This window comes from Oscarella lobularis, chromosome 8 (genome assembly GCF_947507565.1).
Source record: "Oscarella lobularis chromosome 8, ooOscLobu1.1, whole genome shotgun sequence".
Classification (NCBI taxonomy): Eukaryota; Metazoa; Porifera; class Homoscleromorpha; order Homosclerophorida; family Oscarellidae; genus Oscarella; species Oscarella lobularis.
The window spans coordinates 1,564,674-1,693,251 of NC_089182.1; the positions used below are offsets into that span (position 1 = coordinate 1,564,674).

General features: G+C 44.2%; 24 protein-coding genes and 1 long non-coding RNA gene across 47 annotated transcripts; 16 read left to right on the top strand and 9 right to left on the bottom strand.

Moving 5' to 3' along the window:
* Positions 1-8,784: 8,784 nt before the first annotated feature.
* Positions 8,785-10,440, bottom strand: LOC136190098 (52 kDa repressor of the inhibitor of the protein kinase-like). The gene has a single exon (XM_065978172.1). The coding sequence runs from the start codon at positions 10,438-10,440 to the stop codon at positions 8,785-8,787; it is 1,656 nt and encodes a 551-aa protein (XP_065834244.1).
* A 28,044-nt stretch (positions 10,441-38,484) lies between these two features.
* On the top strand, positions 38,485-39,713 carry LOC136189771 (methionine aminopeptidase 1-like). The gene has a single exon (XM_065977776.1). It carries the CDS (start codon positions 38,494-38,496, stop codon positions 39,616-39,618), a length of 1,125 nt encoding a protein of 374 aa, XP_065833848.1. The 5' UTR covers positions 38,485-38,493; the 3' UTR covers positions 39,619-39,713.
* A 213-nt stretch (positions 39,714-39,926) lies between these two features.
* On the top strand, positions 39,927-40,983 carry LOC136189772 (ras-related protein Rab-3C-like). The gene is made up of 2 exons (XM_065977778.1): positions 39,927-40,257; positions 40,575-40,983. Exons 1-2 carry the CDS (start codon positions 39,938-39,940, stop codon positions 40,888-40,890), a joined length of 636 nt encoding a protein of 211 aa, XP_065833850.1. The 5' UTR covers positions 39,927-39,937; the 3' UTR covers positions 40,891-40,983.
* A 10-nt stretch (positions 40,984-40,993) lies between these two features.
* LOC136189770 (death-associated protein kinase 1-like) lies at positions 40,994-47,166 on the bottom strand. The gene is made up of 24 exons (XM_065977775.1): positions 46,750-47,166; positions 46,580-46,690; positions 46,418-46,516; positions 46,257-46,355; positions 46,098-46,208; positions 46,002-46,040; positions 45,840-45,950; positions 45,684-45,785; positions 45,496-45,621; positions 45,350-45,445; positions 45,195-45,290; positions 45,031-45,129; positions 44,881-44,976; positions 44,730-44,828; positions 44,591-44,674; positions 44,426-44,539; positions 44,307-44,369; positions 43,671-44,252; positions 43,459-43,617; positions 43,322-43,399; positions 43,135-43,263; positions 41,928-43,010; positions 41,829-41,879; positions 40,994-41,771 (listed from the first exon to the last, which is right to left on the bottom strand). Exons 1-24 carry the CDS (start codon positions 47,017-47,019, stop codon positions 41,436-41,438), a joined length of 4,233 nt encoding a protein of 1,410 aa, XP_065833847.1. The 5' UTR covers positions 47,020-47,166; the 3' UTR covers positions 40,994-41,435.
* Positions 47,167-49,643: 2,477 nt separating this feature from the next.
* On the top strand, positions 49,644-53,062 carry LOC136190703 (probable beta-galactosidase 2). Of its 4 annotated transcripts, none has more exons than XR_010670595.1 (15): positions 49,644-50,205; positions 50,278-50,403; positions 50,451-50,561; positions 50,613-50,759; positions 50,812-50,890; positions 51,003-51,100; positions 51,162-51,308; positions 51,475-51,604; positions 51,663-51,758; positions 51,810-51,923; positions 52,079-52,232; positions 52,282-52,377; positions 52,436-52,563; positions 52,610-52,698; positions 52,774-52,824. XR_010670595.1 is itself a non-coding variant. In XM_065978941.1 (15 exons), the coding sequence occupies exons 1-15, from the start codon at positions 49,699-49,701 to the stop codon at positions 52,881-52,883; spliced, it is 2,133 nt and encodes a 710-aa protein (XP_065835013.1). In that variant the 5' UTR covers positions 49,644-49,698; the 3' UTR covers positions 52,884-53,062. The 4 variants fall into 4 exon arrangements, 3 of the variants coding, with proteins under 3 accessions (XP_065835013.1, XP_065835015.1, XP_065835014.1); XM_065978941.1 differs by having other exon boundaries at positions 52,282-52,408; positions 52,466-52,563; positions 52,774-53,062; XM_065978943.1 differs by having other exon boundaries at positions 52,282-52,408; positions 52,466-52,555; positions 52,774-53,062.
* Positions 53,063-53,659: 597 nt separating this feature from the next.
* LOC136190769 (uncharacterized) lies at positions 53,660-56,044 on the top strand. The gene is made up of 2 exons (XM_065979027.1): positions 53,660-54,366; positions 54,542-56,044. The coding sequence occupies exons 1-2, from the start codon at positions 53,736-53,738 to the stop codon at positions 55,873-55,875; spliced, it is 1,965 nt and encodes a 654-aa protein (XP_065835099.1). The 5' UTR covers positions 53,660-53,735; the 3' UTR covers positions 55,876-56,044.
* Positions 56,045-56,247: 203 nt separating this feature from the next.
* On the bottom strand, positions 56,248-62,426 carry LOC136189897 (receptor-type tyrosine-protein phosphatase alpha-like). 16 transcript variants are annotated; one of them, XM_065977932.1, is made up of 27 exons: positions 62,314-62,426; positions 61,897-62,251; positions 61,725-61,842; positions 61,613-61,672; positions 61,472-61,561; positions 60,585-61,417; positions 60,475-60,529; positions 60,199-60,414; positions 59,598-60,149; positions 59,335-59,543; positions 59,181-59,280; positions 58,939-59,120; positions 58,803-58,888; positions 58,665-58,755; positions 58,532-58,614; positions 58,445-58,481; positions 58,175-58,392; positions 57,984-58,126; positions 57,796-57,931; positions 57,619-57,744; positions 57,494-57,572; positions 57,344-57,444; positions 57,157-57,291; positions 56,994-57,098; positions 56,792-56,943; positions 56,610-56,745; positions 56,249-56,550 (listed from the first exon to the last, which is right to left on the bottom strand). In XM_065977932.1, the coding sequence occupies exons 10-27, from the start codon at positions 59,465-59,467 to the stop codon at positions 56,464-56,466; spliced, it is 2,130 nt and encodes a 709-aa protein (XP_065834004.1). In that variant the 5' UTR covers positions 59,468-59,543; positions 59,598-60,149; positions 60,199-60,414; positions 60,475-60,529; positions 60,585-61,417; positions 61,472-61,561; positions 61,613-61,672; positions 61,725-61,842; positions 61,897-62,251; positions 62,314-62,426; the 3' UTR covers positions 56,249-56,463. The 16 variants fall into 16 exon arrangements, 15 of the variants coding, with proteins under 15 accessions (XP_065834009.1, XP_065834004.1, XP_065833996.1 ...); XR_010670477.1 differs by having other exon boundaries at positions 56,248-56,550; positions 56,792-56,847; positions 56,904-56,943; positions 60,585-61,672; XM_065977924.1 differs by having other exon boundaries at positions 60,585-61,672; positions 61,897-62,045; positions 62,100-62,251.
* A 446-nt stretch (positions 62,427-62,872) lies between these two features.
* On the bottom strand, positions 62,873-67,767 carry LOC136190642 (transient receptor potential cation channel subfamily A member 1-like). Its single transcript, XM_065978865.1, has 25 exons — positions 67,626-67,767; positions 67,506-67,575; positions 67,310-67,455; positions 66,862-67,252; positions 66,695-66,798; positions 66,548-66,595; positions 66,369-66,496; positions 66,269-66,317; positions 66,030-66,218; positions 65,886-65,978; positions 65,756-65,838; positions 65,545-65,709; positions 65,378-65,492; positions 64,939-65,277; positions 64,811-64,879; positions 64,687-64,757; positions 64,502-64,643; positions 64,356-64,451; positions 64,110-64,294; positions 63,998-64,058; positions 63,871-63,945; positions 63,632-63,814; positions 63,397-63,576; positions 63,210-63,340; positions 62,873-63,156 (listed from the first exon to the last, which is right to left on the bottom strand). The coding sequence occupies exons 1-25, from the start codon at positions 67,737-67,739 to the stop codon at positions 62,904-62,906; spliced, it is 3,480 nt and encodes a 1,159-aa protein (XP_065834937.1). The 5' UTR covers positions 67,740-67,767; the 3' UTR covers positions 62,873-62,903.
* A 768-nt stretch (positions 67,768-68,535) lies between these two features.
* On the top strand, positions 68,536-75,229 carry LOC136190641 (alpha-1-inhibitor 3-like). 2 transcript variants are annotated; one of them, XM_065978864.1, is made up of 31 exons: positions 68,536-68,968; positions 69,017-69,278; positions 69,326-69,485; positions 69,589-69,662; positions 69,716-69,767; positions 69,821-69,894; positions 69,945-69,996; positions 70,050-70,143; positions 70,189-70,294; positions 70,343-70,564; positions 70,616-70,813; positions 70,872-71,039; positions 71,095-71,340; positions 71,389-71,538; positions 71,588-71,713; positions 71,766-71,915; positions 71,980-72,073; positions 72,126-72,321; positions 72,378-72,609; positions 72,661-72,879; positions 72,934-72,985; positions 73,040-73,129; positions 73,182-73,358; positions 73,404-73,485; positions 73,539-73,770; positions 73,822-74,202; positions 74,256-74,596; positions 74,666-74,759; positions 74,812-74,886; positions 74,955-75,109; positions 75,167-75,229. In XM_065978864.1, exons 1-30 carry the CDS (start codon positions 68,883-68,885, stop codon positions 75,102-75,104), a joined length of 4,635 nt encoding a protein of 1,544 aa, XP_065834936.1. In that variant the 5' UTR covers positions 68,536-68,882; the 3' UTR covers positions 75,105-75,109; positions 75,167-75,229. The 2 variants fall into 2 exon arrangements, with proteins under 2 accessions (XP_065834936.1, XP_065834935.1); XM_065978863.1 differs by having other exon boundaries at positions 74,955-75,229.
* Positions 75,230-75,900: 671 nt separating this feature from the next.
* Positions 75,901-78,797, bottom strand: LOC136190643 (metabotropic glutamate receptor-like). The gene has a single exon (XM_065978866.1). It carries the CDS (start codon positions 78,747-78,749, stop codon positions 76,086-76,088), a length of 2,664 nt encoding a protein of 887 aa, XP_065834938.1. The 5' UTR covers positions 78,750-78,797; the 3' UTR covers positions 75,901-76,085.
* A 171-nt stretch (positions 78,798-78,968) lies between these two features.
* On the top strand, positions 78,969-81,152 carry LOC136190100 (alpha-1-inhibitor 3-like). Its single transcript, XM_065978173.1, has 7 exons — positions 78,969-79,005; positions 79,059-79,290; positions 79,342-79,722; positions 79,776-80,116; positions 80,160-80,280; positions 80,333-80,407; positions 80,476-81,152. The coding sequence occupies exons 1-7, from the start codon at positions 79,001-79,003 to the stop codon at positions 80,623-80,625; spliced, it is 1,305 nt and encodes a 434-aa protein (XP_065834245.1). The 5' UTR covers positions 78,969-79,000; the 3' UTR covers positions 80,626-81,152.
* Positions 81,153-81,421: 269 nt separating this feature from the next.
* Positions 81,422-84,341, bottom strand: LOC136190380 (metabotropic glutamate receptor 3-like). Its single transcript, XM_065978517.1, has one exon. The coding sequence runs from the start codon at positions 84,262-84,264 to the stop codon at positions 81,607-81,609; it is 2,658 nt and encodes an 885-aa protein (XP_065834589.1). The 5' UTR covers positions 84,265-84,341; the 3' UTR covers positions 81,422-81,606.
* Positions 84,342-85,138: 797 nt separating this feature from the next.
* On the bottom strand, positions 85,139-87,450 carry LOC136190388 (uncharacterized). The gene is made up of 3 exons (XR_010670544.1): positions 87,309-87,450; positions 86,937-87,254; positions 85,139-86,880 (listed from the first exon to the last, which is right to left on the bottom strand). It is a non-coding gene; the product is annotated as an uncharacterized lncRNA (long non-coding RNA).
* Positions 87,451-87,468: 18 nt separating this feature from the next.
* On the top strand, positions 87,469-91,329 carry LOC136190381 (inversin-like). The gene is made up of 20 exons (XM_065978518.1): positions 87,469-87,609; positions 87,676-87,753; positions 87,812-87,988; positions 88,042-88,143; positions 88,201-88,305; positions 88,360-88,497; positions 88,548-88,676; positions 88,724-88,801; positions 88,855-88,979; positions 89,037-89,138; positions 89,202-89,258; positions 89,310-89,450; positions 89,505-89,646; positions 89,705-89,806; positions 89,861-89,973; positions 90,024-90,125; positions 90,183-90,450; positions 90,501-90,596; positions 90,644-90,967; positions 91,026-91,329. Exons 1-20 carry the CDS (start codon positions 87,496-87,498, stop codon positions 91,143-91,145), a joined length of 2,613 nt encoding a protein of 870 aa, XP_065834590.1. The 5' UTR covers positions 87,469-87,495; the 3' UTR covers positions 91,146-91,329.
* On the bottom strand, positions 91,117-92,349 carry LOC136190385 (S-methyl-5'-thioadenosine phosphorylase-like). The gene is made up of 6 exons (XM_065978523.1): positions 92,312-92,349; positions 92,168-92,260; positions 92,055-92,113; positions 91,491-92,004; positions 91,316-91,438; positions 91,117-91,265 (listed from the first exon to the last, which is right to left on the bottom strand). Exons 1-6 carry the CDS (start codon positions 92,327-92,329, stop codon positions 91,236-91,238), a joined length of 837 nt encoding a protein of 278 aa, XP_065834595.1. The 5' UTR covers positions 92,330-92,349; the 3' UTR covers positions 91,117-91,235.
* A 77-nt stretch (positions 92,350-92,426) lies between these two features.
* On the top strand, positions 92,427-93,387 carry LOC136190387 (calcyphosin-like protein). Its single transcript, XM_065978524.1, has 6 exons — positions 92,427-92,577; positions 92,641-92,737; positions 92,794-92,874; positions 92,929-93,026; positions 93,079-93,190; positions 93,246-93,387. Exons 1-6 carry the CDS (start codon positions 92,441-92,443, stop codon positions 93,348-93,350), a joined length of 630 nt encoding a protein of 209 aa, XP_065834596.1. The 5' UTR covers positions 92,427-92,440; the 3' UTR covers positions 93,351-93,387.
* LOC136190382 (probable ATP-dependent RNA helicase DDX10) lies at positions 93,382-96,490 on the top strand. Of its 2 annotated transcripts, none has more exons than XM_065978519.1 (20): positions 93,382-93,495; positions 93,543-93,603; positions 93,656-93,786; positions 93,839-93,919; positions 93,967-94,044; positions 94,097-94,217; positions 94,293-94,407; positions 94,457-94,553; positions 94,606-94,710; positions 94,765-94,927; positions 94,979-95,063; positions 95,124-95,187; positions 95,245-95,282; positions 95,332-95,419; positions 95,469-95,557; positions 95,611-95,653; positions 95,701-95,982; positions 96,030-96,164; positions 96,225-96,289; positions 96,343-96,490. In XM_065978519.1, the coding sequence occupies exons 1-20, from the start codon at positions 93,412-93,414 to the stop codon at positions 96,416-96,418; spliced, it is 2,001 nt and encodes a 666-aa protein (XP_065834591.1). In that variant the 5' UTR covers positions 93,382-93,411; the 3' UTR covers positions 96,419-96,490. The 2 variants fall into 2 exon arrangements, with proteins under 2 accessions (XP_065834591.1, XP_065834592.1); XM_065978520.1 differs by having other exon boundaries at positions 96,346-96,490.
* On the top strand, positions 96,438-102,851 carry LOC136190378 (rapamycin-insensitive companion of mTOR-like). The gene is made up of 38 exons (XM_065978513.1): positions 96,438-96,562; positions 96,622-96,657; positions 96,745-96,845; positions 96,904-96,965; positions 97,028-97,159; positions 97,218-97,281; positions 97,331-97,454; positions 97,506-97,579; positions 97,636-97,731; positions 97,788-97,858; positions 97,917-97,984; positions 98,040-98,122; positions 98,187-98,274; positions 98,330-98,420; positions 98,471-98,537; positions 98,596-98,676; positions 98,731-98,831; positions 98,878-98,977; positions 99,032-99,103; positions 99,163-99,207; positions 99,275-99,334; positions 99,388-99,434; positions 99,486-99,675; positions 99,733-99,914; positions 99,966-100,092; positions 100,145-100,240; positions 100,286-100,354; positions 100,416-100,492; positions 100,548-100,626; positions 100,678-100,784; positions 100,837-100,927; positions 100,980-101,069; positions 101,117-101,223; positions 101,279-101,674; positions 101,720-101,924; positions 101,981-102,267; positions 102,327-102,462; positions 102,520-102,851. The coding sequence occupies exons 1-38, from the start codon at positions 96,517-96,519 to the stop codon at positions 102,676-102,678; spliced, it is 4,107 nt and encodes a 1,368-aa protein (XP_065834585.1). The 5' UTR covers positions 96,438-96,516; the 3' UTR covers positions 102,679-102,851.
* Positions 102,852-102,870: 19 nt separating this feature from the next.
* On the top strand, positions 102,871-104,734 carry LOC136190384 (DNA excision repair protein ERCC-8-like). The gene is made up of 10 exons (XM_065978522.1): positions 102,871-103,046; positions 103,097-103,201; positions 103,258-103,378; positions 103,436-103,517; positions 103,576-103,711; positions 103,770-103,873; positions 103,930-104,054; positions 104,105-104,305; positions 104,356-104,427; positions 104,483-104,734. The coding sequence occupies exons 1-10, from the start codon at positions 102,871-102,873 to the stop codon at positions 104,555-104,557; spliced, it is 1,197 nt and encodes a 398-aa protein (XP_065834594.1). The 3' UTR covers positions 104,558-104,734.
* Positions 104,664-108,296, top strand: LOC136190379 (uncharacterized). The gene is made up of 6 exons (XM_065978514.1): positions 104,664-106,205; positions 106,262-106,471; positions 106,523-107,303; positions 107,355-107,490; positions 107,549-107,830; positions 107,878-108,296. Exons 1-6 carry the CDS (start codon positions 104,664-104,666, stop codon positions 108,143-108,145), a joined length of 3,219 nt encoding a protein of 1,072 aa, XP_065834586.1. The 3' UTR covers positions 108,146-108,296.
* LOC136190383 (histone acetyltransferase KAT8-like) lies at positions 108,141-110,077 on the bottom strand. Its single transcript, XM_065978521.1, has 9 exons — positions 109,930-110,077; positions 109,802-109,876; positions 109,573-109,751; positions 109,448-109,501; positions 109,223-109,387; positions 108,937-109,167; positions 108,797-108,890; positions 108,582-108,732; positions 108,141-108,521 (listed from the first exon to the last, which is right to left on the bottom strand). Exons 1-9 carry the CDS (start codon positions 110,051-110,053, stop codon positions 108,296-108,298), a joined length of 1,299 nt encoding a protein of 432 aa, XP_065834593.1. The 5' UTR covers positions 110,054-110,077; the 3' UTR covers positions 108,141-108,295.
* A 22-nt stretch (positions 110,078-110,099) lies between these two features.
* LOC136190389 (uncharacterized) lies at positions 110,100-116,234 on the top strand. 2 transcript variants are annotated; one of them, XM_065978525.1, is made up of 31 exons: positions 110,100-110,183; positions 110,235-110,295; positions 110,343-110,403; positions 110,457-110,655; positions 110,703-111,494; positions 111,559-111,606; positions 111,674-111,744; positions 111,802-111,864; positions 111,929-112,063; positions 112,125-112,211; positions 112,281-112,419; positions 112,480-112,605; positions 112,662-112,742; positions 112,797-112,898; positions 112,950-113,027; positions 113,083-113,232; positions 113,297-113,402; positions 113,458-113,553; positions 113,617-113,705; positions 113,765-113,842; positions 113,891-114,050; positions 114,114-114,209; positions 114,268-114,448; positions 114,504-114,638; positions 114,695-114,813; positions 114,874-115,050; positions 115,122-115,310; positions 115,371-115,524; positions 115,572-115,708; positions 115,760-115,864; positions 115,914-116,234. In XM_065978525.1, the coding sequence occupies exons 5-31, from the start codon at positions 110,858-110,860 to the stop codon at positions 116,089-116,091; spliced, it is 3,717 nt and encodes a 1,238-aa protein (XP_065834597.1). In that variant the 5' UTR covers positions 110,100-110,183; positions 110,235-110,295; positions 110,343-110,403; positions 110,457-110,655; positions 110,703-110,857; the 3' UTR covers positions 116,092-116,234. The 2 variants fall into 2 exon arrangements, with proteins under 2 accessions (XP_065834597.1, XP_065834598.1); XM_065978526.1 differs by having other exon boundaries at positions 112,125-112,208.
* LOC136190101 (sec-independent protein translocase protein TatB-like) lies at positions 110,135-110,724 on the top strand. Its single transcript, XM_065978174.1, has 5 exons — positions 110,135-110,183; positions 110,235-110,295; positions 110,343-110,403; positions 110,457-110,659; positions 110,703-110,724. The coding sequence occupies exons 1-5, from the start codon at positions 110,135-110,137 to the stop codon at positions 110,722-110,724; spliced, it is 396 nt and encodes a 131-aa protein (XP_065834246.1).
* LOC136190390 (ferric-chelate reductase 1-like) lies at positions 116,216-118,428 on the top strand. Its single transcript, XM_065978528.1, has 11 exons — positions 116,216-116,343; positions 116,498-116,548; positions 116,674-116,826; positions 116,881-116,994; positions 117,052-117,196; positions 117,253-117,371; positions 117,422-117,600; positions 117,656-117,764; positions 117,816-117,966; positions 118,017-118,118; positions 118,173-118,428. The coding sequence occupies exons 1-11, from the start codon at positions 116,326-116,328 to the stop codon at positions 118,214-118,216; spliced, it is 1,185 nt and encodes a 394-aa protein (XP_065834600.1). The 5' UTR covers positions 116,216-116,325; the 3' UTR covers positions 118,217-118,428.
* A 6,524-nt stretch (positions 118,429-124,952) lies between these two features.
* On the top strand, positions 124,953-126,534 carry LOC136190770 (uncharacterized). Of its 2 annotated transcripts, none has more exons than XM_065979028.1 (3): positions 124,953-125,605; positions 125,667-125,955; positions 126,010-126,534. In XM_065979028.1, exons 1-3 carry the CDS (start codon positions 125,043-125,045, stop codon positions 126,151-126,153), a joined length of 996 nt encoding a protein of 331 aa, XP_065835100.1. In that variant the 5' UTR covers positions 124,953-125,042; the 3' UTR covers positions 126,154-126,534. The 2 variants fall into 2 exon arrangements, with proteins under 2 accessions (XP_065835100.1, XP_065835101.1); XM_065979029.1 differs by having other exon boundaries at positions 126,031-126,534.
* Positions 126,535-128,578: the final 2,044 nt, after the last annotated feature.

The window sequence follows — 128,578 nt, forward strand, 5'->3', positions numbered from 1 at the left end:
AGATGAAATCACAAAAGCAGCTCTCTGTACCGAGAAAGAAGACTGCTACTTGTCTTTTACTGATGGAGCGGTGCAAGATTATGACGGCTAATGACATCGTTGAAGTCGAGAATGACGCTGCTCTTAAAGTCAAAAACTACGTCAGTTAGCAGACCGACTCTTGTTCGGTTCACGGAAATGGATTTAGACAGCGGAATAGTGACGCTGGAATTTTCGGAAACGGTCAATGCAACGTCTATTTTAGCAAGCACTATTTCCTTACATGAAGACTATGATTCAGCAAATAACATTACGCTGACTGGTGGCAAACTTCTATTAGGCGATTCTACGTCTGTGCAAGTAGAACTTCTCAAAGCCGATTTGGAAAAGATAAAACTAAATACTAGAATTTGCACTGAAATGAGAGACTGCTTTATTCGATTTCCCGACTCTCTCTTGAAAGATATGACTGACGACAAAGTGCAAGAAGTGAACGTGGGTCTCACTTTTCGAGCGTCAACTGGTTCACTGAAGTGAAACGTGATTTTTCCTTCCTCGATGTTGACGTCAAAGAATACTAATTCCGGCTTGGTTCGATCTACTTTGAATATCTTCACGTTTTGAAGTATCGGTTGCAAAGAATTGCCATTCATATCTTCAACGCTGCTTGCTAACAGTTGCAAATAGGTTGTCTCCTGAGAAACCGTCAACAACTGCTTCGTTTTGATAGCGTCTAGATCGCTGTCACTGAGAGTTAGCGTGATAATAGTCGAATTAGCATTGCTGACTGTTCCAACTGGTAAGTTTGATGCGGTTTGGGAATTGTCTCGTTTTGTAGGGTAAGTCCAGCGACGTTGAATCCCGGCGCGCTCAGGGTTTCTGTAAAAGTTAGAGTTATCACGCCTGTGTTCATGTCGAGATCAAAAGAAACAAGCTTTGGACCAATCGTGTCACTTGGGAAATTTGTCACCTAAAAAAAATTTATATATATGTATTGAATGAAAGCTTACCTGCAGGCCCGACGATGGATCAAGATTGTTTTCCGCAATATCGTCTGCTGCATCTTTGGTTGTGGACATTTCGAAAGCACGTCTCGCGTGATATAAAAAGTCCGATCTTTTCTGTGATTGCATTGAAGTCCGCCTCTCCCAGTGCAATGGTTACGACGTTTCCGTCGGGTCCACTAGAGAAACTGTTTCCGTTGCCCCTGTTTTCTTATTTTGAAGACTGTATTCCGGAAATTTGATAGATGCAATAGCAACAGCTTCACTGAACGACAGCGTGATTTTTCTCAGTGTCATATCCACATCAAAAGAAAGCAGCTTCGGTTTCGTGTTGTCTGCGATGTAGCTCATCGGTTTCACAGCTACGGCAAAAGCACTGATTTCATTGCCAGCCATATCGGAAAATGACCCCAGCGTCAAGTTCAGGTAAGAATCATCGATCGAATTTGCCAAGGCAGTCGAGACTTTGATTCCATCTGCATCAACATCGCTAAGTTTGACTCTTATGATGCGACCGTTTGGAGATGAACTCGTACTGTCTGTCAAAGCATAAGCTGCAGCCGATAGTTGATAAGTAGTGGCACTTTGAACAATAATGCGACTTGTCACCATGATGTCGTCAAACGTAAGTAGTAAACTTGCGGTGTTCATGTCTAATGCAAAACTCTGTAGCTTAGGAACGCTTTGATCCTGAATAATCACGCCGGGCTTTTTGTTATTGACGTTGCAAACGGGATTGCCTTCAACGTCCGTGAAAGAGCTGCTACTCAGGTGTTCAAGTACGATGCATCTTTCGAATTTGTCAATTCGGGGCTGAGCTTCAGCTCGTCAAACTTGCATGAGCGTAAACGTAAACTGCAGCGCCACTACCGGAAACAGTGCCTTGAGGCTAAAATGTCGTCGATTTCTTAGGACCATCGTGCATGACAAGTCCGGCGAAACCTTGACGACTTCGTCAAAGGTAAGCACGATTTCGCCCGCGTTCAAATCAAGTGAGCGTCATATGACGTCAGTTCAGCGCAATCCAAGTCAGGCGTATCACTCTTTGCCGGCTGAGCAAAACTTGTCAAAATAGGGTCTGCGTCGTTGGTCCGCCATATCCTTGACAAGCGTAGAGAAATGAGAAAGGTAGGTCGAGCCAAGGGAGACGGCAACAGAAAGAAGTTTCTGAAGCGCCTGTTGGTCGACGGTCTCGCTGGTCCCGTTAACGTTTCCGCTCGTCAATCTTACGCTGTTGCTCGCCAGCGCTTCAGACCGAGTGCCTTGAATAGTTATCGACGAAACGTTAAACGTTGATACTTGAATAGTTTCTGAGAATGTTAGAACCATTTTTCCATTGTTCATATCGAGCGTGAAGGAGTCTAGACTGGGAGGCGACGAATCTTTAACAAAATCGTCTGCTGAGACTGCCGCATTTTCTGCAATGCCACCGAACTGATTTCCAGACAAATCCGATGCGGCTCCCGAACCAAGAGCGAGGTAGGTGTCTTCTATTTTCGTGGCCAGATTGGAATCAGCCTTGATCTTATTGAGATTGGTTTCCGTGAGAATTATTCGCAAAGTGATGCCGTCAACCGAACTGACTACTTCTCCTTCGGTTAGCACAAAAAGCGATGTTCTGCTCGTTTTGTTCGGTCCATTTTGAATAATAACATCTTTCAGAGACAATGTGCTGCTGTTCATCGTTTCGGAGAACGTCAGATTCACCCAGCGTTTGTCCAAATTCATCTCGAACGCCCTCAGAACAGGTGCAGTGCAGTCCGAAATGAACGTCGTGACCTTCTTTGCTTTTCCGTCTGTCACTGCTATGACGTCAAGATTATTCGTGTCGTCAACGGCGTCGGCGTCCATACGCAAATACGTATTATCACCTGACGTTGCGAGTCCACTCTTGGATTTCATGCAGAAGCAGTCTTCATTGCTGAGAGAAACTTGAACGCTCAGGCTCAATCCACTGTTCAATGCTTTCGTCTTGCTCTGTAGACGACAGAATAGATCATCTGCAGCCGTCGAAGCACTTTGAATAACAACGGCTGTTGGCTTGAATGAGTCGACGTTCACAATTCCGTTAAAGGTCAAATTAAGAGCGCAATTGTCAATATCCAGAGTAAAACTGCTCAGGCTCTTCCTCAACGTTTCTTCTTTCGTGTGATCCGATGCCTGCTCTCAGGATACAGCCGAAAAAAAATTGTCAGACGAATCGTAAAACGTTTTGCCACCAATGCTGAAGTAGGTGTTGTTAATGCCGTCGCCATGACTGTCCATATTCTTTACAGAGGCAAGATCAGCATTCGACAGAGTTAGAACTACAATAGTTGAAAAGTCTTTAGTTGTTGGAACGATTGAAGTGAGAGTAATCGTCGTTTCGTTTACGCACTTATTCTTGATACGTATGTCGCCATCCGGCAGAACTCTAACAGGTTCACGAATTCGAGTCTTCTGGTTAGCAGACTAAGTGACGAAGACACAAGCGTAGGGAGAGTCGCATCACCGGAGTAAACGCGAACGTTCTTTCCAGCGACGATTGTTACTTTATTGCCAGCCATGTCTTCAATAGCCGTGTATCAGCTAGGCTCAAGAACGAATCATTTCTTGATTTGACAAAGTTCGAAGCCTTCAAAAAGTCGAGATCTTTTTGCTAAATTTTAAAACGATCAAAGCACCGTTGCTGCTGTCGCAGGAACCGCCGGTTAACGTGTAGGAATCACTGCTGTTAACCCCATTTTGAATCGTAATTCCAGTCGTTGATAAAGTCGCCACTTTCACTGGCTCGTTTAACTCAAGTGTAAGAATACCTCCCGTCAAGTTCAGATCAAAGGCAACTAGTTAGGTTTGGCCGAACGTTATCTTTAGCGTATTTAGCAACGATTTTCTCTGGAAAACCGTCTACAACTTCATTCACTGCATTTCCATTCATATCTTCGATAAGAGCAGAAGTAGCTGTGATGTAGCACGTTCCTCGACGAGTGCACAGATTGACAACGGTTTTAATTGCTTTCACATCCATGGCTGAGAGAATTATTGTGACCAAGGTGTTATCACTTAGCCCGGCTGTTCCTTCCGTTAGACCGTATTTGCTTAGGGGAGTCTCAAACAAGCTTTGTAGCGTTATGCTTGCTGCAGAGAACGTCGTTATGCTGACCGTTTCGGTAAATGTGAGCTTCGTCGTTTTCTGAGCGAGATTAATTTCAGTAAATTCGAAAAGACTTGGAGAAGTCGTGTCAGGAGTGAAGGTCTCACAAAGCAAGGCATTTAAGCCAACGCGACCAAGCAAAGGCAGTAGAATTTCTAGGCACGGAATTGAGTATCAGTGGAGATGTCGTTGGAGTAGTATGCTGTTTCACCGGCTAAGCAAAGGGTGTCGATTAGACGTCTTTCTTAGGTGCGAAGATGGGGAAGAGAAGAAGGTCAATTACTACTAGTAGGAACCTTCCAAAAAGGCTCTGTCTCACTCTTACAAGTCACACTGCCTTGCTCCCGTTGTTATCGCTCACCTGAGTGACGTTGGAGTGAATGGAATGAAGTTATGCATCGAAACGACGACTTTTCCCTAATGGGACCCCCCGATTTTCTAAAGACCGGCTAGGCGCAATATTTCTTCCACGTTTAACGCCTTAGGCCAGTTGCTTCGACGAAAAAACGATTCTCGCGTTCGAAAAGAGCTATGAAAGTTCATCACGTGATAGATATCTAGCGACGAGGACGAGTCTCGTACAGTTGATTTCAAGTTGCTTGAGACTGAGCGAGGGCTAGAAGAACCGGAAGTGTGTTTACGAGCGCGCGTTATCTAAAATGGCGAACCAAACTACTCGTTTCGTTTTAGTGCCCAGCACCGCCACGTTTGGTGCGAAAGATTGTCCACAGGGTATCTTGCGCCCCGTTTCGCTCAGTGTTCGCTCAGGAGACGTTGATGGAGCTTCGGCGTCGATGGCAGGGATTGCAGGACAGGCTCAACTGCCAGCAACGTACGGCATTAGAGTCGAAATATTTTGCCAAGGCAGTCGCAGTAGCAAAACTTACGCTTTTCGGAAGTTCGATCCTAATGGAGTGAAGAGCGTCACCGACCTTGAAAGTATCTTGAAGAAAGAGTTTGAGTCGGAAATTGGGACAATCAATAGCTCCTGTGCTGAAATTGGCTACATGAGAGGAGGAACGAAGGTCAGTTTTCGAGGCCGGGAGGATTTGTTGCAGGTGCTAAACAACCTTCGAGAAGGCAGCGATCTAACGCTGTGGATTAGCGTTACTTCACGTCAGGCTGAGGACGATGAGAGTCACGACAGCGATGAAGATTCAATTGCAACAAAAGGAAAAGAAAAAAGAGACGCCGGCTGGACCCAAATGCATCAAAGGATAATCGAATCCATAAGCTAATGCAGCAGCTGCGCGACATTCATGGAAATAAGTATGCATCTGTTCAATATAGACTTTGGGCGGAAATGTCAGATATTGGTTCACATGATTCGTTGAGCGAGCCACCAAACGTACCAATGTTTAGTGGTGAAAGGAAAACACGTGCTTCGCATAAGAACGAATCTGTAACTGTCTCTGACATTGGCACGGCTATTGCTTCCGTTATTTCTGGTGCCAACTCGATCAACCATGCATCAGCCGTTGCGACCTCGGCCCTATGTCCTTCTCAAAAAGCTGAAGTTCGAGGAAGGTACATAAGCCAAATGAAAGATTTGCACAGCCTTTTGCAGCTTGGCGCTATTAGCCAAGATGAGTACGACTCGCAGAAAAAGAAAATACTTGGAACCTTGGATGATCTCTAAAGTTTGAACTCTAAGAGGTATGTTTTTTGTTTTGCAAAGTTCGCTAATTAGGTTTTTTTCTGAAGTTTAAACAGTTTCTCTGCGTTCTGAAACGGTTTCTTTGACTTTAAACATTCTTGACTTGTTTATTTAATTGATAAAGCTAAGGATATCCAGCATGACTAATGTAATTAGCACAGTCAGCAATCTTCACGGTATTGAATGCTGCAGCAACGGCTTCTCGCTCTGACATCTCGTCTGGAACGTTTTCATTGTCTCTTTTAATAGCGTACTTTACTTTGGAGAAGACTTCTTCAATTGGGTTCAGGTCGGGGCTGTACGGCGGTAGAAAACGAATTACGACGCCCACTCCTTCAAGCAAATCGATCACTTCGGGTACGTGGTGAATGGATGCGTTGTCCATTATAATCACGCTGTTGGGGTTAGAACCATTGAATGGCAGCAGATGTGGCAGCAGCGCCCGCCTGAGAAATAAAGCAAAGGTTTTTCCAGTTAGACTGTCATCGAAGAGTTCGAAATCAATAATTTCTTGGGCAGACACAGTTATCGCGTTGATTCTTTTTCCTCTTGTTAGATTTTGTGTTTCTATGGCAGGCAACCCTGCTATTGAATATCCGAATCGCCTCCTAGAATCTCTGCAGTCAAACCCCATTTCATCAATAAAAATGAAGATGTTGCGCTTGTACACGCCTCCATCAAGCATAGTCGTAGCTCGGAAATTCTCCCGTAATTCTTCGGACCTTTGCTTGGCCACTCGCTTGATTTTCTTCCGAGTCAAACCCAGCCGTCGAATTGTTCTACTAATTGTGGCCACACTTGTTTGCCTGCCCGTATGATCTCGAACGGCTTCCTGTAGTTCGCTCAGGTAGGTGCTCGGTTTTTCCAGACAAGTTTGCAGGAGGAAAAAACGTTCATGCTGATGAAGGCTTTGCTTTGGTCCTCGTCTTTGCTGCAGCCAATGTCGCACGTCGCCCTTTCTTGAAAGGAGGCGAATGTACCTCCAAATCGATGCCTTACTAATGTACAGTTGTTCCGATATGCTTTCGACGGTTTTTCTTTGATGCAGATACATCCAAACAGCACGCCAGCGAAGTTCTTGAGGAAATGGACGCGGCATCACGTTTGAAAAGCACGGTTACGCTGATTCGTGTTTTCCTACGCATGCGCAGTATAGCCCACATCCGGTTCTGCTGACTTCGCTTCACTCTCAAGCAACTTGAAATCAACTGTACAGTTGATTACCGGTGTGTTTAAAGTGGTTGCACCTCTATTTTAGTGCATATTATTTTGTCGAAGAGCGTCAGCAGGAATGAAAGCAAGAGATTTTGCAAAGGCAAGAGTAGCTTATGGGGGCAGTGGTGGCCGAGTGGTGAGCTCTCGGCCGGCACCACTATGGATGGGAGTTCGATTCCCGACCATGTCGGAATTTCGTAAAATTTGCTCCTTAATATGTGCTTTGGATGGGCTCTCCTACCATTGCCCGAGGGTTTTCTCCAGTATTGGAGCTTTCCCCCTCGTCTATTCTCCATTCTAAAAGACCGTCAATGTCACCTGACTGAGCCCCGCCTACCCAGTGTATGGGAAGTCTTGGACGATCAGTGGTCCGCCGTCGGAAGATCAGCCCAGTGTGCTGAGACGTGTTTGTGCATAGCTGTGCATTGTCACTATAAATAATAAAGATTTAGATTTTTTTAGATTTTAGCTTTATGAAAAAATGTAGCCTTTGCTAGTAATCATTTTTATGATTCATGATGTATTCAGCGTATAGGGTGAGCGTCTGAGGGTGAGAGAACCGATATAATAAGAAGGAATGCGAAGCTATAAGGGTCCCTTAGCTTCGCATTCCTTCTTATTATATCGCTTCTTTCACTCTCACCTGGGAGTACAATCATAGATACTGTACTATTAATATACTGTACTGTATATCTGTATCTTGGACACACACATAGAATTAGATACAGGAATAGCTACTAAGGGGAAAATAAATAACTATAGACGTGACGTAACTTGTTTGATGACGTATTTAGAAGCGCAACTTAGTTCCCTTCCTCAGTTTGTGTACTGTAAAATCATTTGCATTGAGAGCTACTCCTTGGGAGGAGCAATTAATGTCTCGATGCGACTTGGTCGGACGCTGCTCAACTACAGCCAAAAAAACGAAACAAATACATATCAAGGCGAAACGTTGATATATGGCGGCTATGAAGATCTCGCATCAAAAGACCCTTTCCGGAGCGACCTAATTTACCGTCCTACGCCGTCTGGCATTCCTTGTTGTAGCTAAAAGCTTCCACCCATGACCTGACCCCATGCGATGAGTATATATTTATAGCTAAAGTCGGAAGCCATTTGTGACCTCCCGAGCTATTAGTTCAACATCACTTGGTATATAGACGCTGTACACTCGCCCGTTACAAGCCAGTTGCAAGCAAACTTGTAACTACAAACCATGAACTTTTCCTCTCTAATATTGGTCACAGGTTAGCCCTAGTGCACGTCGACTTCACGACTCTGCGTGTAGTACGATTCTCTGCCTAGGCTATCTTCTCCTCGCAATCGGTTCCAGTCCGGTACAAACTGAAGGTGTGTAGTGACCAAAGCCTTCACTAATCAGATCAAACGAAGCCTTCTAACCAATCTCTGATAGACTTCTTCTGCCACCGCTATCTTATGGGAGAAAAACGCGTCGAAAAGACTATTCTCATTTCCATGATGCGAGAAGACGTCGTAAACGTTACTTGCATAAACGAAAAAGCGACTAATCGCGACTTTATGTGGAAAGCGACTGGGGAAAGTAAAGAACTCAATGTGACACATCGATCCGCGCATGTCTTGACAATCAAAGGCACTTCAATCAAAGCGACCCGAAGAAAATTCGTCTGCCGTCTCAAAGACGATACAAATCAGTGGCGTAGCCACGATTAAGCGGAGGTAGGTGCTAAGGTTCGCGCGCGAAGCGCGCGAAAAAATTTTTGGGCCACGCCCCTTTTTTTAGTTGACTATACCCTAACGAAAAACAGTGCGTAGGCTTAATTGTCTAAAATGCTGTTCAGTTCAAGTCGTCTTGGATGCTTCCTCGCAAAATCGTCAACTGCTTTTTCGACGTCAATTGGTATGTCGCGGTGAATCTGTAGTAGCGATAGTGCAGTAAGGCGGTTTGTTGCCATTGTTGTTCGTAGGGGGCTCTTCAATCTCTTTAAGGCACTGAAAGAGCGTTCGGCTGAACATGATGTCACGGGTAAAACGCAGACAATTCGAAGTAAGACAGCAATATTTTGAAATATTAGAGAAGTGTGCTCTAGAGCTGCTATTGGAGATGTGGGCAACTCCTCTTCCTTATTTGCAGTCTTCCATTTTGTACGCCAGCAGTCGAATTCCGATTCTATCGTTTCCGGCGAGGGAAGATCATTTTCATACATTGCTACAAGGCTTTGAACGCTTGAACGGGCTTCTTCTTCTGTAAGAGTAACTAGGACAGATGGAACCAACACAAAAGCTTGTAGAGCGGCTTTGTGGTGAGGAGTAAATCTAGATTTCAATTCTGATATCAGGTGATCCAGAAGAGGAATTGTTATGGAGCGCAGGTAGTATTTTTCCGCGGATGTCGCTGGAACATTGTCTCGATGTCTTTGTTTTTCACATCTTCTTGGCATTTGTACAGCTCCATTGCCTATGGCTTCCGAAAGGCTTACAACTTTCTCAAACCAGATTTGGTGATATTTTGAGCAGTTGGTTCTCACTTCCTGCAGCGTTGCAATAACTGTATCAATTTCTTTTACAGCACACAGTAAATCTTTTCCCTCTGCCTGTAGACCGCTTGTTAGACCTTGAAGATAATTTAGGCAATTGTTTGTCAATATCATTGAGCAAAGAAATTCGCTGTTACATAATGCCAATTCCAGACTTTTAGCATCGGTGACAGAATCAGAAGACCACAGAGAAGGTCCTTCGCTAAAAATGCTTTGAAAGCAAGCGACAACGGGTAAAAGAAGCGATCGAAAGACATTAAGTGCATCTATGCGTTGAACCCATCTTGTGCGACAAAGATCTTTCAATTTGAGAATTTTGGATGCCGGTGCAAACTCTGATATAGCTTTTTCAAGAGATTTCTGCCTTTTGGGATGAGAGTCAAAAAAAACATATGTTCTGTTAATGACTCCCATCATATTTCGAATGCTTGCGATTTGCAGAGATTTTACCACGGCCAGGTTAAGACAGTGTGAACTGCAGTGTAGATAAAGAGCAAGGCAATGACGTTTAGTAATAAGGGCAGCAGCTCCTTTAGCTGCACCCGCCATGTTACCCGCTCCATCGTAGGCTTGGCCTCTCAGATAGTTGAGGTTTAGCCCAAGCGTTGTGAGAGAGGAAATGATTTTGTCGGCCAGACATTTTCCTGTGACTCCGGTGTCACATTCTACGTAAGACACAAAATCTTCGCGAATTGTTGTGCTTTCCAATTCCACATACCGAATAACCAAAGTCAGAATTTCTTTGTTTGACAAGTCTGTCACTTCGTCTGCTATTACAGTAAAGAATTTACCGGCGTTAACTTTTGAAACAATACTTTTCGTTATTTGACTTCCAACCACATCAATGATTTCGTTTTGAACTTGAGGAGAAGTATACCGACCATTTTTCGCAGCTTTTGAAACATGCGTAGCTAAGACCTTGTCTCCTGCTTCCATTCGAAACTGCAACAAAGCTAAGAAGTTGCCTGGGTTGGCTTCCACTGATTCTTCTAAGCAGACACCACTGTCTCTGTGACCCCGAAGAGCGAAACACTGCCTCCCGCAGAGAACAACAGTTTTGATCAATGACGCAACTACTAGACGATTTTGCGCTATCCGTTCTGAAAGAGCTCTGCTAATCAGACTCCGGGCACTCGGCTGCTTTCTGTCCATAACGCGAAGAAAATCGTGGGCTCGAAGAGCAGCGCTTTTGTGATGCTCCTTTGTTGTGTGCTTTTTGAGTACTTCTAAAGCTTTGCCAAACGATGTCAGGGGACCACGTGCAAGACAGCCTTGCTTACAACCGTGATAACTGGAAAAGTCTCGCCCAAAAAGCACACAAAACAAGCAGTATCCGCCGTCCTCGCTTTCACTGTACGCTAGCCACTTATACAGCTCCAACCAGCGTTTCTGAAATGATCGACCTTTTTTGTTCTTAGGAAAGACATAACCGTCTGGGACAGTTTTCAGGTTGTCTTCCTTCAGTAAGGCATATAGTTCTTCGCTCGACAGACGTTTCCCAACGTAATCCGCTATGTCTGAATACGTCGTCGGTCTTGCAACTTTTGGCGGCCGTTCTTCCGATTCTCCTTCGCTCTCAGTCTCTGAATCTGACCCTGAGCCAGGCGATGACTCTCCGTTGGGGTCTGAGGGGGAATCTGACCCTGAGCCAGGTGATGACTCTGCGTTGGGGTCTGAGGGGGAGGTTGAGGGTGACGAAGATTCACCATGACCAGGCGACTGACTTGTTTGGCTTCGCTCAGCCTCTGACTGTTTGCGGAAGTAACACAGCAGAGAAGACATGACAGTGGATACGGGCATGCGATGAGATAGACAACCCGGACAAGATTTTCGAGTGTATTTAAAAATAGTTTAATTATTTCGGCAAACTTGAGGGGGGTGCTCGAGCACCCAAAGCACCCCCCCTGGCTACGCCACTGCAAATAAGGGCAATTCACGGGATTGCTGCACAGTGATTGCCAAAATCCTGCCTGAAAGGGTTGGGCACAAATCTACATTTATATATAACTCTTCAAATGGGACTTCATTTCAAAACGCATCGTCCAATGCTTATTACTCTTTTCAGACTGCGACTATTTCTGCTACGGTGTCCGCCACTGCCGTGCTCCTTCTTAGTGTCGGAGCCGCTGTTATTATAGCGCTGAAGCGAAAGCATCTTTCTGACACTGCGAGTGATAGCTTGGACAACTTAGCTTATCTTCTCGACCTAAAGGAACAGCGGGTTTGGAACGGATCCGAAATCATCCCAATTGACTGTCTTTTAATCGGAAAATTACTTGGTAAACACACTCGAAGAAACTTTTTAAAAAATTTGTGAAACTGCTGCTATATTTTAGGAGAAGGACAATTTGGCACGGTGACCGAAGGAAAGTTAAGAACCGTGTGTAAACAACGAAAAATTCATGATAGGCAAATTGCAATAAAAATGCTCAAAAGTAAACGCATCTACATTTACGAATATTCAGTGGGAAAAGCTCATATTCTCCTAAATGTCTATAGACCGAGAGGGGGTCAACGCAGAGGAACTTCAAAAAGAAGCCGAAATGCTTGTCAAGCTCGATCAACACGAGAACGTCATTCACGTCTCAATTAATTATTTTGTCAGGCTTCCCTGGGACTATCACGGCTATTACTCGAAGCCTTGGACTGCGACAATAGTCCTGCAGCGGCCCCCAACGTACACAATGCAAAAGAAAGTGTAAGTAGTAACCCGTGTCGTGCGTTAGCCTTGGCATGAGTGATTCTTTTAACAGAGTTGTGATGAGCTCACAATCCATTATACCGCTTCAGGACGATGTGATAAAGTAGACGACGTCGATGGCGATGATCTGGGAAGCATTGCCGAAGAGTCGCTTAGTATTTCTTCGAGCATGCCAAGAGTTGCTGTGAGTGGCACATACGTTTCAGTGACACTTTTGTCAATTTACTGTACTCTCAGAGCTCCATCGCATTCTGGACGGCGAGAAAGCCCACTGGAAGACGATGTTTATGACGCACTTTTGTAGCTCATTGATAACCCATCGCTGTTGACTGTTCCGTGCAAAGATCTCACGGAAGTTCAACTCAGAGCGCGCCGAATAAAGAAAAACGCAAGAAAGCAGATCAAATTGATTAATGGCTGGGATGAGATAAGAGCAGCGCCAGCAAAGCTCGTTATGACAAGTACCGGCAAGATCTGGATGAATAAAGCGGGCGTTGACCGAGTAGCTCACTACTATAATGTGAACAAGGGAGGCGGAGCAAAGTTTTAGCAAGGGTAGGTTTTATGCTGAGTTGACGTTTTATCGTCCTGAAATGTATTGTAGATTATAAGTGAGAATTACGCTGGAATTTCGAAAGAGGCAATCGGGAAGTGGTTGAAAAGTTCCGAGTGCCATTGCGTAAAAGCTTCATGAATGATGTAAATTAATTAATTGCTCAAAAAGGTTTAACGTTTAACGTTTAACGGTCTCCTCTTACCCGTGACGGAACACCGTATGTTTCACAGGCTTGGACAAAGTAAGACAAAACTGTTGCCGCCTTGTTATTTGAGGAACAGCGCAAAAAATTCTACTGGGACCGTCAATGCCTAGCCATAATGAATGTTATTGTGTTATTTTAACAACTAACTAGGGTTGAATAAAAAACTCACCTCCGTGAACTACAATTTTTCATCGAATAAGAGCGTGCAACCCGTCTATATGCCAAAGAGCATTTGGGCCATGTACGTGATATCTTCGCCTTTGAACCGTATGAGACCACCGCACTGTGACACTCCTTGAAATCGCACAAGGCTTGACCTCACTCGGTATCGTGGAACTTTAATTGCTCTCGATTGCAAATGGCCTTAAACAAGCCGATAGCCGTGCCTAGAGAATTCGTGATTTATATCCATAACAGCCGCGTCTAAATCACTGTCACAAATTGCAGTGAATGAGCCACGAATAGACAAGCCCGCAGCGCCCAGTTTTCGATGAATAATCCTGACGGAGCAGCCTACGATTGCAGCTATTTCTCCCACAGTGAAGTCCAAATCAATCAAATATTCCAGTTGATGCCTTTCAACTTGAATTATAGGACGCCTTCTTAGGCCAGAAGACGCTAAAATGAAGAAGACTACCTGAAAACATTTACAGAAATCATAAAGTTCAGTTTACCTTCGCGAGGGGCAGCGTATCCCGAAGCCACCATTTGTCGTTGCCTGCTCTCGAGCCTGCTGCGCAGAGCCGACAATAACTGTTGGAGAAGGGTCACCATGCCGTTTTCGTCGCGTCTCAGCCAGTGTTCGACCCTGAGAACGTGTATCAGGGCTGATTCGGAGCGCGCAACAATATCTTCCAGATCATCAAGTGAAGCAGCATCTATAGTACGAGGGATGTCATTGATGAGACGGCGAATGTACTCAAGAAAGTAAAGGACGTTTTCCTGGTTCATTTTTGTGACTCAAATAGCGTGCTAAGACTGGGAATGCACATCACGCCCAGATGAGAGTCCCGTATATCGGCATGGCCAACAGCGATGAGCGTCGCAGCCTACGAGTCCTCTCCGAAGGAATTCAGAGTGTGTCCGGGCAATTGTCTCAACTCATAAGCACCCTCAGACGTAAACTCCTTCGCTGCAAGTGAAGCGTACGTACGTAGACAACGCGGGGCCGTCACGTGAAATTTTGTTGCGCTACTACTGTATATCTATCCATGTACGGGGTTGTCGCAGCTCTCTTTTATAGGGCTCTGGGAGGTTCGAGGATGTGATGTCAGCACAGCAGCGAAGTTTTTGTTCAATAAGACATTTTCTGCATCGGCCGAAGTTGAATGTGGTTGATTGTACTGTAGTGCCGTCAATATTCCCATTGCAGGAACAGCATGCTTTGTATTTGTTGATACTTTGGATAGCGATGATTTCAGCATTCGCGATGTTGTCGCCGTATTTGTTGTCGTCGTCTGAATCGCGCGCGTAGGAGTAGTAGTGGATGTTTTTGAACGGCGGAATTTGAATGTTGCTTGCATTATGCACTGGATAGGATAGGTATTTTTGCCTTTGTCGAAGCGAAATTTGACGTTGAATAACTTGTAGAAGGTGTTCACTCTAGTGTGCCAATGAAATCTTCCCAAAGAGTTAGTGATCTTGTGTCGGTAGCGTCAGAGACGATGAAGCCTTGTTTCTGCTGTCCTGTTGCGACCTTCTGAGGAGGAGAGATTTTGCAAACTTTGGCGCGAACATTGACGAGCTGAGAGGCTACTGTGGAAGCCATGTCACGAATAGATATCTTCTTGGCGTCGCCCGGTTCTTCCATTTCGCGCAATAAAGTGTCTTATTTCCCTAGACGTCGAAGTATGATGACTTCTGTATTTTGACGGTAGCCAGTGAAATCGGGGATGAAAGCATTGTAGTATTGCTGCAACTGTTGATGATGTTTGCTGTGAAAGCCGATGAAACGTATGCTGCGATCCTCGTCGGCGAAGCGGCCGTCGAAGTATGAGTTGGCCGATTTTTCGATGTCTTCATTGGAGAGAGGCTTGTTGCAAATACGTGTGGCTCCGTAATAGCGGACAGACAGTCGAAGTCTGCGAACGGTTGTTCTTGCATGGCTCTCACTCTTTGAGAGTATCTCTTGCTCATGACGGTTGAGAGTGAAGTGTGATTGTTCGGTCGTTGAGTCGGTGTAACGGTATTTGTGAGGATGTGAGGCGGAGTCGAAATCGAGCTAGACAAAAGTGGATGTTCAGAATTGTGAGACGGCACGTTTCTATGCAGGTGTGAATGCCCGATAGCATATGTCTGGAGGCAGTGTTTAGGAATAGACAGTTGGGCGGTGCGTGGCGGTGCGATGAAGAAGATAACTGTGGAAATAGAGATGTGTGAGTCTGAGAAGTAGCGAGGTGTGGCAATAAGATGGTACGTATCCCAGTGTAGGGAGCGCAATTGTAGTCTGTGTGTGGGGGTGAGGTTGGAAGGGCAAGATGAGTGCAAACGATAAATGTTATGCTGGGATGTTGGATTGTGGATTGCGTGCGCCCCTTGTTACTATATAGCGTTTCGGGGGGGGGGGGGGGGGGGGGGGGGGGTGCACTACCGCGCGCTAAGAACCAAACTTCCTTTCAAAAATCGACTTCTCATTGTCGATTTTAGTTTTCGAACGCTTCAAACCGTTAGTTCTCTTGCTGTTATACAAAGGGATACACCTTTGACCCAGCGCGAGTTTGTTTCGCTAAATTCGTCGCGAAGGCCGAGTCTTCCGCGAGTGCTCGAGTAGCATATCACTTTTAACTGCTTTACGGACGCATTACACTGCTAGAGGTTGGGTCCAATTTTGAGGCGCTCATTATAGTACAGTTTTGAGCAATTCTGGGGTCAGCCGGTGACTCGCTCGTCCGCAATGAAAAAGACAATGCAGATTCTGAGCTCTGCGAGCTTGTATGCACCGTAGATGTTAATCTGTTGGCATGTGCAGCGCGTGCACGTCTTCAGAGAGATGCTAGGGACCTAGTAGGGTAGGTACGACTTCGTACTAGCTCGACACGGAATGCGGCTCTATTTGCAGCCGGATGCACACGATAGCAACATCGAGAGTGATGTAGTTGATTTTCTCATTAGTCTGCTAGGAAACAACGCGAATGCGCTCTTTTAGGACGACGTTTTCAGACATATCTACTATGGCAGCGTAACTATAAGTCGAGGAGGGCGTCTCAAAATTAGGCAGGTTTTCTACACCAATAGCGACTAAAATGAGCGGTTGTTTGGTCGCCTTAGTCGAGCGGCCGAAACGACAGAAGCGGAAATAAGAGGGAGCACAAAACTTGAAGACGATAAGAGCTATCGCCTTCAAATTCATACGATGCCTTTGTGGCTACAAATGCGTACTAGCGATACGCGAAAAATGTCTACGATTCTTATTATGCCCGAAAAACGACTTTTGAATAGGCGTGTCGGTAGCGCGCGGTAGTGCACAGCCCCCTGATACGGTGTAGTGCATTGGAATTGACTTTTGCTATGTCTCAGTGCGTGATTTGTTTCCTCGTTCTGGAAAGCGGCCGCGGAACTGTTTGAGTATGTTGGTGTTCTGGTGGAGATATCCATGGTTCATGCTGGATTGCGCTGCAATTGGCGCGAATAAAAATGTCTTTCTCCTGTCCCCATTGTCGGCAGAAAATCGATAGGCCGTCTAAGTGCATTTGCAGAGTACGGAATATTTTTTTGGCTACGCAGAAATGAGCGACGTTCAAATGGCGCCGTTCAAAATATCGGCGACGTACGTGATGCCGGGATGCGATGACGAAGTGCTCTTCACCGTGGATCGCGCCTACCAGCAGGGTGTGGTACGAGCGTGTGTTCACGCCGTTCGCGGATCAGGCCGCCGTCGTTCGTCATCGTGAGGAGGAAGTGATGCGAGTCGAAGATGAAATTATCCGGAGCAAAGAACGGTCTCAGTATCTGTAGTCGATGAGGAAGAAGATGGAACAAAGCAGTAACATGAATAGTAGGTAATAGTAAACTACTCGAAACTAATTATCCCGCCCCCATTATCTGCAGGCAAACGACCGACGGAAGAGAATTCGTTTACGAGTACCCATATTTTCGGGTTTCGGACCCCGAAGGATTCATGGGCGCCTTGTTGCGAGGGCATTTTTCTCCGGAGTCGGTGGGTAAAAGAAGTAAAAGAGAAGACGCGGCGCTGATGGAACTCGAACACTCGCTGCTAGACATCGTCGACGACGACGGCACTGACAGCGGCAGCAGCGGCGGCGGCGGCGGCGGCGGCGGCGGCAGCAGCGGCAGCGAGCCGATGAAGCGGTGAGACTTTACATTCTTCTTTGATTTTTTATTTGATTATTTATTTAAAGTATGTATATTTGTGTGTCTGTCTATCTGTCTGTCTGTCTGTCTGCATGTATGTGTAGGAAATGTTATGTGTGCCTATAAATGACAAATAAATGTACGATGCTCTTCTCGTATACTGTGAAAAATCAAAAAATCTGGAACGATTCTTGATTCTGCGTGTCATCCTTGCGCAGGCGAAGTACCGGACTATACCGGTATAAACTGACACTAAGTGAACTACCGGTAACTCAACAACATATATTTATTTTTCATTTATATCAGACACGTAAAATTTCTTACACATACAGACAGAGACACAGAGACAGATATACAAACAGACAGACAGACAGACAGACAGACAGACAGATATACGTATTTAAATAAATAATCAAATAAGAAAAATAGAGAAAGAAAAAAAGAAAGTAGTGTCTATACCTGCATCGGCACGCTGCCGCCGCCGAAGATACCGCCGCCGCCCGTGCAGAAATTCTCATGCTCACTCACGAGTTTCTTGAATTTCTCAAACGGTATTTGGGACGTGATGAAGGCGTATGACTTATTCCTAACGACGCACTCCTCGCGAGGGCACATCATATTGTTTCAGTTCTGCCGCCTTCGTCGACGACGTCGATGACGTCGTTGACGTCATCGTCTACGTCGAATCATCCAAATCCGAAAATCTCTTGGATTCTTCCACATCGTGTGCACCTCCCCTTTTACAACGCTCTCTCTCATGGCCAGTGATTATACGCTCAATCAGACTGCTCGCGATCGGCACTGATACTTGGGTCAGATCGGAAATCTTTCACACAACACGCGTATTCACCTTCGACACGCACCAGCTAAATTTACCGAAAAATCGAAAATACTCTCAAAGGAAGACCTATTTATTGAATATATAAAATAATCAGAGTAATTCGCACCGTGTGCACACGCACACACTCAATTGCATTTTGCATAGAAGAAAATATAGCCAGTACGTTCGCGGGACATAATAATACTTGATGCTGAAGTCTAGAAACTTCACTGGCTTAGTAATCTTTTCAGGAAGCGGGTCCTAACGGTCGTGCTCATACTGAAACTTGTTCGAAATCAGTACGGATCGGCCGACGATGCGGCGGAAAGGAGATGCTCCAGCTGGCACGCCAACACTTTTTTGCGCTCGAATTAACAATTTCATGTCGTCCTCGTCGTACCGATAAATGCACGTTGCCAAGTTCGACCAGAACGTGTAGTACTCTGATCGATTTTTGATGAACGCATTGGCCAGTCTACACATAAAATGCCAAATGTCCAGCAGCACCTTCATGTCTGGCCATGCGGAGAATAGATGAGAGTACATGGACGCGGCAGCCCGCATAGGAGCTATAGACGAGGCGGCATACCGTGCGACGAGGCCGTCTGCCATCGGCTGCAGCGCCTCTTTCGACTCGGACTTGGTTAATACTGCCGTGAGTATTTCTCCTTTGTCGTTGGTAATATTAGTGACGTGCGTACCGCGTCCCGAGTCTTTGCCCTGCAATTTGCGGGTGATTTTTATAGTCGAGTCGATTTTCAATATTGAACCGAATGTTGATGACATTTTATTTTCCATCGCTTCGAGCCTTCGCGAGGTTTCCTTGATGTATGCCGATCGAAGCCAGGCTGCCTCTGGCAAAGGGCTCAAGGGGTCAGGCGATTCGTATACCATGTCGGTGTTGAATTTGGCGGCGTGTCGCTTTCATGCAGTCGGATATGCAAAGCAACGATCAGTCCATTTCTCGGTATGATTTTCGTTTAGGATCTCCATCAAAGCAGTCGGCGTATTGCCTTTCCTGCGGGCGTGCAGTTGTCTTAGGACAGGTTTGTAAATGGCATATTTTCTCGTGAGCAGGACACAAAATTGCTCCCTGTATTTTGTCGGCAACTGCTCTAGAACTCTTTCGTCCCACGCGATTATCGACGTCTTGCAAAGCGGACATTCCAAATGCTCTGACGCGAGATAGAACATCTCCTGAAAGTCGACGACCTCGCGCAGATGACGATAGAAGCCTTTTGACGTAAGACTCTGATTGTCTGGATAATGAGGACAATGGAATGGAAATTCCCATTGTCGTCTAGGCATCCAGATAAAGAGACGTCGCCGAAAGAAGTCGCCCGGCATGGGTGCCTGCGTTTCCAAAGGATTCGGTTGATAATAAAATCCTGTGGCGCAGGGTGTCGGATAACGCTGTTCTTCGAACAGAACGTGCCCGATCCACTTTCTGTCGCCAGCTGCGACTGACCAGCCGACAGGTATTTCGCCCGCAGCTCTAGTCGAATGAGGCGCGCGAGATCTAGGGGCAAGGCGAAACGGGTGAAGCGAGGTGATACCCGCACGCCCAGTCAGCACGTGTTCGCGGAAGAAGCGGACGGGGGAGCGGGTGAGTACAAGTAGGTAATAATAGTAAATAACTCGAAATTAATTATCTTTTTAGCGCCGCTCCCGACACCATTATTTGCAAGCAAAGGGCGCCCGGCGGCGAAGAATTCTCTTACGAGTGTCCACATTTTAGAGTAGCGGATCCAACAGCATTCATGAGCGACACGTTGCGCGGATATCAACAGCATTTTTCGCCGAGGGCAAGCGAAGACTCGGAGACGGCGGCGAAAAGAAATAAAATAGAAGATGCGCTGCTAGACATCGACGACGGCGGCATCGACAGCGGCCTCACGGACTACAGCATCGACCGCGACGACCGGGCCGACCGCGCCGACCGCGCCGATCGGACCGCGCCGACCGCGCCGGTCGTCGCGGTCGTCGCGGCAGCAGTGGCCGTTCCGGCGGTCATGGCGGCGGCAGCATGCCGATGGGGCAGTGACACTTTCATTCTTCCTTGATTTTTTATTTCATTATTTATTTAATTATGTATATTTGTCTGTCTGTCTGTCTGTCTTTATTATGAGAAAGCAATCATTATTTACGAAAGTGATAAACATTTAAAGTCTACATAGGTGCGACATCAGAGAAGGGGACTAAAAATGAATTGACATATTACACAACGAAACAGTACACCTAACACATACACTACGACGGGACGAACCAGAGGACATGAGTCCGCTGGTTTCATGTCCGCTGGTTGGGGAATGGGATCACTGTCTGTCTGTCTGCCTGTCTGTCTTTATTATGAGAAAGCAATCCTTATATACGAAAGCGATGAACCTTTAAAGTCTACATACGTGTGACATCAGAGAAGGGGACTAAAAATGGATTGACATATTACACAACGAAACAGTATACCTAACACATACACTACGACGGGACGAACCAGCGGACGTATCTGTCTGTCTGTCTGTCTGTCTGTCTTTCATTTAACGAAAACCAAGCCTTAAACACTGAACTAAAGATAAAGTCGCAAGTGAACCTCAGGGGTTAACAACAAAGAAGGAAGGGGAGTCAACGTATAAGGACAAGCTGGAAGCTACTGATGTGCAAACCAGCGGACGTGGGAGTCCGCTGGTTGGGGAGCAGGATCGGCGGCGTCTGCTGGTTGGGGAGCAGGATCGGCGGCGTCTGCTTTCAGGATGGACGACAGCTTCTTCAAGATAATCTTCGCGTTTTCTCTCTGAACGCAGACTGAGATTCGACGACGCCAGTAATGCAGGAATTCCGCCCTATCCGCTGTCTGATCGATGCGAGACGCGACCGACGAGCAAAGATGAGAGACGACAGGGCTCCATCTCCCGAAGTCTTCGAAAGACAAGGGCTGGAAATCGTAGCCAAGGTCTGAAGCATCGGAGAGGTATTTGGTGTTCTTGAGCTTGTCTCGATCCGCTGCCGCAAAGCCTGTTGAGCTGGCCGTCGCCGGAAACACGGATGCCATCCAGGGATGAATAACCGACACATCCAACAGAAGAGGTCGGGACTGCGACAAATTGAAGACCACGATGTCAGGACGCCTCTTGTCGGAGAATTGGTCGATTACTTCCTTTCGTGCTTGAAGGTCGACGGCCTTGAGCAATTGAAAACATTCGTCCGTGATGGCATCGTGTCTACGAATGGGCCCACCACCCCACTGACAAGTCATGGCGTGATACCTGAGGATGTCGATGTTATGATTGCATTGTGGCTCGCAGCGCTCTAGCTGACGCATAGCCGGAATGGCCGACCCAAGCCGCAGCAAGCACGCAAGCTGAAACTCCGCATTGCTGACTGTGTCTGTCTGTCTGTCTGTCTGTCTGTGTAGGAAATTCTGTGTGCTATAAATGACAAATAAATGGCGAAGAGATGTCACGGCAACTCCAATAGATAGGCATTCTTGCTCTCATTTTGCAGTGCCTTCCACGAGCTGTGAAGTGTAGTATTAGCAAGAAAAAAGTTTGGCAGTTAGCGCACGCAAGATAAACTTTGTTTCCCCAACACGTGTGCAACATGGAAAAAACCACTGGAATGGCCGAAGATGTGTTCGTCAGCGATACGCGGCGTCGCGACGTGTATGAATCAAGATCGGGCGTCGATTTTCTGGTACGCGTACGACGACAAGTCACTATTACCCCCCCGTTTCCTATCTAACTCCTGCTATTGCAAATGAAGGGGTAAGCATTAGCATCAGCAAATTACATCCACTTACAGCACAACATTAGGGTTACAAAATGCCAAAATACAGTCCGACCTTCGTTTATCGGACGTTTTCGCTTTGTGACAAAAATTTAGAAGAACAGAACTTTTGTCACAGAATAGTAAGATTATTCGACACTCGGATTCCGACCCTGACATGAAATTTTATGCTCTTTTCCGACAGTGCATGCGCATTTCATGCAGCGAGCACGTGGAAACTATAGAAAAGGCTGCAGTTTCGGTTTCGCTGTGCGAAAACGAAAGCGCGTGGATCTGTGTGGTCAACAGAAACAAGAAATATGCCGTTTCAAGCAAGAGAATTCAAAAGTTACTCAGGAAAGCATTGTGGAACACTTCCAGAAGAAGTGGAAGTTTAATATAGGCTGCTCGTCTGTGAGTGAAATTCTTTCTTGCAAAGAAAAGTGGCTTAACCTTGAAGATGGGCAGAAATGAGTAAAACGGTTTCGTAGCGGACGTTTTTCAGACCTAGAAACGGCTCCTTGTATGTGGTTTGGTGCAATGGAGTCCAAACAGGCAATAATCTCGGATGAAATATTAAGAAGGAAAGCAGAGCATTTTGGCGAGTTACTAAACTTCGGTAAAGACGAATTCAAGTTTTTAAGAGGTTGGCTAACGCGCTTTAAGAAACGCTTTGGAATCTCGTTGCGTCGCATTTACGGAGAGTCAGCTAGTGCTGACCCCCGATGTCATAGTCTCTGGCAGAGAAGAGGTAAGGAAAAAACTTGCAAAGTATGGTCCTGGAAACATTTTCAATATGGATGAAGGCGGTCTTTTCTGCCGGATGGAGCCAAATGCTACCCTTGCCACAAGACCCGTATCTGAAAAAAGAAAAATAAAGACTGTCTTACTGTAGCCTTGTGCGTTAACGCTTCTGGAACTGAAAAGTTAAAACCTCTTGTTATTGGAAAGACTAAGCGGCCTAGGTGTTTTGGAAAGAAATTCGACCCCAATCAAATTGTTACGTACCGCAATAATAAAAAAGCACGGATGACATCCACTCTATTTGCGGAATGGCAGAACGATCTTGATCGAAAGATGAACAAAAGTCGCCGGCAAATCGTTTTAGTTCTAGATAATGCAAGTTCACATATTACAGGCGAACTAGAATTAACCAACGTCACTCTTGTGAAATTGCCTCCAAACGCTACTGCACATCTACAACCACTTGACCAAGGGATTATTAAGAACTAAACTTCAAGACACATTACAGAACCATCCAGACGCATCATGTTCTGGAATGTCTTGAAACTGACAATTCTATTAAAATCGACGTAAAACAGGCTCTCTATTTTATCGAAAAAGCGTGGGATCTTGCCCAACCGGAAACTATTTTTAACTGCTGGCGGCATGCAGGAATAATTCGATTTCCCGTCTTTACGCAGAGTGATAATGATGAAGTTGAAGAGAATAGTGACGTAAAAGAATTAGAAGATTTACTTGGGCTTTTGCCTCCAGATGATTTTGAAATGCTTTCAGCAGAAGCGTATGTTACTGTTGATATAGAAGAAAGCACAGGAGAAACATTGACTGATAGTGATATAGTTGAAATTTTGATTTCGGCTAACGACGACAACGACGACAACGACGACATAGACGACAAGGATGGAATGGAGTCACATAAAACAGTGTCTGTTCAAGAAGCGCTTTGTTCCCTACCTGTTCTTTCCGCTTTTCTTGATCAAGAAAATGCTGTTTAACAAAAAAAGACTCGTTAAAATGGTCCATCAAAAAATTCAAAGAATGCGCGTCACGTCTACACAGCAGAAACAAACTTCTTTTCATTCGTCCTTTAATAAGAGTAACTGAAATACTTTCAAATAAGTAATGGAAGTACAATTCTCTGTAATAAATGATTTATGACACGGCGTTTGTTTTCTAATACGACAGGTGCGAGTAATAAGCTGAATCGTCGGATTATTCGACAACACGACAACTTCGATACTTCGACAAAAATAGTTACTTAGAACAAATGTCGTCGGATAAACGGGGTTTGACTGTAGAATGTTTTACGTCTTACGGCATTGTGGCTGTATTCAGTGGTGTCCTGTTCACGGTTGAAGGTGACTGGCAAGGGTTCTCTTTCATTTCCTGTTGGCGTCGTTGTCTCTCTTTCTTCAGTCGGTGCTACAGGCCTACATGCAGACGTTTACTCAAAAGATTATAAACAAATAGAATATCTATTCTTACGTGTCTCTCACAAGACAAAGGATAAAGTGCTGCAATTCCTACATTCGGCCATCAGCTGCTATGGCGCCGTTTGACTGTCAGATTGCTTTACGTAATTATGAATATTACATATATAAAAAATGATGAAAACGTACTTGCGACTGTTGAGCAAGAGGAACAATAGATATGTTCTTCTTCAATAGTCGTAAAAAATTCTTGTGTTTGCCCTCGTGGAGTCGGATATGATTTCTGTTTTTATTGATCCACTGGTCGAACTAAGGAGTATCAGAAAACGACTGTTTTGCCCAGCGCGAAAAAATTCGTATCCCCCAGTCCTCTAGTTGCGGAAAAGCTAAAACAATCACACCATGCACGTGTAAGGCGTCACCATCGCATTTGAACTTTAGACACTTTAAACCGCGCCCCGCGTCCATAAGAGGAGTCATTTCATCGGATGTCGGCGCTGAGCGCATAGCCATTTCGGACAAACAGCATACGTTGCGCCCGAGCATTGCTTTCTGTGTGCAGAAATAGAATGAGTGCTGCGAACAAGCACTGAAGAGTTGAATTGGCCATTATGGTGTTGTCTTGCTCATTAAGGCTTTCTGTGTGTTCTCTCGGCAATAAGGCGTAACGCGCCGACTATGACTGCTTCTCCTCGATCTTGACGCAGATGCGGGCGTAGAAGTTGGGCAGAAAAGGCTTTTAAGTTCTTGACGAACGGATGTATCTTGAGGCGTTAGAGTAGAGCCCACTAAAGAAGCGTTTCGAAACGCAGACAGTCGTTCTGCCTGAACCGAAATGGGTCATCCACTGGGGCATCCTTCTCTTTTTGTACTCATGTGCGACTGGCCAACGTTGCGCAACGACATTTCACGTGACGGCGCAACGCTGAGTCATCCGCGCAAGAAAATTTTACGTGACGGTCCCGCGTTTTCTTCTGCGAACATTTTACGTAGCTAGGCTTCACTTTCAGCGAAGGAGTTTACGTCCCAGGGCGCTTATAAGATCAGACAATATCCTTGACACACTCTGAATTCCTTCATAGTGGACTCGTCAGCTGCGCTGCTCATTGCTGTTGGCCATGCCGTCTGGATTCACATTTGGTTCTAGGCGCAATGTGCACTTTCCAGTCCTAGCACGCTATTTCAGCCAAAAATGAACCAGGAAAAGTAGCCTGTGAAACTCAGACTTCTCCCGCGCGCGCGCTACGCGGCAGGGAGAGAGTCTGGGCAACTTTCTTACAGGCGTTGGCTCCTTTTTATCTTCATTAACCAATGAGCGTGCTACTTTTCTGCCAGAGTAGGATATCAGCGACGAGCATCACTAACAACATTACAGCTGTAGGCAAACAGTGGGTATCTATGAGCATTTCGATTGCAAGTCCTTCCGATCGAATCAGCGACGAAACAGCATCTCTCTGACTGTTTTGTCTCTGATTAGGGATTGCCTTGGAATGCAAGAGCTATATAAAAGAAGTAGGACGTAGAGTTCATTTATCGCGGCCGTGGCTGCTTCCCGCAGTTGATCGTGTACACTCCCGTTTTTGTGTAGATGACAACAAGATGCCACAAATTCGACGCGCGAAGCAAGCAGACGGTACCGTTTCCAACGCGAAAGAGTCTGCACGCCCACGGCGCTCGGATCTAATTACGATAAAAGTTGCCAACGTTTGTATAAAAGTTGCCCAGACTCTCTCTAAGCCGCTTTGCGAGTTTCACTTGATGATCTATGATTTTGTTGCGTGCTTTGAATCAGCCCTGATAACCGTTGTCAGGTTAGAACGCAATGGAAACGCCTTGCTGACTCTTCTCCAGCAGTTCCTGTAGATTGTACCGCTGACAATCTAAAAGACAGGATTTCAGTGCACTTTGAAACCCTATATAGGGTTGGGCTAAGGGCTTGGGCTTAGCGTTTGTAGGACGTATAGAAGTCTAGAGAAGAACAACGACGATAGATTGACTATTAAAGCAGCGTCTGCGCTGCTGAGTCGAAATTCCCAAAACGATGCTCGAACTGGTGATATTCTTCCGCACAGCTTTTTCTCAATAAAATCGATCAGAAACGTCTTTTGATAGCGTAGGCTACAGCTTTTTCCTACATTTGAAAGCTAATTACGACTTCCGCGCATACAATTTTGTTTACATAGGATAAAAAATGAGTTAGAAATTACTGAACGTATTAATCATGTGAAGTTCAGCAAATGTTGTGACGTTTGCTTGTAAGGAGACGAAAAATGTGGATTTCTTAGCAACGAAATAGATTTCTCAGCAAAGAAGGCCCAGATTTAAAGAAATTGCTAGAAAATGATTTTTGTCAAACAACTTGGAAGGTAAATATGTTGTAAAAATGTGTAGACGTGAAATTGACATATTGGTTTCAAAACAACTAGGTCCCTCTTCCACAAAAATGGCGACGACGAATTTAACATTGGCCTCTTCATAAAGTCGCAACGCCGAATGAAGCAAGCGAAGATTTTTGCTGCTATGTCTACGGGTAGGTAAATACTTTGTACTTTTACAGCAATGAAACTAGTTAACTTTACTATTTCGTTATTAGCAACGACTCCTGCGACTACGCCTGCAAAAATGCGTTTGTCAGAAATTGACAAATGTAAAATGTTTTTAATCTTAGCTTTAGGTTTCTAAAATCAATTTCTTTTATTAGTATGTTTAAATAACGAAGATATAAAGATCGTCGCGGAATTAAAAAGGGGCTCGTCAAGCATAATCTACAACGAACAGTATACGCTTGGCAGAGTCGCCTGCAAGTACGTAGAAAAAGAGGAGTGCTTTGCAAGCAAAGCGCCAGATAAAAATGCTCAGGTACTATTGTCTTTGTTGTAAATGTGTTTATCTTCAAACCGCTTATCGTAGAAAACTTCGTCACCCTAGCATTATAAATTTCTACGGTTACGTAGAACTTCACGATCACTTCAAAATCGTCCTTGAACGGCACAGGAACAACCTTTTTGACCTTTTTATTAACGAAAAGGTAAATGTAAATAATATAACAGATAGGTTTGAATTCAATTTACGTCGAAAAAAGGACGAAGATAATTGATAATGACGATAGGAACTCGATACTTAAGCAGATCGCCGGAAGCATGTCGTACCTCCATAGGAATGATATAATTCACTGCGGCATCAAATCTGTAAATATTCTTGTAAGTCGCTTCTATTTGGCCAGACTGTTTTTGAACGTCTTAGTTGGATTGGCCGTCAAATGTGGCCAAAATTGCCGACTTCTGCTCGGCAATTCTCAAAAACGACATAAAAATTTTGACATAGATAGCGTTACAAATATTGGGACGTCATGCTACTATTCCCCAGAAATGCGAGACGGCAAATTGGGAAAGCCGTAGGACGTTTATGCCTTCGGCAGCGTTTTGTATGAGATGGCCTCTAAAGAGGTAATGTGGAGGGGATTGCAAAAACCGGCCTTCAAGAGGAAAACTATGCAAGGGTAACGAAAGCTGAGTTTAGATATGTGATCCATTTTTATTAAAACGATTGTAATTTTGCAGTGGGTTTGAGAATACGTAGCACTCAGCATGATCTTCTTAGCTTCTTCCTTTGGGAGATTAGGCTGTTCTTTCACCCAGCACTCCCAATTAACCTAAGTCACTATTATAGTGCACAAACTTGTCAAACTGTCTTACCGTCAAACGTCATGTTTTCCCATTCGCAAACGAATGCGACCAACAGTTTCTTGTAGTCTTGACCAGATGTGGCACGTCGGAAATAAAATAGATGCACCTCGGAATCGTTCCAGAGTATGGATTTGGCGTTTTGTACAGAACCGTCGCGGCGTCTTTAGAATCGTAGTGCATTTTGAAAAACTTTCTGTTGCAGGCAGCGCCATCGCATGTCACGGCAACGACATGATTATTTAAAAGCTGCCTAACACACTCCCAGAATATATCGAAAAGCTGCTGAGCACTTACGCCCTTGGTGGCGAAGTGAGCATAGGAAAATCGTAACCGTGTTGTCATTCCTCTTATCAGTATAACTAAGAACATGAGTGGCAACATCCATTGTCCGACTTTCATTCTTTGCTAAAATTTCGATTGATCTGAATTTATTCTTCATATCTCCGACTTTCACAAATCCTACAACTCTCTGGTCGCTTCTTGTAAACAAGGTCTTCTCGTATGCTTATCTCATCAAAAACTACAACATTTCTGCTTAGCGAATGATCGTCTGACGATTTGTCCAGCCGTGCTTCCCGGAACAGCATGTCGTTTAGTTCTGCTTAATTAAATCCTTCTTTTTGCTGGAAAAAGTGAGTATAGTCTCGGAGAGTTCTTTCCGAAGGTAACTCAAGGCAGCCAGAGGTACGCATAGCATGATACGCTGAAGTCGACATCATCTTCAAAATAAGAGCCAACCTTATCATTAGCGGATGCCATATCATTCCCGTCTTATTACGAATACTGCTGGCTTTCATTTGTTGGTTAAATAGTCGTCGTAGGGATCCCTTAGGATATTGCTCTTCAATGCTCTTTTGGTGTTTGACCTTAGATCATTGTCCAATTGCGAGTCGACGAGAACACCTTTATCGTGCACTGATCGCTCAATAGCTCTTTTAAGCCGCAATGACTGACGTCGTGCTGCTCTATGTTTCAACGACAGCATGCTCATTTTCTTTTTACGCTGTGGGGTATTCAGTGTTTGTCGTTAGCATAGCATAGATGCTTACCGGCATGACACTTGACGCTTTTTACTTCCATCTGCTATAGCACACCCGAAGAAAGTGATGCAGCTTTTACATCGATGAAGAGATGATTTTCCAGTTTTATCCCGTGCAATCAGCATCTGGCACGTTTTTGAACTCAAGGTCTCTGAGCGTTGTGTCGCATTGGAAGAGAGATTGTCGATAATGCCAGCTGCAGCACTGTTCTTTTCTTTTCTTTCGCCATGAGCAAAAAATGGTTATCGGCGTTTCCGGTACATATTGATAATTTGTCAACGTAACGAATAAAGGGAACAAACTTTGTTTCGTTCACCTCGGAAAGAGAAATGACGGGACACTTCAAGGCGTTGCATTCATCGATAGTAACTCGTCTTCCCCTAATGAAAACGTCTTTCAAGCCGGTGGAGTCGATGTTGAAACTGTGACTGATGCTGGCAGGCGAAGGAACAGCACCACTTTCTGCCGAACTTGTGATTATCTTAAACACTACTATGCTATTGTCCATCTGCTTCATCTGCCAATCTTGAGGAAGACTACAATCACCATTTTCCCTGCAAAAAAACTCTCTTATTCAACAACAGATTCGTCGAATAGTCTGGGTTTTTTTTTGGTTCGGCTCCTCTTGGTTTATGCTTTTGGTACTTTGTACGATATAAACGGCTTTTCTTTCATAACGGCATATGAAAAGGGTTTAACAGCTACTCAAAAGTTACCGCAGAATGGAATTTAGATGTACTGTTTTAACGCGCGTTATTAATTTCTCTCATTGAAAAATCTCAGCGCGTGAGTTTTGCAAAACGTGGGATAACGCAGGCATCACCGCACGTCGCAATAAAGGATAAACGAGTTGCAATATATAGGGAGCGGGTCTTAAGTCGCGGAAGCACGCCAACCTTGCCGCAGTTAGCGCACTCGAATTCTTGCTTAATTGGCTCAAAGTCTCTGCTCGATCGTCAAATAAGATCGAAAATCGCCTTACCGTACGTCAGTGTTGACCGGGTTATCGTAGGAATTTCGATTGAGCTCTCGTAAAGCTTCAGCGAGACAGCAACCCTCCCGCAGTTGATCAATATCAACACGCAACAAATCCGTATCGTATACGTGCTAATCGGCAGTATCATTCAGGACCAACTAAATGAAAGTTTTTATTTACTGTTAGACAAACGCGTAAAATGAAGTAAAATCTTCTTCACTCCTTCATAAAATGTATATTTGACAGAATCATATACGGGACAAGCAGCCGCGTAATCGTAACACGCCTCGGGACACTATTTGTCAAGTGCTTACGGGGAGTTTCCAATCACCTTCTCTCTTCTATTTATGATGCGTGGGTGCACTGTAGAAACACGATGAAACGGGCATCTAAACGATTCTATTCGGCACGAAACGATGGCAACGTTTAAACTGAACTGTCTGTGCGTGACGCTATTGTCTGTTTTTTTTGTTTGTCTGCCGGTCTGATTAGTGTTTCAAAGACGGCCTACATGACCAGTCATTGTACGCATGCGCAGCCTCACAATTTCACTCATCAAAAGTCGTGCAGTTTTGCCGACGCGGCTATATGAAGGTCATACATATCTTTCTTTCAAAAGTTTTTCGATTCACTACACATCGGAGGGGTGCGAATGAAAGGCCTGGCAAAGCAACACGTTTAGTGGCCAAAGATTTCAGCGGACATTCAGGGCGTTTTCCGGAAATGCGAGGCGTACCAAAGGCATGCCAAGAAGCCAGCTCGAGTGATATGACATCACTTGGAGTGGCCGACGGCGGCGTTCGACCGCATACACATCGATTTCGCGGGACCGTATATGAAACACATGTTTCTCGTGATTGTCGACGCTTACTCAAAATGGCTCGAGGTAATACCGATGGAACGTTCGACGTCGACGAAGGTGATTCGTGCGCTACGCAAATTGTTTTCCCGGTTCGGTTGTCCAAAACTGCTGGTATCGGATAACAGACCTCAGTTTACATCAGCAGAATTTGAGGAATTTTGGGCCAAAGCTGGAGTACGTCATGTCACTACAGCGCCGTATCATCCGCAGTCGAATGGCGAAGCGGAACGAAACATACAAACGTTCAAACGGGCAATGGAGGCGATGCAGGCTGAAGCGATCTCTACGCCAAGCTGCATTGTTTCTTGTTCAAGTATCGGAACATACCTCATAGCAGGACGGGGCGTTCACCAGCTGAGCTGTTTCTGAATCGGCAGCTTCGAACGCGGCTGACACAGCTGAAACCGGCGTTAGCCGATCGTGTCTATGCACAGCAAGAGAATCAACGGGAATTGGAGCCGAAGACCTTTAAAGGAGAGCGTGTGTGGGTCCGTAACTTTCACGCTCCAAATGAGTGGCAAGAAGGAACAGTTAGTTTCCTAGTTATTGATCGGATGGGGGCGGTGGATTATCAGGTCCAAGTGAACGAATACGTCTGGCATCGCCACACCGATCAACTGCGAACGAAACATCCGTCAGTGGAGCAGGCAAGCGAATCCGCAGAAATGCCACATGTTTCGCACTCGTTGCAGAATGACTCGGGGCTCGATGAATCTCCGCGACACCCCGACGTACCTGTGCGACAATCGCCTTCTTGAACCAAGGCGCCGGCCGCCGTCGACGTCTCGCACGCTAGGAGAACGTCTGACTCATCTTCAATTCCTTCGTCCTTCCGGACTACCTCATCTTCAATTCCTTAGTCTTCAACGACGCAAGCATCTACGCAGACAACGAGGCGCGCTGAGCAATCGGCTCAGGAGACGACGCACGTGGAAACGAAATCACCGGAGCGGGTATCGTCGTCGTCTGGCTTGGAAACGATCTCACCGGCGCGAGTAGAGGCGTCGTCTTGCTCCTCGTCTGGCAAAGAGACAGGGAAGCCACGTCGGTATCCCTTGCAGCAAGGTAAGGCGACAGATAGGTTGAACCTGTGACATTTTCGCTAAGAGGAGAGGAGGTGTGGCGTATTCGCATCTGAAGACAACATGCATGTTAAATAGGTATTTATGTCACGTGTATGTAGTCGGGTATATAAGTGCTCCTTGACACTCCAGAAATAAAGACACCATTGCCCCTGGGCCTTAACCGGAATACGTGTCACTTTCCTCATCTGTGACTGAATAGAACATGTTCACAAGTCTCATCGGTTTGCCATCTCTTCTTCATTTGTGCAATATGCGTCTAGGCCTATACATTTCGTGAAGAATCGCAAAGATAACCGAGCAAAGACTGATCGTCCGACAGGACATAACTGTTCTAGGCATCCGTTTGCCTAAATTTCGTAGCTCTGCAACAAACGGTACTAGCGTTTCTTCAATGCTCTCCGTAATCTTTCTAACAGCTACTAGATAGACATTAGGCCGATCAGGGCTAAGCCTAGGTGCTTAGCCAGTCTCCTGCGTGTTGAAGGCGCAGCTGTAGCGGTTAACGCTACCATCGGGACGTTAAGAGTGGTGCGCATCTGACAAACTTGTCCGCACCAATACCGAAATGGTTCAACAACACTATTAAGCCCTCTCCTCTAAAATATAATAAATGGCAGCGTGGATTTTTTGGAGAACACACCACTGAAAAACCGTGTGCACCTTGCCTACAAGGACAGCAAGGGTGGAGCAGAGACGTGGAGAGAGCTCTGTTAACTTAATTAATCACGTGACTCTATGGACGCCATCTTTGGTTCAAAGATTAGGTACCCGTTCGTTGCCACATAAGCTCTCAACAGCAAAGATGACTGATGTTAATTGAAAGTTGTTTGCTCTAATCGCATCCGTAGGATCTAATCTAGATGTGTCATAGTTGAAAGAATAGAAGGAAATGGAAAGGCTTATAGGACTACTTTTCTAGCATAAAAATTAGTCCAGGACTACCATGTGCACATATAATTCCGATTGTTTTGTCGCGCCTGATGCTTTCCTCTGGAACCAAGTCCCGTCGTACCAGCGTCCGCGACGCGCCAGTGTTGATTGTAATCGTTACGGGGACTCCTCCCACAGTGCCCAATTTTTCAAACGCGTATTCGGTCTTGTTCCTTCGCTTTCACTGTTGCTGACGTAGAGTCCATTTCCGGTTTCTCGTTTAGCCGCGCCCCCGTGTTTTTCTTTGACGGGCAGTGCAGCGATATGTGGCCTTCCTTTCCACATATCCAACACGTCGACTTTGGTCTTCGTTGTTTTTCTTCCTTGTGCTTGCCGCCGGCCTTGTTTGCAGAGGATCCGTCTCGGGTTTCGCCTTTTGGCGTATCACCTTTCGCATCGCGCTTGTCGCCATGCGAAACTGCCTCATTAGTAACCTTTCTCGCGCGTGCCATATTATCCGCTAGGTCACACGCTTCCTTCTCTGTTTTGGGTTTCGTTTCCCGAACGCGAATCTGCGTTGCTGGTGGCATAAGCGACAGCACATGTTCGAGAACTACCTTCTCCATCAAATCCTCTTTGGACAACGCCGCAAAGCTCGTCCATTTGTTCGCCAAGTCTCGTGCGCGCAGTCCCACCTCGGCGAAAGTCTCCCCCGGATTCTTTCTTACTTGGCGGAACCGTTGCCGGTAGTTTCTTCGTCGATGTCGTAGCGTTTCAAAATCGCTGCCTTCAGCGCGTTGTAATCCGTGATATGGACCGTGTCGATATTCGCATGAGCGTCCTTCGCCTTTCCCGTGAGTACGGCCGCCAACCGAACCGCCCACGTCGATTTTTCCCAGTCGCACGCGGCCGCGATTCGTTCGAACAACGTGAGGTATCTTTCGGTGTCTTCGTCGTCCCGTAACGGGGCGATTTTCAGATCCTTTACCCGTTGTTTCGGAGGGGGCGTTTTCTTCAACGACATCAGCATTTCCTGTAGCTGTTTCTTTCGTCGTTCCGCTGCCTCCGCTTCACGTCGAACAAGCGCTCCCTTTCGCGTTCCCACCTTTCGAGCTGCTCGAGTTGTCGCCTACGTTCGTCTTCCGCTCGTCGGCGTTCGTTCTCCATTCGTTCTTCATCTCGCTTTGCATGTATTCCAGGATCGCCGCCAGCTCTACGGTTCCAGTCTGACCGCTGCCGCCGCCGCTGCCTATCCTTTGTTGCGAGTCTCGTCTCGACGCGTTTCGTCGTCGGGGGCGTTTTCGTCGCGATCCATTTGCGCTTCTCTTGCCTTCGCTCTCGTTAGCATGCGGGTTGCCTGCTATTGAAAATTCTGCAACAGTATCCCACTCCTGTCACCACAATGTGATCGTCGGGGGTTTAACCCCGCGAACACACCACTAATTGGTCCTGAGTACGGTGCCAAAGAACAGCCTTTATTGCCCAACATCACGTTATGAGGGCCATTGTCCCCACCCATAAGGTAAGACATAACATGCATTCCTTATAACCATTAATGAAATGTTAGGGTCCAACCCCGACAAAGCCGTTAAAGATCGTGATTTTTCTTTGCAGAAGCAACCCCACAGAACATTCATTCTTGAAAAGTCATCAATTCTGCTATTAATGTACACCGCGGTGTGTGATCATTGATTTACCGTCGAATTCGATCTCTAAGTTCATTAATCCGTCCAACTTGAATTCCTGTTGCACGTAAAGTGTTTCCCAGAATAAACCCGGATAAAGTAATCGCCTTTTTCTACCTTTATAAAATCTATTCTTTCTACTTTCCGTGCGTTTTTGTGGCCAGAAAGATTGAAAATATCCTCCTCGTCAATTGGTTTTAGGATGGCCCCATTGGGCAGTTCAGGGTTCGCTCACAGGAGTTTTAGGACACACACGGGTATTCCTTGTTCTTCGCTCCCTTTTGGAATGTCTTCTGACTCCGCTTCTGGATTCTCACCCGTATCAAACACATCAACACAACCGGCGTTTATTAAACGCCACTCCACTAGTGTCTTATATCTCTACCGCTAAAAGCATACGCGCCCTCTTGGCTAAAATGGCCGCGCCCGCTTTGTCCGCCATGTCCTCCTTCGTTTCGAAGTGCGCACTGCGCAGCGTTGCCCGTTTGTCGACGCCTTCTTCGAACGGGCGCGGATGTTCTTTCACCGTCAGATCGCGTCGGGGCCCCTTTCGGAGATCGTCGATTTCCCGGCGATTTGGGCGTCGTTTCGCTTAGTTCGAAGTTCCAAGAGCGATTTTTCGACGCTGCGAAGCGTTTGCGATCGTCGAATTGCGCCGATAAGAAATCGTCTTTTTTCTTCGAAGTCGCCCGCTTTCGCGAGTCGTTCGTGACCAGGTGACGCGACAAAAATCAGATCGAAAATTTAGACAGGAAATTGATTCAAAGGGGGAAAAAGAAGACTTAAATACACTATTTACACCATTTACAGTCACGAATAACAGCGACGAGATAGAGAGAAGCCTCAAGGAGAGGAGGAGAAATTCAAACTTCGTCAACGGCATCTGGGACCAATCTCAAAAAAGGCGATTTACGGCGCGAATAAAGCGTTTTTTCTTTCATAAACGGATAAAATGCTTAGAAGCCCCTGTGAAAAATTGTACGGTGGTATTTTCCGCTTTATAAATGCGCTGAGAAGGCGAAACGACCGTTTTGATTGTCACACACTGACGTCACAATCAAAAGTATCCACTCATGTACAATATGTGCGTCGTGGGTATGTACGGGTACAGGAAATATGATTCGTACACACTTACGGACACATGCCTACGCAGACGGCAGGGCGGACTTTCAAACGCGCATGATCAAGCATCAATGAATGGGAGCCAATAATAAATTTTCTGTTTGCGCATGCTCGCGACCCTACCAATTAGGTTATTGCTACGTTTTCCCTGATGACTGTGGGTCACAAAATGGCTTTGGATAAGGTCCACACGCAATGGATAAGCGTCGGGTTTCCTCTAATCGAAGCTTTGGGAAAAAAGCTTCGATTTGAGGTCCGACGAATTTTTAGTTGGGGCACACAGTTTTTGACGAGAGCGTTTTGAAATTTTTGAACCCACTTCAAGGCCAAATTTTGCGTGTATCCCTGCTCAGACCTAAGCCTTAGGGTGTTACGAATGCATGGCAATGATAGAAGAGGCGCTAAACATTCTCGCTTTCTATTTATTGGGTCTCATGTTGCACCTGTGGCGATTCGCGCGCCATTTTTCGTCCTCGTACAGGTAGTTTTTTTAACTCAAACTCATGTGCAATTGGGAGATTACTAAAAGAACTGTTAGTTTTGCGCAAAGAATTTTTTTAGGCAATTGGTTCTCGCACTAGAGAATGATGGCCCGGTGTTCACCGTGTTGCCATCATGCAGAGCCTCCCTTACCGTACGCGAGCGCCTTAGATAACATGACGTCATAAAATTTCATTCCCCGAACACCAGGGCGCGCGCGGGCGAAGCCCGCGCGCGCCCTGGTGTGAGGGGCTCTCAAACGTGATCGCCCAAAAACCAAAGTGTTTGTCTGTCGGTATACACTGACGTCACAATCGCACTTAGACCAATCACGCACACAGGTGCCTTTATGACATCCACGTTCATTGTGATGTCATACTCTCCCGTATTTTGAACAAAATGTACATAAAATTGCGACGTCACAGTAGATAGGAACCCTGGATTGTGTTCAAAACTTTTCAGGAAGGAGTAGGCATATTATACAGGCTACATTATCGAGGATAAATACAGTGCCAATCAGCATAAACTTCCAAAATCTAAAGCTCGCTATATCGCTGTAAATTTCGCGTACGAGGCTTTTGAGCGCATCGCCAGATTCAGGAAAGCCTAAACTATTTTTTGGGGTGGGTCGCGGAATCATAGAACGCAGTTAGTTTCTTAGCCAATAGAAAGGAGCACTTTAATCACGTGCAATAACGTCACAAAGGAGTGACGCCAACAGGCGGTATCTCGAAAAAAGCAAAAAACGCCGAGAAATTCTTTCTACAACTCGCATAGGACGCATTATGTACTAACAAAGTAATTGTCATTCACGAAATCTAAAACGGACCCTCGTAATGCCGAAAATCGAGACGATTTTCTGTCTAAAACTGGTGCGCGCGCTAGGCCATAATTAGCAAATTCTTTTGGCGTTCGAATCTCAAAAACGAAGCCAAATTTGAGAAATCCCTATTATGAAAAGTTAGATCTACCCTTTCCCTAAGCATCAGTTAAAAAAAATTCGAACTATAGGGTACGCTGAGATAGAAAAATCGCGAAAACGAGAAGGACTTATTTGGAGAAAAATTGCTCTACCGAGAAAACGATCGCATAAATCGCAAATCGCTATTATGAAAATTTAGATAAACTAATAAGATGCAGAAAACGATAGGCGGGGTTTGGCGCGATGCTCATAGGAAGCCAAAAAATCGCAAAGCCCAAAACGACGCACAAACTGCGACATCATTTTTTTCTGACGAACGGGTGAAGCGATTTAGTTCGCTTTTTTGCTAAAATGCTTGCGTAAAGTGTCTTTTTTTTGAATTACGGGTACAGAAACCCCAAAAGTTAAAAGAATTTAAATTTCGTGAGGATTAGCGCGCGAGAGTCATTTTGGAAGTTTATGCTGATTGGCACTGTACTATTAAACATAACGGGCACATAGCAATGAGCTTTATCAGTAACATTCATAAAGGGAACGCAGTAAAGGAGCACGTTGGGTTTGTCGTGCTGCGAGCGCAGCTCGCAGCACGCAAACCCAACTGCGAGCTGATAATGGGCCTCGTGACACGATCACCCAAAGGGGCAGAGGTTGGGGTTAGGAGAGGTATAGCCCTGTGTCACGCTTACATAAGAGGTCAAATTGTAGACTTTTGCCAAAAATAAAGCATGCCAACTCACGTGGTTAGGCAGTGCGATGCAGAGTATGCAAAAAGGCTTTACAAAAATTAGAGTAATAAGAATGCGCTGGGGGTGTTCGGGGATCCCATGATGGTTCACCAAAGGCCATCATTATCTAGTGTTATCATGTACATATTCACACTGTTGTACATACATGTATATCACAGTCCTACAGCCCAGTCCTGCACACATACTCTAGGTACATAGATAGGGCTCATGTTTAGGATCCTAATTAGGCGTTTTCTGATACTGGCTTTGAAGTTTATTGAATGTGTAGGTATGTGTACGGGTCATATTTACTGTAACCCGTACACGCATACATACCCACGCATATACTGTACATGATTGGATTACGATTGATTGTGACGTCAGAGCGTAACAATCAAAAGAGTCTTTTCGGTTTCTCAGCGCATTTATAACACGGAAAATAGCACAGATCAATTGGAAACAGGGGTTTCTAAGCATTTTTTCCGTTTATGAAAGAAAAAACGCTTTATTCGCGCCGTAAATCGCCTTTTTCGGGTCACCGTTTTGGGCCCTATTTCACGCATGCGCTGTCCAAAAAAACGGGTTTTAGGTGACGTCACAATACGGAGCGTGACGAACAGACAGACAGACAGACATACATACATACACTTCCGGCCCTAAGATCACGTTTGAGACAGCCTCCCTCCGCCGTTATACGGGCTCGCAAACTGCGTTTGCCACCCCGTACAACTGCGGTGGTCGGCTCATTACGCAGAACTTCATCCCTGCGTATCCGCAGACGTAGTACGTCAGCGAAATGTTAGAAAAACTCTTACTAAACATCTTTTTTTACTAAACAACTCGAAACTCAGTTGGTAAGAGGGATAATGGGAGCCTACGGAGAATGCTAGTTCGCGGTAGATAACCCTAGCAACAACGCATGCGCGTTTGAAAGTCCCCCGGCGCCATACGTTAACGACATTCGGGGAATTAAACTATGACGGGCTACCGAGTCACGTGGTTACACGATCATGGCCACCATCATAGCCAACGCTTGCCTCTCTCCAGGCTGCGCAAAGGAAGCTAGACTCCAATGCCCTACTTGCGTAAAACAAGGAATCCACGGTTCTTATTTTTGCTCGCAGGACTGCTTCAAAAGCAACTGGAAGGGCCACAAAGCAGTGCACAAGAAAACGTTTCGTGCTCCTGTTGTGACAGAAAACGACTACGATCCGTGGCCGGACTTTCGCTACACAGGCAATCTGCGCGCGCATCGTCGGACGCCGCGTCGCGCCGTTCCGGCGCACATTTCTCGTCCCGACTACGCCGAAGACGGCAATCCACGCAGCGAGCGCGAAATGCGCGGTTTCACCCAGATCAAAGTACTTGAAGCGGACGAAATCGCAGCGATGCGCGACGTGTGTCAACTGGCGCGCGAAGTCCTCGACGAAGCGGCTCGTGCCATTCGCGTCGACGTCACTGCCGACGAGATCGACCGGGTCGTACACGAGGCGACGATCGCGCGCGATTGCTATCCATCGCCTCTTAATTACTGCGGCTACCCGAAATCGTGCTGTACGTCAGTGAACGAAATCATTTGTCACGGTATCCCGGATGTTCGCCCATTAGAGGACGGTGACATTGTTAATGTCGACGTGACTTGCTTCAAGGACGGTTTTCATGGCGATTTGAACGAGACGTTCTTTGTTGGTCGCGTAGATGAGGGGAGTCGTCGGTTGGTTGAAGTTGCACATGAATGTCTTCGACTTGGAATTGATCTAGTGAAACCAGGTGAACGATATCGCGACATTGGTAATGTAATTCAGAAGCACGCGCAGTCAAATGGCTGCTCCGTTGTGAGGACGTACTGTGGTCACGGAATTCACAGGCTTTTTCATACAGCTCCGAATGTGCCTCACTATGCTAAGAACAAGGCCATTGGTGTAATGAAACCGGGGCATTGTTTTACGATTGAGCCAATGATTTCTGCTGGATCCTGGAAGGATGTTACGTGGCCAGATGATTGGACATCTGCAACAATTGATGGGAAGAGGTCAGCTCAATTTGAGGAAACGTTGCTTGTGACCAAAATAGGATGTGAAGTGCTCACGCGGCGGCGAGACCACAACGGCAAGCCTTACTTTATGACTCAGTAGCTTTCTCGAGTTTTATTTCACCGAAGCTGTGATTTGAATTTGTGAGGTGACACTTTTGTAGGGCGTACTTGTGTCCTGAAAATGGTGCATCGTCATTATTGTATTTACTGCACCCTAGTGTACGTAGGTATATACTCCACTTCGGGTCCCTCCAACAGAGAGCAGTGGATAAATCGATTCATAATGCAATTAGTCATTCAGTTCTGATTGCAGTCTGCCGCAACGCCCTGCTGCAGACCGGACCCTGCTGTAACCGCTGCAACCAAAGATAAGCAACGCTGTTACGCGTTTAGCGCGCGTTAGCCGGATTCTTTCTGCCATGGCGAAGACGTCAGAGGACCAGAACTTCGACTACATGTTCAAACTGCTGATAATCGGCAACTCTGGCGTGGGGAAAACGTCGTTCCTCTTTCGCTACTGTGACAATTCGTTCAGTAGCTCCTATTTGTCGACCGTAGGGATCGATTTCAAAGTGAAGACCGTCATTCGCAATGATAAGGTAGTCAAGCTACAAATCTGGGACACCGCCGGTCAGGAACGATACCGAACAATCACAACGGCTTACTACCGCGGCGCAATGGGCTTTATTCTCATGTACGACATAACAAAGGAAGAATCGTTTCGAGCCGTTCAAGATTGGTAAGGAACTCACTCGAATTGTAATAAAGAATAGCGCAGGTTGTCTTCGAAGTCAGTCACTGCGTGCTTGGTGATAAGGCAAGACGTTACCTTTGGCCTAACGCGTTGTGTGTTCGAACACCCTTTGAAAATTTCAAAGGGTGAACACGTCGTCAAATATCCATTCTAAATGAATGGTAGAGAGGCGGTGGGTACGTTTCACTGATTTTGGTTGGTATAGAATACGTGTACAACAATTTGTACTAATTTGATTAGTTCAAATTGTTTGTATTTGGATAAAGAAGGATATCTGGGATTTTTACTGATTGTTTTCTTAGGTCAAGCCAGGTTAAGACCTACTCATGGGACAATGCTCAGGTCGCTTTAGTCGGTAACAAGTGTGATTTGGAGCAAGAACGTGTTGTTACACACGAGAGGGGAGTTCGGCTCGGTGAAGAGCTTGGCATGCCATTCTTCGAGGCCAGCGCTAAAAATGACGTCAACGTCAGCCCCATTTTTGACAAGCTTGTTGATATGATATGTGAAGCAATGGCCAACAGCTTAGACAGTGATCCGACAATGACTGCTGCGGTAGGCGGGCCGGACGTTATAGCAAATCCCAATCCGCCTCAGGAAAGTGGCTGTCATTGCTGAGACGCTGCATGAAAAAGTGACAAATTAAGTACAGTACTGATATGACATAAAGATATGCCCATTGGACAGTGGCGAAAATGGTCACACCATGGATGCTGTGTCATATTCATATTCTACATACATGTATATGCATAAAGGCACCAAATTACATACATACATACATGCGATTACATGCATGCATGCATGCAGTTATTCCAGCCCGCGTGGAAAACAGTAATTGATGACCGCTCGGGAGACACGCTCAGACTGCTCCTTCCTATACCACTACCGGAAAGAGGGGCTGTCTATTGTTAATGTACAAGCACTAAAAGGCTCCTCCGTATCTTGCTTATAACATAGACATACCATCTCTCTATTTTAACCGCTTGAAAAAGCTTTATGTTGGGCAATCGTGTATTTATTTATTTATAGAATCACTTCTTTATTGAGTGAATGCTGATTTTATTCATGACCACAGTTTCTTGGCGAGTGATTTTCAACGAACGATATTGGCGCAAGTGAGCGATTTCCTTTTTAATCCATTGGATAAATTGCTTTAGCTCCGACTAACCCAAATTAGTGCATAAACTTCGTTTTCTGGCTTCCTCACACCAAATCCTTCTAGCTATTTTATCTTTCTCAATAGCTTTGAATCCCTCGAGCAATTTCCCTATTGTAGCTAGGTCACCATCGCGTTGCATCCAGCAGTCTAAAACTTCGTAGAGTTTGCTACTCGTCTTTCGGTAAGGCTTGTCCGAAAATATATTTTCCACTGCGGTTTTAGAGTAGCCCAAAATTTTCTGTCCAATTGTGACTACGTCCTCTTCACGACTTGTAATTTCATTTTTAATTACGTCGACGTGCCAATCTTTTACAACGTCGCTTGCCGACAACTCAGGCTGCTGGAAGACATACTGTATGTAGCTATTAACTAAGCAAAACTGAGCAGATTTTGGTACTTTGGAGTCTTCCCAGGAGAAAAATTCAGTGTCGGCGTCTTTATCTCCTTCCTGCTTGTACAAAATAAAGGTATACTTTACAGTGCACTGCACACGTACCTTAGACCCATTGATCACTTTTTCTCCCTTCAGAAATTGCAGGACATCTGTTTGCTTTAGAGCGTCGACAAGAACCGATACCGGAGCATGAACGTTTCTGCTCCAGTAGTTGAACAGATCTTGAAAACAGGAAAAACGGGTGGCCCCGCATATTTGTAGAGCTTTGGCACAGTCAAAAACAATTTCTGTCTTTGTATCAAGCATCTCAAATATGTTGAGTTTCACTCTTCGCGGCAATGAGATAGCCACGTGGTCATCGCAAACAACAAGCAAATCTCTAAGATACTCGGGACGTCGAGCGACCGGCGAAGAACAATCACCAACAGCAGGACGGGTTTGATCCGTTGCTTGCGCTTCTAAAACTGTGTGACGGGGATATGCGATTGGCGTTTCAGCTAAGTCTTCCATGTCTCGACGACTCAGCACTAGCAGCTCCTCGGAAACGCTCGTGCCAGGACTCCTGTCGCCCATGGCCTTTTGAACCATGCCCTTAAGCTCAAGAAGAAAATGCCAACATTCTCGCTCTGAGAGAGTCGGGCCTCGAGTTACCATGTCAATTGCTCTTCCTTGCACATTCAATTCAATAAGCCCTTGGATAAAACAGTCCGAATCTGTCTTGCACAAAACAATGCCTCCTTGCCATAAAACGCAACTTTGGCCCGGTGAAAGGGTGGTTCGCGTCTGTAAAAAGGGCAGTGTTCCCGGAGTAATGATATCGGTTTCTTCTTCGCACTGAATACGACGACCAACGTAGACTCGCATAGTCGGATCTTCTGTCCATATTTCCGCTCGACGCTTTTCTTGAATCAGAGCTGGGAACTGATAAAAATTAGGCTTGCTGGGAACAGCGTAGCAAATTTCGAGCGAACACAATATTTTAATTGCTTCTTCAACTGCGATTGGTGGCGTTCCATGTTTTCTACTGAACTCTTCTAGTGCTCCTTTTATGTCGCCAACGCTGACTATTCCATTGACAGTGCCTTGAACGTGAACAGGAAAGTCGTCTGGAGACATCACAGGTCCAATTATGCTGTAACAGAGCCAATTCGGATCGATGATTACTTGATCGTTAATTTCAATAATCTACAAAGAAATAGCATTATCCGCACCATTTAAAATGTAGAATCATAAATAGCGCGTTGCAAAATGTTCAGAGAAACTGGTTGATAAGGGCCCGTTCACAAACTTCAAACTTTAAGTTGCTTACCATTCCTAATCCGCGCAGAAATTCTAAAGTCAAACGCTGCAGCTCTTTATTCAAACCGTGATAAACTACGTGATCAATCATAGCGAGAAACAGTCCCCGACAAAGAAAATGACGGTCAAGCAGTTGCACCTGACGATATTGTTTTATTAGAGGAACATATACGGAATTAATTAAGTAAAACATAAACCTTTTCCAGATCAATCGCAAAATCATCGAGAACTTCATTTTCCTCCGCTTCAGCGTTAAGGGCAGAGTAATAATTTCTCTGGAATACCAATTACAGTATTAGTATAAATATCATAAGCTTCTCTGCAATATTCTTACTGATGTTTGGAGGTTATCAATTAGATCGAGTAGTTGCCAGGGCAGCAAGTCTGCCTTTACTATTTCCTGAATTAGATTGGAGGAACTCGACATCAATTTGCGCAACTTTGGCAGCAATTGGGTAACCACGTTTTCGACGAGAACAGGAACAGTAACGTCCTTTAACAAATCATGAGTTCATTTTGACAACAGTATCAAGTCAATTGACTAACTTTAGTGCACAAATGTTTCAGTTCTTTAATGTGCTCTCTCAGTCGACGTATTTCGTGCGAATCAGAATCGCGACAATCGAGAACAAAGATGCTCTCCGATATGCAAAACCAGCGAGAAAACTTAATTCGCAGCATGATGGCAACTTGGTAGAGTGAATCTCCATCTGTCTTGTCAGCCCGGCTGCCAATTAGAACAACCAAAGCTCTGTTGCCGTCGAAATTCAAGCTGCACTTCAGAAATGACAGCCAATAGCTGCAGGATCTATAAATAGCCAATTTCGATTTGGTTAAATCAACAACGAGAAGAAAGACGGTGGTGCGTTGAGAAACAAACAAGCTGTGCGTCTTATAAAAATTGGGCTGGCCCGCAAAGTCACAAATAACCAAATCGCCCGCGAACTCAATAGACGTGTCGTGTATGCCAATGCCAGCTGTGCCAAGAAGTTTCTCTGGTGTTTGTAAGCGTTGAAGAGATTGTATCAGCGACGTTTTGCCGTCTTTTGCGTCACCAATGGTGCACACTTTGATTTTTTTGGGAACCGTAACTCCTTTGGCATAAAGAAGAGCAAAGCGTGATTTTAACTGCAAAAGTACTCAGATCAAATAAGGTCCGATTCTGTCTACTCACGCCCTCACATACGCCTCCTTCAACAACAGTCTCAATTCTCCTCTAGTTCTTTCAAACGGCAGCCTTCCAGCCTTAAATAACAATGGAATTAATTAAGTGAGGCCAATTAATATTGCAGAGTGCTTACGCTGTCCTTATTATCACTATGAGCTCCTTTAGAGAGCAACACTTTAGCTGCGCCGACTGTAAGCGGTCCGAACTTTGCTTCATTAGAAATTAATGCGTGAAGAACTGTCTTTTTCTAAAGTAGCACACTGCATCACTGTACAAATTCGACTTGCGAATTACGTACGTTAAAATAATTTCCTCGGCTAAGGATTTCTTTTAGCACAGATAAATTATTTATCTGACAGGCTTTCATGAGCAATTCCGAATTCTGTTAAGAATGGAAAAAGTGACACTTCAATTGTATACACCACTTTGTTTCTTACCACATTTCGCCTGCCAATAGAAGCACCCTGACGAATTAGGTGAAGGGCAACCTCGTTCTTTCCGTGCATAACGGCATTCATTAGAGCTGAGTGTCCATTCTTGAATTCGAGCGCTTGAGAAGATCTAACTTTGCTCAAATGCCTTACTTACGATGTCAGTGGCGTTAAGACGACATCCGCGTTGGATGAGTTTACGCACTGTTGAAACGCTGCAATTTTTGCAAGCTGACACCATTAGGAAATCTTTCTGCAAAATAATTAATTAACTATTTAATTAAACAATAAGATCAAACTTAGTAACCTTTCCTATTACAGCATTAGCATCGATAAGGTATTCTGCAATCTCGCTAAGACCTTTTCTGCAAGCGTACGACAGTGCAGCCACTGAGGTCCCGTTTTCCTGATTCATATATATATATATATATATATATATGCTTGCAATATTCAATATTATTTAAATTTTACCTGGTGAGAACTGCTGACGTCAAAACCGATTTCTGCAAGTTTTCTGATTATACTAACGTGGCAGCGCTTGTAAGCCAACCTCCACAAAATCTTTTGCTTCAAATATTTAGTTATCTCAACAGACGCGGTTTAAAAACGAGACAGATGCTACTTACATTCAGAACCCAATGCTTAGGAACAAGAGAAAGCAAATAGTCAGCAATGGCGTCGTTGCCATGTTTGAGAGCCCAATACAGAGGCGTTTGGTTGAGCTACAACTCAATTTCGGAAAGGATACGTTAAACATGATCAAATTCCTCACCTTGTTCGCTTTACATATTAAATCGTCCCGTTCTTGTACCTGAAAGTTTGAAATAAGCTTCTTAACAGCGGTAAGAGAGACGTCCTTCTTCGCTGAGAGTAAGAGGACTAGCAATGAAGAATTATTCTAAAAGTCCAATGATAGAAGCCTAACGTAATGGCCAGTGCAAAGACAGTTAGACTTCTTACGTCGTCAACTCGATAGGCACAAACATCATCGAGTTCGAGAAGCAGACACAACGTTAAACTATACCCGCTTTCGCATGCATAATCCAATGCCGATTTGCCCAACTTCAATTGAAAATAGACAACGATTCAAACTGGACTGTGATTGCATGATTCTACCATGTTTGTAACTCGTAATTTGGCTTTGGCAGCAACAAGCTCCTGCACAATACTGTAGTTCTTTTTGGCAGAGCAGTAGGAAAGGTGATAAACTCTGCGTTGCCACATCATCTGCAAAACGTTTACTTTAATTTAATTAAGCCAATTAATAGCCTCACTCACATCAGACGCCACAAGATCTTTCAAACGCGAATTCGACATCTTCAAACAAAATTAATGAAGTTAAGAATCAATAGAAATATTTAATTATTGTGAAACCTCGAATCGAGGAATTGACTCCAGAATCGCACACGCACTCTCTACTGAATAAATGCACGCATCATGATAGAATTGAGACTGGCATGCAATAATCAACGGCGTTGATCCAAGCTAGAGCAGACACTTCAGCATCCATCAGGATGAAAAAGCGTTTCGTACATAATCTGCTTGATTGATGTCAGATTTGCGCTCTAGTAGGTAAGCAATAACATCCTTTCGATTCCACCCGCAGGCATAATGCAGTGCTGTTCGTCCATGCTAAAAACTTACCATATACGCTGCTCTTTTGAGTTGTTTTGATTTCTAACTTAATGCTATACCTCGCATTTGGCGAAGACACTGCAGCCTTTATTGACGAGATATTTAACCAGGAGCAGCCCTCCCGCTTGAGCAGCCAACATCAAAGGCGTTCTTTTAAGCTATTAGAGAAAATAGATAAATAGGTACCTGCAGTATGTATAGAAAAGCGCCAGCTTTCTAACATAATCTAAAGCATCCAATTGAGCTCCGAACTCGTACAACAGTTCAACCATTTCCAAGCCACCGTCCGCCTCATTGCACGCAACGTGAATAGGTTTCGGCGACGTAGGCAACTAGTGAAACAGAAACTGAGTTTCGAAACCGAAAAATTGCTAGACAATCTATACAGCACCCATCCGCATCCTTCATTGACGAGCTCCAGCTCGTCCGATTTGTATGCATTCTGGAGGAATTGGGCAAGTCCCCGAACATCGGATCTCTGTATAAAGTCGCAAAGAGCTCTGCCGTCACTAAGTGCTCCGCATTGGAGTTTCGCCTCATCAAAGTCGCTGTCGCAAGAGAGACCACTCCTTCCTCTTTCGTCATCTTCGTCCGAGTCGAAGAGAGAAGTACAATTTGTCTGAAAGCTCAAAAGACTTTCAACGTCTGGCGAGGAAGCCATTCCCCAACTGGACTACTCCGCATGCGCTAAATGCGGGTCGCGGGCACTCCTCCTTTGTCTAAATGTCGCGGCCATCGCGATATCGAAGGGCTCCTCTCCTTGAGTAGGCTAGTCAGATCGCTATCTAGATGTTCACGCGAGGTATGGGCGGCTACATCCCTAGCATAAGCACATTTCATCGGCCATAGGCCATCTCCTCTACAGGTCTCCTCAGGGTCTCCTCAGGAAGCAGGACTAACTTTCACTGAGCATGCTCGCCGCGAGTGAGGTAACAATAGGCATTAGCCAATGAGAATTCAAAGACGCGTTCTTCGAAATGTTTTGGGCTCTGATAAGGTCTAGGGGACTAGATCAGATGTAAATGCCACGTTAACTTGCAAGAAAAAGCATAAACTTTCATTTGAGCCTGGGGCTCTTTTTTGTTACATCGCAGATTAGCAGATAATCGGCCTGAAAGACTGAAACCCGACTGTAGCGGCAGAACAAACCCTTCTAACTTCGCGAATAATCACTGAAATCTCGCGTACGTTTGTAGCGAAGCTTACTATTTGCCGCTCATTTGATTTCGGGCGACAAATCAGAAAAATAGGCCAGGGATTCCATTTTGACGCGTTTTCTTTCTCCGCACCTGACGCCAAAAGTCCGCTGCCTATGGCCGCGAGTCCCGCTCAGTTATGATCAGCCTTGACGTACCGTACCGTGGGCGTATAGAGAGTGAGCTCGCTTTGCTTACTTAGACACAAGATAAGGAATCAAGATTATCACAGTCGTGGGCCCGTGCAGCCCGACTGCGCTTGTGAGCTCCTCCGCTATTCGTCCACTGTAGGGTACTTCAATACTGATCATAACTAAGCGAGACTCGCTGCAAAAGGCAGCGAACTTTTGGCGTCAGGTGCGAAGAACGAAAACGCGCCAAAATGGAATCCCTGGCCTATTTTTCTGATTTGTCGCCCGAAATCAAATGAGCGGCAAATAGTAAGCTTCGCTGCAAACGTACGCGAGATTTCAGTGATTATTCGCGAAGTTAGAAGGGTTTGTTCTGCCGCTACAGTCGGGTTTCAGTCTTTCAGTCCAATTATCTGCTAATCTGCGATGTAACAAAAAAGAGCCCCAGGCTCAAATGAAAGTTTATGCTTTTTCTTGCAAGTTAACGTGGCATTTACATCTGATCTAGTCCCCTAGACCTTATCAGAGCCCAAAACATTTCGAAGAACGCGTCTTTGAATTCTCATTGGCTAATGCCTATTGTTACCTCACTCGCGGCGAGCATGCTCAGTGAAAGTTAGTCCTGCCTCCTCAGGGGGAGGCAGGGAGGCAGGGGGGAGCTGCAGGGGGGGTTTGCACTAAAGTGCGCTAGGAACACGCCCCTACCTGAAATCTTCGTTTTTTCTCTTGAAACACACTATTGTAGCGGTTGATAGGAGCATAACTTAGCACAAACAGCGCACTGGCCAATTTTCGCATTTCTTTGTTGTGGCATTTCGCTGCACGGGCTTCTGACCTAATCGGCTCCTGCAGCCCGTTTTTTTCTACCAGGTCGCTGCTTTTTTTTGCTGCTGCAGTTTCTTCAATGTTCTAGTAAGAAGTCTCGTTATTGATTTAAGCCATGCAAGATCTGATTCTGAAGATGTAGACAAGGACTCGAAAATGGGAGGTGGCTATACAGTTCTGTGCAAAGAATCAAACATGATCGATTGTATTCAGTTGACTAGGACACTGATTAGTTGATTTCTGAAGGCAGTATAATAGCCATTCAGTGAGTGGAAGACCCGACGGCGCAATTGCATGGCGTCTACTGGGGATGCTATATGTGGCTTATGATAGCTTCTATATTAGAGTACCCATGTTCTTCTCTTCACAATAATTTAATCTGTAACAAGAAAACTGACCTCTTACAACTTTTAGAAAAGGACTTTAGGCTGACGACGCTATAATTTTCAAAGTAGAAACAAATTATCATCTGCAGGCACTTCTAAGAGAAGGACGTACTCTAATATTGCAGCTTCTGTAAACTATCAATTGGGAAGAGACGCCGTGATCGATTGTAACCAAGTTGAAGGTATTCATTATGGCCGCATACCTCAAGGCTTCCGGTTCGTTTATTAGGCTAGTATAGGGCATCTGTGCCGCTGGACATGCAGCACAGAAAAGCCAGGCATTCCTTAGTTAATTTCTTCATAAATATCGGTCAGTCAAAACGGTCATTGTGACCGATGATGTGGATTTTATAGATAATTGCCCGATATTACCCGAAGACGAAGCGCAAGAGAATAAATCAGTTATGGTGGAGAGAGGCAGGACATTGAAGAAGCCTTCGTGCAAAAAAGTGAGGCTGTTAAGTGTCTCAGAGACCGAAGCCAGGCGGACTAAAAGCGCGTTGGCTATCTTCTCAGGGATTCGGTCTACGGCGAATACACTATTGCAGCTATAAGGCATGCTAAAGAGAAGCTCGAATCACTAATGAAACCTTTCGTAAAAGTTCTGAGAGCAGAATAAAACCCTTTTCAAAAAAGGGCGTGTTCCTAGCGCACTTTAGTGCAAAACCCCCCCTGGGGGGGGGGCCCCTGGGGGGAGGGGGTCATCGCGCTCACGCGCGCTAAACAGTGACGTTGGTGCGCCGAGGGTGCGCCAGTGCGGCCTGAGTAGGTAGTGAGGAGTCTCTGCAACACTGACAGCAATATGCATTCGTTTGTGCTGGCTCTGTGTCTTCTTACATTCTGTTACGGCTACGACGTCACTTACGACAGCAGAAGCATTGCCGTGAACGGCAGTCGGGTGCTGCTTACTTCGGGGGCTATTCACTACCCTCGAAGTACCCCGGCAATGTGGCCCGATCTTTTAGCCAAGGCGAAAGCGAACGGTCTCAATACGATACAGACGTACGTCTTTTGGAATCTGCACGAACCGCTTCAAGGCGAATACGATTTCTCCGACCGTAAGAACTTGAGCTACTTTCTCCAGTTGGCACATGATAATGGATTCTATTTAACGCTGCGGATTGGACCGTTTGTGCAAGCTGAGTGCGATTTCGGTGGTATACCCGTTTGGCTCAATTGGATACCGGACATTGAATTTCGAGTCTACAACCAACCTTGGATGGCAGCAATGACTCAGTGGATGAAGTATATAGTTGCTTATATAGAGCCTTATTTAGCTAAAAACGGAGGCCCTATTATATTAACTCAGGTACACATATCATGCATGATCTACAATCCGTGATTGAACTTCTGATTAATTAATTAATATCTTACGGTTTAGATTGAGAATGAATATCATATTGGTGACATGAAATATGTGGCTTGGTGTGGGCAGCTTGCCGATTCGTTGCATACAGGAACGCCGTGGGTTATGTGCAACGGAGCGAGTGCTAACAACACGATAAATGCACGTCTTTGTTTTATATTTCTCCGTTTATTCTTTTTCTTTGCTAGACTTGTAATAGCTGCGATTGCAGTGAGTATGCAGATAGTCACTCAAAAATGCATCCACATCAGCCTCTCATGTGGACAGAACTTTGGCAAAGACATGAAAATTGGGGAAACGTATGAGTTATTTATTTCTGTTGACAGGCATGCTTATTGTTTCATATGCAGGCCCAATTTGAGCGCGATCCTCGAGACGTTGCATTTGTGGTTGCAAACTGGATTGGGAAGGGTGGCTCACACTTTAACTACTACATGTGGCACGGTGGAAACAACTACGAGAGATTTGCTGCGGGAGGAATCACGCAATTTTATCAGGTGAGCGAACTGTGATCTCGGTTTCTGCACGCTCGAATAAGACCTTTGATAGGACAATGCTGTACTACACAGCGACGGAACAACAAACGAACCGAAGTATACTCACCTGGGAACTCTCCATCATTTGCTTGGTAGGTTTCGAGCGCCTGTATGGGTTCCTCCGGGGATCACTGTCTCTCCCCCACACTGCATGAAAATGAGTTTTGTAGATTTTTCAAGCTTGAGGCTGACTCTATTTTTTAGGAGAGCACGCTGACATATTGCTTCACGGAAGCTCGTCAGTTGTTCCTGTGCCGTTCTGGAACATTAGCTCTCATCAGTGGGAGAAGGGGTCTGAGCAAGTGAGGGCTTACACTGCGAGTCATAGTCCACCAGTATCTAGATACTGTCACGTTGTGACAGGTGGCCTATCAGTATAAACTGAAAGGCCAGTCGTTATCGTTTTTGGTGAACAGTGCAGAGAGTCCTTCTGTTGTCAGCGTTTTGTATGAAAAGAAGAACTTCAGCTTGAGCAATCATTCTGTGATCATTTTGGATTCCTCTTTGATGGTGATTGATGGCAGTACTGAGTAGTGAAGCATCCTTGATTATTTCTTATTATCATTCGATTTTCTAAGTAGCTGTAGATCCGACCCAGCTAATTAGCGTCTTTGGGTCAAATAATCAAGGATGCCTTGATCATAGCTAGTAACATCTTATGAAATTTTTATCTCAGGTTCTGTACAATACTAATGAATTGCCCGTAATTGGGTCGTCTCAATCGTATCACAAACTTCATGACGAGCCGCTTCAGTGGACGGCTTGGCATGACACGTGCAACTCATCAACGTGTCATTTACTGAAAGGTATCAGAAGTACGGTCTTGATCTCTTGCATGTGTTCAATGTCCACACATTGTCTTAGAGATTGAATCCACGCAGCCTTTGGAACAGATAAAGATAACAAGGGATCAGACAGAATACTTGTGGTATCGAACCAACGTAACTGTTGACAAAACAGGTGTATGAAGTTTACCATTCTTTTATACTTTTCAACTCTTTGACACGTTAGGAGAAATAAGCCTTTCCATTGGAACAATCAGTTCAAGTCTCATCCTCGTCTATCTCAACGGAAAAATGCAGGGTCATTTTATGGATGTCAGTCCAGCATACGGCAAACGATCTGGTCAGTCGACTAGCAGAACTATAGATAGGAGAAGGCCTGCTCGGTAAAATTCGGCGCACGCGATATCGACTGGGACGTTTGAACACTAGCCGTGGAGGGACCTTGAAGCAATGAATTAAACTTTAGCAATGACTGATTACTGTCTTACCAATTAGCTTCACTTACCGTGGATGTGCTTTCGAAGGGCACGCATCTACTTGAAGTCCTATCTGTTTCGTTGGGAATTCAAGCCCACGTAACAAACAATCAGTTCGCCATAAAGGGCATTACCGGCGGTATTCTACTGGACAAAATGAACATTACGGAAAGGTACAATTATCGCTGACAAGGAGAACTTTGATGTAAGCGCTCAGTTTAGCCACTGGATACACCGGCCTTTTTTGCTCGGTGAAGAACTCAAAATCTTTGATGCTGCCGGCGTGGGAAGCGTCACTTGGGAAGAGAATACTGGAGAGTACGTTGGAAAAGCGTTGACGTGGTTTAAGGTTACTCAAAAACGTTTACTCTCAAAGGTTGTTGTCTAAGCTGGCTCACCTTTGTAGGCAAGTTTTATTGCACACTCATCAAAAGGAGCCGTCTTTGTCAACGCGAGTGGTCTCAGTCAAGGTCACATTTACGTCAACGGTCATGATGTAGGAAGGTAGTGGCTAATCCGTACTCGTCTTCCTTCAAACTTTTTTCTATAGGTATTTGCTAATTGGAGGGAATTGCACCAATCAACGTTGCAATGTGCACTACCTTGAAGACGCGTGCGGAAAACCTACTCAGTCTTTGTGTAAGTTAAGCAATTAGTGAGGTGATTAATTAATTGATTACTAATGCTACGCGAAATTCTTTTGTTTTTTGGCAGATCATGTTCCCCCCGATTGGCTGCATGATACAAAGGAGAACCTTTTAGTTATTTGTGAGGTCCTAGGCGCTTACATGCTGGATCATGTGAGCATCGTTCAAAAGCAATAGTGAAAAATGCAGTAAGTCATATTCCGTACGATTTGCTAATTTTCGTTTGTCATGTCTCATATTCGTATTTTGTTGTATGGGTATGTCTTACTTTGTATCAGTTGCTTTTGTCTCGAACTGCGCACTTGTTTTAGTATTTTGAGCACGATATCATAAGAATACTATCGAGAAACAAACTAGACCATACACGTGAAATAAAAAGTTACCCTGCTTTACCTGGGCTTACGAATACAAATACTGAAAAAACAGCAAAGATACCAAGCTATAAAAGAAGCTGTGCATATATATATGATTGATACGGGACCCTAGGGGCGGGGCGGGCGGGGCAGAGCTGAACGCGGTCGCTATATTTTTTTTCAGCGCCATTGTACGGGCTCAATCCAATATTCACGGCATCATGTCAAGAATTTTCAAATATTAACCCAATGACAGTTGACACTTGGCATATGCGCCAATTCTTGAAGGACTACAGCCATGACTTGGCCGACTCCGAAGACGATTTTGATTTTTGCCGCCACGTTATTCACTACTACTAACTAGTAGTCTATCTTTGGACGTTTCTCTGCAAGACCTAGAGGTAGACAAGCAATGATTGGAGAGCCGCTCGCCACGCAGATGCCAGTGGGAATTTGTAAGGAGAAAGGAATGAACTGTACATGATGCACATTCTTCATGCACCGGATGAACGACGTGAACCAGCCGGTACAGTATCTACTTCCAGATATCAATGAATTGATGTCTCTTTGTGTAGTAGATCTCCCGTGCTATACCATACTCCCGGGAGTCCAGTTCTGGCTTCGCACTAAAACGGTACCCAGCCGCTATAGTGCAAAGGAGGGCTCAGGAGGCATCATGGAACAAAGCCGAAAGCGATGGCTGGGCTGGTCACTTGTCGCCCTCCTCATAATCGGAATGGTGACGCTGCACGTGCTTTTCGAAATCAACCGCTTCAGCGGCGAATGCAAGCATTTTCGCGATTCTTCCGGAGGCTTCGTAAAGAACGAAAACGGAGAAACCGTGTACAAATGCAACGCGGGAACAGAAGACGACATAGCTAGCCATAACAATGATACCCCACGCGATGACGACTACGAGGCTTTACCGATCGGGAGACAAAGCGGGCCTATCGGTGGTGTCGACCGAAGTCTCGGCGTCTGGGTTGTCTCCGCTGTGTTCTATCTCATCGTTTCGTCGCTGAGCTTCGTTCTTCTTGGCTGTCGTTGTTGTGGGCGCCGGCGCTGCGGGGCCTCATCCGACGATCCGCTCCAGCTCCGGAATAGCGTCCTCCGGCACCAAGCAGTTGCCGAAGCAGACATTAAACAGCACTCGAAAGAACTTTTCCGAATCGTTATGATCATTTATTTGTGCACTGTTCTCGCCGTCGCATACAAATTGCTTGCAATATGGATGGGAATTCAGTGCGGCGGAAACGCGGCACACGTCCTCTACTCGCTTCTCGGAGGGACGACGTATGTCGCGCAAAGTAAGTGCATATAGTGTTCTGGGAGTCTGGGCTAGAGCAAACCAGGAAAATGAAAGTACACAGTAGATAGCTACTGTAGGGGCGGTCCCGCCGATGGGCGGGTCTCGTACTACACTGCATATACCTATGGTTGTACAGTACACTGTACTTGTAGCAGTAATTTTCTCTCGCTTAGGCATGCAGCTCATGTACGAGATTCGCAGTAATCAACGTCGAGGTGAATGGCTCAGAGCAGTGTTTCTCTTTCTCAGCGTTTACAACTTGGTTTCGTGGAGTATTGCCATAACGAACACGGCTTGTCTGAAGGAACAAGAAATGGCGTACATATTGGGCAGAGCCGTCTGGAAAATGTTTCGACCCATTTTTCGTTCAATGCTTATTTTCTTGCGAATTTTCTCGGCGTCCGTCTACTTTCATCTATTCATGCATTCGGGCGAGACGAGCAAGCACGAGGACTCAAGCGAGCAAAAAGAGGAGCAATCCGACATCAATCTAGAAACAATGGGGATCATATTGGGTGACTCCATGGCAACGAAAGGCGCAGAACTCGACGAAAATAGCAAAACGACCGTCGCAATCTACAAGCAAAGTGTTCACTGCGTGCGCCGATCAAATTCAATATTTTACTACCGCCGCTTGATAATGGCTGATCAGCGCCGGTGCCTCACCTTGATCATGTCATTCTCACTTTTATTTCTCGTGCTTGTATTCATCTTTCCTGTGTGGTACGGATTTATGGTGGCCAAAGAGTCAAGGAAACAGCATGGCAATATTAGCCAACACGGCACTTACCGTTTCGTGCACACCTTAGAACCCGTTCCGAATATTGTCATGAATGCAGTCGCAGCCATATTTTCAATTGCATTTCTTATTGAACTTCTGCCTAACTTTGGCACTCTTTTGGAACATTTCAAGAACCAGAAATGGTGTCGAAAACTCGTCAACGACGCAGAAGCCATTGCTCTGTCAATTTTTGCTGTCGGCGCGTTCGTCTACCTTCTGATGTCTTCAATTATATATACGCAGATGCTCGATGACAAGTGGTCTCTTGCACTTGTGTGGATTTCCAACGCTTTCGCTGCCTTTAGCGTCTGCTCCCAACTGATTTTGATTCTCACGTGCAAGATACTTCGCTGGCACAAGAAGCTTTCTCTCAAACATGGAATCCATTACTATGACAGTCATCACAAGCGTCGTATGCGGGTAGTTTTCTTTATGTCAATCTTGGTCCTGGTTTCGTTTGGTCTCATTGTTCAGGCCATACTCGAAGAGGAATTCAATGACTCTGTGCATCGATCCGATCTTCTTCATGGTTTCATACCGTTATTGGTTGACTATCGCGTTCATATCACCATATTGACATTTGCTCTGATGTATGATTTGTATGGAAAGGACAGGGTGACCGAATGTCTGCTGAAAGAAGAGGTTGAAAGTTCTGGCGAGCCCCCCAGCTCGCCTGTACACAAGAACGGCAAAGAAGCAACCGTAGAAAAAGAGAAAAGCAAATGATTGATGTTATCAGATGGCCCGGACCTGTCTTGCTTTATGTGTACCTTGCAATCTGTCTTGTTTCACTTCGTGCTTTGCTTGAGCATAGATACTGCACTGCATGGATGTCCTGTAACCGAGATGTGTAGTTCAAAACGAAGAAGGCAAGCTGGGTGTCGTTCACACAAAGCGAGGCGGCGAATAGGCAGCAGCGAGAACAGCGAGAGAAGGGGATGGGCACGCCCGCTGGCGGGTTCTCTATACAGATGGGATCAGTCCCGGGAAGTCAGATCAAATCTTTACCGTCTCCGGCACACTTGAAAGTTGAAGCATCAGTTGCCTAGGCGATAAACGCAATGTCTCTAACAGGTCTCTAACAGGTTCTCAGCTATTGTTTCAACAGCTTCCCAATCCTCAGGGTTCTAACGCTTAACTCAAATGTTGTCTACACAAAAGGCGACTTATTGAGTAAATACAAAAGCATCGTTCTCTAATACTGTACAACTGATTAGAAGCCATTTTTGGCAGCTGTCACTACGTCATACATGACGGCTTTTAGAAGGTAACAAAAGTGCAGACGACAGCCAGCTAGCTAGCTAGCAGTCAAACTTACAACCCAATCTTTTGCACGTTGACGTATATCTCCTTCAAGCGCATATAGCTTACCACAACCAACCAGACCGACTGGTAGTATTTCTAAAAAACAAAAGTGAAATTGTTCCTTATTATATATACCTAGGTATGCGTCGGCAAACCAGCGTTAAAATTATTCCTGGTCTTTGACTTCTCACGAGTTTGGCAGCGTGAAGTATATTCATGACTCTTTCATAGTCCACTTGATGACATGCATTCCAAGCGGCGCACAAACCTCCAGAACGCCCAATGCCAGTGCTAAAAGCACTGTCAGCCTAATATCGAATTGAAAGAGAGTGTACACCTGCAGTGAATGACGATGGAAGGACTGCCGTTTTGCTGCTGCCAAACATCCGCTTCCTGCATTAAACGCACAAGATTCTGAGGCTCGCGTGGGACGTCGTCATCAGGCCAACCAAAAAAGTGAAAGAGTCTGACGTCCCGAGAAATAGGGCCCTAAAAGCACTACGTTTAGCTGGGTGAATTGTATTTTCTTAGCTAAATACTTTGGTGACTTTCACAATTGTTGCACTGTAGCCTGGCATAGAAGATAAAGATTGAAAGGTAATCACATGAAGACCATGAGTGACACTGCCTGCCTCTGCCCAGTACTAAAAAGTAGAACTTCATAAAAAACAGACACCTTTAATTAATTAAACTGCGTTGTACTGGTTTGTATTCATATTGCTGAGTTAGATTGACAACTGTGACGACATTCTCCTGAAAAATCATTTTCCAAAAGTCTGCCACTGCGCCCTTCATAGGATATTGAGTAACTATAAAGCCTTTGCGTTTGTAGTAGCTCTGAACGAAGAAAAAATTCAGCCTTTAGAAAAGAGCGTTTGATCTAAATTACGTCAACGTAGCTAGCATTGACATAGTCAACCCCTGTCCCCATTGTGTGTGCTAAATCACCAGCTTCACCACGGCAACGTAAGACAAATCTACTGGCATCAGCTGCAAGAAAGAATAAAAGCCGTCCTCGCACAAAAAACGTTAACATTACGTGGGGTTAAAACAAGGTTGTAAAGAGGAGCTGCTAAGCACTCTGTCCTATCCAATTTTGGGCAAACATCTTCTAGCAACTAAAAAATCTGCTAGAGTTCAACAGACTTGAGACAAAGATCTTACCCTAAACTGCTCTGTTACGCCGTCTGGAATGCACTTTGAAAATATGTTGATTTTTGAAACATGTACTTCAGTTTGGCGGCACTTGATGTAGTCAAGTATCGCGGTATATACAAACGCGTACTGCTTCTAAGTGCCTTGGCTTTAATAAAACGAAAAACAAATACATTTTGGTCGTACCACTGTCTGCACCATTTCCATTCTCTTCGTTCTCATCTCCCCAATTAGGCCGCGGACATCAAGACTCTTCTCTGCGTCAACTCTGCTGATCATGTTCAGTATGGCCAAAAACGTTCCTGTACGACCAACGCCATCACTAAACGTAATTTAGTCATTAATAAAAAGATGAGAAGCTATTACAGTCGTACCTGCAGTGAACAATCATTCTATCCGAGCTAGAGTCTCTTCGTATTTGATACATCATTCCGAGTAAGCTGCACAAATGCTCGGGATTTTCCTGATCAGGCCACGATGTAAAGTGAAAGTGCTTTATAGTACGCTTCTGTTTCTTCTTATGCAATATTTAAGACATTTGAACTTCAAATTACGGCAAACTCACCAAGAACAACTCTATCTTTCTCACGGTGTAGTTGGCAAGCCTCTGGATTTCAACAACTTTCACGCAAAGGCCGTCGTACACTTGAGCTCTTTCATCGTTCCAATATTGCTCACATTGCGTTCTTCCGTTTTCAATAAAATGGCAAAGCATGACTATATTTGTCGCAGACTCCGCCCAAACCATTCGCCACATGTCGGAGCACGTTTCCGTTAGTGGGCCTACAACGAAGCCTTCAAGTCAAATTTAGTCTCCTAACAGCATAGTATGTACCTTGGCAGGCTACGTATCCCTTTGGCTTTCGAAATGCCTGAGCAGAAAACAAATGAAGTATGGGATAAAACTGCCGTGTAGACCTACGTCAACGTAGGAAGCGTTTATATAGTCCGACAACACAGCAGACATTCCATGTACGTTGCTTAGAGTCACTCTATTGTCATCATCTGCAAACAAAAATCAACCTTCTCGTGTGCAGGACTGTTTGCTGAGATACACGGAACGACGCTTTTGTAGCGATTCTTGTGCGCGTTTTCCTTAGCCTTTCCTAACGACACTGATTTTGATTCTCCAACAGAACCCATCGACTAAAAACCGGTAAGCGCGTGAGAAAAAGACTTTTTATTTATATTACCTGAAATTCATCAAAGAGTTTAATGCCGTCGTTTTCTAGGAGATTTGCAACATGTCGGGCAAAGTTCGGCAGTTTCACGGCAGTGACTAACAAAATAAATTCCATTACCAAGAACCAATATGTCAAGTTAGACGACTTTTTGCATATTCCGTCAAGCGTTCAGCAGTGCTTTCTGCATCTTGCACTCTACATGTATTCGACGAAAGCCGATCAGCAGCTCTGTCTTCCCCCGCAACATTCTTCAAAGCCGACTCGTTTTCGCCTCTTAAAGCCATCTCATCAGCACTGCTTGAGTCTAAAAACTGTGAATTTTTTTGTCTGACAGGAAAGGAGGTGGCATATGATGATAACGTTTGATTTAATAATCTACTAATGTACCTTTTCTTCAGAATAATTAGTACAAAAATCAGAATAAGTAGACACAAAACAGCTGCACTAGTGCCGATACTATAGCTGAAAATACTGGTTTCGCTACTTTCTGCATAAAATAAATAAAAAGATAACTACAGCTACGTTGCAGAGGTACAAATACCTGGGGTCGATGCAGCAGTCGTACACTGTTTTGAAGCTGAACAGTTTCCAGAATGTGATTCTCTGTATGAATAAGAAAAAATCCTATTGACTTCTGCAAAAAGAAGTAACCTTATTTTGAGAGATGCTGGCATTGAAGAAGAAACACTAGAGCCAAGCGACCCCGCTGTCAACTTTATTGAAGGTGACGAGAGAGTCGAATGTGAATTTCTGAAAAAAGAGAATTTCTAATTATACACTGCTGCTAAGCCACAAAAAAGTAACCTTAACGTGGGAGATGTTGGCAGTGAAGAAGTAGAGCCTAGCGCCCCCACGGTTGCTTCTATTGAAGTTGATGAGGGAGTGGGAGCGACTGCTTCAGTTACTGAACTGCTGCTTTGCCGTAGATACGTACTTCACATAGCTTGAGCAGTACCGCTAATCCTGATCCGAGCTGTCTCCACTGAACTTCCAAATGCTTCACTGATTTCATTTGACAAGTGAAGTTTACAGTCTTATAGCAAGTACCCAAATTATCGCTGCAAACTGTCGTCGGAGTTGCCTGGGTACAACGTTTACCGGAGATTGATGAGCACGGTGAAGCAGAGCAGGAAAAGTGACCAAGACTATAGAAGTAGCCACTAACAGAAACTGTTTTCACAGTGGAGCAGCTCTTCAGAGAAACGCCTAGCTCAATAGTCGAAGAAGCGTCGGAAGTTGGCCCTTGATGACACGTTTGATCACTTTCATCAGTAACAGTCGTTTCGTTCACGTTAGCTTTCGTTCGCTTGTTCTTCGTCATTTGCATGAATGACGTAGATGCAAGGTTCCCCGCTTCTGAAACAGTGTATAAAGAGAAGCTACGGCATACAGTACTTATACTCACCGGACTGAACCAAACAAACATAAAGAGCAAAAATAGGAAGGGTAAAGCCAAGCATTTCAGATACAAAAGCCTATCTGGACGGCAAAACACTACACTAAGCAATAACTTAGCCCTAAATAAGGGCAAGACGGCTAACTTGTGCAACGAGAGGAGGATCAAGATTGACGCACTTAAAGTTTCTGTAGTCTAGCCACGCCACTAGTTGACTACGTCGACCTAGTTCACTCTGAATGACTGCAAGCAAAGGCAAGGTAAAATAAAGGACGATTTCCTCACCCTCCGGATTCTAAGAACCACACGGCTATTCTTTATAATTTCCGAATCCCAAGGTCTGCATATGATAAAGCATCGCTTGCCCGAGAGAACTTTCTAAACTCCGGACCTACCTATAAACTTGATCCTCAAACGCCTTGAAGCGCCTTGTAATCTGCCGGAGTCAACGTGACCGTAGAGATTTAGGACTCGGAAAAAGGAATTGCCGGAATAGGTCGACACCCCCTTCAAAACGATCAAAGTCGCCGTCTTGCCGTTGGAAGAGAGAGACGTTTAATCATCGACTTCGTCACTTTGAATTCTTCTCAGGGATTTCCGTCGCCAGTGCACGACATCAAAAAACTGAATTTCCCGAACCTTGACGGACCAAGTACGGCGGTGAAATCGATTGCCTTTTCAACAACGCCGGCATCCAATACCCGTTCGCGCCGACCAAAAATACCCCTTCTTCAAATCGTCAAGGCGAGTCTCTCGCTGGTCTCGTAGGTCCGGCGAGTATGGTCGCCTATGCGAGCTCGAAACACGCCGTCGTCGGCATCGATGGACGATTGGCTTAGTTTTGTATATTTTGAACGAAGGACGATTGTCTTCGCTTTCTATATAGAGAACGAAGGACGATTGGCTTAATTTTCTATATAGAGAACGATGGACGATTGGCAAAATCAGCCGCAAAAGATTTCGCTCCAAGTCTTTTAGCTCTCCTTCCCATTCGCAGTCCTGGTCTTTGTTTGAGCAGAGCGACGAGGAGCGCGCTTAGCGACGACGCCTCTTTCACCACTATCGACGGAGGTAGATTCACCCAACTCTGTAGTCTTACCGCGACGAGGGCTTGTCGGTTGGTTTGGCGGCGTAAAGTGTATGCCAGAGAATTTGACGACCTGATCGAGCCCGCCCACTTCGTTCGTCAATAGAGGCAACTTCGTCACATGAAGATCTTCGTACAAGTCTTTCATTTTTATGTAAAGATCAAGAGGCAGTCAAGTGTTTTGGGGATCTTTACCAAGTACTTCGCTTGAACTCGATCGTCTTCGCGCCTCGCAGACGTCGCAATTGGGAGAGCTCGCTGAAAGAGTCTGTGAGCATGTCCTGCCTACGATTTGCCTTCAAGGGAAATATGATGTTGTGCGTGTCGATTTTGTACTTGGCTAGTTGACAGGGAAAAGAGTTCGGCTATGCAAACGCATACAAAAGTCGTCTGGCTCTAAAGAAACAGAAGAAGTCACATCACACGTCAATGACTCATTGAGGTATACTGTATAGTATATTTATTTCGTCGCTGAATTGTTCGTTGATTTGCTTGATGACGGCAAGCAGCTCGTCAAACTTCTTCGTTAATGAGTCGCTAAACATTTCGCCCAAGAAACTACCGAGCTATATGCACACGTGCATAAATTAATTACCGTAGATTAACTGAAAAGTTTGCACCTGTCCAAAAACGCTGCTGATGTTCGATTTCAAATTCATCATTTTATCGGCGTCTTTTCAATGATCGAAGGAAAGGAGAGAAGTCGAAGGTGCGTGCGATAGGGGCGGTGTCAAAAATGACGACAAAGAAATCCATACTTTGAACTAGCCTACAGCAAAATTGCCCACGACGCGGCAGAGACACCTCTCGCTCGCGCACTTACGGTAATACCGCATGACTTCAGCAAAGCTCATAGCCTCGTCAATCCTACTGTCTAGTAGGACTCGGAAAAGTGCCTATGACTTCGTGATGATAAGCCTCTTTTCCGTGAAAGGAAGAGATGGAGACTCTAACGGTCAAAGAGCGCGAGAACTTCTGCTGAAACGCGTCTGAGACGTTGTGAGCCGGAAAGATTCGTACTGTACAGTATGTCTCACGTGCACAATGTCTTGCCTACGCCTCCTTCCCGCCAACAAAATTGAGCGAGCTCTGCTCTATTACGTTTCGCAGAGAACCTTCTACAAAACTTCGTAGCTTCGTTCGCCGTCTAGCGCGCTTTAGCTCGTGCGACTGTAGCTGCTGCGGCAGAGATTTAATTTAATTTAATTTAATTTATTCTCTGGCTGCGGCTGGCGGCTGCTGCTTCTGCCGGCCCGCTGCTGCCAGGGAGTACTCTTTTATATCCCCTGCTGCTGCCATGACGAGGGCAGGGATTTATCTCCCGGCTAGGGACCGAGACATGTGATTCCACGCTTCTCGTCTTCATTTCAAGACGGCGCCGGCGAGGATAGTCACTGATTTGAGATCGTAGTAGATAGAGAGAAGGAGAAATGCGCCGAAAACGACGCTAACAGACGTCAGTGTCGCCAAAAAAAGGCGAGAAAGAACACTAAACACATACGGCGTCGACGCGGCTGTTCCTTCAGGTTCCTTAATTAATTTGTCTTCGGCACAAAGCAGAACCCGGACAAGAGAACACGTGCGAGAGCCAAGAAATTAAAATTCTATCAAGTTCACTGGATCTCGATCAAACTGTGGTCTCTTCTAAAATCTGCCCCGCTACAGCGTATCTTACTTCCGGTTCCTTTAGTTTTTCAGACTGGCAACTTGACTCCTGAAATTGACGCCGGATCGCCCTGTTTTGCTGCACTTTTGCCAGTGCGGTTTTTGCGGCTTCTTTAAACGTCATCGGATTAAATCGCCTCAAATCCGGCTGCTCCTCTTTCAATTCCACGAGAGCTGATACTAGTGTCTCAACATTGGAGCGAATGTCATTAATTCTACATTAGAGTAATGCTAACGATTTGCGCGTATAAAAAAGCGAAAGAATTGCCTTCGATCTTGATATGTTAGCCGATCATTCAAAGTCTCCAAAACCGGTACAAGTTTTCGCCATTCGTCGTCCGGTGTTGTCGACTCGTTCTTTTTATTGGTACTAATGTTCACCATCATCCTCTGACGAAGCTATGCACAGAAAAAACCGTTTGTTATACTGTATGAACACCTAACAAAGGACGTACAAACGTGGTCCATCCTTGGGACTCTTTCAAACTACGTTTCTCGGAATCTACCCAAAACTTGCGAAGTAGCCAATTTGGAAGCATGTCCTCCAAGTCCATGTGCACGTTTGCTTGCAGAATGTATCCTTCGAGCGATGCCCTTTTCCGTACTAATTCAACATCGCCAACAGCGAGCGCTATCTAAACAAGAAAAAATCGTTTCCTTTTTCGTTTCTATCGTTTTACGTGTACGAACTAAGAGATTCATGACGAGAACTCCCATTAGAACCAAGAAGAAAATGTATAACACGTCAAGCCATTCATTAGGAACAGCAGTGTCGTCATCGGGAAGGAAAAGATCGTTGAAGTCCACTTCACCAAACGACATGGTATACACTCTCAAAACAGTCAGTCTTAGACTTTCAAAAGCGAAGAACGCCTGTAAAAAAACAAAAATCAAATACTACCGTACGTACGGTTTTTTTGCAATCTGACATTTTGAGACGGAGCAAGAAGAGTGTAGAAAGCAAACGAAAATGCCAAAATCAGTAGTACCAAGACGAAAGATACCTACAAATACAAACGATCACAGAAACAGTTTTTAAATAGAATAAATCCAAACCTGCAAAAGCCTTCTAGCCATTGTCTGTACCATAACCATAGGTATTCCTATGTATGGAAGCCTAAAGACAATTAGTATGCATTTAGACAACGACAAAAACTACGAGATTTGCCTCCTAAGAAACATTGCCACGTTGAACCACGACCAGAAAACGGCAATTGTTCCAATCACCCATTCGTGATTGTCTCCTGCACTTTTTAGCGGTACAACAAAAACGATTCCTAGAATGACTGGAGGCAGCGTCATGACTGCTGCAAGTCCAAATCTTGTTCGGTGCCGTTGAATGTGATATCGAATCTGGAGATGATGCGATAGCACGATGCATAGCAGCTGTCGCGCAAATTGCGCTTCCACTTACAGGAAATCGCACGGCATTTGTTAATCCGATTAGAAGAAACAGAGAAGAAAAAGTCAGCAAGAGATACTGCACAGCACGAAAGGACGCAGCAGACGTCTATCGAAGTTCAAATATTTTCAAAAGGAGTTCAAAGAATGCAAACTAACCTCAGAAGTCAATGATTCATTCGATTGATTACCGCTGGGCCGATTCGACGGATGAACTAAGACAATGTAGGCGCTCAGCAAAGCGGTGTGTGCCATCAGTGCCATAAGAAAAAAGGAGTAGAGAAACCAACCAAAACTTAGCCTAGAAAAAAACACAGATACCTTCACAACAACAATGCCCGTACCATTTGACGTTGAGAAGAGCACAGCAAACCGGATGAGCCAAGCACTTTGTCACCCTCAGCGATTGCATTGTCTGCGTTCAGAAGACGTAGACATACGTATTTTAGAGAGAGCCAGATGACCAACCCAAAAGGCATCCAAGCTGGCCCTCTCGTCCTTACTGTATCCTTGTAGGAAACGATAATCAAATGTTTCCTAACAAAGAAACCAACTCCTTTGAGACGTTCACAAATGATCTATCTGATAAGACTGACCGTTTCGCCATCCACTCGGTGACAACGATCCAGAAATTTCAACGCTACGTCAGGCATTTTCTCCACCATCCTCTGAATCTGCGACTTCGTTTCCTCTACCAGTCTCACGTTTCGGTTCGTTGCGTTGAGGAGTACGGCATGTTTGACTCGCTCACGCAGAACAGACTCCCAGCGCAAGTGCTCAGCAAACGCGATCGCCGCTCGCGTTGCACCGACGTGCACGGCGGCGTCGAGCGGATTCAGATTGACGTGGTTCATCAGGATGCGCGCATCGGCGTCAAGCAAGAGCCGTATAACATCCGGTTGATCACGCAGAGCCGCACAGTGAAGAGCCGTATTCTAGAAAAAAAGTTAGCCTAATCCATTTCCGCAACTAAATCTATCTAAAAGTTTTTGGTTACACCGCACGAGATGGTGTGCGCAATTAGTATAAACTGACCCCAGACTTGTCCATGTCGTCGCAGCAACTTTCATCCGCCTCCAGTATCAATCGACAGCACTCTGTGCTTCCCATACCGGCAGCGTAGTGCAGTGGGGTCTTCTCTCGAGCATCCCTGCCGGCAAGAATCATAAAGAACCCTCACCGTGACTAAGCATCTTTCGTACCTGAGTACACAGGCTCCCTTTCCGACAAGAGCAAGAACGAGTCGAGATTTTCCTTTTGCCGCGGCTCGGTGAAGAGGCGTCTTGCCTTTGTAGTCCGCTGCGTTTATGCTCCTTTGATTGCGACTGCAAGCGATGAGGTAGTCTGCGGAGTGAAGCCAGCCGTTTCTAAAGAGAATCAACTGATAAATAGCACAGATTCTTAAATACGCACTCGGCTGCCATATGCAGCGGTATCCTTTTCTTTGCATTTTGCGCGTTTGGATGAGCGCCGCGGTTAAGAAGCTGTACAACGTTCTGAAGGAAATAGATTTAAAATTTATATTTTCTGTTATATGGCTCACTCTGAAATATCCTCCAGCCGCTGCGTAGTGGAGAGCAGTGTCGTGATCAATCGCATCCTTTTTGTTCAAAAAATCACGGGAAATATCCTTTCCCTTGTAAGACAACTGAACGTTCCATCAATTGCCTGTAGAATCCTTGCCTACTTCAAGTACGGCTTCCATAGTTTCGATGTGTCCGACCGACTGATGAATGACGGTGCAGCCCATTTCGTTGACGACAGTCAAGTCGGCGCCGGACTTGATGAAAAGACGTACCGTTTTCGTGCTGCCGTGATGAGCAGCGAGTAGAACAGGCGTATTGCCCTGATTGTCTGTCGCATCGATGCTTGCACCCTGACCAAATACATTATATTTCCGTTTTCTTTGATTTCATGCGTACATGCCTCTGAGAGTAAAATTTCCACGACTTCAGGCCAATCGGCTTGTGATGCTCTAAAAAAGAAATACGTATGAGTTTTACAGGGATATTTCCACGGCACCTACCCGTGGAGTGGCGTGCGACCTTCTCGATTTTTCATGTGAATAACGTCAGAATTCTTGCTAACAAAGTAGCGAACGATGTAAGCGAAGCCGAGCTGTGCAGCCAAGTGTAGCGGAGTATCACCATCGGACTAGAAATGCTCTTAGAAGAAATTCGCTTCAATTGAACAAGGTTCTAAGACCGTTTGGTGCTTCAGATTAACGCCCTCTTCCAGACACATACGCACAACCTGGTCAAAAATAATTCAGAGCTTAGCCTATCTTCACACCATAACACAGCATAAAAATTATTAACACTTTGATGCCACAACACAAAAGAGATTTCTTACAGGAAGGTGGCCGCCTTTTACTGCTAGATGCAAAAGCGACGACTGCGTCAGATCGGCCGAGTGCAGGATGTCGTTCCACATAGCGTCAATCCTGCTTTTGCGAGCTAAGCATCGTCCTCGTTTCGTCAAAACTGCTATATAGCCCCTCCCCATCCCGTTTGTCTCACCGTGTCGAAACAAGATGTTGAGTACGCCTGGAGATCCTTTCAACGCCGCGATGCTGAAAGCCGTGAAGAGATTCTGATCACGACAGACGAGGAGAATTTCGTCAGACGAATAGGTCGCTGAAGTCATTAGCTTCGGGCAAAGGGCTTGTTTCACGCGTTCCTCAGCTTCGACGGAAGAGCAGGCATCTAAAATCTCACGCTGTCGTTCCTCGCCCTCTAAATCGTCGAGATCCGAAAGCATGCGAGCCGCCTGAGACGCTCTTCCCTTGTCCGTGTCATAGTGGAGAAGTAGAGCGGCGATATCGGCGGAGTCGGTTTCGGCAGCGACGTGAAGTGCCGTTTGGCCTTTAGGTGAGCGAGCCGTCGTGTCGGGCTCCTCTTCGAGAACGTGCTTCGAGGAGACGCTCCTAGGTTATTTCGTATGCGCTGCCTATTTGCGGTTCCCTACCTGGACGATTGTCGCGTTTCCCGATCGAACGGCCATGTGAAGAAGTGGCTCGCGTTCGCTCGGGTAGGCGTTGACGAACGTCGCGACGATTCGCGTTAGTAGCTCGGTCTCGTAGTCTGACAGTTGCCGAGCGCGTCCCGCCGATTCTACGCATCAGAACAGTAGGCACGAAAACCGTCGTCTAGCGTTAGCGCACCACGCCATCGATCCAAAATGCGATTGACGACGATTATCTCCCTCACTTTCGTCTCGAACAGCCGCGTTCGCTAAAAGGCGAAGCGTCTACGCGAGCGATCCTTACGTAGCTGCCGGTTACTTTGTCTTTTTTTGTCTTCTTGAGCGAGGCTGGGGCAAAGAAGTGACCGCGAGGCAACGATTTGGTCTTGTCGTTTTCATTTGCCTCGTAGAAGCTATCCTGTCCTGCGTCCATCTTAGGAAATGAGGTGAGGATCGCGAGGCTGCGTACTAGACTACTGGTTGTAGGTTTGTAGACGCCTTGAAGACGTGGGGGTGTGGTTTATTTGCTAAGTGCACACGTAGGAGTACATGTATCTACAACAGACCCTGAGATCTACTGTACCGTTACAGGCGTACAGCCGTACATTCTATTTAACACGTGAAGCGCGATGTATTATTTTTTAATCTTTCGGGAAAATGTGTACAATCCATGCAACCATCTGACTTCAGCCCGTACCTACGTCTGTAGGTACATACCTACAGAGCCGTTACCACGTCGATCTGGTCATACCCGGTAGTTCTGCAGCATCGGCCAATTTTCTGAATTCCATCCGACTCAGACGGAATTGACTCAGGATTCCGCGCGGTCGTCCGGTGAGCATGCAGCGATTACGTACGCGTGTTATGCTGCTGTCGCGTGGAAGCGTTTCGGCGAGCTCCGTCGACGCCTTTTGCCGCACCTCGTCCGGCAGCACGTCACATCGAGTTATAGATCGAAGTCGGAGTCGTTTCGAGGCGTATTTCTCGTTGATAAGTCGACGACGCGCGTCGCGCATTGCCCATCGGCTAGCTGAGCGAACCCACGTCAAAGAACTTACCCACCCTAAGCAAAAAATAAGTTTCGAATTGTTAGCATGCACAATATACGCCGTATTACATCGAAAAAGAGTCCTACTTTCCAGCATCAGGTAGAAGGCGCGCGCGCTAGGCCCTGACACACCGACTTGTTCGTTTCTTTTTCTTCCGTTTTGGCTCGGCGAGAAAACAATCACTGCATGTTGGAAACGTATCCAAAACAGTTCTCGAAGCCAATTCGTTGTGAGGGAAAGACGCTTAGTTTTTGATGTTCTGGCGATATGTTTTACTGCTAAGAGATCAACTACTTCTCAAGACGCGGAAATTGCGATGGAAATCAGCCGTCCTCCCATCCAGGAAACGATTCCAGTATCCGCTTGCGTGCTCACAATCTACTAGTCGCATCTTAATTCTTCGAAATGGTCGCGCGAGCTACACGCGTGTTCGGATCCGTTCGGATATAGATTCAACAGATAGACCAAAGGAGCCCAGTCACTCGCTAGTTGCCCTAGCGTAGACATTTGAGCAGATACTTGTTGCCATGACAAGGCTTCTCCTAACGACGTCACTTCTCGTTGCTTTCAGTGCATCTCAATTTACCCGTCCTCACAGACCGACTCTTCCGCCGTGAGTGAATAGAAATGAAGCGTTCTTGAACAAAGGTTTTCCCCAAAGGCGTGAGTCCGTTCCTACCGGTATGTCGTATCGATATCGCATCGTTGTTCAACGCGACGTCTTTCCCGGGGAGACGTTCGCCGTGACGATTTACGTGGAGAAAGGATCTCAGCAGATGACAACAGACGAAGAAGGAAATCAATTCAATCCGTTTCCAATTGACGTCACTCTTGACGTCAAAGACGGGCGATCTGATCGAAATCTAATTAGTACGGTGAATCGCCAATTGACCAGACGCCAGTCCACAACCATATTCGTGAAGGTAGAAGCGAATTTAGACTATGACGTCGCACTTATTGTTTCTCTAAGCTTCCGGAGTCGACTCCCCCGGGAACGCATGGAGTTAGCGTCAGAATGACGTCAATGCAAGGGACAATGAGCAATTTCATGGAGAAGTTCCGCGTTCGACCTATGAACAGAATAATTATGATCCAGACGGATAAACCCATTTATAAACCGGGGCAGACTAGTGAGAACACACACACACACACACACACACACACACACACACACACACACACATATATATATACTAATACTAAAACTGGTGCACACGTTGGCGTTTTTTCTAGTTCTTGGCCGAGTCATTGTCTTGACGTCGTCACGTTTGACCGCAGCTTCAGGCAAAGTAACTGTTCAAATTCGGGTGAGCGGAGTCGGAAGGAGATCTATTTCTGGTGTAAGGAGGGAAATTTTTAGAATCCCAAAAACGCTTTGATGGCATCGCTCAAGAACCTTACGCTCGACACTGGTAAATTAGTATTGAGCTAATCCTATAGGAACTGGGATGCATGATACGTATAGGAGTTGCCAAGTTCAGTTTTCCGTTGTCAAGTGAGCCGGTGCTTGGACAATACGCCTTGTGTGCAACGGTCGAGGTACTTTAAGAAGACTGCGACAGAGCAATGACGGTACTACGTATGATTAGGATGGGATTCGAAAACAGGGAAAATGCTTTTCTGTCAAAGTCGAGGAATATGGTTAGACTAGGAAAAGAATTTTTTATTCAAAATTCATCACGTGTCTAACGTAGTCTTGCCTAAATTCTCGTGCACGATTTCTCCCAAAGATGATCAATTCTCCTGTATTCCACGTAGGCATTCGGTTTGCTACACTGTCAGTGCTAAGTAAGTCTTCTTTCACGCTGCGCAGCCTCTTATATGACAATGTAGATACACGTACGGGCAAAAAGTGAAGGGAACTGTTTCTGCCACGGCAACAATTGCTAGCGTCTGGAGACGGTGTGCGAACGACGAAAGAGAAGTCGTTCAAGATTCCGTACGCTCAACTGTACGTAGCATATAAAACGAAATAAAAACGTTTTAGATCGATGGCGAAAAAACCGTTTGCGTTTCCACTTGTGCGAGATACTATCTTTTGTGTTATGATGAAATTCATCTCGAGGCCAATGTGACGGATCCGACGTCGGGAGAGGAAGTCGCCTGCGAAGGAGTTACGAAAATTCCCATTCGACCGCATCCTTATCAAATTGAAATAGTAAAACCCCCATTCAATGCTTTCTATCCCTGTCAGAAAACGCGTTACACAGTGAGGAAAATGTGCCTCCTGGTACTGATGAATTGTGGAAGTTGGTTTTAGGTGAAAACGAGCGTCGTTTCAGGAAAACCGTATGGTGGGGTGAGAGTGAAATTCACTTGCAAATCTCAGCTTAAAAAGAGAAAAAAGTGTGACTTTGACAAAGAAGAGATCTATACGACTACAATAACGACTGGCAATGATGGCAGAGCTCCTATCGAATTCTGCGCTCCGTGCAATGCTCTCGACATTTCGTGCACCGTAGGGTTCAAAAGAGCAAGGGCTCTGATTTGTTTCTAATATTTCTCTTTGTGGCCAGGCTGAGTCTGTCGACTATAACCGAGCCGAAACCGCTCGTAGCGGCAGGAGCGTCTTGATCTACTCGCCAGGACGCGTCATAGTTCGCAACTCAATGAAATCATTAGAAGTAGGCAATGAACACGTGTTCGATGCCTATTTCACTCACTCGGGAAAAACCAGCGCCTTTGTAAGTACACCAAAAGTGCGTACATGTATATATAAATAACGGGAGTGTCCTATAGATTCTTAGCAAGGGAACCGTCCTAAATACGTTGTCCTGCTTTGCAACGTCTATAGACATTAATGCGACGGACATATCGGATGAAATATGTGATGCCAAAGGAATGCCGCGACCGTTGAAATATCACTGCTCGTTTCGATATCGAGTGACGTCAGCAATGATTCCCAAAGTGACGATTGTCATCGGTCAGAAGAAATTGTCAGCTGTCAATCTCAACTTGCCTGTATCAGCGAATTCCGGAAATCAAGTAACGGATGATCTTAGTTACTTATTTACTACAACGACGTGTTTGTAGATGACGTTGGAATTTAGTCGGAATCAAGTGGAACCTGGAGAGAACGTGAGTCTGCAAATTGAAGCTGCTTCCGGGTCGTACATCGGCCTTGTGTCCGTCGATCAAAGCGTCTACCTTCAACAGGCAAAAAATCAACTTACATCTCAACAAGTTTGACTAAATAATTCCTAATAATTGTATTCGAATCGGCGTCGTTTAGGTTCATGCGGAGGCGGCTGGCTTTGACTCGTCTCTGAATTATTTGCCTCGCAAGACGTTTGACTGCGGAGCCAGGAGACTCTGGAGTTGCTACTGCCGTCAGTATGGATGCAAACGCAGGCCTTCCGTTGGTTAATTTACCGTGTCCAATAACGAATTCTATATCAGTTCGTTTTTAGAAGGATTACGGGGACGGTAGTGACAGTCCGACTTCTAGTACAGAACCGCCTTACTTTCATCGATTCCGCTGTCCAGTGTCGAACTGCTATAGAGAAGTTTGCACGCTAAACGGATATTGCGAATTCGTTTCGGCCTTGAGTTTTTACGAGGTGTGGAATCGGGTTTCTAATTCGCTTGCATAGACGTCTACCTACTGGTAATTTTTGTGTCTAGCTTGCCGGGCTAAAAGTTGTGAGCAATTTGAAGACTACAAGTTCTCCTAAATGCGCCAAGCCTAAGCCACCGGAGGGCGACAGCTGTTGCGACTGTGCGCATGGTCCATTTTACAACGAGTATATCTCATATATATCGTTTATTAGACTGGCGTTTCTTTTACGACTATGGGAACTACGACGTCGATGGGTCTGGCGAGTACGCATTAACCGCTAGCTTTCTCATGGTTCCATCGAAAGAAGCTGACGACGAGGACGTTGAGACAACTACGGAGCTACTTGAAGTCAAGAAAGAACGGATCAACTTTCCTGAGACATGGATATGGACGGATATTCAATTGGAGTAAAAATGCATTATCAGTGAACACAGCTTTGTTCTATCTCTGTCTCCATCTATAGAAAAAATTCGAGGAACCGTGATGTCATGTTGACTGCTCCGGACACGATAACGTCGTGGATTGCCGACGGTTTTTCTTTGTCAACTGAGTCTTCTATTAGCGTTTCGATGCCGGCGTCTCTTCGAGTCTTTCAGCCGTTTTTCGTGTCTCTCACTTTGCCCTATTCCGTCATTCGAGGCGAAAAACTCGAAGTGCGAGCGACCGTCTTCAATTATCTCGACGTCAACCTCACCGTACGTAGTCTTTAATTAAATTAGCTTAAATAGGTTTTTAACAAAAAATAGGCTTTCGTTGAATTGGAAGTGGATTCAAATGAAATTAGCTTTATAGAATCAAAAGCAGACATGCAAAAAGGCTCTCAACGCAACTTGACCATACCAGCAGGAGAAGCTCGTTCTATTGACTATTTCATTGTTCCACTTAAAGTCGGCTATCTTCCAATGAAGTGCACTGCGAGATCGACTCAAGCGGCCGATGCAGTGGTTCGCCCACTTCTAGTCGAAGTAGAGAAATCAATACTGGTCTATCGTTAATCTATACAGCGAATCTCTCTCTAGCCAGAAGGCGTGCAAAAGGAGTACGGACTGTCGTCTCTCATCTGTATCGAAGGTACGAGAGATTTGCTGTATTTCCTATAACTATTCTAATATCTGGTCATTATAGATGGTGCCGAAAACGCTGAAAGAGTGTTCAATCTGACTCTTCCGCCCACTTATGTTCCCGACTCCGAGAGCGCAGTCGTCAGCGTAACAAGTACGGTTGTATCTCGTCTTGGTGTAATTTTCTTAGGAATTTCTCTGTGCAGCGGATTACATGGGGCCCACGATTGAAGGACTGGAAAATCTTCTTCGACTTCCCTACGGATGTGGAGAACAGAATATGATTAATTTCGCTCCTGGCGTTTATATCACGCGTTACCTTACGGCCGTCGGGAAATTGGATGAGAAAACTGAGAAAAAAGCTCTCAACATAATGATGAAAGGTGACACCAACCTTGATATGCACAGAAATGGTAAGCTCTGTGTAGGTTATCAAAGAGAACTGATTTTTCAGCGAGACCATGGATCGTATAGTGCGTTTGGAAACAGCGATAAATGTGGCAGCATGTGGTATGTATCTGAAAGCAGTGACTTACGATGTGGACCTAATCATTTCGTCGTAGGTTAACCGCCTTCGTGGTCAGAACGTTCGGTCAAGCGCATGGAATTATTGACGTTGATCAGACAGTTCAAGCAAAGGCGATTAACTGGATGAAGAAGAAGCAGAGTCAAGATGGATCGTTCCCAACTGTTTGTCGTGTTCTTGACAAGGAAATGCAGGGTTGCTCCGGAGGAGAATGCAGTCTGACCGCCTACGTTACACTTGCTCTATTAGAAGCAGGCGTGCCGTCATCTGTGAGAAACCAGTGTGATCCTCAAACATTTCCGCGTGAGATTTTTCTGTAGGATCCATCTATTGTCAATGCATTGACTTACCTCAACTCGACGTGCTCTTCGAATGACTGCGAGAGCAATTACGCTTTGGCTGTCATTTCCAACGTATTCTGCAAGGCTGGTCACTCTAGAGCCGACGAACTACTCAATCAACTACTGAGCTGCGCGACAACCGAAGACGATACAATGTACTGGAAGTATTCAAAGGAGAGCAATCAATTCTGCTACGGACGTCGTTGGGGAATGCCATGCGCAAGCCGTTCGTGCGACGTGGAAACAAGCGCGTATGCTCTACTTGCCTTCAAATGTCAAGGAGACGTGGGAAACAGCTTGAAAATTGTCCGCTGGCTACTCGAGCAGAGAAATCCTTCTGGAGGCTTCCGATCAACTCAGGTTAGTATAGTTTACCAGCATTGTTAGAAAATTACTCGGCGGGGGTTTTTTAGGACACGGTAGTGGCTCTACAAGCTCTCTCTGAATACGCTGCCTTGAGCGTTGCCAACAACGACGTGTCGATGAGTATTCGCTTCAGCACCGACTCGGAATTCTCGTGGTCGCTCGCCGTCGATTCGTCCAATTCCCAAGACGTCCAGACTCTCAATATTCCGACTCTTCCGTCGACGCTGACAGCTAGTCTTGTCGGCGTCGGATGCGTCCTCGTTCAAACCGGCGTCAAGTACAATATACCGGAACCGCCGGAAGAAGCGGCGTTTGAAGTGGCAGCCATGGCAACAATGAATGAAAACAAAGGAAAGTCGTGCTCGTATAAGATAAGAGTTTGCAACCGGTAAGTATTCGCTTTTCTAGTAGACTTAGATCTTTTCTACTAGTTATAACAAGTACATGTGGTATTTAGCTGGTTGCTAAAGAAACCAAGAAGTTCTAATATGGCTCTGACAGATATCACCCTGTTTTCAGGATTTGTGCCTATTGATTCTGACCTCAAAGACGTAACAATGATTATTTAAACTAGTGCTTAGTTTTTACAAATTTGTATTCTAGCTGGAGAAAAAAGGAACGTGCAAAATCAAAAGAATCGACAAGCAGGACCGAAGAGTCAGAGTCTATATTGACGAAGTGAGTTTCATAAAATGCTTTTGCTCAATTAACTAAATATTATGATTAATTAAATATTATTATTATAGGTAAGACGAAAGGTGTGTTGTTTTGAGCTTCAAATGAAGAGAACTGTTTTTGTTGAAGACCTCCAAGGCGTTCCCGTCATCTCGTACAACTACTACGATCCAGATCAGTCTGGCGGTACGATGCTCTATCCGAGAGAGGAATGCAAGTAATTGAAGTAACTGAGGGGTTTTCTTTTGGATTTGGTCGTGTTTGACTTGTTGTCTGTGCTTAGAAATTGATGTGCTGATTGCTGCATACGGAATTGAATTGCGCTTTCTTGTTTCTTTTTTCTTTATGTGCACTTGTGCGGAGGCGCACTCAGCTCCCTTCTACTACTGTACTCGTTTGTGCTACTCCTGCGGACCATGAGCGGACATTCGTGCAGCAGTTAAATGTTTCTTGATTGGAGCCCGACGTACAGTAGTAAGAATAGCGTAGGAGCACGGATCACTGATCTTCTAAAAGTGGTGGGAGCTGTCCGGGTTGGAAACCCCAGCTACTGTGCAAGTAGATGTTGCATCAGTAGACGAAGTAACGGTGCTGCTTGAAATATTCTTCACAATTTCAGGAGGTCGCTGACGTCATTCAAAATGGCCGCGGTTCTTAGTATGGAATCGAATAGAATGTTTCTGAGAAGACCAGTGTGTTAATCGAATGCCATGAATTTGAATAGATGATAATTATCTGGTGACATATATTTCCTCTCTCTATTGGTACGCAGCAGCAGTTTCGAACAAGCAAAATATGAATTGCTGTAGCGTTGACAATTTCTTTCCTAGTCTCAAGAATAATTGTTTGAGACATTAGAATGACATTATAGACGGGTGGTAGGGCAAAAATGATGGAAAAAAGCTCTCGCAAGGAATATGGCTCCCGGACAAGGAGGTAAACAGTAACCGCGCAAAAGGGCTGGCAGTGAAGACCGCAAACCCATGCAAAGAGATGGAGTTGAGGAGCTAGCATAAGTTTCATTACCGCAACTCACTGCACTATGAGAAGAAACATAAGGAACAACACTCAAGTACTGATGCTATAAGAGTTACTCAAGGCGAGTTAAAACAGACCTTGTATACAGCAAAAGCAGGACGCCGTGTCAGACCGAACTAGAGTGCTACTACATTTGAATAGTCATATCGTCTATATGTGCGCTTCTATTCCGTTTCGGTGTTGACCTTAGATCCGCTGCCACCTGATTTGTTTGCCGCTGTTGCAGAGAATTTTGAAACGTACTCTCTTGTGTTTCTTTCCGGTTGAAACAAAACAGTAAAGACTTTCTGCCCGAAGAAACACCCCAAGGCGACTAACGCTGTAAAGTTCACCGACAAGATAATAAGGACCGAGAGAAAATCAGAGCGGACGTCCCTAATGCCAATTCCTATTGCTACAAAAGTGAGCCAGGTAAGTAGCTCAGAAAAGGCAGCCAAATTTATGAAGAGTTTCTCGTTAAAGCCTTTAGGAATATCTCGCATCCTGTTAACGAGCACAATGCAGGAAATTATAAGTGACATGATGTAGAGCACAGAGGGAACGAGGCCGTAGCTGTATAGATGACGGCAGGCAAGTGTGACATCTTCGTTCTCTTCTTTAATGACGAGAGCGGCTTTCGGAGCTGCAATCGCCAGCCAGAAACTGTTGATGATACAAGCTCCTAGTATAATTGCACCAGCGAGCAAAATCTGACTTCCCTGACCAAGGCACGGTAGTTGTTGACTCATGTTTGTTTTGCTTTTGAAAATTCGCACAATTCGATTCGTTTTAATTAAAAGAGCACCGAAAATCATTGATGGGAAGACCGTCACAAAATATCGCTGAACTCCGCACAGAGAGTCGGTTGGCTTGCCTATGAAAACGAATGTCAATAGATGAGACAACATGATTCCTGCCAACATGACGATAGTCAATTCCCTGCTATTTGCCTTGACGATAGGGGTATTCCAAAACCTGAGAAAAACGACCAGGGTTGTAGAGACGAGGGCTATACCAGTCAGTGCTATTACAACACTGAAGATTGCCAAAGGGTCACTCCATCTGAGGTAATTGACCTTTAGCACTTGGCATCCTGTGCGAGAGTCGTCTGAGGTTTGGTTACCCGGGCAACGCTGGCATTCTCCAAAAGGATTCTTCTTGGTGTTAAGGAAATAATGTTTGTCGCATCGTCCTACGCAATCCCAGCACTTCGTCGAAAGCCTGCCGGAAACCGTTGAAGGATCCAAATTCAGTGGTACTCTCCTACTTCCCAGATTACATGGTAGACTGCAGCGAGAAACTGGCACTGAATCGCCTATCCACATTATATCTTTAAACACTGTTAGATTCTCTTCATCCCATTCTCCCACTACATCAATATAAGGTTCTTGATTTGGTTTCGTTTTGAGGTTGACTATGTCGTACTGGGCACCTACGTAATCCCCATTTGGGTTGAAAGAAAAGTCCCCTCCTGTAATCGAAGGAAATGTGATGTTCAGCAGAATAGCGGAGTAGTTCTTCCTGCACTCTTCTATATCAGTTTTACAGAACTCGACTTGACGGCGGAAGCAAACTGGGTTCACTTCATTATTGCAGGAAGCAAGAAAGTAGGCATGGAGTGAGTAAGCAAATACGTCGACAGCATCTACCGCCTTGGATACTTTAGTTGCAAAGGTCTTCCCTTTAAATGTCTTGTTACCGCATGTCCCGTCAGCAAGCTTGCATTGCAGTTTTTTTTCGAAATAAGTTTCCAACCAAGGGTTTTCTCCAGTACTGTTTGTAAATCTAAGATTTTCCATGTGCTTCAAGAATAGTGGAAGAGTGGTTACTTTGGGATTGACTGACAAGGACCCAAGAGCCGTCAGTGTGGTGTCAACGGCACCGTCTGCTGTTAGAAACTGAAATGTCTCTATATCTGCGCCCCACGCGTCGCATCCGATGAAAGTGAAATTCCGACTCCTTAGTGAAGGTGTCTTATGAATCACCCGAATAACTGTACGAGCAAGATCCTGTTGGGCGAATATAACGAGCACGCTTCCGTTTTGGAAAGCTCGCTTCCAATCGCGTAGACTATTAGTCACATTGACTCTTTGAAGGTCTGTCAGAGCGTTTTCGACAGTGCTATAGGATGCTTGAATTTCTAATCCCACTTTGAAACCAAATTCAATATCCAGTTTCTGTGTCTCCTTTTCCAGCGCTCTGAATCCCGCAGAACCATAGGCATCAGTCGAGTATATACCGTGCACGTAAGTCCACTTGTATTTTTTAATGAGAGCTGCTATAGCTCTTGCTTGAAACGAATCTGAAGGAATCGTCCTAAAAAAGAGCGGATATCTATCAGAGTTACTCAGATCAGGACTAGTCGAAGCGTAGCTGATCATAGGCACAAAAAATAGGTTGACGAGATCATTGACTCGGATGGAATTTCCAGAATAAACTGGTCCAACAATTCCCATCAGGGGACTACCTCTTTCCACATCGTTATAGACAAATTCGAGAGACTGTCGTAAAGCATACTCCGGTGCAGAGCACGTGTCACGAATTTCGTAGCCTATGACAATGCCGGGTAGTACTGTTGGGTCGGTATTGATACGGTTAATAGCGAACGCCATTGCTTCCGCATACTCGACACCCGATAACCTCATGTTCTCAAGCGTCTCTAAGCATTTTTTCTGACGATAGGTGTAGATGGGAGTGAGACCGCCGAAAACGATATCAGCTTTCGTACAGTTACGAGTGGAGGGGGTGTCGGCTGGCTTGTAGCACGGAGCCCGGAAGATATCAGCCGTGCTTTCCGTCGTGTGCATCATAGCGGCACTGAAGAGACTGACAAAGCTGACGAGAAGCATTGGAGACTAGATGGCATATGGGGAGAGTAAACACGGGCGAATGTGGGGACTCGATCACGTGCACGACTCTTCGAACGTTCCCCTACTTAAGCAGATCCAAACTGATAAACTTTTGAGATTAAAAATTGTCATAAAATTTTATAAATAAACCCTTTTCTGCAAAACATAAATAATTGCAGATTTCTGTTGAAGGTATTTTGTTTCAAAACTATTCGTATAGTGCGTTTGGAAACAGCGATAAATGTGGCAGCATGTGGTATGTATCTGAAAGCAGTGACTTACGATGTGGACCTAATCATTTCGTCGTAGGTTAACCGCCTTCGTGGTCAGAACGTTCGGTCAAGCGCATGGAATTATTGACGTTGATCAGACAGTTCAAGCAAAGGCGATTAACTGGATGAAGAAGAAGCAGAGTCAAGATGGATCGTTCCCAACTGTTTGTCATGTTCTTGACAAGGAAATGCAGGGTTGCTCCGGAGGAGAATGCAGTCTGACCGCCTACGTTACAATTGCTCTATTAGAAGCAGGCGTGCCGTCATCTGTGAGAAACCAGTGTGATCCTCAAACATTTCCGCGTGAGATTTTTCTGTAGGATCCATCTATTGTCAATGCATTGACTTACCTCAACTCGACGTGCTCCTCGAATGACTGCGAGAACAATTACGCTTTGGCTGTCATTTCCAACGTATTCTGCAAGGCTGGTCACTCTAGAGCCGACGAACTACTCAATCAACTACTGAGCTGCGCGACAACCGAAGACGATACAATGTACTGGAAGTATTCAAAGGAGAGCAATCAATTCTGCTACGGACGTCGTTGGGGAATGCCATGCGCAAGCCGTTCGTGCGACGTGGAAACAAGCGCGTATGCTCTACTTGCCTTCAAATGTCAAGGAGACGTGGGAAACAGCTTGAAAATTGTCCACAGGCTACTCGAGCAGAGAAATCCTTCTGGAGGCTTCCGATCAACTCAGGTTAGTATAGTTTACCAGCATTGTTAGAAAATTACTCGGCGGGGGTTTTTTAGGACACGGTAGTGGCTCTACAAGCTCTCTCTGAATACGCTGCCTTGAGCGTTGCCAACAACGACGTGTCGATGAGTATTCGCTTCAGCACCGACTCGGAATTCTCGTGGTCGCTCGCCGTCGATTCGTCCAATTCCCAAGACGTCCAGACTCTCAATATTCCGACTCTTCCGTCGACGCTGACAGCTAGTCTTGTCGGCGTCGGATGCGTCCTCGTTCAAACCGGCGTCAAGTACAATATACCGGAACCGCCGGAAGAAGCGGCGTTTGAAGTGGCAGCCATGGCAACAATGAATGAAAACAAAGGAAAGTCGTGCTCGTATAAGATAAGAGTTTGCAACCGGTAAGTATCCGCTTTTCTAGTAGACTTAGATCTTTTCTACTAGTTATAACAAGTACATGTGGTATTTAGCTGGTTTGCTAAAGAAACCAAGAAGTTCTAATATGGCTCTGACAGATATCACCCTGTTTTCAGGATTTGTGCCTATTGATTCTGACCTCAAAGACGTAACAATGATTATTTAAACTAGTGCTTAGTTTTTACAAATTTGTATTCTAGCTGGAGAAAAAAGGAACGCGCAAAATCAAAAGAATCGACAAGCAGGACCGAAGAGTCAGAGTCTATATTGACGAAGTGAGTTTCATAAAATGCTTTTGCTCAATTAACTAAATATTATGATTAATTAAATATTATTATTATAGGTAAGACGAAAGGTGTGTTGTTTTGAGCTTCAAATGAAGAGAACTGTTTTTGTTGAAGACCTCCAAGGCGTTCCCGTCATCTCGTACAACTACTACGATCCAGATCAGTCTGGCGGTACGATGCTCTATCCGAGAGAGGAATGCAAGTAATTGAAGTAACTGAGGGGTTTTCTTTTGGATTTGGTCGTGTTTGACTTGTTGTCTGTGCTTAGAAATTGATGTGCTGATTGCTGCATACGGAATTGAATTGCGCTTTCTTGTTTCTTTTTTCTTTATGTGCACTTGTGCGGAGGCGCACTCAGCTCCCTTCTACTACTGTACTCGTTTGTGCTACTCCTGCGGACCATGAGCGGACATTCGTGCAGCAGTTAAATGTTTCTTGATTGGAGCCCGACGTACAGTAGTAAGAATAGCGTAGGAGCACGGATCACTGATCTTCTAAAAGTGGTGGGAGCTGTCCGGGTTGGAAACCCCAGCTACTGTGCAAGTAGATGTTGCATCAGTAGACGAAGTAACGGTGCTGCTTGAAATATTCTTCACAATTTCAGGAGGTCGCTGACGTCATTCAAAATGGCCGCGGTTCTTAGTATGGAATCGAATAGAATGTTTCTGAGAAGACCAGTGTGTTAATCGAATGCCATGAATTTGAATAGATGATAATTATCTGGTGACATATATTTCCTCTCTCTATTGGTACGCAGCAGCAGTTTCGAACAAGCAAAATATGAATTGCTGTAGCGTTGACAATTTCTTTCCTAGTCTCAAGAATAATTGTTTGAGACATTAGAATGACATTATAGACGGGTGGTAGGGCAAAAATGATGGAAAAAAGCTCTCGCAAGGAATATGGCTCCCGGACAAGGAGGTAAACAGTAACCGCGCAAAAGGGCTGGCAGTGAAGACCGCAAACCCATGCAAAGAGATGGAGTTGAGGAGCTAGCATAAGTTTCATTACCGCAACTCACTGCACTATGAGAAGAAACATAAGGAACAACACTCAAGTACTGATGCTATAAGAGTTACTCAAGGCGAGTTAAAACAGACCTTGTATACAGCAAAAGCAGGACGCCGTGTCAGACCGAACTAGAGTGCTACTACATTTGAATAGTCATATCGTCTATATGTGCGCTTCTATTCCGTTTCGGTGTTGACCTTAGATCCGCTGCCACCTGATTTGTTTGCCGCTGTTGCAGAGAATTTTGAAACGTACTCTCTTGTGTTTCTTTCCGGTTGAAACAAAACAGTAAAGACTTTCTGCCCGAAGAAACACCCCAAGGCGACTAACGCTGTAAAGTTCACCGACAAGATAATAAGGACCGAGAGAAAATCAGAGCGGACGTCCCTAATGCCAATTCCTATTGCTACAAAAGTGAGCCAGGTAAGTAGCTCAGAAAAGGCAGCCAAATTTATGAAGAGTTTCTCGTTAAAGCCTTTAGGAATATCTCGCATCCTGTTAACGAGCACAATGCAGGAAATTATAAGTGACATGATGTAGAGCACAGAGGGAACGAGGCCGTAGCTGTATAGATGACGGCAGGCAAGTGTGACATCTTCGTTCTCTTCTTTAATGACGAGAGCGGCTTTCGGAGCTGCAATCGCCAGCCAGAAACTGTTGATGATACAAGCTCCTAGTATAATTGCACCAGCGAGCAAAATCTGACTTCCCTGACCAAGGCACGGTAGTTGTTGACTCATGTTTGTTTTGCTTTTGAAAATTCGCACAATTCGATTCGTTTTAATTAAAAGAGCACCGAAAATCATTGATGGGAAGACCGTCACAAAATATCGCTGAACTCCGCACAGAGAGTCGGTTGGCTTGCCTATGAAAACGAATGTCAATAGATGAGACAACATGATTCCTGCCAACATGACGATAGTCAATTCCCTGCTATTTGCCTTGACGATAGGGGTATTCCAAAACCTGAGAAAAACGACCAGGGTTGTAGAGACGAGGGCTATACCAGTCAGTGCTATTACAACACTGAAGATTGCCAAAGGGTCACTCCATCTGAGGTAATTGACCTTTAGCACTTGGCATCCTGTGCGAGAGTCGTCTGAGGTTTGGTTACCCGGGCAACGCTGGCATTCTCCAAAAGGATTCTTCTTGGTGTTAAGAAAATAATGGTTGTGGCATCGTCCTACGCAATCCCAGCACTTCGTCGAAAGCCTGCCGGAAACCGTTGAAGGATCCAAATTCAGTGGTACTCTCCTACTTCCCAGATTACATGGTAGACTGCAGCGAGAAACTGGCACTGAATCGCCTATCCACATTATATCTTTAAACACTGTTAGATTCTCTTCATCCCATCCTCCCACTACATCAATATAAGGTTCTTGATTTGGTTTCGTTTTGAGGTTGACTATGTCGTACTGGGCACCTACGTAATCCCCATTTGGGTTGAAAGAAAAGTCCCCTCCTGTAATCGAAGGAAATGTGATGTTCAGCAGAATAGCGGAGTAGTTCTTCCTGCACTCTTCTATATCAGTTTTACAGAACTCGACTTGACGGCGGAAGCAAACTGGGTTCACTTCATTATTGCAGGAAGCAAGAAAGTAGGCATGGAGTGAGTAAGCAAATACGTCGACAGCATCTACCGCCTTGGACACTTTAGTTGCAAAGGTCTTCCCTTTAAATGTCTTGTTACCGCATGTCCCGTCAGCAAGCTTGCATTGCAGTTTTTTTTCGAAATAAGTTTCCAACCAAGGGTTTTCTCCAGTACTGTTTGTAAATCTAAGATTTTCCATGTGCTTCACGAATAGTGGAAGAGTGGTTACTTTAGGAGTGACTGACAAGGACCCAAGAGCCGTCGGTGTGGTGTCAACGGCACCGTCTGCTGTTAGAAACTGAAATGTTTCTATATCTGCGCCCCACGCGTCGCATCCGATGAAAGTGAAATTCCGACTCCTTAGTGAAGGTGTCTCGTGAATCACCCGAATAACTGTACGAGCAAGATCCTGTTGGGCGAATATAACGAGCACGCTTCCGTTTTGGAAAGCTCGCTTCCGATCGCGTAGACTATTAGTAACATTGACTCTTTGAAGGTCTGCCAAAGCGTTTTCGACAGTGCTATAGGATGCTTGAATTTCTAATCCCACTTTGAAACCAAATTCAATGTCCAGTTTCTGTGTCTCCTTCTCCAGCGCTCTGAATCCCGCAGAACCATAGGCATCAGTCGAGTATATACCGTGCACGTAAGTCCACTTGTATTTTTTAATGAGAGCTGCTATAGCTCTTGCTTGAAACGAATCTGAAGGAATTGTCCTAAAAAAGAGCGGATATCTATCAGAGTTACTCAGATCAGGACTAGTCGAAGCGTAGCTGATCATAGGCACAAAAAATAGGTTGACGAAATCATTGACTCGGATGGAATTTCCAGAATAAACTGGTCCAACAATTCCCATCATACCTCTTTCCACATCGTTATAGACAAATTCGAGAGACTGCCGTAAAGCATACTCCGGTGCAGAGCACGTGTCACGAATTTCGTAGCCTATGACAATGCCGGGTAGTACTGTTGGGTCGGTATTGATACGGTTAATAGCGAACGCCATTGCTTCCGCATACTCGACACTCGATAACCTCATGTTCTCAAGCGTCTCTAAGCATTTTTTCTGACGATAGGTGTAGATGGGAGTGAGACCGCCGAAAACGATATCAGCTTTCGTACAGTTACGAGTAGAAGAAATGTCGGCTGGCTTGTAGCACGGAGCCCGGAAGATATCAGCGGTGCTTTCCGTCGTGTGCATCATAGCGGCACTGAAGAGACTGACTAAGCTGACGAGAAGCATTGGAGACTAGATGGAATATGGGGAGAGTAAACCATAGATGAGTAAACACGAGCGATACCCGTGGGCAGAGCCCTAAATAAATCAGAGCTGCGACGAGCTCACGCACGCTAAGTGGTCACGTGGGTTTTTGAACGCCATTTTGTATCCAGATTTCACACTACGCGAAGGGGTACTACATACTGTATAGCGTCCATCCCTTACAAGAACTAAAAAACACATAAAGTGCAACAGAAAAAGACGTTGCACTTCATGGAGGCGTAAAAGTAGACAGACCACGCCCCACTACCATAGGAATCTGCGAACGCTGTAAAAATGCTCTTTTCTCACCCTAATTCAGACTTATACAATGCTTTGAGCTCGTAAATCTCAGAAGTAGACCTCTTTCGGGCTTTGGGTCTACGCGGGCGGCGCTTCCGGAGTTTCGCGATTCATTCGCCTACCTCTGATAGGCGTTTCGCGGCAACTTAGCTACCTAAAACCTTTTGTGCGCTTAGCTACAGCACCCTGGTGCAAAACTCTAAGAAATTCGAGACCGTTTTTCGTGCAGTCTTCAACTCTTGACTGCGGAGAGTCCTAGGTTGGATACAAAATGGCGTCCATGAAATCACGTGATTAATTACCGTGTCGCAGCTCTGATTTATTTAGGGCTCTGCCCGTGGGGACTCGATCACGTGCACGACTCTTCGACTAACTGAGAAACTTTTGAGACTAAAAATTGTTAGAAAATTTTATAGATAAACGCTTTTCTGCAGAACACAAATAGTTGCAGATTTCTGCCGAAGGTATTTTGTTTCAAAACTATTCTTCCTTGCAAGGCGAGCTTCAAAGTTTTAATCATTGAGAACTCTCATTACGTTAGGCAGGAAGACGATGAAATCATTACTGCATGTCTGTACGCAATATATGAAGATTCTTCTAACGAAATTATCATGAAGACTATAGCTGAAATGTCACCTGTAGAGGATCATTCTAAGAACTGGAGAAGACGTTCTATTGAAGGATTAGATAACAGACGAATTGAACTGGAAGATTGACTGACAAAAAGTGGCAGTCTGGTGCTGTAAAGTACGTCAACCGACGAGGTGGTGCGGTCGGATTGCAACATTTGATGACCGGCGGAATAAAACAGATGGAAAATGCAGAGGCGACTGATGGTCGGAATGACGTAAAGTTTCCCCTTCACAATTCCTTGATTCCCGTAGATTTTTCCGTAGTTACTTCCCTTGCAGTCGCTCGCTACCCTTGACGCCCCTAGACAATCCTCAGATACGTATATGTGATGAGGCACTGAGGGTGAATGCAGGAGATTGCAAATAATGGCAAGCATACGGAATATTTCGAATTCACGAGAAAAAGGCGATCTGGCGGAAACAACAGATTGCAGGAACACATGTTCGGTACACAGCAACGATTTCGCTACAGTGAAACACGGAAAGAAGACGGAAATTAAACAAAAAACCTAGAGAAGTATTGGAACGTATCCCACCTACGGTTCCGTAGAAGACCTTTGCAGGATTCTCTCGGCATGAAATTGAGACTAGTAACTACGTTAATCCCGTTGACATTTTGAAGGACGTCAGATGATATTAAATTAGCACTACCCGTTGTAGACCACGTTATCTTTGGAGCCGGTACTCCCGTCGTCGAGCAAGAGAACATAGCTGAATCCGATTGATTGCGCGTAAGAGACGCTGGATCATTAGTTACCGTAGGAGAAACTACAAGTTGTAGAAATTTCGAAATAGAAACAAAGTAAATACCCAAACTGTATCATTTTTCGCTTGCCCAAAAATGTCCTCGGCTTTCGATCTCGACTTGATACGTTTCGCCGTTGCCAAGTGACAGCAGCACGGGCCATTGTAGAACCGACGGCCGAAGAAAAAAATCGCTATCGATCATCGACCAGCCGTCGATTTCCCTTTTTCGCAGCCACACGCGAAACGACGCCACGCCGACATCGTTCGAGGAGGTAACTCCGGAAAACGAGGGCGGCCATGCACTCGGAAGTGTCATACGTCGGTCGCGAAACGTCGACTCGATACAAAAGCCACGAATTCTTTTTGATGTACGTGTTGAAAAAGTGATCGGGCTTCCATGCACTCGACGAAGACAGAGTCACGTTCGTCGTCTTTCGTCAACCACACGCCGTCGACGGCCGACCGAAAGGATCTCGGAGTCTTTTGCGACGTCGACGCGCGAATTGTCGTCGGCGAGAACGAGCGTACGCGCGACGGTTGTCGTCCCGTTCGCCGCCATCTCGTTCATCTCAATCATGAGAAGCGTGTACGGTGGATTGTACTAAGAAAACGAAATGGGCGTCGGAACGGGCTGCTCGCGCGTCGCGTGCTGAAGAACGTGACCGCGCGCCGGATAAACGGCCTTGACGGCGAACCGCTGATCGGTTCGAGTGAATAAACGGCCCAGTTGTAGGTGAGGGTGCATGACGTTAGGCAAGTCTAGCCGTTCCAGTAGACGTCGAAGCCACCGCGACTGTGGCCCGAACATTGGGACTGACGTCGAAGATGGCTGCGCTTCGACCCAGCTTGGCGATTTGGTTGCAGTTGCCATTCCAAATTGAAAGCGGCTTTCGGAAGTTGAATGGCACTTTAGATTGATCTGCAGATGGTAGAGATACTCCACTATAAGAAAAATAAAAAATATATATTCTTTACTGTAATCGTAGGTTCGTTCAACTTTTCGTCGCTGAAGGGGCCCGAGCCTACTTTCGTTGAAGCGGAGACTCTAATTCCGTACAGTACTCCGTATATTTCTGTAACTGCGTCAGCAAGTGATTAGTCGCATTTGGCATTATATTGGTGATGGTCCTAGATGGACCAAACGACGACTCGCCTGCCCGAACTCTATACTCAATGGTGTAGGAAGTAATAATCCCATTTCGCTTTTCAAATTCAACAGGCAGCCAAGAAACGAGAATCGATTGCGAGCTCATTGCTGAGACTGCGACATTATAGTAGGAGGACCGTCCGGTTCTATAAGAGAAAAGCTGCCTGAAGCGTTGAAAGAACAAACACGAAGAATCTCACCAGCTTGGGCTGTTTGCACAACACTTCCCCTCTCCGATTCCATTCACTGCCTCGATCAGCCCTTCATACGACTGAAGATCTTCGACAGCCGTTCTAACGCTGTCTTTTCTGATTCCGAGAAGATTCGTTCGGTCGTTCTGTTTATCCGGGACAAACACGAAGTCGTTGGCAACAGTGCGCAACCGAAATGTCGGTCGAAAATGCGTTTTGCTGTACCCGAGCTCGATTTGGAGCGACATTTCTTAACGAAATGCGACTTTTTCAATGCCCATCTCAATACATAGATCATTGCCTTCGACTCGTAAGCGCAGATCGCGAATGGCTGACTGTTGGACTGAAGAACGAGCTGCTTTTAATATTTTTTCAGGCCTACATTCCGCAAAACGGTCTTTCTCGTCTTTCGGCAGCCAATCATGAGCGAGAAGCGTCTCCACCAATCAAAAATGTCCATAGACGAATATATATGTGGTAACCTAAAATTTAATATTGAATTGTTTGCACAGGAATCGGAGAAGGATTCTGATATTAATGCACAAAATGAAGTGGGTATGACGTCACTAATGTTGGCTTCTCAAGACGGAAATCAAGACAAAGTGAAAATGTTGATAAAACGAGGCGCTAGTGTCGACGTCAATGACAAAGAGAAAAAGACAGCAATCCATTGGGCGGCTACTCACAAAGTCACTCAATTGCAAATTAGAATATTAATAATGCTTGATGTTAATATTACTAGAATGGAATAAAATGCGTCAAATTGCTTTTGGACCATTCCAAAATTTTGCTTCAATCGCAGGACATTTTTCAACAGAGCATCACTCACATAGCTGCAATTCACGTATGCAATGTACTTTACGTATTTGTTTATTCTAATCGTATTTGTTGGTTGGAAAAGGGGCACGTTTCTATATTGCAACATGTGGCAAAGAAAGGCTGTTCTCTCACCGCTCGTGACGTAATTGGATGCTGTGCTTTACATTGGGCATCATTCATGAATCAGGCATTTATTACTACATTAACTTTTATATACCATATATTCTAGTAATTAATTTAGGTTGACTGTGTCCGCTTTCTTCTCTCGCAAAAGTATGGAGATTCTGGGCTAAATTGCAAAGACAAAAGTGGCGCGTTGCCAATTCATTATGCAGCTGTGCGAGGCAATAGCAACATTGTCACCATGTTGACAGAGAAGGTACATAAGAAAAGGAGTTCAATGAAAATGTTTAATTTTTGGCTATTTAGATAAATCAGCTTCATGAAGTTGATGCCAATGGATTTTCCCCGTTGGCTTGGGCGCTTTTTAGTGAATCTGTCGAGTCGGTGGAAATGATGATTACACTTGGAGCCAATGTTTCTTTTCAGGATAGCAAAGTACAATAATGCGTTATTACTTCAACAAAATGTTAATTATTTGAAAGGGACGTGCCATTCTTCATCTTGCTGCTCAACTTGGCTTATCTCCAGTGTGCCAAGTCCTCACTTCTCACGGAGCAAATGTAAATAAATATTCATAGATTCATTACGCAGTCTTTGCATACAATTCAATTAGATTCACGCGGCTGATAAAAGCCAATCAATTCCACTTCTTCTTGCCTCCAAACACGGTCACGCACATACAACTGACTATCTAATACAATGTGGTTCAAGTACAATAGCAACTGATGACAAGCACAGGTTTCTAAATTGGAGAGTCGCGTTTGAAGACTCCTTTTTTTAAACATAAGCAATTAGAACGGCTGTCCACTTGGCTGCCAGATCTGGGCATGCCGACGTGGTAAAGCTTCTTCTCGATAGTGGAGCTGAGCGAGACGCAAGTGATATTAATTCAGCCAGGTAACTGAAAAGGAGGGAAAAAATAAAAAAGAAATGCGGTACAAGTTCTGCTTCTATAATTAGAGCAATTCAACTAGCAGCTGAGTCGGGACGAACAGAAGTCATTCGCCTCTTACTCCAGTAACGTTATAAGATCTCATGCATCAGTATAATCTTATTGACTTACTTCAGACGTGGCGCTGATGCTCATGTAATTGGGCCTGATGGCCGCAACTTGCTACACAAGGCAGCAGCAAACGGCTTCACGGAAAGTTGTCGCATTTTAGTCGCAGCCGGTGTCTCAGTTAACGCAGTAGACAAATCAATGAAGAGGCATGCACGCACCGAGAATAGCAACATACACTCAGGAAATAGAAAACTATTTAGATTGACTCCCTTTGATTTGGCTCTCATGGGAAAGCACAAGTCCTGCGTTGATTTTCTGACGTCATGCGGGGGTCACACGACGGGACATTTTTACCGATCGGCCTCATTGATACAAGCCTGGTGGAAATTCAAACGCTCTGAAGTAAAATACGGGTAGACGAAATGTTTTATATGATGTATTAGCCGTTGCTTACGTGTAGCACAGAGAAGGTATTGCTAGGGAACATGCTACACTAGTGCTTCAGTGTTCCGCAAGGCAATTGTTAGCGAGAGTGCACGCTAGACGAATGAAAGATTTGCAGGTACTGCAGTATATGATATAAGAGACTTCATATTTCACTTCAGATTCATTATAGAAGCGCGTTGAAAATCGAGCTGCCTGCGTTATACAGAAGCACTGGAAAGCGTACATTGCCCAGAAAAGGCGATATGAAGCCAGCTATGCCATGCTCAAAGCAAAACTAGCCAAGTAATAATATCAATAAAAATTATTACTTTGGCTAAATTTCTGATGTAAAGGGAACGAGAAAAAGCGTTGGTTGCATTGAAACTTATACGAGAGCAGGAACACTCTAGCGTGGTGCCTCCTATTAATATTCCTTCCGCTTATTATCCAAAGAGGTGTGTTGAGTGTTAATGAAGATTGATGATCCTATTTAAACCGAAATCATGTTCTAGACGATTAGTTATAGCGCCATCGCCTCCCATGAGAAACGCTTCCGATGAGTCTCAAGTAGTCGAAGGGGCCAAGTGTCCTCCTATTGTGGAAGAAGAAAAGAAGGAAACGGCGAAGGTGGAAGAAGTAGAGGAGACGCCGCCGCCACCGCCGTCTCCACGAAAGGAAGTCAAATTGCCAGAAATCGAAAGTTCTCAGACGTTTTTTCTATCAAAATCGAAAAAATCCAATGGGAGAGAACGTGGAATCGTCGCCACATTAGAGAAACAAGTTTGACCTCCTAATACTCTATTTATCCGATTTGTTATGCTCTTGATTAGAACTCCACTCTCTTACAAAGTGTCATGGAAAGGGATCGGGAAATTCAACGCCTCCGCGAAGAAAATCGTCGACTATCAAGCCTCCAACAATTCCAGGTATGGAGAAATTATAGTTATGCACACTCAAAATAATGGTTTTTCAGGCAAGAGAATTGGCTGTCATCCGTGAGCGCGTTCAAGTGAAACAAATGACCATTGATCCTTCCCCTCCGCTGACTGGAAGGGCAACACAGCTGCATTCAGGAGAAACAAGCGTTAGCAACACGTCCCTGCACTCCTTCGTGGCAGCAAACGCAAAGAGACGACAGCAAGTGGAGCGAAAGAGTCAGAAAGCAAAGCGGAACGAGAAACAAGAGAGAAAAGAGTCAGAACATAAACTACGCATTGATCAATACAAGGAGCGCTGTGAAGAATTGAGGAGGGTCATACAGGCCATCAAGGAAATGCAAGCCATGCTCAAAAGCCAAGTAGCGGATTTATTAATTGATTAATTAATTAATTAATTAATTAATGTGTTTTTATTAGAATGGGAGACAGGCAATGAAGGAGAGTCGCGCTGAATTGAAGGATAAGATCAAAGCGGCTTTAGAAGATGTCATTCGACTTCGATCTGAGATTGATGCACTTGAAAGTCAGATTAAATAGTTGACATCAAACGGTGCAGTACCACCGGTAGTAGCGAATACAAAATTGAAGAAAAAGTTAGTCAGTCAAACGAGAAGAAAAGAGTGGGAATTATCCCATGACGGCTTGGTCGACAACGTCCTAAATAATTCTTTATTCATAATCCCTTTTTTCTCTAATTAAGATATTACTTTCAAATGCTTAAGTTTTTGCGTCCAATCCCTGGCCGCAATGACTGGAATAGCTGCGTGTATCAATTTTGCGGCCTTTGTGACGTTGCTTTTGAACATGTCAACAACGTGCTGAACGGTAACCTAATTACAATCTCAATTAACCCCAATATAAATTATTTTATTGATCTCTCACTCCTTCCTCCTCTTCTTTCCAACTGTCATAGTCGGTTGGCAAGGCAATGCAGCAATAGCACATGCTAGCCTCTTTAGCGAGCACTACTTCCGGCACGGTTGTCATGCCGATAATATCGGCACCCCAACTTCGAAATAATTTCGATTCGGCTCGAGTTGAGAATCGGGGGCCCTCAATTGTAACAGTTGTCGCCTCGATTTTGTAATGATCTATGTTCTCTTTTTGGCACACGTCCACGAGAATTTGCCTCGTTTCTAGGCAAAACGGTTCTGCCATGGGCACGTGACAAACGCCTGGATATGCCTCCGTAGAATTGTCAAAAAACGTCTGCCGACGACTCGTTGTTCGATCGATGAATTGGGTGGGAAAAACTAGGGTTCCAGGATGCACGTTTTCCCGAAGGGAACCGTGGGCGTTGGTTGCTAGGATGTGAGTACATCCCAATGATTTGAGAGCGTGAATGTTCGCCCGATAGTTAATCCTGGAAGGCATAATCTTGTGACCCTTTGCATGACTAGTAATATGAATTTTTAAATTAATATTTAGTGGGCGTGGGCGTGTAACCGAGAAAGAAAGACGCAATCGATTCCGCTCACTTTTCCCGTGATAAGTTTATCGGAGGGCTATACAGAGTAAGTTTGAGATGTGCACTTTTCAAAAAATGAATTTTTTATTACGGGTCCGAAAGGAGTTTCGACGATCATCTCCTTCCTGTCTTCGATTTCGAACACGGAAGCATCCTCTACCCCAGATCCACCAATGATTCCAATCTAGAAAGCGATACCCTCCAAAACTGCCTTTTTGTCTGCTCTTTTCTTTACTTTCACAGAAGTGGCCATTTCTAGTACGGGCTCTTTGTCTGCGCAAACGGGCTACTCCGCGTTTCTAAGCAACTTGGCTTTGTTCCTCTTTGATATCAATTCTCAACAAAATTCTTACAATTCCTCGAGATGGCAGCGACGTCGCGACACGAATACGAAATGAAGATGAAGTGCAAGAAAGCGGCGACTAAAACGACGGATCCGGTCGAACTTTTGAGACTCAAATGCCTCGAACGGGGCGCGAGCGGAATCAAGGGTCTTGGCAGGCAAGTCGGCGCTCACGCTAATGCAATCATCGCTATACTGTTGACTTCTGTTGCCATATACAGAACGTTTCGCATAATGGACGATGACGGAAACAAGAAACTCGACTATAGAGAGTTCGAAAAGGGAATTTATGATTACGGTCTCGATTTGGAACCGGAAGTGAGACCTTGACGAAGTAAACTGACACCGATTCATATTTTGGATTTGATTCTAAGGAAATTAAAGCCATGTTTCAAAAATTCGATACGGACAGAAGCGGAACGCTGGATTTTGATGAATTTCTCAAAGCACTGAGGGTACAGTGTAGAGGGAAATAAATTTACACTGCAAATATTACTTGTTTTTGATAGCCTCCTATGAATAAAGCAAGGAAGTCAATTATATTAAAAGCCTTTCACAAGTTGGATAAATCAGGAGATGGAGTTATTACTACAGAGGACTTGAAAGGGTGGGTATAGAGAGAAACAGAAATACACGGTATCATTTTGTACAAAATCAAGGACATATAATGCAAATCAGCATCCAAAGTTCCGAAACGGAGAGTGGACTGAAGAGAAGGTTTTTCTTTCATTTCTATCAAATTTTGACTCACCTGATGATCCAGATGGAAAGGTAAGGAATCAACTCTGTATTGAATTATCGCTAAAAGAACCTTATTCTTGTCAAGGTAACACGAGAGGAATTTATCAATTATTATTCAGGCGTGAGTGCATCCATTGACAGTGACGCGTATTTTGATCTCATGATGAGGTCGGCATGGAAGTTGGGTTAATTAAACAATCAATAAATATCACACATTCACACGTGCACGAGCGAATAACCCGGATGTGACTATGCCTCGAGGAAAGGGACGTCGAAAACTTCGTCGCGACGACGAAACGAGGGAACTTCGTGACGTATCGAGTCAATTGGAAACCGTACGAGTGATAGCGATACAAATCGAACCTAAAACGCGCGCCTGTAGGTGAACAGTGCTGAAATCGTGAAATTCTCCGACATTCCTCTATCGAAAAAATCATTAGACGGTCGGTATTAGGATAAACAAAACTTACTATTCTATTCGACTTCGTCGCGAAGGCCTACGAGAGTCCGGGTATTCGGAAGTAACAGAAATTCAGCGCGAAGCGATTCCATTGGCTCTTCAAGGGCGCGACGTGTTAGGAGCCGCCAAAACTGGATCCGGGAAAACGCTGGCATTTCTGATCCCAGTATTCTCATTATTTTACTTATTGGACTATTTTTTTGTCAATAATTAAATAGGTGTTGGAACGACTTTGGGCTGGTCAGTGGACTCCGCTGGATGGAGTCGTTGCATTGATTATATCGCCTACGAGAGAATTGGTAAATATATTAATAATTTAATTTTGTATTTAATTTTCTTTGGATAGGCGTATCAAATTTTCGAGGTTCTTTGCAAAGTTGGTAAGAATCACGATTTTTCAGGCGGACTTGTAATTGGAGGAAAAGTGGGTGTAACATAAACAATTAATTAACTAAAGAACTTGATGTTCTAATTAGAACTTGAAAGAGGAGCAAGAGCGAATTCAAAAGACAAATATTTTAGTTTGCACTCCGGGACGTCTTCTCCAGCACATGGATCAAACAGCTCACTTCTACTGTGACAATTTGCAACTACTGGGTAACGCAATAAAATCTTAATTAATTCATTAATTAGTTAAATGGCAGTCATTATTATTATGCTTATTCTTATTAGTTTTGGATGAAGCGGATCGGATTTTGGATTTGGGGTTTTCTCATGCAATCAATGCAATTATTGAGAATTTGCCCAAGAAAAGGCAAACCCTTCTTTTTTCAGCGACGCAGACGAGGTAAACGCGTCCAGATTGTAAATTTATTTATTATCTTAATTAATAATAGGTCTGTTCGGGATTTGGCGAGATTGAGTCTGAGGGATCCTGAATACGTGTCTGTTCATGAAAACGCTCGCTTTAGCACGCCACATCAGCTGAAACAAGTGAGTAAAAGGGATCATTAATTAATTAACTTATTTTTCTTGTTGTTTTTAGAAATATATTGTCTGCGATTTGCCTGAAAAATTAAACGTTCTCTTTTCGTTTTTGAAAAGTCACACCAAACTGAAATTGCTCATATTTTTATCAAGTTGCAAACAGGTATGACTTGGGGGAGGGAGATTCTGTACCGCGATCAATCACGTTCTAATGCAGGTGAAATTTGTCTATGAAACGTTTCGTCGACTGAGACCCGGATTACCGATCATGGCCCTTTACGGAAGACAAAAGCAATTGAAGAGAATGGCAATTTACGAAGACTTTTGCCGGCGAAGTGCTGCTGCACTATTTGCCACAGATGTAGCAGCGCGAGGCCTTGGCAAGACAAAGAGAATCAGAGAAAATAATCATTGACATATGTATGTACCAGATTTTCCCGCCGTTCATTGGGTTGTTCAAGTAGACTGTCCCGAAAATGTTGACACCTATATTCATAGAGTTGGCAGGACTGCTAGGTGCTTGGATAGTCGGATTCTAATTTAGATTTGAATTTGAACGAGGTAATTATGCTTTAGATATGAAAAAGATGGTCAAGCTTTATTAATTCTTATGCCTTCGGAATCGGAAGGAATGCTCAAGGTATCCTATTTCTTTATTGACTATTATTTTTGATTAATTGATGAGTCGATTTTGAAGGTTCTTGAAGAAAAACGAATTCCTATTGAAGAAATTCAGTCAGAAACATTCAAATATAATTCCTATTGATTTATGTTGATGAACTAGGATTAATCCTAAAAAGGTTTTTTCCGTGACGTCAAAATTGGCTGCGTTTTGCGCGCAGGACACCGAAATGAAGCACTGGGCACAGAGAGTATGTATTGAGGATTGTTTGCATCTCTAATTAGCTTTGCAATATCTAGACTTTTGTTACGTATTTGAAATCCGTTTATCTTCAATCAAATAAGGACATTTTTAATATTGAAAAATTGCCAACTGACGAATTTGCTTTGTGAGTTACGTTTGTTTTTGAATATAATGCTATTAATTTTAATTTTTATATAGGTCACTTGGACTGTCAGCTGCTCCAAAAATTCGATTTAAAAAGGTAATGTTTTTTAGAATGAATAGTAGAACATAATCGAACTTTTCTAGGAGTCCACTAGGCACGATGTCTGTAAATTTGATTTTTGTGGTGACGACGACGATGAGGAAGACGATGAGGATACGGAACTTTTAAAATTGAAGCCGGTCTCAGCCACTGAACTTACAGAAACTGAAGACTTCTTTGATGATGATGAGCCTCCCAGAGACAACGTCAGGAAGAAGACGAAAGGAAGTGCTATCAAAGCTGTCACACGTGTTCAAGCGGCGAAGAAATTAAAACGAAAACGTGTACAGTTAAATACAAAGATTGTTTTTGATGAAGAGGGACAGGTAAGAGATGTAGCATCGCTGCATTTATTTATTTATGTTTATAATAGGTTTTGATGGAAATGAAATGTGGTGGCGAAGAAGACAGCGGTGGTATTGATGTTGCAGAGGCGGAGAGCGGTTTGAGGAAAGCGGATCGAGATGACGTGGACAGAGAGAGGGAAAGAGTCAAGGCAAAACATAAGGTAAGAAGTGTAAATGAACGAGTGAATAAATTATTATAATTAATTAACTTGGGTTGGCAGGCTCAGAAGAAAAGAAAGAGAAGGCACGATAATAGTGATAACGATGAAGAAAAAGAAACCTCCGGGTAATGTGATTATAAAATTGATAAATTAATAAATTATTGATCAATTTTTGAAGTAGTAAAAAGAAATTGGTGTCGTCGGATGAAGGCAATCTTGAGCAGCTAGCACTCAAACTATTATCCAATACTTGAATTTATTACCAGTATCGATTCGTTGACGTTTTTCCTAATCCGGGGACGCTCGACAGGAATTCCCGACTGCGGGCTCGGAGAAAGAATCAAGAAGAGGAATGTCTCAACAACCTCGCGTGGTAAAGCGAATGCAGCGTCAACCCGGTGAGACAGAAAACGAAATCGCAAGCACCGAGCAAACGTTTGGGTCCGCGCGTGCCTAGGAGTCGACGTGGCAAGTTTCGTTGACCTTCGAGGAGGTAAGAGCCAATGGGAATCGATCGATAGAAACTAAGCGAATGCCCACGATCGTATTACGAGCCGATTTCTTCGCTTTTCGCGCTCAGGTTTCGACGAGAATCTGAAAGAGGTCGCCGTCAACGTCAGCGCGCCTGATGCGAGCGTTGCCGTGACGCGAAAAATCGCACTATTCAATGCATTCGTTCGAGTAGGCACCGCCCACGCATCTGCTATCGACGTCGTTTTTCTTTACGCGCTTGGCGTAGTTCTTGCAACGATCTCGAATAGACGCCGTCGATCAATATTGTATTGACGAGTTTCTCGTTAGGTAAACGGGTTGGGCGCCTGTTCGATTTAGCGAGATTTTGTGTGTTTGTGCGCGCGCGTTAGCATACGAAAGTGTCTCGTTCACGGAAATAAAGCGGTTCGCGCGGGCGCGATACGATCGCTACGATATCTGCTCAATTCGAGAGCCTTCTTTGATCTTCTTCTTCAAATGAAAATCGATTTGTTCGTGATGAAGTAAGCCGGCCGAGAGAAAATTTCAAAATATTTTCCACCAATTATCTTCGATACTTAGATCTCTTGATACTTTGGATTCGAGACCGGTGGAGCGAGTGCAAGCTCTCAGATTGGTTCGCAAGGTGAGACGTTTGTACAGGAAGTCAAATGATTTCTGACGTCATAAATCAGGTTTTGAGTGTTTGTCCTGATTTGATGCCGCGCTCTTTGACTGTGAGTCTCGTGGCGGCGGCGGAGGGATTCAGCCATGATGATAAAATGGCTGGTGCTGCCTTGGAAACGCTCGCTGAACTAGGTTCATCTAATAAATCGATGCTAATTAATGGATAATTAGTATTGATTCTAGCGCTTCTCAATCCGTCAATTGTTGCGTTTCATCGTGGATTCAAAGCAATTCTTCGTGGCGTTATAGAGTGCCAAGTAAGAGAGTACATAGTCCCTGTGTTCTTTTTTTAATTAAATACATAATGAAATAGTCTGCAGCCATGACCGAGTCTCTCCTCTGCACGATTCTCTATCTTCTCAATCATCCCCAAACGCGTTGCTACATTCGTCCTCACACAGATCTGGAGGTATGCAATATGTTATCCATATAATATTAAATTGGGTTTATATTGTATTCATGAAGACAATTGTTGCTCCGTTTACTGATCTTCATTATCGACACAGACCTGAAACTGGTCCTCAACAAGAAAACAAGTAATTTATATTCGCTATTTATTTATTTATTTATTATCTAATACTAAACAATGATTAGGGAAGATCATCAAGTTCATTTATTTTCAGCTCGAACGGCTGTCGTTACAATGCTTCGCTGTTGGGCTGGTCAGTGTGACCACGCCCCTCTTTAATTAATTAGAATGCATTATCATTGCTTTAGGATTGGTTTGTTTCTGTGATCCGAGTGGGTGGGGAATAAGCTCCTTCGTGGGCGTGTTGCAATTGCCGTGTTCTCTTGTGCAGGTAACAATAAAATAATTCACTAGAAACAGAAACAATATAACTAGTTAATAATTGTTATTTTTAGAGAAATATAATGGAAGTATTGTTTGACTTGTTCAAATTGAACATTCCCGAATGGACAGACGATTTCGACGCAGCGCTCGCGAGCACCGGTATATTGTTATAATTGTCTAGTATCATTTTAGTAATTCTTTCTTCTTCTTCAAGATCCTCGTAGAAAAAGTGAATTGTGGCGACTCGAAGAGGAGTGGGTGATTGAAGAGGCAAAGCACATCCTACCAAAACTCACCAAAGGACGGTCAGAAATTTAAATAAATAATTAAATGTATAATTCATCTGCTTCTTTAGCACTAATTTATTAACTTGCTATCTTGCTCTTCTGCTAACGACGTTTATAAACGCCGGTCTTCTAGAAGTGAAGCACATATGCACTTTTTCCTCCAGTGACGTCACCTATTTTCACTTTCTCACAGAAATTAGTAATTGCGGCTAAATCGGAAGACAAGTTAATTTCGACTCAAGCGACTATTCTTCTAGGAGAATTATTACATCTAGTGAACATATTATAATAATTGTTTATAGATAGAGATAGAATTTCGTATATGTAGGCTAACAAAATTCTGCCACCTGAATATGCAGCCCAGACGCACTGCCTTCCCTCTCTCATGGAAGTTGCTACGTCATTTCAATCAAGTCCAGCCGAAAGGAAGTGGGTCGTGCTGATAGATTGACTTATGCTGATTGGTTTTTTTTAGTAAAGCAAGCGCTGTCGTTAGTTGTCTTGAAAAATTGCATCAGAAACGGAAAGCGAGGCCTTGGCCGAATAGTTTGTACTTGCAATTGACGCTGAGACACGTGAGAGGGAGAAAAATAATCAGCAAAAATTATCGAGTCATTAAAATATTTCAGTCGGGATGTTTCGAGCTGAAGGATGAATCCGTTACACTGTATCGACCGTCAGTTCAACATGTTCCATCAAAAGTGAAAATATATAAAATAGCGTGATAATTATACGTTATAATTATTGCTATTTTTGTTAGGATAGCGATGAGGTCATGCTTGAAACGTTGTTGAGAGATTCGCTGGTGAGAATCACTACTGTGTCTTCAGATTCAGATGAAGCGGGCAACGATTAATTAATTAATTAAATAGGTTTTGAGCACAAAAGATTACACTCAGTGGAATTGGGATGTCATATCGACATTGCTCAAGGCATACATACAATACATAGATCAAGTAATCAGACCTATGATCAACATTTTTAGTCTCCACGAATTACCATGAAGAAGCTCGAAGAAACGTCTACAACGAAGTTGATCCATTTCTCTTTTTTCTTTATCTATTGATCGATTAACTGACTTAGATTTACCAAGCGTCTTTGCTACTTTTATAAGCCGAGCAGCGGGCTCTTTTCCACAATCGAACTGACGCGTGAGAACGTGCAGAGATATTCGTCCGTTGGAGCCCAGCTGATGCACTTTGTTTTGACGGGAGACGAAGGCGTCAAATACTTAATGGACATACTATTGGAAATAAAAGAACATCTTGCAAAAGTGGCCAACTTATTCTGCGTGATAGAGAACGTATTTATATTTATTTTTTTATTATAGATTTGTGATCAAGGAAGTCAGCCCGATTCGTCTCATCATCATCATCATTATTCTCATCAGGATGGCTTCTCTCTATTCGCCGTCTCTCACACCATGACACGGGACTACTTTCTTCTCATTGGCCACCTTTCGTCCAATCTCGCTGGACTTCAAATCCTCAAAAAGACGAACATTTTTAATTAGTGAGATTGTCGCTTTGAATGTCCATGATGAATTATTTACTTTTTTCTTAGTTTTCTGACTTTGTGTGATCACTTGCACAGGCGAGACATCAATCAACTTGTGCTGACGAGCTTGGACTACAGTCAAGATGCATTGTGTAGAGTCGTTCTATCGAAACAGCTCACATTCATTGACATGGTAATCGATTGATCGATAGCGACTCCTTTCATGAACTAATTATTCCTAATAGCCGACTCGCAAATATGCTACAATGTATATGCGCGTTCTATTGCGTGCACGTCTTCCCGCTTTCAAGGACTGGGGAATTCCTCTAATCATCACTCAAGTAATTGATTAATTTTTTATATTTTTATCTTATGCTTTTGTGTAGCTCTACGATCCTGACGAGTCGATTAGCAATGATGCTCTCGATATTCTGGATGAAGCCTGTGACGTTCCTGTATGATGGCGTATTATCTCTTTTATGTAGCGAATCATGATGTATGTGTCTATTTATTTAGTCTTATTGTAGCACAGTTGTGCTCAATTTTCCTGCTCTTCTTCATCTTGGACCGCGAGGGACTTCATTATTAACAAGGTATTGAATTGATGGTGTATATTGAGAATGCTGTTTTTAGAATTTTTATTATTAGATTTTTGTCAGCCAATAGGGGTCTTTGGCTTTTAAAGGGATCCGACTTCATTGATCAAGAAATGGATAAATGGCTTACTGTATTGAATCGTAAATAATTAATTTGAAAAAAGACTAATACCAATACTTAGGATTTCAACAAGCGTTACGTTGGCGTGGTAGAACAAAGGCTTTCCTCATTTCTCTCTTCCTATTGGCCATCGACGGAAGGAGTCTACACAAGAAGAAGTCAATTTCGGTTGGCAATACATAATCAATAAAAATTCTTAATCGTTTTAATTTTTGCTTAGATCGTACAGTAATTATGATATGTCCGTACCCGTGCACTTCTATGGGCAATTAGTTCAGCTCAAGGACGGCTGCCAACTTCTTCAGCAAAAGGTAAATTGAAAATAAATCATTATCAAGATAATTAAGAGCTTGATGAAATAAGCGTCATCTCGATTATCTCATCGAGTCATTGGATCAGCCATCTTTAGGCCAAGAACACGTTTTAGAGAAGAAAGCCGCTCTTTGGGCTCTGGTACACTGAAGCAATATGCAGTGGATAAATATTTCATTATTATTTAGGGTCACATTGGAACGTCTCATTGGGGCATGCAGATGCTATCAACTCGCGATATAGTCGAAAAGATAGTAAGAGTTGCCGAGAAAAGTCAAGTGATGTCACTGAAAGGGTAAAATCGAATTGACCGATAAGAATCTGTCATCTACATATAAATGTATTCGTAGCACGGCCTATTATTGCCTCTGTCTTTTGGCTCGAACAAAATTAGGCGCCGATTGTCTGCGCGACTTAGATTGGCTGCCAGTTTGCCATGCCAGCAACAACACGTGGCCCATCCTTGAAACGAGAACGGCGGCGGCGAGTCAAAGAGATTCTGAAGTGTTTTCCGACGAAGATGCGACCAGCATCTTTTTGGATGAGAGCGTGGAGCGACGGAGAGGAAGTCTCGGAACCGTTTTAGAATCGAAATCCCTAGTGCATTTTACGAAACGACCAAGAACGCTGACTGAGCAGAAGCAGTTGAGAAGTTTGGCGGAGTGGAAGGAGGAGAAGGTGACGCTATCCGGGAGACGATCCAATCGGCCTGGAGTCTTGATGACGGAAGCAGAGAAACAGGCGAAGTGAGTTCTAGCGTTGGATTGGGTTAAAATAATTGACATTTTTAGCATGAAATGGTTTTCTCGTCGCGCTTCATATACTGAAGTCATTACGGGAAGCGAGGAAGAGGCAGGAGGAAGGATAGGTAATGGAGGGCCTGGAGGAAGTGATGAGCGCAATATTTCATCGCAAACAAATGGTCAACGTGGTCAACCCAATTTTATTGATTTCATTGGCGTTGTATTGCCGAAAGATCTCAACTCATTCTACATGGTAAAAAACGAAAAAATTCGCCTAGATTTATTTGAATATTTTTATCGAATTTTAAGGTTTCTCCTTGTGGCTATGAAGGGTCGTGGCCGAGCGCTTTTCCACCAGAAATCGACGTGAAATTTGTAGATCGTTTAGAGAAGAAGAAGAGCGCGGTGGCATTGGATCAAAACGATGCAAATAGTGAAGATACCGATTGCAGCGATTGCAGCGCGAGCAGCAGCAAATCAAAAAATCCATCCACGTCAGAACCAACAAGTGAACAGATTCGAAAAGAATTGATTCGATTGGTTGGCTGCCTTGGAACGTCGGTAGGAAGTCGAGCAACGCAGCAAGGCCTCATGCTGTATAATATTATTTACACGCAAATTTTTTTATTAATTTCTTCTTTCTCTTTCTCTTTAGATTGAAGGATCGGCATCCCAGAATTTTTACGAAGCCGTCTGTATTTGTTGATATATTAGAAATTCTTTCTTCTTATCATTTCAGCTTTGGAGCTCGTCGGTTTTGTTACGCCCTATTTGATATCGATTTCAACGCTGTAAGGTTTAGATACGTTGCTAATTAACAATGAATTAAATGATTTGATTTCGCCTAGTTCGTTCTTCCTCAAGACGCCGTCGCCTCGCCCAGCCCCTCTCCTGCATCGTCTTTGTTATCGTTACATAGCAACGGTGACGTAAAAGACGCGCTGTCACAGAAACGAAAGCGCATGACTACCCCAGAAATGTTGAAGACAGTGAAAGAAGAAAAATAGAAAACGATAATTTTTTGTTCATAAAAATGTATTTTATTGCACAATCATCACAGCTGTAGAGGAGAATTTCTCGTGGAGAAGAATTTTGATACAGTAGTAACCTAGACGTCATATAATTGCACGACAAATGCAATTTAGTGCAAAATGAAAAGGAATAAACTGACGTGACGTCATCGGAGACGCGCACGCGAAATGAACTTCCGCGACGTTTTTGCGCGACAGATCGGGCTCGATCCGCCGTGGGCTTTGCCTCGTTGCGTCGAGGATCGGAAGACGCGTAGCATAGACCTAAGCAAGACAAAGGACGTGCAAATTTATCACACGAAAGGCGTCCTCTGTCTCGATCTCGATCCCGTCGACGCCAGATAGTAGGCCGAAGCGAATTCTTGCTCGCGCGCGACTCGAATTTATTTGCCAGCTTATTATCTGGCGGCGCGGACGCGGCAATAGCGATCTACGACACGAGAAACGTGCGCGGCGAGAAAACATTCAAAGCCGAAGTCGAATACACGATTCCGGGAAAGTAAGTCATGATAGTGCGATGCTAAAAACTCCACTATTCGCGTTGAATGTTTTTAGACGACCTCCGGGACATAATTATAGCGTCAATTCGATTCAGTGGTATCCCCATGATACAGGAATGTTTATTAGCAGTTCATCTGACAAGTCATTAAAAATTTGGGATGCCAATAGACTCATGGTAAAGAGACGCAAGGAAAGAAAATATGATTAGCTTTACAAGTTGTGACTACTAAAGGTTGCTGAGCAATTTCTATTTTCTGGTCCAGTCTACTGTCATCACTTGTCACCGGTGCCAAGCAAAAGTTGTCTTATAGCAGGTATTGATTTTTGTGATCGTTTAATTAATTATGCTTTTGCTGTATTTTTTATGATTAGTTGGTAGTGAGGAAACGTTTGTGACGTTGTGCGATATAAAATCGGGCTCTCAGACTCACATACTGAGAGGCCACGACGATTCTGTCCAATCGGTGTGCTGGTCACCGAGAAACGAATATTTTCTGCTCTCCGGAGGGTGAGAGAGAATGCATTGAATTTTAGAATATTATTATTATTATTATTATTATTGACAGTTGTGACAACCGCATATTATTATGGGACATTAGAAAATCCAAGAGCTGTTTAGCGTCATTGGACCAATACAATGGTAAAAAAGCAAGTGACAATCCCTCTCTTGGTATAAGAAAAAAAGCCTATATATTTAGTCAATGTAATAATTTTTTATTACTTTAGGTTGCATTGCTCATAATGGTGGAGTAAATGGTCTTCACTTTCTCCCGGATGGTCTGCATCTTCTAAGCTATGGAACAGATCATCGAATTCGGCTCTGGGACGTTTACTCCTTCAAAAATACTCTAGTAAGATTTTAATTAATCTAATATAATAATAATTTTATAGAAAATTATAGGTGAACTATGGGAGAGTAAAAAATCCTGGATGGAAGAAGCATTGCCAGTTGGCCGTGTCTTCCTGCCAAAATCCGGGTTACGTTTTTGTGCCAAGCACAACGTCAATACAAGTCTTTGATATTCATCGCGGTAAAAAGATTAAGCTTCTAAAGGGTCATTTCAACGCGGTGAATTGCTGTATATTCAACTCTAATAAACAGGTAGAGTTTATCTATAGGATTAGCTAATTAGAATTTCAATATTTTTATAGGAACTATTTAGTGGAAGCGTAGACTGTAATATATTAGTTTGGGACGCCAAATCTGCTGATTCCGATTCTACAGTGAGATATCAATTAAATTATATTTCTCAATCGATTCTATGGGCTGTTTCTATAGCCTGAAAAAGAAGAGAATCTGCACCAGCCCAACCCTTTTTTTGGAGACACGTGGAGCGACGATGATGAGGACTAATATAGTGCACGCGTGGACGACCATCACGTGCGATGGCGCGTTCGACGTTAGGGAATTAAGAGCGTGCCCGTATAAGAAGAATCGCCCTCTTCACGCCCACTCGACCATGACGCTGTTCCACCTTCTTCTCTTCGTTCTTTTATCATTCTTTTGTGGAATTAGATCGCACGAACTTGATTTGAACGGTCCGCACACAGCTGGAAGCGAATTTCGAACAGAATTCTACGTTGGGGGCGTGCCAGTTCGACTCGCGTCCGAATCGGCGACCCTACGAAACAAGAAAGCATCGATGAATGACACCCTTCGCTGCTTCGACATCGTCCGAAGCAAAAACACGTCAAAAAGCGCTCTGGGCGACGTAATCGCGTGGTCACGTGATCCACCCATTGAGGTGAGGTCAGACGAGCCGAATCGGCTTCGCTTTTCGAATTTCACGAACGCGAGCGACGCGATCGATTACATAAAGACCCTTCGATATCGATGCAACGTCACGCAATGCCCCGAAAACGACGAAAGCCGTCTTCACTTCAGGAAGTGCGACGAGGGGCGTGGCCTATTAGGAACCGCTCTCATATGGATAACAGATCGACCTAAAGTGACGTCGACGACAGAACGCGTTCGATTTGTAGAGCAAGACGATCCAGTGGCGATTGGGACGAACGTTAGCGTTAGTGCGAATAGGCGGTCGGGAATACGTTTCGTTCATATTCGTCTCGAAAATATTTCGGATGGAAATAACGAGGATTTGATATTTGGAAATAATAGTTCGTTTTTCAATGTGACGTTGACGAGGACAAGACAAAGGGATGGCCTTGCTATTGTGGCGACATTTCGCGCATATGGAAGTGAGAAAGATTGTGTTGAAATATTGAAAAATCTCTCGTATTCTAATGCTGCTAAGGAGCCCAATGCAACAGAGCGAATTGTGCGAATAATTGTCAATAATGGAAAATTCAGCAGTCTTCCTTTTGATCTCAAAATTGATGTTCAACTTACGAATGACAACAAATTGAAAATAAGTCAAATTCCAACTGAAATTTACCGAAATTTCACCGGTGAAAATCGAGTTATAAATCTGGCCGAATCAGCACTTTTGACTCGATCAGATCCCACTGACGAGTTTCCCGTCTATCGCGGTTATGTGTCACTAAACTACACTGATTCCACGTGGCTACGAGATCCCCTAACCAATTTGACGTGTCACTCAAAGACGACAACGCACGCCAAACTGTCCGCGTGCACAAACTTGAATTCAGTTGTCGATTTAGTATCAAAAGCTGCTCTGTTTGGGCCGCACATGAGTATGCACGATGGAATATCGTACATTGAGTTCGCAAAAGCGAACTTTTTTGCTACGCTTGGCTCTAATCAATTTCCGGTATCGGCTCCTTGGGCGTTCACTTTTTGGATTAAGTTTGGTTCCGTTGATAATTTTCTCAGTATGGAAATGAAAGATTCGACTTTGGTGTTTGCTGCTAAAGTCGACTTGAGGAAGTTTGAATTGAAATACTTTTCACGAAATGGATTGGAAGTCAATGTCACGTTTGATTTTGGATTGCAAGAATTTGACCTTAACGCGTGGCAAAATTTTATTCTTTCCAACGACGGAACGGACATAAAACTATTTGCAAATGGCAACCACATCAAGGTTAATAAATATATAAATATTATTAATAATTACAGAGTTTTAACTATTTATTTTAGAGTGATGCGGTTCTGACTGCTATGCGTTATGCTAGTGGAAGCGTTCGACTGTTCGCTGGAGTGGGAAATGACGCATCGCTTCTCTTATCCAGTTTTTCTGTCATAGACAAATCCATCGAAACGTTGGAGGCAAGATGCATATTCGGCTGTGAAGAACAACTTCATATTAATGAAGACAGGATATCGTCAGAGGCTTTAGAAGAACTCAAGGTAAAAAACACTGCTCGAAGAATCAATTATAGAGTAACGTGATTGATTTAGCCTTTTCTCATTGACGGAGGCCAAAGCATTACTGCTTCTGGCCCTGCTTCGCTCTCGTCCTATACATCTCTACTGCGCAGTCTTCAGTACGTCAATTTTGCCGCAAATCCGAACCAATCCCCACGGCAAATTAATTTCCAAGTATCGGACACAAAATACCACGTGTCCCACACAACCCATCTGATGCACCTGTGCAATAAATGCGGCAGCAACGTGACGTGCGTTATTAATGCGAATAACTCTCCTGAATGCCAATGCTCGTCGCCTGATCTTCATTATGACAGTGTCGCAACGCAGTGTTTGCCACCTGACAATTGCAGTCGCTGTCCTGATAGATCCCAATGCATTCGAATTCGACCAACTCACGTTCGCTGTAAATGCGAGCTTGGTTTTGCCATGAGCGAAAATATGGAGTGCATCAACGTGGATGACTGCCTAAGAGATGAGTGTCAAAACGGTGCCACTTGCGTCGATAAAGTGAACGGATATGAGTGTCAGTGCCCCGACTACTATTCCGGAACATTTTGCGAGCAAAACAACGATCCATGCAACGGAGACGTGTGTCAAAATAATGGCACCTGCTCTCGTGACAATAGCAAGGAAAGATATAGCTGTACTAATTGCCAAAACGGTTACGGCGGAAAAAATTGCACGCAAAATCTGGGATGCCTTGCATTTCGGTGCAAGAACAACGGAACTTGTGACAACAACACTCACACGTGCTCTTGTCTCAAAGGTTTTAGCGGAGATTCTTGCCAAGAAAAAGAGAAAACTACTGCTTGTATGCTGAGAATATTTTATAATTCCACAACAATTTTCTTTCTCTTCTTAGGGACGACAACGGTGATCGTGATTGTGGTCATTTCTGGTGGAATGCTACTCGTTTTCATTGGTCTTCTTATCGTTCTCGCGGTATTCCTTATTCGAAAGAGAAAAGCGAGTGTTTTGAAAGTCGAAGGCAAGCGAAGGTAACGCTTCCTCTTACTGTATAGCATCTACTACTAATAATGATTCATTATCGTTTAGGCAACGTTTTCGATATAGCCAGTACTCGGTTGAAACTCGAGGATCGTCAATGGAAAAACGACAGAAATCCAAAACATCCTACTCCTTCGTTCAAGAAAACGAGCGTCCTATTTTAACTCATGACGAGCTGAAGAAGGATTCTCGCGCGGCAGTTCGCCGACTCTCTGTTGCTTTTGCTGATATCAGCATGGCAACGGCAACAGGAAAAGCAACGCCCATGCCACCTGGAATATTTTCCAAATCGAGACAGCTGGGCGAATTCAATACATACGGATTATACACGTACATTTATTTACAAATTAAAATCAGCTTTAATATTTTCCTTATAGGCAACGTGCAGATTCTCTTATTGGAATTGACAGTAGTGATTTTCTAACTGAAGAAGAACAAAACGAAGAGGAAAAAAGCAGAAATTATGATGAAGACGATGACGTCATAGATCATCTCCCCGGAGATGACTGTGATAACGAGAGTTCCCAATCGCTAACAAGTTTTGATCTTCCGGCCGGCACAGATGACGTCACAGACAAGGATCTTATAATTGAAGGAACGACGAGAGGAGCAAGACTCACGCTCAACTCAACAAAAGATAAATAATTAAAAATTAATTAATTAATTAATAATACTAACGTAACAGCATGATATATATCAGTGTAATTATTCTTATTTTTTTCCACGACTCCGTCACTACGTTATACCGTAATAGCATTATTGTTATTATTATTATTACTAATGCAGTGTTCAATGTTAGTGTTTTTTCACTTGCCTTTGGCTCCCTTTTGGATAGGGGGGATCCCAACGAAGACTTTCTTGATCCACAGTCAAACGAGGAGGCTTGTATTGACTTGATTTCAAATGCTCCTCTATTAATTTTGGAGTGACGCACACCACGTGCTGTCCTTTCCAATACTTCACCATATTTAGACTCTGCAGCGTACTGATAATGTCGTCTTGGGTTATCGACGTCATAACGCTAAGCCACCCATTAGCAGACTAATACCAATTAATTATTTATACACGTATATGTGCTAACCTTAAATCTTTTATTGACAGTGTTCCTTTCACTTCTCGTAGAATATTTAAAAGAACCCACGTCCAATAACTTCGGTAGCTCAATTTTCCTAAATCGGATAAAGGCTTCTCAGGTGAGCCAAAACACATTTCGATTTTCGATAATTCATAGCCTAAATAAAATAAAATTACCGGTGTGCCCTTTTCATTCAAATGATTTTTAATAGACACTCTTACTAAATGCTATCAGGAATTTTCCATAACCCTTACGCTGATACGGGGGCAAAGTCAATATACAAGCAACATTATTATTTTCTGGCGATTCCTTCTCCTACGGAAAATAACTATATAAATTAATAAATACGTAGTAACTTTACCTTAGAAAAGTATCCAACGAAATGACAGCCCTGCTTGTCGACTTCCGTTAGAACGTAAAAGAGAAAGGGTTCCACATCAAAGTAGAGGGTCTTGTGATCGAGAAACAGCTTGGCCAATAGACACATATTTTGGCAATAGACTTTGGAATCTCGACCGTCGATTTCGAACACAGACGTAGTCCCCTTGCGATAGATTTCTCGTCCAGGAGGATGCCTCCACTCACAGCTAACCTAAACGAAAAATCAATAATGACTAATCTAATCATCATTAGGAATATTTTTTTACGAGATGGTCTCTATAGGACGTTTCCAGTCTCATGTACTTGAGGCAATACTCGCAGACGTAGAGCTTGGGCTGTTTTCCGTATTCCTCAGGATACGGTGAAAAATACCAGGTGTCAATTTCAAATCGACCCATCTGTATTTTATCGATATATTTGATTTTTGTTATCTAACGATTAGATGGCCAAATTAATTAAATGGGAGCGGCCTTGGGGATCATAATATTTACAGCTTCGTGCTCTCGTTCAAGAGCTGCCGTCGTCGGATCCATTTCCGCTATGGGCTAAAGAAACGACGTAGGTGGCGAGACCGAAATTTAAAAAGGGGGCTGGGGCCCCTTTTTTTTCTTCTCACTTTTTGAACGTGATGGATTTCGTCGTGCCTTCGCTTTTGATTTCGCGTTATCTTTCGTTCCGAGAATTTTCTCGCGTCGTCCTTTGCCATTTCGGCCTTGCAACGACTTTGCACCTCCTGTCGCGACTTTGTCAGATCGATTTTGCTCGCCGGAACCCATTCGTCCATTCGACGATTGCCTAAAATTTCGATAAAAAGCTCAATTCGGCTTTTTCTGCGCGATACTTACATCCCGAATAGTGTACGTAGTATTCCAATCCCTTGTTTTCGGCCGATGTTCTGCTGTGCAACACTTCGGCCGTGTCTACGCGAGCGCATTTTAGCTCGGTTCCTCAAAAGGGGCCCACTTCTTCTTACGCCATTCCTCGTCGCTTCGCAGTACGATGTACGTTCCTCCTATTTCGACGGTTTCCTCTTTTGCTCTTTCTGCGCCTTTACGCCCCACATCTCTCCGCTTTGCTAACGGTTCCATCGCCGCCATTTTTCTTTCGTCGCGTGAGCGCGCCGTCCCGCGTCATTCTTTGATCTCAATGATCCGACAGACCGGAAAAGACATGCCGACATGATAGCAGAGCTTCTCGTCATTTTCGGAGGAGCGATCGCCGTCATAGGTAAGAGAGAAATTGAAGAAATGAACTGGTGACGTCATCTTGCCTTTGCAGGGCCCAAAAATCTCCCATCGGTAGCGAGAAAAACAGGAATTCTAGCGGGATCAATAATGAGGTAATTGAAAGCGTTTTTCGACCGAAGTAGAACATTTTTAATTTTAGAACAGTTCGGACCGGACAGCAAACAATTGAAAAATACTCAAAAGATCCAAAAGTTGCCGAGGTAATTTTCTCGCGCCATAATAGACCGTAGAATTGATTTACATCGCTTTTTAGCTTCATCAAGAAATTCGAGAGAGTTTAGAAGAACTTGAAAAGATTCAACGAAAAGTGTACATGGGAAGAATGGCATTGAAGCGACCAACTGAGTTTCTCGGTCGAGCTATTATTAGTCAGCAAAGAAAGCCAAGAACCGAAGGAGAGACTAGAATTGTTGCAGAAACAGTAAAAGATGTGCGTTCATCAATTTCTACAGGCAGGTATTAATAACCTAGATATAAAATCAATAATTTGTGCTTTTAGAGGACATGGAAGGTGGGGCTGACATAGTAGCAGAGCAGGCAATCATAAAATCAAATCTATCGAAAAAATAACTCCCTTCGTGAAATAGCACGTGATGCGTTTATATTTGAAGTGTGACTCCGCCTCCTCCTTCGCGCGCGCGTCGACCTGACAAAATGGACGACAACGTCGAAGCGAAACGCTACATAGCCGAATTCGACTTCGACGCTCGCACGCCAAAAGAGCTAGGCGTGCGCAAAGGCGACTCGGTGCTCGTAAAGCGCAAAGCGAACGGCTCGTGGCCAGACGAAACGAAATGGATGATCGCCGAGCACGAGCGAACGAAGCAATCAGGACAAGTCCCGGGCCCCTATTTCAAATTCTTCCAAAACGTCCTTCAAGCGACGCGCGAGCCGCAGCCTCCGCCACGCGAAACGAGGCCCAAACCCAAGCCGAGGCCCCTTTCGTCGTTTCGCGCGACGCCGCCGCCCGTTGCGCCGCGCGCCTCAGCAAAACCGGACTCCGATACGCCGCCGCGACCCGTCGCGCGTCGGCACACCGAAATGCCGGCGCCGATAACGCGTCGAGCGTTTTCCGATCAAGACAAACCGTTCGAGGCCCCGCCCCCTCCTGTTCCATCGCGAGGCGGATCGGTTCGACATCAGCCGCCGCCGCCGCCCGTCGTGCCGCGAGGTAGCGTGGCGATTGCGACGAAGCCGGGAAATCGCGCGGCGACGGCGGCGGCGTTGGGACGCGATTTGGGACACGATCTCTTTGATGCTCATTTTCACAAGCCCGCCTATTGCGGACATTGTGAGAACAATCGCTAATAAATATATGTATGAATAAATAATATTGCATTCATTTATCTGCGCAGGTGATGGGTTTATTTGGGGGCGTGGAAAAACGGGATTGAAGTGTGCAAGTAGGGATCATTTATTTGTTTATTAGTATTTATTTACGCGGAGTAATGAGTTGTTGTTGTTGTTCAGAATGCAAGTTTGCTTGTCATTTTGAATGCCGAGAAGAAGCTATTGCCGCGAGCCCATGCAAGGCTGATGGAGTAAAGAAAATGTATATAAATAATAAATACTGAATGCATTTCTCTTCTCTGTATTAGGATGAGGACGAAGACGATGACGACGATGACGACGATGACAATGAATACACGGACGTTTATGATGTAGATATAGCATTAATTACTGTCATTCAATATTGATTTATTTAATTTTTTGTTCTTTTTTTAGTCTCACATGGCGTGGACGGTGTCGGACGTTCAAAAATGGATGCTTGCTATCAATTTGGACGAATACGCGTCGCTCTTTCAACAGCATCAAGTTGATGGGAAAATGTTGGATCAACTAGACAACACCGGTCTCGAGGTGGACCATTATTATATATATATATATATTTAGAAATCATTTTATAAATAAATAAATTTAGAATATGGGAGTATGGGATCCTCTTCATCGTCAAATGATGATCGAAACGATCAACGAATTGTGCAGGGGATCACCTATGCCACCGGTGGTAACCATGACAATAACTCGCTTATTAATCATATATAGAGAGAGTGACACTGAATGTTTCTTTCAATAGAGGCCGCCTGTCGACGTTCAGCTGTCACCCGTGGCTGATCTCCCAGATGGATATCGAGTGCCAATGCGTGAGATTTCAGGTCCAAGGCCAGCAAAAAACAAAAGGATGTCAGCTGCATCTTTGTTCAGCTTAGGAACGAGTATGTCATCTCGTGATTACTGTTTCAATAATGGATTGATGAACGGTTTTTTATATATAGAGGTGACTCAGGATCGCCATGTGAACGGTCACAATTTCAAGGTGCACTCGTACGCGTCGTTGACTTGGTGCGACAAGTGTCGCAAGTTCTTGTGGGGTCTCATTCGTCAAGGAATGCAATGCAGAAGTAAAAGAAAATCAATAAAATCCAATCGATAAACATAAGCAATCTTGTTCTTGAAGCTTGTGGCTACAATTGTCACAGACATTGCATGACAACGGAAACTCCCTATTGCACTCCAAAGAAGAGAGCACTACCAAAGGGTGCAATTTGTGTGGGCGTGTCACTACTATTTCATTATTATTGATTTCTTTTAGCTGCTATTTTTGGCTTTGAATTGGACGAAGTGATGAAGGATCCGAGCGAAGAGGGCGTTCCTCTGGTAGTTAAAAAATGCATTGAAGCCGTAGAAGCAAGAGGTGAATTTAGTCCGCGTGACGCGTCAAAAAAATTAACTCTCTCTTTTCTAGGCCTAAATTCGGAAGGTATCTATCGCTTGAGTGCCAGTCAAACGGACGTGAATCAGCTCAAGCAACTTTTCGATTCGGGTTTTTACATACTATGTATTACGCTTGTGTCGTTGTTGATTTTTTGATTTCATAGCTATGAACGATTACAGTCGAATCAGTTTGCATGATCCGCTATGGAATGACATCAACGCCGCGTCCGGGTGTCTCAAACTCTTCTTCAGAGAACTTCCCACTCCGCTGTTTACCTACAATTGCTACGACGCTTTTATCTCTGCAGTTTCAGGTGACCTCTTATCTAGACAATCGCGCTCTCATTTATTTATTTATTTTTGCTCTGCTATCTTTAGTGTCTGTCCCGGATGTGGATAAGTATTCTCGTATAATGGAAATAGTGAGTCGACTTCCGGAAAAGAATCAAAGCGTTCTCAACGTTCTTATGAGACACTTGACTCTGTGAGGGGGAATGTGGAGAAAATTAGTATTGTCATATAATTATTTATATTTTTAGAGTTGCTCAAAATGAAACAATAAACAAAATGCCCGTGCACAATTTGGCCGTCGTTTTTGGGCCGACGTTGATTCGTCCAAAACCGGAAGACGTCATGTAATGAACGCGAGTTATTGATTCTATCATTCTATTTGTGCCTCGTCTCTATTGCATGTGTAGGAAATCCATAACAAATAGTAGCTCTCACATTGCTCTTGTCGAAATCTTACTCAAACATGGAAAATGGGGACAAGACGAAGGCGAAGACGGTCCATAGCCGATATATCAATACATATATGATCATATCTAAAAGTCCACAACTTTCTAGAAACGGACGCTCTCTACGAACCCCCAGCCGACATCATAGCACGACACAAAGCACTGAGAGAACAACGAAAAGCGAAAAGTAAATACGCAATATAATAATAGAAGAATAATTGTTAACGTCCTTCAGTCCCAGGCGAACGTGTCCCTCCCCCGAGACCTCCAAAGAGCGGAAGAAGAGACAGCTCAAGCGGCGGCGGTGGAACCGGCGGCGGCGGCGGCGGCAGCGTCACTGAATCTCAGTCTTTCGACTTACAAGACGCTCCGTGGTATTGGGGAAATATTTCGCGGTGAGTCAGCATCTCAGAGACGCAGCGCATAGATTCTAATTCTCCACGGGGCATTGAGTGTAGAGAGGAAGTTCAGGATAAAATGCGCGACATGCCAGACGGGTCGTTTCTCGTCAGAGATTCGACAAACTCTTCCGGTGAATACACGCTCACTGTCAGGTGAGATAAATTCGTCAATAACTTTATATATGTCTTTCGTATAATTGGATCTATATAGAAAGGGTGGCATGAATAAATTGATTCGTATTCGTCGAGAAAAGAATCTCTACGGCTTTTCGCTTCCTCTCACATTTCATTCGGTTATCGATCTCATTATGTATTATCGACGTCACTCCATGGCCTCCTATAATCCGTCGCTCAATATCTTTCTAAGTAATCCAATTTCAAAATTTGTCGCCGTAAGATTTGCGCTACCGAGTGGAAATATTCCAATGGGGAGATTTTTCGGTTTAGGATCAAGATGGAGACGGAGACGGCGGCGATGACGTCGATTTCATGGTGGAACAATTGTGGATTGCTACAGACGGTTTTGATCAGAAAAACGCCGAATTTCAAGTGGAAGTGGATCGGCTTGAACGAACACAACACGTTCGAACGATGATGACCAAATTAGATGTTGATTTTTTGAAGTGCCTATCTCATAGGAAATGATGCTGTGCGAGAAGAAGCAGGCTGCTCAAAAAGAAATCTATCAGATTTTATCCGAGCAGCAAAAACTTCAAGAACAGATGATGAGTCACGTGACTGATAGAGATAGGCAGAGGTACGGAAATGGATGAGTAAGTGATGTTGCCCACGCCGCTATAATGTTTTGTTTTCTTAGACTGACGGATAATAAGAGTTACGTTTGGAAACGGATGGTAGCGAGTCAAGACAGTTTGAGAAAGCTCACACGAGCCTTTGAGGAATTGGAGAAAAAGGCTGACCAGACGATTTATAGACGAGAGGAAATCAAATCTCAAATTATTCATTTCGCCGAAGACAAAGAGAGATACACCATGTAATAAATAATTTCTAGTTACTTTGGAATACTCGCGTATGCGAGAGAGAGTCTTCTCTCCTTTCTCCTAGGGCTCTTTCTCAAATCATGTCGCGCGACGACATCAATAAACGATTATATGAGAAAAAACGACAGGAGCGCGGAATGGAGAGCTTATATCAATCGCCGTCGGAAATGAAAGATCGATACAAGTCGCCGCGTTTAGCGTCGTCGCTTGCCACGTTCGAGATGTATCAGGACATGATCTACACGTCGGCCGAGTAAAGAAGACAAAAACACAATATTTAATAATCAATCGCGGCAATGATAATTTAATTAAGGGAAGTCCAGGCTGAGTGGCTTGGCATAGTTGGTGCGGGAAGAGACGGAGGAGAGAGTAGTAGCGTTCCATCTCCTACTACTCCCATTTCACCACGCCCACTTCCTGACATTGGGCTTCCTCGCATGGGACAACCTCTTCCGCCACCAAAGATGGTACTAAAATAGAACAAATTCGTCATGGAATAAAATCGTGTTCTTAGCCACGCCCTACTGCTGCTGCCGCTGCGCCGCCGCCGCCGCGACCACTTCCTCCCGCCTCTCCCGCGGTGGTGACAGCGGCAACTGTACCTCCTATTCAACTCACTCGATCCATGTGGTTTGCTGGAAACATGGATAGGTGCTGCCGCTGCTATTGGTTCTTATGTTATTTCTTATTATTCTAATTTAGAAATGTAGCAAAACAAGCACTGTCTGGCCAAAGGGACGGTACTTATCTAATACGCTCAAGAAATACGAAACCGGGAGACAATCACGTCTACACTGTGGACGTAGTGTAAGCTAATCACGTCGTACTAGTATTATGTAATTCAATGATTATTCAGCTGGTATGGGATGGAGCACATCAAAGTCTTTCAGGTGTCGGACGGTCGGCTGGGATTTCACCGCGACAAGGGCGAGTTCAATAGTCTCGACGATCTCGTCATGCACTATCAGAAAGAATCTCTCAACAAACATAATCCTAAATTGACAACGACTCTCCAATATCCATATAATGCGTGAGTCTCTTCTTCGTCGTCGTCGTCTTTTTTTCTCTTTCGCTTTTTTACTGCGGCTGCTGCGTTTTTTCATTGCCTGTAAAAGTACAGATTCTATTTTTGTGTTCGTGGTTTGGGTGAATATCAACAGAAAGGAAGTAGACTTCACATCACGTGATTCTAACGGCCACAACTCGTCGCTGCGCTTTCCGGCTCTAATCCATTCTCCTTTACTCGCTTTACCACTTGAAGTGCGCACATGATGAAGACGCAGACGGTAAGAGAGAACGTAGCGCCACGCATTCGCAAGCCCCAGCAACGCGTTTTGACTTGGGGAGAAAAAAAAAAAGCGCCATGGGCGTTGGCCACTTCCGCCATCAGAACCGTGCTCTCCTTCGACCCGAAACCGATCGAAATCGCTGTCTTTCTAGATCGCCTTTCTTCTTTTTGCGTTTGCAATCGAAACGGCATATTCTGCAGAGGTACTACTGTAATAGACTACGCTTATCGAATTAGGCGCTGGTCTGTTTGTTCTCGTTCCGCGGCGGCACAACCGGCGCGCGCATGCGTGCGCCGCGCGCACGTGTCTCATTCCCTATGAATTTAGGCCTACACGCATTCTTATAAAAATCCGTCGGATTGCACGACCGATTGCGTGTACAGCGTTATGATCTCAACCGACGGCACTCAAGCAACAATCAATCTCACTACTAATGCGGGTGGAATGGTCGCTTTGGGATTTTCGGCCGATAAACAAATGGCGAGCGCAAGAAACATACCATAATAAAGATGCTTTGATAAGAATATGTCTTAGTGGGACGACGACGTGGTTGGTTGTTACAGAAACACGTCGAACGACATCGTTGTTCTAGTGGACGCGTGGAATCCGAGTCCTCGACATACTAATAACATGGCAGATACAATCGATGCAAGTTCTTTTATGATTAATTAATTAATTAAGAGTTATTGACTTGCATGCCAACAGAATCTCGATGATACAAAGAGCAGCGGAACGTATGTAAATGGAACGCTTTCGTGTACGCTTGTGCGAAATCTCTTCACCAACCTCACACAAGACGTCAATTGGAATGATCCCTGGTATCTTTTCTATGCTTACAGCTCGAACACTGGTACAATTAGCGAGAGAATTCGCGCGTGTGCTGAACTATGAGCATGAGAATTGTAGGACCTGGGCCTGGTGGTGCTCTTCCTGTCCATACGACAAGACCAACAATTTCTGATCAAAAGATTGAAATTGCGCCAGCTACTACTGCTCCTCCTACTACTATGACTCCTACTATTGACGTATGGTGAAATGACTCTTAGTTATTAAATGCTTTTACTCTTCAGTTTAGATCGATTTTGCTCAGTGTTCCAATGACAATTATTTTTGCTATCGTAGCCCTGCAGATTGCACTGCGACCACGTGTCAATATGGCGTCATAATCAAAACCGATAGCACGAAAGCAACAATCAAACTCGCTACCACCGAAGACGGTTGGATTGCATTGGGATTTTCAGCTGACAAGGCTATGGAACGATATTCAAACAAATAATTAATTTGTATATAATGACGCATATTAACTATAGGGTGAAGATGACGTCGTTGGCTGTGCCAGATCAAGTGGAGGCGAAATCTTTATAAAAGACACTTGGAATCCAAACGGACAAAATCCTAATGTGAAAGATACTGAAAACGTATCGTATACAATTAATTAATTTGTTTGTTCTGAGTGCGTTTACTTTTAGAATATTATTACAGCAGAGAGTTTGGGAACTTTTAAAAACGGTGTACTGCAATGTCAAATTGTTCGCAATCTTGTCTCGCCCGACAAGACCCAAGATCGTGACTGGACTTCGCCATGGTATCTTCTCTATGCTTACCGTGAAGCCGCAGACGGTATATACGAGATCAATTATTCTTTTTATGCTTTTCATTGTTAAAATTAGCGACTGATGCTGGATTTCTGCAGCATAGCGCTACACCAACAATAAGTGCTAACACTGTTGTAATTTCTGCAGGCACTACCCTTGTCTTTGCCAAGGCTTGCGGTAAAAAACAGTAGAAAATAATTCTTTGCAGTTCTCAGGACTCTTTGCCTTTAGGAATTCTCCTTTTACTCGCTTGGCTGGGACAGTGGTGCTATTGAAGTGCTTGACCGTCTTTACCGTCATTTAGCCTGTCAGTCGACGGATTCAATCACATGACACAAGTGTGCGCTGTGTGTGTGTAGTGGCTGTGTGTGTGTAGTGGCTGTGTGTGTGTAGTGGCTGTGTGTGTTCGTGTGTTCCGAGCTGTGTGCACTGTCCGTATTTATATGTTTTGATGTCGTTGAATGGAATGGCGTTTTAGCATTGTTAAGTAAGCACTTCAAAGCTACAAAGCGGGTTTGAACGTCGAAGCTGTGCAGTCACAGGTATGTGCACGATCTTGTTTGCTTCCTTGTTGCTCTTTAGCCTCAATTTGTGCCTTCAACTCTCTGGTAGCGACGGCGGCACCACACACTTCACTATAGATGTATCTGTTTTGTTGGTGAGACTATAAGTAAACAAGTTGGTTAATTAATTGAGACGGCAAAAAGATCGCTGAAGTAGTACCAATTTTTGAGTCGTCATAGATCTCGTTTTTTACGTCTAGCGCATCTGAAGCGATGGTAAAGTAATACTTTGTGAAACCCCAATGAGGTCACGTACGTGTACGTACGGTCGTAGCCTAGCCTTTGCAGGACGGCAGGTCCACCGTCGCTCTGAACAAACTGCATTGGCTTTCCCGCAGCCAGCTTTTGTCTTTGCAGTTGAAATACGTGAATTAAGATTTTGAGTCTCATTCTCATTTTGCTGAAGTTGACTGCTGCCGTTGTCTGATCGACGTTCTTTATTTTAGATCGACTTCGGAAAGTGCTCTGATAGCGGAGTTTATGGCCATCAAAACCAGCCGACTGCACGCCCGCTTCATGTCTCTATTGTTCAGAGAATTTCCATATGCAAGCACCAGCAGAGTAGATAAATCAACGAGTGGCCGTTCGTTTTACTTCCTCTGACGCACGTCTTAGTTGTGCAGTCACAGGGACGCGATTTCGTTTGCTTCGGCTTCGCGAGTTTCGACGAACTAGTCGGCTAATTGTATTACCAGTTTTAGTTCTCACGTACGTCACAAATGTGCGTCAGAGCCGGGAAACAACCTCTTGCGTTTCCTTTCCCTTGAACTCAGGTACAGTACGTATATATATCCCCCACCAGGGCGCGCGCCTTGGTGTTCGGGGAATTAATTAAATATTTAAATAATTTATTTGTATGGTCAAAATGATGTGGCTTTCTGCTACTGTAAAGAAACGTTTAGTAGTGACAGCGTCGTTCTTGTTGATGCATGGAATCAGACTCAATCCCAATGGCTATGCAACGAATGAGTTGGATACGATAGGTGCGAGTCAAAAAAATTTCTACATGACATCTTATGAGAGAATTTTAATTCTTAGAATCTTGACATGGGAAAGACTATGGGATCGTACAGTAATTAAATTGCCTATTGCAATGCCAAATTGTGCGAGATCTCACAAGTGATACAGCTCAAGATCGGGATTGGATACACCTCCAGCACAGGTGAGTTAGATTAAATAATAAATGCAATATTTGTGAATTTCTATTAGGTCCTGGAAGATGTGGGTCTCTTCCAGCTCATCTTACTACGCCAGAGATAATCTCGGCAAGAATGATCGGCTGCGAAGAAAATCGGTAAGCTTTAGAGACCTTTTGAAGTTATTAGTCTGCATCTCTTTTTTTATTTTTCTTAGGGTCCTAGAATGAAGAAAAGTAAATTCAGAAATTTTATATTTTTAGCAATTTTAATATTTGAATTTTCTGTACTTTATTTGCACCCCGAAGTGCGCAAAAATGTCTTCCATCCTATAGTGTTTGAAGAAGATTGGTTTAAAATTCGTCACAGTTTTCAGAATATTTTAATTAAATTAGATGTAAAAGTAGCCGTTACACTGTATTGATTCTTGGAACGGTTCTCTCAAAAATTTAAAAATTTGAGAAGTTTTAAAAGAAGCATCTTCAATAAAGGAAATGTAAATATTTTGTATATACGGTGGCCCGTATATCCGTGTAGGGTAAACGGTTTTTCCTTGGTTTTCCTCCAAAAGCCGTGTACCCTACACGGATATACGGGGCATCAGCCAAAAGCAACACGTGTGCAGACGTCGTCGTGGAAGGCACCGGCAGGTCAATGAACGCTGCCCTACTACTAGTATGACACCACGAGAAGAGACTCTGTGCAATTTTTAAATAAATAAATAAACAAATAGTTAATAAACAAGACAAGTCTCTCTTCTTTTCCTTGCTGACGGGGTCAGACCCCGCAGCAGTTTTAGGACCCCAAAACGATTTCCTGGTATAAATCTGTTGGTAATCTATTCAGGCAGTTCTTGTGCGTGATACGTACATGTATGTGTTGACACTTAAGCCTGTTAGTACAGTACAAATGTGCGCTCTCTGCCTGGATAAGCTTCTCAGAGCATCAGGTAGGTACGTTTGAAATGTGCAAATTTCCACGACTAAAAAACACAACGAAGCACCACTGTTCACATAAGGGCTACATAAAAGAACAGCTAGAATACTACCACCGGTTAGCCAGTACATACGAAAGACTACATGTAAAGCGCGTCAAAACACGCTTCTGCATCAGAACGACGAGGATTCAAGGAACGAACTGCCCGAAGAGCATTTTCGACTGTCGCGTGGCAAGACCCCTTTCCAAACGATGCCAGTAAAACAAGGAGCGTGGGGCTGTTTTTGTGTTGAGAGGGGTCCGTCGCTGTGGCTCTTTCAATGTTTTCTATTTCGTCAAGCTCTAACCCCAGCTGGATTCCAAATTGTCTCCAATCGTTTTTGAGCTCCAACGTTTGGTCTAGCACGCCAGATAACTTGTTTGCTAGATCGCAAGGTATTCCTGCAATCTTCAAAAGAAATAAAGAGTTACCATTCATATATAGCAAATTTCCCCAAGGTAACTTGAAAGTTTCGGCTGAAGGGCAAACTCCCAGGGGTAATTTAAATGCCCCAATTAAAGATTTGCACTAAACATTAGCGCTGACGCTAACATGCCAGCTTACCCAACCACTTTACAAGTTAGAGAATGCAAGAAAGGAATGGTTGTATACTGTACAAGTGGGTCCGTCATGCAGGATGACAAGAGATAGTCATACGTACGTATTGGTTTTTACCTGCTTTTTCTCTAGTTCAATGGATTTCTTCAAAGATTCTGTAATGACGTAGTTGGTGGAGTAAATGGTAGGATTGATGTTTCCAGCTATGGCTGTCGAACAATTGGAAAAGCGAAAGTGTTCAGAATTTGGTTTTTGCTACAGATCATTTGTCAACACATAAAGCACCAATCACATCACGTAGGTTTCGTACCGGACGAGGTTGGAGCATTGCCGTTTTGTGCGATTTTACAGTAAGCTCCAGCTGCAGCGATTCAGTGGTTGATTCACTGACGTCAAAGGAGAAGGATAGCATTTCACTCTTCAAGTCTTCCTCTTTCAATATTTGAGAAAATTTGAAGGTGACTGGAACTGGAGAAACAGATGAAATCAGCTGAGCACCGTCAATGGTCTACAAAAGGCCAAATAGCTAGAGGCAAGCAAAAAGCGCACTATCTAACTTCAGCCATCCGATCAACAGTCACATGATTTTCATTGACGTTTACTCTCAGATCCAAAGCAGCAGTCCCTTTAGATGGAAAAGTTTTTGGACCCCAGAGTATTCTTCCACGTGGTTCTCGTTGTTTTTCTTGCGTTTGCATAAGCTTTATAAAACAATACTTAATTAAGCAGAAGCAAAAGGATGTCATTTGGAAAATTACCTCTGTCATTTTCGAATTTCGAGCAAAGCAATAGACGTTAATGCTCCATTCATCTAAGAAGTGCTGACTTGGGCCATACAAAATGACATATATGTCTCGGGGAATGCCATATCCCATTGCCCGCAGCACAGTTTCAGTCGCCTTCGAAAGAAAAACAAAAACTGCGAAATAGCTGAAGCTCTTAGTTCGTAGGACTGCTCTTGTGGTTGTAAAACAGTACTGATCAGAAGGCAGTTCTTCCCATGATTCAAATTTGGGAGTAGCAGAGTGTGCAATGCCCATTTCAAATTCAGGCGTCAGCTGTGCGACAGCTATACTGTGGGGAATAGAAAGCTGTAATGGTTTGAGCATTTCTCTTGCAGACACGTCGACCCGGTAAACGTTGCTCACTACCACAGCTTTATTCCCCAGAAGCAAAGGTTCCTGCTGCTCAAAGGATTGAGCAGAGCAGACTATTCTGCTTGAAACTACTGCATCTGGAGGCACATGAACTGCAACCCCCATACAAGCAGAAAATACCGTACGGCCCTCCTTTCCTACGGTGAAATCAATTTTATCCTGGAATGTTTCTAAACGTATTTAAACAGCAGTTGAATGTCGTTTACAATAAGTTAAGTTAGCAATATACCAGAAAATGATAGTGTCGGAAAAGCGCTGATTTTTGCGCTATTGAGCGGAAGTACGCTAGCATCTGCCGATGCCGATGCCGATGTCGATGCCGATGTCGATGCTGATGACCTCCTACAAAGCAGGTTCAAAGAGAACTTGGTTTTGCTTGAGTATTCTATAACCAAGACTTTGCAAGCTCGTCTTCCTTCCTTTTTAGCTGTGACGTAAGGAGACTGATCTCCCTTATTTTTGCATTTACCAGCGTTGTTCTTCCTGCCAAGTTCTTCTCAGTCATTTCAAGCTTTGTTTTCGTCTTCCTTAAGTCTTCTTGAACTTTCTCCAACTCTTCTTCTAAACTGTTGCTTCTTTCTGTTTCTTTGGTTTTAGGAATCATTAGCTGGTAGTCACTATCTACACTTCTTGAGCTGGGCGAAAGAACTTTTTCAGCTGTGCTAAGTGAATCTTTGCTTTCTGTAAAAGCGCTGGATTCATATAACGGACTACTAGCCTGTGTAGCCTGAGCAAATGAAGCACTTTCTTTTCCTACACAAGAACAAAGGATTACTGTAAAGGCCTAGACAGCGTATTGCAGTAATAAGAACAGTCTATGAAGAACGTTCTAAAGCACAAATACATATTTAACTATGTTTGCGTTGTACTCAAGGAAAACACTGCATGACTGCCAGTGCTTACCGTCAGATAACTCTATCTTCAATGGAGAGTAATACTTTTCTTCAGCAACGTAGCCCATTTCTTCAATTTCAGAAAACACAGCAGAAAAACTTGGTCTGTCTTTGTACTGCAAAAACAACTGAATGAACCTTGTAGACAATGATAGCAAGTGGTAGTACCTTTCTCCAGCAACCTTTAATTAGTCCAAACTGCTTGTCATTCAAATTGGGCGGTTGTTTAGGTACATACAAAGACCCTGGATGCATCTTCCAAATAAAACACAATATTATGTGCAACGTACATAAGTCACTATATATGATTTACTTTTTGTTTCAAAAATTCAAGAGCAAAAGAAGTTGAAACTTCAAACATTAAAATTCCTGCATATAGTTTACCATAAGCTTTTGTAGCACTGTAAGCAGCTGAATCTACCAAAGTTGTAAACGTCAGGCTTGGAGCTTGGCTCTTCGCCTGTTTCTTTTTTGGGCTCAGTCTGTTTGCCACTCAAGCGAGCATCTTTGTATGATCTAAATATTTTGCCTAGTCACTCATGTTTGTTGTATATAAGAAGAGTCAAAAGCACAGAAACGGCAGTAATATTAACCAAAAACATGACGCCTATTATAATATGTTGACCTTGCTTTGTGAAATCCGCCAACTTTTGCCATCCAGTCGTCGGTTACAAAGCAGTTTTCACAAGTCTAAAAGAACAGCAAAGACTAGTCACATTCAGAAGAAAATATAAACTTTTAAAACCAGATTATAATGAGCTATGTCATGTTCCTCTAAAAATTCCATAGCGCTGCAAATTTGTCCAATAATATCCCAAAGTTCAGCAGCCTTTACGTTTTTGTCCTTTATTGCAGACTGCAAATTGCCTGCATAAAAGGCGGTTGTTACAGTTGGCTAAAGGAAAAGCAAACTTACCAAGCCCTGGGCTCTCGTAAATGATTCGTTTTGGATATGCATACCAGGAAACTGCAACCAAGCAAAGAATGTTTCTGTGCTGAATCGTCCTTAGTAAAGAACCATAAAAAATATTAGGCTTTGAGCTGAATAACTTACAAAAGCATTTTGATCATGTTTTTAAATATGGCGCTACAACAGTGTCAAAAATCAATGGACTAATGATTAGTGATTAATGATTAGTGATTAGTGATTAGTGAACAGTGATTAATGATTAGTGAACAGTGATTAGTGAACAGTGAACAGTGATTCGTGATTAGTGAACAGTGATTAGTGAACAGTGAACAGTGAAACAGTGAACAGTGAACAGGGAACAGTGAACAGTGATTAATGATTAGTGATTAGTGATGAATGATTAGTGATTGGTGATTAGTGATTAGTGATTAGTGATTAGTGAACAGTGATTAATGATTAGTGATTAATGATTAGTGATCAGTGATTAGTGATTAGTGATTAGTGATTAGTGAACAGTGATCAGTGATTAGTGATGAATGATTAGTGATTAGTGATTAGTGATGAATGATTAGTGATTAGTGATTAGTGATTAGTGATTAGTGATTAGTGAACAGTGAACAATGATTAGTGAACAGTGAACAGTGATTAGTGATTTATGATTAGTGAACAGTGAACAATGATTAGTGATTAGTGATTAGTGATGAATGATTAGTGATTAGTGATTAGTGATTAGTGATTAGTGAACGGTGAACAGTGAATAGCGCCATAGAGAACAGTGAAAAGTAAATCGAGAGTTTGGTGCCTCATTCTCACGTCATTTGGAAACGGTAGCAACGGACATAGGACGGCACGAACAAGACGAGTTTACACTCGAATTTGCTGACAGCATCCTGACACGACTACAAAGCATGTATCGATGGGCTGTACAGCTATCATCGGTTCTACACACGTCTGAAAGCCTTGCAGGGTCAATTAGGGATTGCATCATTCTTGTGTCACAGCAAATCGAAGCCTCTCAGTCTCGTTTGGCCATTCCACCTCAGGAAGCAGGAGCAAGGGGAAGACCGAAGTTTATAATAACTCGTCAGCAGTTGGAATATCTCCTTGAAAATGATTTTTCCGTTCCAAAAATTGCGGCCATGCTAAGGGTGTCGGTTTCAACTATCAGAAGACGAATGACACATTTTGGCATCCTGGTTCAAGACTACTACACGGAAATAGATGAAAGGGCTTTGGCTTCGGAAATCGAGGACATAAAAACAAATCATCCGCAAAGCGGATATCGAATGATGCACAGCCTTTTGAAGCTGCGAGGAATACGAGTTCCCATTCACCGAGTGCGGCAAGCGTGCTTCGAGGTCGACCCTGCCGGATCAATGACAAGATGGGCGACGACGATAAGAAGGAGGTCCTATTCCGTTCCAGGACCAAACAGCTTGTGGCATATTGATGGAAATCATAAATTGATTCGGTATGAAATGTTAATTCAATTAAAGAAAAGAATTTTCTTAAGATTATTAATTCATTTACAGATGGAGAATGGTGCTACACGGAGGAATCGACGGATTCAGCAGAGTGGTAACATATCTGAATTGCTCAACGAACAACAAGGCAGAGACTGTATTCAATGCCTTTGAAAAGGCCGTAAGTGAGTACGGATTACCGTCCCGAGTTCGCAGCGATAAAGGCGGCGAAAATACTTTGGTTGGTCTATACATGCTTTCCCATCCCTCACGTGGACCAGGAAGGGGTAGTATCATAACGGGGCGCTCGGTCCACAATCAACGGATAGAAAGACTCTGGAGAGACATCTTTTATCAGGTACAGTATATAAACACTAAACAGCAGAAAAACAATCTATTTCTGAATACGTAGGTAACTTCTATGTATTACCAGATTTTTCACCACCTTGAAGACATTGAAGTTCTGGACGTGAACAACGAACGCCACGTCGTCTGCTTACACTTTGTTTTTGTGCCTCGTATTAACCGCGACTTGGAAGAGTTTAGAAGAATGTAGAACTGTCATCCACTGTCGTCGGAAAAAAATATGACACCAAACCAGTTATGGATAACTGGAATGCAGCGATTTTGTGAGGGGACATTAGGAGAGGAAATGTCGGAAGCTGACCTGGAAGAATTTGGTGTCGAACCCCACATAGAAGTTCCTGACGGCCAGTGGGAAGAAACGGAGGTAGTTGTTCCTCAAATTGTCGATTTCAACGATGAAGAAGCACTAAAAAGAATGGCAGAGGCTATAGACCCGGTATCGGATGACGGCAACTACGGAGTCAGCGTGTACTTGCGGGCATTGGAAGTGGCAGGAACTCACTGATTTGACGAATTACATACATCTTTGACATTATTTGGTATTTAGTAATCACTGTTCACTAATCACTAATCACTAATCACTAATCACTAATCATTCATCACTAATCACTGATCACTGTTCACTAATCACTAATCATTGTTCACTGTTCACTAATCACTAATCACTGTTCACTGTTCACTGTTCACTAATCACTAATCACTAATCACTAATCACTAATCATTCATCACTAATCACTAATCACTAATCATTGTTCACTGTTCACTAATCATAAATCACTAGTCACTGTTCACTGTTCACTGTTCACTAATCACTAATCACTAATCACTAATCACTAATCATTCATCACTAATCACTAATCACTAATCATTGTTCACTGTTCACTAATCATAAATCACTAGTCACTGTTCACTGTTCACTAATCATTGTTCACTGTTCACTAATCACTAATCACTAATCACTAATCACTAATCACTAATCATTCATCACTAATCACTAATCACTAATCATTCATTACTAATCACTGATCACTGTTCACTAATCACTGATCACTAATCATTAATCACTAATCATTAATCACTGTTCACTAATCACTAATCACTAATCACTAATCACCAATCACTAATCATTCATCACTAATCACTAATCATTAATCACTGTTCACTGTTCCCTGTTCACTAATCACTGTTCACTAATCACGAATCACTGTTCACTGTTCACTAATCACTGTTCACTAATCATTAATCACTGTTCACTAATCACTAATCACTAATCATTAATCACTAATCATTAGTCCATTGATTTTTGACACTGTTGTAGCGCCATAGTTCACTGTTTCACTGTTCACTGTTCACTGTTCACTAATCACTGTTCACTAATCACGAATCACTAATCATTAATCACTAATCATTAGTCAATTGATTTTTGACACTGTTGTAGCGCCATAGTTCATAGCGTGATGGAAAGAAACAGGCCGAAATCCTCGTTGGGAAAGCATCGTTTGCTGAAAACGACTATCGGAAGCATTACTTAGGCATTTCGAAACCTTCTCAAGCTGCTCCAAAGGCTGGGGAGCCTGCGTTTCTAATCCCCTATATGTAACGAGGAGACCCGTTCGGCTCCTCGCGTAAAGCACAACTGAGTATGGGCATGCGTCGCAGCGCATGCCATCACACAATAGCGTAGCTAAGAATAGCTCGAGCAGGCAGTAAGTAGATAAGTGGAGTTGTAAGGGCTAGTGTAGGCGTGCGAGTAGGTGGACAGACGCCTACCGGTCTGTCCACCTGGAACTATATAGGAGAAGGTTTTGGTTGTAGTTGGTGTGTGTGACTGTAGTGATTGATGTGAGTTTGGAAGTCGGTGTGAACAATAAAGAGATGGAAAACGAGAGTGATGGAGAGGTGTCGTTTAACCCTCAACGGTATACGGCACCCATCTATACTCAAAAGTAGCCTCGATACTCCAGACCCTCGCGCGTTAAGGGGGGTGTGGTTGGCAAGAGGGTCTGGACGCACTCTGTAGAAAGGCAGGGGCAGGCTTCCTGAGCGAGATGTCACTCCCCTCGTATATCCGTCTCCCCCGCGTAATGTGTGAGTGTTCCGTTACTGCTCCACCCGCGAATGTTGTGCCAGCACCCGTCTGAAAATGCTCGATTTTTGATTCACCCGACTACAGCTACTACTCGTCTTCTAGTAGGCTTTCTTCAATGACGACGAATTTTAGGCACCAGAAGCCGACTCGAAAAGTGCCTAGTGCAAATATTCTAGTAGCTTAGGTCTTGTCTGCCACTTTAGGACTTCGGGCGGCAACAAAAGCGTCGTCGGGCGTTAGAAAATCGAGTCCTCACGTGCAGCTTCCGGCTACTAGATGAGCTACATCTGCCCTCCTCCACACTGACCACAGCTGCTTATTCGGACAAGAAGAGGTCAAGGCAAATTAATCCCGCGTTCGTAAGCCCGTTGTCGGTGCAGGTCAGCGAGGTATAGACCCAATCTGAGACGAACGGCTCTATAACTGCAAACAGCCTAACTAAAAAGAGTGAATCAAAAATCGACAGGCTTCTGCAGCCTATCAGACGTCGATTTGAACAATAAAACGTAGTACACGCTTAGAAGTC

What these genes read in the sequence shown, in the direction of transcription:
- LOC136190642 (XM_065978865.1), bottom strand. Translation starts at nt 67,739, where the DNA reads ATGGACGCAGGACAGGATAGCTTCTACGAGGCAAATGAAAACGACAAG. An exon ending in TGGAAATTTTACTCTCAGAG is followed by an intron (nt 66,219 to 66,268) that starts GCATGTACGCAT and finishes GTATTTGGTCAG; the next exon opens with GGTGCAAGCATCGATGCGAC. An exon ending in TTCTTGCTCCGTCTCAAAAT is followed by an intron (nt 63,815 to 63,870) that starts GTCAGATTGCAA and finishes GTTTTTTTACAG; the next exon opens with GCGTTCTTCGCTTTTGAAAG.
- LOC136190100 (XM_065978173.1), top strand. An exon ending in AAGCAGGCGTGCCGTCATCT is followed by an intron (nt 79,291 to 79,341) that starts GTGAGAAACCAG and finishes ATTTTTCTGTAG; the next exon opens with GATCCATCTATTGTCAATGC. An exon ending in TCAGAGTCTATATTGACGAA is followed by an intron (nt 80,408 to 80,475) that starts GTGAGTTTCATA and finishes TTATTATTATAG; the next exon opens with GTAAGACGAAAGGTGTGTTG.
- LOC136189771 (XM_065977776.1), top strand. Translation starts at nt 38,494, where the DNA reads ATGGCCACCATCATAGCCAACGCTTGCCTCTCTCCAGGCTGCGCAAAG.
- LOC136190384 (XM_065978522.1), top strand. Translation starts at nt 102,871, where the DNA reads ATGAACTTCCGCGACGTTTTTGCGCGACAGATCGGGCTCGATCCGCCG. An exon ending in GAATACACGATTCCGGGAAA is followed by an intron (nt 103,202 to 103,257) that starts GTAAGTCATGAT and finishes GAATGTTTTTAG; the next exon opens with ACGACCTCCGGGACATAATT. An exon ending in CTGCTGATTCCGATTCTACA is followed by an intron (nt 104,428 to 104,482) that starts GTGAGATATCAA and finishes CTGTTTCTATAG; the next exon opens with CCTGAAAAAGAAGAGAATCT.
- LOC136190769 (XM_065979027.1), top strand. Translation starts at nt 53,736, where the DNA reads ATGGAACAAAGCCGAAAGCGATGGCTGGGCTGGTCACTTGTCGCCCTC. An exon ending in GACGACGTATGTCGCGCAAA is followed by an intron (nt 54,367 to 54,541) that starts GTAAGTGCATAT and finishes TCTCTCGCTTAG; the next exon opens with GCATGCAGCTCATGTACGAG.
- LOC136190390 (XM_065978528.1), top strand. An exon ending in TGCTTACAGCTCGAACACTG is followed by an intron (nt 117,197 to 117,252) that starts GTACAATTAGCG and finishes TGAGAATTGTAG; the next exon opens with GACCTGGGCCTGGTGGTGCT. An exon ending in TGTCTTTGCCAAGGCTTGCG is followed by an intron (nt 118,119 to 118,172) that starts GTAAAAAACAGT and finishes CTTTGCCTTTAG; the next exon opens with GAATTCTCCTTTTACTCGCT.
- LOC136189772 (XM_065977778.1), top strand. Translation starts at nt 39,938, where the DNA reads ATGGCGAAGACGTCAGAGGACCAGAACTTCGACTACATGTTCAAACTG. An exon ending in TTTCGAGCCGTTCAAGATTG is followed by an intron (nt 40,258 to 40,574) that starts GTAAGGAACTCA and finishes TTGTTTTCTTAG; the next exon opens with GTCAAGCCAGGTTAAGACCT.
- LOC136190385 (XM_065978523.1), bottom strand. An exon ending in TCGAAACTCCTTTCGGACCC is followed by an intron (nt 92,114 to 92,167) that starts GTAATAAAAAAT and finishes TACTCTGTATAG; the next exon opens with CCCTCCGATAAACTTATCAC. An exon ending in AAAAACTTAAGCATTTGAAA is followed by an intron (nt 91,266 to 91,315) that starts GTAATATCTTAA and finishes AGAATTATTTAG; the next exon opens with GACGTTGTCGACCAAGCCGT.
- LOC136190098 (XM_065978172.1), bottom strand. Translation starts at nt 10,440, where the DNA reads ATGGAAGCAGGAGACAAGGTCTTAGCTACGCATGTTTCAAAAGCTGCG.
- LOC136190703 (XM_065978941.1), top strand. Translation starts at nt 49,699, where the DNA reads ATGCATTCGTTTGTGCTGGCTCTGTGTCTTCTTACATTCTGTTACGGC. An exon ending in GTGCTAACAACACGATAAAT is followed by an intron (nt 50,404 to 50,450) that starts GCACGTCTTTGT and finishes TTTCTTTGCTAG; the next exon opens with ACTTGTAATAGCTGCGATTG. An exon ending in AACGGTCATGATGTAGGAAG is followed by an intron (nt 52,564 to 52,609) that starts GTAGTGGCTAAT and finishes TTTTTTCTATAG; the next exon opens with GTATTTGCTAATTGGAGGGA.
- LOC136190383 (XM_065978521.1), bottom strand. Translation starts at nt 110,053, where the DNA reads ATGGCGGCGATGGAACCGTTAGCAAAGCGGAGAGATGTGGGGCGTAAA. An exon ending in TCGTTGGATACTTTTCTAAG is followed by an intron (nt 108,891 to 108,936) that starts GTAAAGTTACTA and finishes TATTTTCCGTAG; the next exon opens with GAGAAGGAATCGCCAGAAAA. An exon ending in AAAATTCCTGATAGCATTTA is followed by an intron (nt 108,733 to 108,796) that starts GTAAGAGTGTCT and finishes TATTTTATTTAG; the next exon opens with GCTATGAATTATCGAAAATC.
- LOC136190379 (XM_065978514.1), top strand. Translation starts at nt 104,664, where the DNA reads ATGACGCTGTTCCACCTTCTTCTCTTCGTTCTTTTATCATTCTTTTGT. An exon ending in AAAAGAGAAAACTACTGCTT is followed by an intron (nt 107,304 to 107,354) that starts GTATGCTGAGAA and finishes TTCTCTTCTTAG; the next exon opens with GGACGACAACGGTGATCGTG. An exon ending in AAAGTCGAAGGCAAGCGAAG is followed by an intron (nt 107,491 to 107,548) that starts GTAACGCTTCCT and finishes ATTATCGTTTAG; the next exon opens with GCAACGTTTTCGATATAGCC.
- LOC136190101 (XM_065978174.1), top strand. Translation starts at nt 110,135, where the DNA reads ATGATAGCAGAGCTTCTCGTCATTTTCGGAGGAGCGATCGCCGTCATA. An exon ending in AGGAGCGATCGCCGTCATAG is followed by an intron (nt 110,184 to 110,234) that starts GTAAGAGAGAAA and finishes TTGCCTTTGCAG; the next exon opens with GGCCCAAAAATCTCCCATCG. An exon ending in AAGATCCAAAAGTTGCCGAG is followed by an intron (nt 110,404 to 110,456) that starts GTAATTTTCTCG and finishes ATCGCTTTTTAG; the next exon opens with CTTCATCAAGAAATTCGAGA.
- LOC136190382 (XM_065978519.1), top strand. Translation starts at nt 93,412, where the DNA reads ATGCCTCGAGGAAAGGGACGTCGAAAACTTCGTCGCGACGACGAAACG. An exon ending in TTTTATCAAGTTGCAAACAG is followed by an intron (nt 94,711 to 94,764) that starts GTATGACTTGGG and finishes GTTCTAATGCAG; the next exon opens with GTGAAATTTGTCTATGAAAC. An exon ending in AATCGGAAGGAATGCTCAAG is followed by an intron (nt 95,188 to 95,244) that starts GTATCCTATTTC and finishes TCGATTTTGAAG; the next exon opens with GTTCTTGAAGAAAAACGAAT.
- LOC136190389 (XM_065978525.1), top strand. Translation starts at nt 110,858, where the DNA reads ATGGACGACAACGTCGAAGCGAAACGCTACATAGCCGAATTCGACTTC. An exon ending in TGAAGCCGTAGAAGCAAGAG is followed by an intron (nt 112,899 to 112,949) that starts GTGAATTTAGTC and finishes TCTCTTTTCTAG; the next exon opens with GCCTAAATTCGGAAGGTATC. An exon ending in ACAAGACGAAGGCGAAGACG is followed by an intron (nt 113,706 to 113,764) that starts GTCCATAGCCGA and finishes ACAACTTTCTAG; the next exon opens with AAACGGACGCTCTCTACGAA.
- LOC136190641 (XM_065978863.1), top strand. Translation starts at nt 68,883, where the DNA reads ATGACAAGGCTTCTCCTAACGACGTCACTTCTCGTTGCTTTCAGTGCA. An exon ending in CTCTCGACATTTCGTGCACC is followed by an intron (nt 70,814 to 70,871) that starts GTAGGGTTCAAA and finishes CTTTGTGGCCAG; the next exon opens with GCTGAGTCTGTCGACTATAA. An exon ending in ATCAACTTACATCTCAACAA is followed by an intron (nt 71,539 to 71,587) that starts GTTTGACTAAAT and finishes GGCGTCGTTTAG; the next exon opens with GTTCATGCGGAGGCGGCTGG.
- LOC136189770 (XM_065977775.1), bottom strand. Translation starts at nt 47,019, where the DNA reads ATGGCTTCCTCGCCAGACGTTGAAAGTCTTTTGAGCTTTCAGACAAAT. An exon ending in TCAATGAAGGATGCGGATGG is followed by an intron (nt 46,691 to 46,749) that starts GTGCTGTATAGA and finishes CTGTTTCACTAG; the next exon opens with TTGCCTACGTCGCCGAAACC. An exon ending in TGTTGTTGAAGGAGGCGTAT is followed by an intron (nt 44,253 to 44,306) that starts GTGAGGGCGTGA and finishes GTACTTTTGCAG; the next exon opens with TTAAAATCACGCTTTGCTCT.
- LOC136190380 (XM_065978517.1), bottom strand. Translation starts at nt 84,264, where the DNA reads ATGCTTCTCGTCAGCTTAGTCAGTCTCTTCAGTGCCGCTATGATGCAC.
- LOC136190643 (XM_065978866.1), bottom strand. Translation starts at nt 78,749, where the DNA reads ATGCTTCTCGTCAGCTTTGTCAGTCTCTTCAGTGCCGCTATGATGCAC.
- LOC136190378 (XM_065978513.1), top strand. Translation starts at nt 96,517, where the DNA reads ATGTCTCAACAACCTCGCGTGGTAAAGCGAATGCAGCGTCAACCCG. An exon ending in AGCTCACATTCATTGACATG is followed by an intron (nt 100,093 to 100,144) that starts GTAATCGATTGA and finishes TATTCCTAATAG; the next exon opens with CCGACTCGCAAATATGCTAC. An exon ending in AAGCCGCTCTTTGGGCTCTG is followed by an intron (nt 101,070 to 101,116) that starts GTACACTGAAGC and finishes ATTATTATTTAG; the next exon opens with GGTCACATTGGAACGTCTCA.
- LOC136190381 (XM_065978518.1), top strand. Translation starts at nt 87,496, where the DNA reads ATGTCGGTCGAAAATGCGTTTTGCTGTACCCGAGCTCGATTTGGAGCG. An exon ending in ATTGGGCGGCTACTCACAAA is followed by an intron (nt 87,989 to 88,041) that starts GTCACTCAATTG and finishes TAATATTACTAG; the next exon opens with AATGGAATAAAATGCGTCAA. An exon ending in GGAAATTCAAACGCTCTGAA is followed by an intron (nt 89,647 to 89,704) that starts GTAAAATACGGG and finishes GCTTACGTGTAG; the next exon opens with CACAGAGAAGGTATTGCTAG.
- LOC136190387 (XM_065978524.1), top strand. Translation starts at nt 92,441, where the DNA reads ATGGCAGCGACGTCGCGACACGAATACGAAATGAAGATGAAGTGCAAG. An exon ending in GTCTCGATTTGGAACCGGAA is followed by an intron (nt 92,738 to 92,793) that starts GTGAGACCTTGA and finishes TTTGATTCTAAG; the next exon opens with GAAATTAAAGCCATGTTTCA. An exon ending in AATTTCTCAAAGCACTGAGG is followed by an intron (nt 92,875 to 92,928) that starts GTACAGTGTAGA and finishes TGTTTTTGATAG; the next exon opens with CCTCCTATGAATAAAGCAAG.
- LOC136190770 (XM_065979028.1), top strand. Translation starts at nt 125,043, where the DNA reads ATGTATCGATGGGCTGTACAGCTATCATCGGTTCTACACACGTCTGAA. An exon ending in GGAAATCATAAATTGATTCG is followed by an intron (nt 125,606 to 125,666) that starts GTATGAAATGTT and finishes ATTCATTTACAG; the next exon opens with ATGGAGAATGGTGCTACACG. An exon ending in GGAGAGACATCTTTTATCAG is followed by an intron (nt 125,956 to 126,009) that starts GTACAGTATATA and finishes CTGAATACGTAG; the next exon opens with GTAACTTCTATGTATTACCA.
- LOC136189897 (XM_065977924.1), bottom strand. Translation starts at nt 59,467, where the DNA reads ATGCCAGCATCTCTCAAAATAAGGTTACTTCTTTTTGCAGAAGTCAAT. An exon ending in CTACAAAAGCGTCGTTCCGT is followed by an intron (nt 58,615 to 58,664) that starts GTATCTCAGCAA and finishes TTTTGTTTGCAG; the next exon opens with ATGATGACAATAGAGTGACT. An exon ending in GAAAGATAGAGTTGTTCTTG is followed by an intron (nt 58,127 to 58,174) that starts GTGAGTTTGCCG and finishes ATATTGCATAAG; the next exon opens with AAGAAACAGAAGCGTACTAT.